Source organism: Lithobates pipiens, unplaced genomic scaffold (assembly GCF_037356315.1).
Source record: "Lithobates pipiens isolate NorthernLeopardFrog02 unplaced genomic scaffold, aLitPip1_a1.2 Scaffold_3, whole genome shotgun sequence".
Lineage (NCBI taxonomy): Eukaryota > Metazoa > Chordata > Amphibia > Anura > Ranidae > Lithobates > Lithobates pipiens.
In genome coordinates, this window is record NW_027507790.1 from 146,471,718 (window position 1) to 146,615,896 (window position 144,179).

Here is a 144,179-nt window from a genome sequence, read left to right on the forward strand (position 1 = left end):
GGGAATTAGACTGGGCAGTTTCATTATAGGTAAGGTGGCTGTGCAATTAGGTAAAAATGTAACTAAGGCTGGAGTTCAGCTGTTTAACCACTTGAGATCTGCGCTATAGCCAAATGACGGCTACAGCGCGGATCTCCTTTTCCGGGACGACGTCAATAGACGTAGCCCCGTGTACAAGCGGCCTGCTCTGTGATCAGCGAGTCCATGAGACTCGCCTGATCACCGATCCGTGCAAGGGGTCAATCCCGACCCCTTATCACGTGATCAGCTGTCAGCCAATGACAGCTGATCATGTGATATAACGGAGCCGGTAATCGGCTAGTATTCCTCCTCGCGCTGACAGCGCGAGGAGAAAAAAAAAAGCCGATCACGGCCAGCAATGCAAGCGCCCACCTGCCCCCTGCCAGTGCCCACCTGCCCCCTGCAGTGCCACCCTAATTAAAAGTAAGTGCCCCCCGTCAGTGCCACCCAGCAGTGCCCATAGTGCCACCCAGCAGTGCCCACAGTGCCACCCAGCAGTGCCCACAGTGCCACCCAGCAGTGCCACCCACAGTGCCACCCACAGTGCCCACAATCTGCCTCAAAGGTGCTGCACCCCAGTGCCGCCCATCAGTGCCCAGCAGTGCCACCTATCAGAGCCACCTATCAGTGCCACCTATCAGTGCCCATCAGTCCCATCTATCAGTGGTACCTACCAGTGCCCACCTGTGCCACCCATCCGTGCCACCCATCCATGCCATCTTATCTGTGCCCATCTTTGCCCATCAGTGCCGCCTTATCTGTGCCCATTGGTGCCGCCTTATCTGTGCCTATTAGTGCCGCCTTAACTATGCCTATCAGTGCCCACCAGTGCAGCCTATCAGTGCCCACCAATGCAGCCTATCAGTGCCCACCAATGCAGCCCATCAGTGCCCACCAATGCAGCCTATCAGTGCCGCCTAATCAGCGCACTTCAATGAAGGAGAAAAATGACCCGTTTGCAAAATTTTATAACAAACTATTAAAACATGATTTATTTATTTATTTATTTTGCATCTTTTTTTGTTTGTTTAGCAAAAAATAAAACTCCGAACTGTAACTAAATACCACCAAAAGAAAGCTCTATTTGTGGGTAAAAAATTATAAAAATTTCATTTGGGTACAGTGTTGTATGACCGCGCAATTGTCATTCAAAGTGCATCAGCGCTGAAAGCTGAAAATTGGTCTGGGACTGAGGGGGGTTTAAGTGCCCAGTAAGCAAGTGGTTAAAGTGATTGTAAATCTAGTTTAAAAAAAATAACAAACATGTAATACTAACCTTCTCTGTGCAGTTGGTTTTGCACAGAGCAGCCCGGATCCTCCTCTACCCAGGTCCCTTTTTTCTGCTCCTGGCCCCTCCTTCCTATCGAGTGCCCCACAGCATGCAGCTTCCTATGGGGCACTAGAGCCAAGTCACAGCTCCATGTGTCCATCCCGACACAGAGCCCTGAGCCAGCTCGTCCACTCTCTCCCCTGATTGGCTGACTGACTTTGATTGACAGCCAATGGCGTCACTGCTGTATCTCAGCCAATCAGGTGGAGTGTCCCGGATGGGTTAGACATTCTTGGACATCGCTTTAGAGAGATGGGGCTCAGGTAAGTAATTAGGAGCTGCTGCTTCACACAAAAGTTTTTTTTTATCTTAATGCAAAGAATGCATTATAATAAAAAAACCTTCTGCCTTTAAAACTCCTTTAATCCCTTCAATAAACAGTCATACAGGCTTCAAACCTAAACCTCTGGTTTTGTGTTTTTGGCATAACTGTACACTAAGTATAGTGCTGATCCTCAGCCATGGTGCTGGCACTGCCTGCTGATTGGCTTCTCCGCTGCTATCTCCCTCACTGTCACTGTCTGAAACCAGCACCGCGATAGAGACTGAGCACTGACACCAGCACCGTGATAGAGAGCACTGACACCGGCAGCGAGATAGAGAGCACTGACAACAGCACCGTGATAGAGAGCACTGACACAAGCACCGAGATAGAGAGCACTGACACCAGCACCGTGATAGAGAGCACTGACACCAGCACCGAGATAGAGAGCACTGACAACAGCACAGTGATAGAGAGCACTGACACCAGCACCGTGATAGAGAGCACTGACACCAGCACTGAGATAGAGAGCACTGACACCAGCACCGAGATAGAGAGCACTGACACCAGCACCGTGATATAGAGCACTGACACCAGCGCCGTGATAGAGAGCACTGACACCAGCACTGAGATAGAGAGCACTGACATCAGCACCGAGAAAGAGAGCACTGACACCAGCACCAAGATAGAGAGCACTGACACCAGCACCGAGATAGAGAGCACTGATACCAGCACCGTGATAGAGAGCACTGACACCACACCAGCACCGTGATAGAGAGCACTTAGACCACACCAGCACCGAGATAGAGAGCACTGACACCACACCAGCACCGTGATAGAGAGCACTGACACCAGCACCATGATAGAGAGCACTGACACCAGCACCGAGATAGAGAGCACTGACACCACACCAGCACCGTGATAGAGAGCACTGACACCAGCACCGTGATAGAGAGCACTGACACCAGCACCAAGATAGAGAGCACTGACACCACACCAGCACCGTGATAGAGAGCACTGACACCAGCACCGTGATAGAGAGCACTGACACCAGCACCGAGATAGAGAGCACTGACACCAGCACCATGATAGAGAGCACTGACACCAGCGCTGTGATAGAGAGCACTGTTGGTGGTAGTGTCTTTGGGGGTGCACACAGCAGAGAGTGAAGAGGGTGCAGATCCAGAGGATGAGGAGGGTGCAGAAGAGTAAGGCTTAGTGAGTCACTCAACCAAGTCTGGTGCGTCCTTTGACGTAATCGCACGCACCTTCTGCAATTTTCCACTTTGGCTGAAGTCTGTTGCTCCTGCCCTACCACTATCACCCCTGCAGAAGGGCCTGCCTTTTCCTGTCATTTTTTTAAATGAGCCTGTGACAAAAGTCTCTATAAAAGTGCAGTATGTATGTGAAAGAAGGTATATAACACCCCACTTCAATCTTTCGTTTTTGGGGGCCACTGGTCTATCACACCAGTTATAATACTTTTTTTTTTAATTGCGTTTATCACTCTTTGTAGTATCGCTGCAGAACCACTCAGCAGTTACAATGCTGCACAGTGGAAATGCACTATACTATGCTTTCTATATATGTAAGTATTTTATATGTGTATATATACTGCACACCAAATAGTACACCTATTCCAGTCCTTAAAAGGACCTTTGTGGACCTAGTAGCTAGTGATTTGCAGACTGTCCCTCAGTCCCTACACTGATAAAAGACAGCTGCAGAATCGGTCAGCAGTCAAGTATAATAGGCTTTCTATATTTGAAAGAAAGTATATTATACGTGTACAACCCTATATACTGTACACTTATACCAGTCCTTAAAAGGACCTTTGTGGACCTAATAGTAATAGCTAGTGATTAAACTGACTGTCCTTGCTCCACACAGCTTCCTGTCCCTACACTGACAAAAGACAGCTGCAGAATCGGTCAGCATTGCACTCAGCAATCAGCAGCACAGCAGTCAGCAGCAGTGCACCAGAACCCTATATACTGTACACCTATACCAGTCCTTAAAAGGACTTTTGTGGACCTAATAGCTAGTGATTTGTGTCACTACAGTCTGTCCCTGCTCCACACAGCAACCTCTCTCTACACTGACAAAAGACAGAATGTAAAATGGTCGCCAGATCAGGTCTATTTATAAGGTAGGGGGAATGTCCAATTGTCCATGTGCTGAAATGTCTCAATTGGCTGTCCTGTACCCCATGATGGATGTGTCATCATGGGTCAAAGTTCTTTCACAATGTAAACACATATGTCCACTACGCGAACAGTGGCAGAAGTCCGCCGGTTTGGCGAACGCGCAAAATTTGCCGCAAACCAACCACCGGGCGAACCGCAAGGCCATCCCTAGTCACAAATGTATTGTCTGCTTTGTTCTTTTTATTCAGTAACAAGGTGTATTATACAGTACATACACAATCCAAACAAAGCATTTATTGGGGTCTAAAGTGACATAAAATTACACAAACCAGCATATCTAATTCTTTAGTATAATGATTTATTTATTCAGTGTAGAAACTTAATGTAAATCACAAAAAAATGGTGACATAGTAAAGTAATACCCACACAGACCCATAAATGTGCCCTTGTGCCGTGTGCCACTATACAATATGTGCTGTTGGCAATATTTCTATGAGATTTATATTAAAATTACACTAATGCCGCCTACACACGATCAGACTATCCGGCGGACTTAGTCCGGTGGAAAATCCGCCGGACTTTGCAACGGAGGTCTTTCTGAATGAGCGGACTTGCCCACACACGCCCACACACGACCGGACTTTTCTGGCGGACTAGGTCCAGCGGACAACCTGCCAGACTTTTCAAATGAACGGACTTGCCCACACACACAGTAAAGTCCGTTCATTTTGAACGTGACTCCAGGTAGATGGGACTAGCGAAGGAAGTCAATGTCGCCGCCTCAATCAGTGGGAGTGACACATCGCTAGCCCCGGATAGCCCTGTCGCCTGGTATGGATTTTAAGGGGAACCCCTACACTTAAAAAACAGCGTGGGGTCCCCGCAAAGTCCATACCAGACCCTTATCCGAGCACGCAGCCTGGGCCAGTCAGGAAAGGGGATGGGGACGAGCGAGCGCCCCCCCTCCTGAACCGTACCAGGCCGCATGCCCTCAACATGGGGGGGGGGCGCTTTGGGGAAGGGGGGCACCCTGCGCCCCCCACCCCAAAGCACCTTGTCCCCATGTTGATGAGGACAAGGGTCTCTTCCCGACAACCCTGGCCGTTGGTTTTCGGGGTCTGTGGGCGGGGGACTTATCGGAATCCGGGAGCCCTCTTTAATAAGGGGGCCCCCAGATTCCAGCCCCAGACCCTATGTGAATGAGTATGGGGTACGATGTAACCCTTCCCATTCACCTGGGGAAAAAAGTGTAAATAAAAAACACACAAAACAGGTTTTTAAAGTAGTTTATTAGTCAGCTCTGGGGATCTTCGGCTGACTTTGGGGGTCTTCTCGTCAGACTCCTCCACTCTCTTCTGCTCTTTTACCACTCTTTTAATAGCGGAGGAGCCCGTCTTTCTCCTTCATCGTCACCGCCGTCCGGGGTCTTCTTCTGACTTCGGGGTCTTCTTCTGAAGGGAGGTGACCCCCTGACATGCCACATTTGGCATGTCATTTTTTTGGGGGGCAGTACCCTCTTTTCAGATGGTCCCAGCTCCCACTCCCTCCTGGCGCACCGCGGCACCGGAAGGGAGGTCACCTCTCCCTCCTCCCTCTTAGCAAACATCTGGCACACATCACAGGTCCCAGATGATTGCCCGGCGAGTCACGGTGTGTGGTGCAGCTCGCACATACGCAAGCACCACAGAGAGACTGGACCCTGGGATAGGTACGTGCCGATTATTAAAAGTCAGCAGCTGCAGTATTTGTAGCTGCTGACTTTTAATTTTAAATTTTTTTTTGCAGAACTCCGCTTTAAGAATACATACCGTATATACTCGAGTATAGGTCGATCCGAATATAAGCCGAGGCCCCTAATTTACCACAAAAAAAATGGGAAAACGTATTGACTCGTGTATAAGCCGAGGGTGAGACATGCCTGTCCATCCCTGTGTGTCCATCCATCCCTGTGTGTCCGTCCATCCCTGTGTGTCCGTCCATCCCTGTGTGTCCTTCCATCCCTGTGTGTCCAGCCTACCTGTGTCCTGTGCCTCTTTGTCCTTCTGCAGCGATCTGCATGTAAAAACATGCCAGGATCGCCGCACCTCTTCTCGTCTGTGACAGACGGCGGCCATTCCACTGTTCAAAAGCCGCGCCTCCGTCTGTGATAGGCAGAACACTCAATTTCCCAGCAGTCAGTGTTCCGCCTATCACGGACATCCTCTCATCCTCGTCCGTAGTATGAGGATGAGCGGATGTCCGTGATAGGCGGACCACTGACTGCTGGGAAATTGAGTGTTCCGCCTATCACAGACAGGGAGGCGCGGCTTTTGAATAGTGGAATGGCCGCCGTCTGTCTGCACTACACGCTGATCGGGTAGACAGACGGCGGTGACTCGAGTATAAGCCGAGGGGGGCACTTTCAGCCTAAAAAAAGGGGCTGAAAATCTTGGCTTATACTCGAGTATATACGGTACTTGTCTAATAATCTGCTGCCTTCTACTGCTAGCTGCTAATATCACAGTGTTATGTATAATTATGTATTAGCTCTTGCTGTATCTTGGAGGGGTTTTAAAAAACCTCAGAAGGAGGAAGTGGAGAGAAAGAAAGTTTCAGCCACATGTCCTGTCCATGCTTCAAACTCCAGACCAGAAGAGACTATTATGCAAATAGTCCTATGTTCCAATAGTTTAATAGCTTTTTGAGTGTGGTTCTGAATACTTGTGACAGACAGATTCTTTCTGTCTTATTGTTGTTATCTCATATGCACAGTGCCAGAGGATAGGTCTATGCTACTGTATGTATATTGTGGTCACCTTACACTATATTAGTAGGTGAACCTGTTTATTGCATTAGAGTGCGTCCACAAACACTCACATTATTTTAATTGGTGCGGGAACCGAAGGATGCGTCCCTTTCGGTTTCCCGGCTCAGAATGAAGTGCAGGCCTGACTCCTCCTAAACTATGCGACGCTAGCGTATCACTGTCTCTGAGTCCTAACGGCATGTAATCCACCGCATGGCCACGGGCCTCAGGTTCAGTGTCAGACATCCCTGTCTCTCTCTAGGCTTAGCTGAGGTCTCTATGTGGCTGTCAGCCGCCCCTCCATTCTGCACACATTAATCCCTCCTGTCTGGACCCTTCCCTTACTCAGTTGATCACTGGCTGCGCTTCTCTGCAGTGCTCACCTTTCACACTCAGTGAGTGGCTGGGCCCAGGCCAGGGAGGATTATAGCTTCTCTTGAATTTTTTTCTATGGCTGACCTGTCACTCACTGGATTAGGATAGCAATAACGCCAGCCGCCGGGTGTATTTTACAAAAATCACAATGATGAGGATGATGATGATGGGTGTATTATACAATGATGAGGATGATGATGGGTGTATTATACAATGATGAGGATGATGATGGGTGTATTATACAATGATGAGGATGATGATGAGAATGAAGAGTGTATTATATGGAGATGAGTATAGTGATGACGGGTGTATAATATGGGTCTAATGATGATGGGTGTATAATATGGGGATAAGGAGTATGATGATGATGGGTATATAATATGGGGATAAGGATAGTGATGATGGGTGTATAATATGGGGGTGACAATGATTATACAGCTGTATTATACTATGATGAGCGATGATGGGTGTATTATACAATGATAAGGATGATGATGAAGGGTGTATTATACAATGATGAGTATAGCAATGACAGGTGTATTATACAATGATGAGGATGATGATGATGGGTCTATTATAAAATAATGAGGAGGATGATGACAGGTGTATTATACAATGATGAGATAGCGATGACGAGTGTATTATACAATGATGAGGCTGATGATGACGGGTGTATTATACAATGATGAGTATAGCTATGACGGGTGTAATATACAATGATAAGGACAGCGATAATGGGTGTATTATACAATGATGATGATGGGTGTATTATACAAGGATGAGGATGATGATGATGGGTGTATTATACAAGGATGAGGAAGATGATGACTGGTGTATTATACAAGGATGAGGATGATGATGATGATGGGTGTATTATACAGTGATGAGGATATCGATGACGAGTGTATTGTACATTGATGAGGATCGCGATGACGGGTGTATTATACAATGATGATGATGGGTGTATTATACAAGGATGAGGATGATGATGAAGGGTATATTATACAAGGCTGATGATGATAATGGGTGTATTATGCAATGATGAGGATGATGATGATGGGTGTATTATACAATAAAGAGAATGATGATGATGATGACGGGTGTATTATACAATGATGAGGATAGCGATGGCGAGTGTATTATATAATGATGAGGATGATGGGTGTATTATACAATGATGAGGATAGCGATAATGGGTGTATTATACAATGATGAGGATGATGATGATGGGTGTATTATACAATGATCAGGATGATGATGGGTGTATTATACAATGATGAGGATGATGATGAAGATGAAGAGTGTATTATATGGAGATGAGTACAGTGATGATGGGTGTATAATATGGGTCTAATGATGATGGGTGTATTATACAGTGATGAGGAGTATGATGATGATGGGTGTATAATATGGGGATAAGGATAGTGATGACGGGTGTATAATATGGAGATGACAATGATGGGTGTAGTATACAATGACTGGAGCATCAGGGTGTCAGACAGTGTCAGTGGTGCCACATCATGTCTCGCTGGCTGCTTTGCAAGACATGATTTTGGGGATTTCTGCCATGCCATTTACTGACTATGTTACACTACATAATAGTCGCAAATTGTGAGTACATCTGTCATGTAGTGTATACAGCTTTATACACCCACCTTCTTCCTTCCTGTATATACAGACCTTCCTCCATCATCACTGACTGCAGATATACATAATCTGTCTTGTTACTGTATATATAGCTGTATACAGGACAGATTACGTATATATCTGCAGTTAGTGATGATGGAGGAAGGTCTCTATATACAGGAAGGAAAGTGGGTGTATATAGCTAGCTGTATACAGAACATATGATGTATACTTGCATACCCTGATCTGGGAGGCTGAGCTGTATACCCTGATCCATAATGCTGAGCTATATTCCCTGATCTGTAATGCTAAGCTATATACACTTATCTGTAATGCTAAGCTATATACCCTGATCTGTGAGGCTGAGCTGTATACTCTGATCTGTAATACTGAGCTATATACCCTTATCTGTAATGCTGATCTGTATACCCTTATCTGTAGTGCTGAGCTATATACAATATCTGTAATGCTGCGCTATATACTCTGTGAGAATGAGCTGTATACTCTGTCCTGTAATGCTGGGGCTGTATACTCCTGTCCTGTGGTTCTGGGGCTGTATACTCCTGTCCTGTGATTCTGGGGCTGTATACTCTGTCCTATGATGCTGAGCTGTATACTCCTGACACTATGGGTGGAAGCAAGTGTGATACAGGTGATTTAGTGGGTAGATTCTATAAGGGGTGGAGCTTAAGATAAGTGGAAGGGGTCAACAAGGAAGGGAGGTGTCTGCCCCCCCATCCTAAAATTTCACCAGCTCCCACTGCATCCGAGGGGTCTGTTTGCATGTCATATTAGAAACTACGGTACTAGGGAGGGACTAAAATGGCAGAGTTGATGGTCTGACTCTGAGTTCCAGTGCCATTGTTCCAGTGCCACACCACAGTTCCTGTTGGCGAGAAGCTGCATTCCAGGCTGGCTGGACAACAGTTGGAGGCTCTCCCTATAAGCACAGATCTTGTCTTTAGGTCTCCAAAACAAAAACAGCTGATGCACCAAAAACTGTTGATGTACCTTTCTCAGGAACCCCTGCAATTGGACTTTGCTGCAACTGGTCATCTGGAGGTACCGCTTTTAATAATTAAATAAACCACCATATATGTGCACAATTCCACCAGAACTTTTGTTGGGCCCTTTGCTCATAATACCTGTTTGTACATTGGATGTATGTACTATAATTAATAGTTTCCTATATAAAAAGTGTATTATTTCCATACAGGTGTGCACCAATATAATATGGTTAATGTTATATGCAAGTAGAGGGGGGGGGGGGGGGGGGGGTTGGGACTTTAAATGAAGCCTGGATACATGCCTCCATCCCAGTAATTTGATACATGTAAAAAGGGGAGTTTTGGGACTTTAAATGAAGCACTTGGATAGTGGAGGTGAGTTTTAACCATATTTAGATGTTTATTAATTGTTCAGTAGAAAACCATAAATGTAATAATAGGACAATTTCATAATATGTATAAGCATCAATGCAATAAAAACACAATATATAGTATCCACATTATGTGGATACTATATATTGTGTTTTTATTGCATTGATGCTTATACATATTATGAAATTGTCCTATTATTACATTTATGGTTTTCTACTGAACAATTAATAAACATCTAAATATGGTTAAAACTCACCTCCACTATCCAAGTGCTTCATTTAAAGTCCCAAAACTCCCCTTTTTAATGTTATATGTTGTTTGCAGTAGTTGATCTCCAATCAATAACTTTGATTAGATTACTGGTTAATTTCCCAGAAAGGGAATCTCTTCTGTGTGCAGAGTTCCTGTCCTGGTTGTAAACAATTCCAAGTTTGTTATCAAACTCAGTCTTCTAATTAGTGTAGGTTCTGGTTCTCTTGTTAACCTACAGGTTGACTGCACTATCCTGATGGCTACACTTGAATAGAATTTTTTTTTAAAGAGTTTAGTTGTCATTTTAAGTTTTTTTTTTTACACTGTATTATATATTATATAAACTGTTCCTGTGTAATTTTATGACACCTTAAGGCTTGGTTCCTATACGTCTGAGCACCTTTTCTTAGTGATGTTTCAGTGAGGATTTTTCAGTCCAGTGTGGTTTTGTTCAGGTTCAGGTACAATTCAGGTTTGAATTTGTTACATTTATCTCACTTGAAATCACTCCTGAGCCGTATCGAAAAAAAAATCCGGACTCTTGAAAAATGCATTGCGGCCAGTCAGCAGATATGTAAACTTGCTCCATAGAAAGCCGGTTTGGTTCACATGTCATGATAATCGGATGTGGTTCAAAACATATCCAATTAACATGTATGTAAACTGAGCCTAAAAGTCTCATAAAATTCTTTGGAGTGCTTAATTGCATTAGGGATGTAGAGCTCAGACCTCTCTCAGCCCTACATACTCATAAGTTTCTCAGGATGTAATATATACAGTGCCTTGAACAAGTATTCATACCCTTTGAAATTTTCCACATATTTTCATGTTACAACCAAAAACGTAAATGTATTTTATTGGGATTTTATGTATTAGATCAACACAAAGTGACACATAATTGTGTCACATAATTGTGAAGTAGAAGGAAAATGATAAATGGTTTTCAATTTTTTTTTATAAATAAATATCTAAAAAGTGTGGCGTGCATTTGTATTCAGCCCCCCTGAGTCAATACCTTGTAGAACCACCTTCCGCTGCAATTACAGCTGCAAGTCTTTTTGGGTATGTCTCTCTACCAGCTTTGCACATCTAGAGAGTGACATTTTTGCCCATTCTTCTTTGCAAAATAGCTCAAGCTCTGTCAGATTGGATAGAGAGCATCTGTGGATATAAATTTTCAAGTCTTGCCACCAATTCTTAATTGGATTTAGGTATGGACTTTGACTGGGCCATTCTAACACATGAATATGCTTTCATCTAAACCATTCCATTGTAGCTCTGGTTGTATATTTAGGGTTGTTGTCTTGCTGGAAGGTGAACCTCCGCCCAGTCTCAAGTCTTTTACAGACTCTAATGACGCGTACACAGGACTGGACTTTCCGGCAGAAAAGGTCAGACGGAATCATTTCATCAGATAGTCCGATCGTGTGTGGGCTTCATCTGACTTTTTTTTCAAAAATTCTGAGGGACCTAGAAATAGAACATGTTTTAAATCTTTCAGACGGAATCAATTCCTATTAGGAAAACCGTTCGTCTGTATGCTATTCCGACGGACCAAAAACGACGCAAGGGCAGCTATTGGCTACTGGCTATTGAACTTCCTTTTTCTAGTCTCGTCGTAAGTCATCGTGTTCTAAACAAATGGATTTGGTGTGATCGTGTGTAGGCAAGTCTTTTTCAGTGGAACTCCATCAGAACTCCGTCGGAAAGACCATCAGAGTTTATTCTGCCGGAAAGTCCGGTCGTGTGTACGCGGCATAACAGGTTTTCTTCCAAGTTTGCCCTCTATTTGGCTCCATCCACCTTCCCATCAACTTTGACCAGCTTTTCCTGTCCCTGCTGAAGAAAAGCATCCACACAACATGATGCTGCCACCACCATGTTTCACGGTGGGGCTGGTGTGTTCAGGGTGATATGCAGTGTTAGTTTTCTGCCACACTAAAGCCCCATACACACTATCAGATTTTCTGCTGATTTTTTCCTTCAGATTTACCAAAATCATGTAGTGCAAGGACCTGCCTGACTGCATTCAAATTGAAACTCCTAAGGTTTGACCTCATATTATATGGTTTTGGTTAATCTGAAGGAAAAAATCAGCAGACAATCTGATAGTGTGTATGGGGCTATAGAGTTTTGCTTTTAGGCCAAAAAGTTCAAGTTTGGTTTCATCTGACCAGAGCCCCTTCTTCCACATGTTTGCTGTGTCCCCCACATGGCCTCTCGCTAAATGCAAACTTCTTATGGCTTTCTTTAAACAATGGCTTTCTTCTTGCCACTCTTCCATAAAGGCCAAATTTGTGGTGTGCACGACTAATAGTTGTCCTGTGGACAGATTCACCCGCCTGAGTTGCGGATCTCTGCAGCTCCTCCAGAATTACCATGGGCCTCTTGGCTGTTTTTCTGATTAATGCTCACCTTGCCTGGCCTGTCAGTTTAGGTGGACGGCCATGTCTTGGTATGTTTTTTAGTTGTGCCATACTCTTTCCATTTTCGGATGATGGATTGAACAGTGCTCCATGAAATGTTCAAACCTTGGGATATTTTTTTATTACCTAACCCTGCTTTAAATTTCTTCACAAATGTATCCAGGACCTGTCTGGTGTGTTCCTTGGCCTGCATGATGCTGTTTGTTCACTAATGTTCTCTAACAAACCTCTGAGCGATTCACAGAACAGCTGTATTTATACTGAGATTAAATTACATACAGGTGGACTCTATTTACTAATTAGGTGACTTCTGAAGGCAATTGGTTCCACTAGATTTTAGTTAGGGGTATCAGAGTAAAGGGGTCTGAATACCAATGCTCGCTTCACTTTTCAGATATTTTGTTTTTAAAAAATTTGGGAAACCATTTATAATTTTCCCTCTACTTCACAATTGTGTACCACTTTGTGTTGGTCTATCACATAAAAACCCAATAATTTTTTTTTACGTTTTTGATTGTAACATGACAAAATGTGGAAAATTTCAAGGGGTGTGAATACTTTTTCAAGGCACTGTATATCATATCTATTCCTTTAAAACCAGACTAGGAACAAGTAAATGAGTGTGATGGAGAGCGTAAGCTTATTTGATTTTGTGTCACTGAATGAACAGTAATATAGAGGGCTTGTGAATACACGTTCTAAATAAGCATAGCGAAAAATGCGTTACCCACACCGACATTGTCACAGCTATAACATCCGGCTGCATTCAACTAGCAACGATGTGTAAATAGCTGCTATAATTGAGGCAGCCTATAGAAAAAGAAATTATTGTATTCCTCTCATTTCTTCCATTCCAGAAAGTGTGGATGCAAGCGCATCTGCAGTTGGATGTCCTAATGACCAATATTATTTACTCTCCGGCGTCTCTCATCCTGTTATCTTTCATTTACCCCAAGCCCGTCGGAGATGAGCGGCCTACACACATTTTATTAGCTTCTTTTACGTAGGATTCGTTGCCTGTGCAATGTGTATCACTCTTCTGTGGAGCGCTTCACTGCAAATGAATCACATTTCCACATGAGCAGAGCATTGCCCAGCCAGTGCCTATTCCCTCCATACAGCATTTAGCTGCTGTCCAGAGCCGCGGTGCTGAAATGACTCACAGCAGTCACAGTACCCCCTAGGAGTTACAAAGCATTAAAGGGGAAGGCTACTTTACTTTCACTAAGCATACACATTGACTTATTTATTTTCATAAAGTCATTTTTGATTTGACTTTCACAATAATATGTGCTTGATCTTTCATATTTTTAAATGTTGGCTACAAAATGGAGGTTAGATTTGTCAATAAGATGATTTTCTCTGCTTGAAGAGAATGTCTGGGGAAATTAATGAACTCATTTAGAAAAGGAATGGGTCGGTAAATTCCATATTTACTTGCCCCTTCCCCCATTCTCCATCCTGAAATATCTCGTGCAGCCTCTGGGGGGAGATAAGAGTAGGTAAGTCAGCAGCATTGCCAGGCCGGGGGGGGGGGGGGGCAACAAGGCGTGGAAGTCCGGGCAGTAGTGAGAATTGGAACTGCATGTAGTGATTAGGGTGGGCCCAGGCACACCTGCCACACCCCCTGCGCATGCCCATGCTCCTTCCTCAATGCACTCCCAGCCACTGCACTCATCACACTAAGAGGTGGGTGGCTGAGGGGTTTTATATTAAGGGTTAGCAGAACAGTGGTGTAGTGGTTAGCACTCTCACCTAGCAGTAAGAAGGGTCACTGGTTTGAATCCCAACCACAACACTACCTGCCTGGAGTTTGCATGTTCTCTCTGTGCCTGCGTGGGTTTCCTCCGGGTACTCCAGTTTCCTCCCACACTCCAAAGACATGCAGGTAGGTTAATTGGTTTCTGTCCAAAATTGGCCCTAGTATATGAATGGGGACCTTGGATTGTGGGCTCCTTGAGGGTAGGGACCGATGTGAGTGTGCAAGGTACAGTGATGGGGACAATTGTAGACACTCAGGTTGAACTGGATGGACTGATGTCTTTATTCAACCTTACTATCTATGTAACTAACTATGTAATCTGATTGGGATTTGAGAGACTAGTTCCCCATCAGATCTGCCTTGCTGTTGATTAACTGCACATTAATGGGCTTATTCTAAAGCCACTATTAGATTGAATAGCGGCTAACAATCCACCCTTTGTTGTGCACTGTCAATCAGGTGGGCCTGATGAGGAACTCGTCTCTCAGGTCCTCATCAGACTCTGCCCATTTGGGTGATGGCATTGCCTGTATCGCTGGTAACCCTTTGTTTCCATCTATATTTAAGATGGGGAATCTCTCATATAACAGCTAACTGGGGCAGCGGATACAGCACATACATGACAGCTTCTGAGCACACCTAGGTCCGACTCTGAGTATTGGAGTATTGGTCCTAATTACAGCCAGTTTCCTAAACTTTAAGAAACTGTCACTACCATAAGGAAACAAGGTTCTTAAAATGGCAGTAGTAGTATCTACCATAATTGCTTACCTGAAATGTTTGCCTCAATTAGGCACAGTGGGTCTTTAAAGTGGTTGTAAACCCTTTTTGTTGACTCTTACCTATAGGTAAGCCTAGAATAAGGCTTACCAATAGGTAGAGGAAATATCTCCTAAACGTGCGCCGTTTAGGAGATATTTCACTTGTAGTGCATCAATGTCATCATCGGCGCATGCGCTATGAAGAAACGGACCACCGTGCCGTTTCTTCCCCCAGTGTGTGCTGTGACTGATGGCTCCCGCACGCATGTGTGAGATTGACATTACGCGACTCCGGCCAGTCACAGAGCCAGAGTCCATGGCGGCGGAAGGAAGAGGGGCGAAGATGGACGCAGCCTACTCAGGGGACAGCGCGGGCTTCGTTTGCAGGTAAGTTTAGTATAATGGCTAGTATGCGATGCATACTAGCCCATTATGCTTTTCATTTGCAGGCCTTGCGGGGAGCAAAAGAGGAAGTAAAACCCATCAGGGTTTACTTCCTCTTTAACTGCTTGCTGACCAACAGGCGTCATTATACAACGGCAGGTCGGCAAGTTCCCACGAACCGTCATAGCTGTACATCGGCCCTTTAAGCGGGGATAGCAGGCGCACGCCGGCGGTAATCGCGACCTCCGGCCACGTGCCATCTTGGGTACGAGAGCCAGAACAAGGAGGTGTGTGTGTGTAAACACACAAATCCCTGTTCTGTGAGGAGAGGAGAGATAGATCGCTTGTTCTTACTAGCTAGGAACAATAATCTGTCATCTCCTCTAGTCAGTCCCATCCCCTTACTGTGAGAACACACACACACACACGAGGGAACAGTGTTAACCCCTTCCCTGCCAGTGACATTTATACAGTAATCAGTGCATTTTTATAGCACTGAACACTGTATAAATGTCAATGGTCTCAAAAATGTCCGATTCACCATAATGTCGCAGTCCCGATAAAAATTGCTGATCACTTCCATTACTAGTAAAAATAAAAAATAAAAATAATAAAAATGCCATAAATCTTTCCTCTATTTTATAGACGCTATAATTTTTGTGCCAACCAATCAATATACACTTGTGATTTGTATTACCAAAAATATGTAGAAGAATACATATCGGCCTAAACTGAGGAAAAAATTAGCTTTTTTTTAAAAAAAATTGGGATATTTATTATAGCAAAAGGTACAAAAAATATTGTGTTTTTTTTTTCCCCAAAATTTTCACTCTTTTTTGTTTATAGCGCAAAAAAAAAAACTCAGAGATGATCAAATACCACCAAAAGAAAGCTCTATTTGTGGGAAAAAAGGACATCAATTTTGTTTGGGTACAGCATCACACGATTGTGCAATTGTCAGTTAAACGACGCAGTGCCGAATCGCAAAAAATGGCCTAGTCATTGAGCAGCCAAATGTTCCGTGGCTGAAGCAGTTAAGAAAACCACTACCAGTAAAATGTCATTGGGATGCGATTGAATTACCCTGACTATCTTTGTGGCTATTCAAGGCAAAGTGACAGACAACTTCTCTGCAAAAGGAACCCCCCCCCCCCCCCCGTTCCTTGTCCCCACATCTTCCTCTGTCACAACAGGCAACAATATTGGGTGCTTCTAAGTATGAGGGAGTAGAGCCACTGATAAGGGGGTAGAACCCTCTTGTACCAGGCCTAACCCCATCAGTTCAGCAGGGGGGCCCAGGGGCAGAGAGAGGACTTTCTAATTCTCTCTGGGAACAGGCAATCCTTCTGACCATGGCTCTAGGCTTTAAAATGTTGAGGTTCCTGGGCCCCACCAGACTTTTTCAACACCTTTCTGTGCAGGCAGAGTAGCCCAGCTGCCACAGGTCCTGACAGTTCAATTAAAGTTCCAGCTCCTGCTGTCTGTCCCAGCTGATTCTTCTATCTTCTTCTTTCGGTGACTAAGGTGAAAGGGGGGCCCTGCCAGAAAAGCTATATGGGGCCACATGATATTCTAATGGCAGCTTTGTGGTGGGGCATGTGACCTTCACTTTTGCAACAGTGCTAAGGTCTGTCAGTCAATTGATAGGTCTGAGCACTGACACATGACAGGGGGAGTCACTTGAATTCAACAACAGCCAAAACTGAAGATTTTAAAGCCGGTTGCAATGGAGGAAGAAATGGCATGGGGCAAAGTTGGCACTAGCAAGGTGAGTATCAGTGGGTCAGAGGTCCCCTTTGTAAAGACCCTAAAGGGGGAAGGTGACTATTAAGATAACATGGCCTTAGTTTGAAAATGTTTTTACTGTCAGGTTATGCCCAATACTCAGCTTAACTGTCAGGTGCCTTAGCAGGCTAGTATAGTGAGAATAAGCAGTAAAGTGTAGCCAGGGGAGTATAATCTGTTCATTAAACAAAGTGAATGTTTATTCTGAAAAGTGAATGTTCACTTTACAAAGTGGTGATAGTGAATATAATGCAAATGTAAAGTAAAACTGCGTTCACCTCGAAAACCCAATCACGTGCAAGGGAAAATGCAAAAATAAAGAATTTTTGCTAGCACATGCTTGGTTGATTAAATGCAATACAGCTTCATCTTAAATGTCCTGAACTCAGTAAACTCAGTAAACATTCACTTTGCTTAGTGAACTGTCCTTATTCATTTAGTAAGTCAACCTCACTGCAATGCAGGAAGCAAAGCATGTACTGTATATGTAGTGAGTAAATATGGCTAAATTAGATTACACACTAAACAAAAAACAAGACTTTTTTTTAAATTATGTATTTGTTATGCTTTTTTATAATTAAGTTGTTTCCTTATACATCTATATCTAAAAAAAAAAAAAAAAAAGTTTGAAACATATGCATTCTTTTTGATTACAATAAAACCACATTATTACACGTATAACAGCCAGAGGCAAAGAGACATGTGTGATATACACTTGAAAGGTATTTGTACTTTGGCAGCCAAATGAACACCTTCTTTGTATCTGTTACATGTTCCTGTTCAGCATAAAGTTGCAAAAAATTGAAAAAAAATTGCTGCTTACTTTTTTACTTGATGAAGACTCCTACCTATCTTTCCCCTTCTACATAATGTTAAGGAGGGAGTTGGATGTTATATACAGTATATATATGTATATATATATGTCATAATTAACCCTGTCTGTACTGTGCTGGCGGATCTTCATTATTAGTTGTAAACTGGATGTACACACTACCTATTTTAAAAAGGGTTAAAAATGTCAAGGCTTGGGTGGTATATTGTATCCTAATTCACTTTGAAGCAAACCTATCCTTAAAACCTGACCCTAATTAAGCATTACAAGCTATCCTGAACAAAACAAGCTGCCTATAAATTGAAAAAAATTGAAAGTGAAAAAAAAATGTTAATTCTTTTTAGGCATGTTGAATGAACAGGAACACAAAACAAATATATAGGGGGTTATTTACGAAAGGTAAATCCACTTTGCCCTGCAAGTGCACTTAAAAGTGCACTTGGAAGTGCGGTCGCTCTAAATCAAAGGGGTAGATCTGAAATGAGTTAAAGCTTTGCTGATTTTATCATCCAATCATGTGCTAAAATGCTGTTTTTTTTTTTATTTTCCTTGCATGTCCCCCTCGGATCTATAGCAATTTTACTTCCAAGTGCACTTTCAATGAAAAGTGGATTTACCTCTCGTAAATAACCCCCATAGTGTGGGTTTTCTCAAATAGAACTGCAATGGTGAAAATACATTTTAAATTGATGTGTACGTGTTTTGTTTCAGTTTTGTTTTATTAAGGCTTTCAAATATAGGGAAAAAAAAAAAAAAACAGAACTTAAATTTACAATAGACAAAGAAGTTCCATTATAAAAAAAGCTGCATACATTTAAGATACGATGTCTACTTAATGATTACCAAGGGTATACTTTACCGAAATACTATATATATATATATATATATATATATATATATATATATATATATATATATATATATATATATATATATATATATAATATATATATATATATATGTATATATATATATATATATATATATATATATACAGTGGTGTGAAAAAGTGTTTGCCCCCTTCCTCATTTCCTGTTCCTTTGCATGTTTGTCACACTTAAGTGTTTCGGAACATCAAACCAATTTAAACAATAGTCAAGGACAACACAAGTAAACACAAAATGCAATTTGTAAATGAAGGTGTTTATTATTAAAGGTGAAAAAAAATCCGAAACCATCATGGCCCTGTGTGAAAAAGTGATTGCCCCCTAAACCTAATAACTGGTTGGGCCACCCTTAGCAGCAACAACTGCAACCAAGCGTTTGCGATAACGTGCAATGAGGCTTTTACAGCGTCCTGGAGGAATTTTGGCCCCCTCATCTTTGCAGAATTGTCCTAATTCAGTTACATTAGAGGGTTTTCGAGCATGAACGGCCTTTTTAAGGTCATACCACAACATCTCAATAGGATTCAGGTCAGGACTTTGGCTAGGCCACTCCAAAGTCTTCATTTTGTTTTTCTTCAGCCATTCGGTGGTGGACTTGCTGGTGTGTTTAGGATCATTGTCCTGCTGCAGAACCCAAGTTCGTTTCAGCTTGAGTACACGAACAGATGGTCGGACATTCTCCTTCAGGATCTCTTGGTAGACAGCAGAATTCATAGTTCCTTTTATCACAGCAAGTCTTCCAGGTCCTGAAGCAGCAAAACAGCCCCAGACCATCACACTACCACCACCATATTTTACTGTTGGTATAATGTTCTTTTTATGAAATGCAGTGTTCCTTCTACGCCAGATATACTTGGACACACACCTTCCAAAGAGTTCCACTTTTTTCTCATCGGTCCACAGAATGTTGTCCCAAAAGTCTTGGGGATCATCAAGATGTGTTGTGGAGAAATTGAGGCGAGCTTTGATGTTCTTTTTGCTCAGCAGTGGTTTTCTCCTTGGAACTCTGCCATGCAGGCCATTTTTGCCCAGTCTTTTCCTGATGGTGGAGGCATGAACGCTGACCTTAACTGAGGCAAGTGAGGCCTGCAGTTCCTTGGACGTTGTTGTGAGGTCTTTTGTGACCTCTTGGATGAGTCGTCGCTGCGCTCTTGGGGTGATTTTGGGCGGCCGGCCACTCCTGGGAAGGTTCACCACTGTTCCATGTCTTCGCCATTTGTGGATAATGGCTCTCACTGTGGTTCGCTGGATTCCCAAAGCTTTGGAAATGGCTTTATAACCCTTTCCAGACTGATAGATCTCAATTACTTTCTTTCTCAATTGTTCCTGAATTTCTTTGGGTCTCAGCATGATGTGTAGCTTTTAAGGATCTTCTGGTGGACCTTACTGTGTCAATCAGCTCCTATTTAAGTGATGCCTTGATTGTGAACAGGTGTGGCAATAATCAGGCCTGGGTGTGGCTAGAGAAATTGAACTCAGGTGTGGACAACCACAGTTATAGTATGTTTTAACAGGGGGGGGGGGGCAATCACTTTTTCACACAGGGCCATGATGGTTTGGATTTTTTTTCACCTTTAATAATAAACACCTTTATTTACAAATTGCATTTTGTGTTTACTTGTGTTGTCCTTGACTATTGTTTAAATTGGTTTGATGTTCCGAAACACTTAAGTGTGACAAACATGCAAAGGAACAGGAAATGAGGAAGGGGGCAAACACTTTTTCACACCACTGTATATATATATATATATATATATATATATATATATATATATATATTTATTTTATTTTTTTCAAAAAAGGAAATTACCAGCACACTACAGCAGATTGGTTTTATAGAGATGCATAATTATTATATTAACAAGTGACAAGAGGGAGCGCAGCCACTTGTAGGAAAGCAACGCGCTGTTTATTGTAGCAATGTACCATTCTATTGACACTCTGCTATGCAAGCAGCTGATGTGTAGCTTGTTTGAGCATGATATTGCTTTTTCTTTCCGTCAGAGTGGGCGTTTCATGTCCAATTACACAAACTGATCTCTCTCAGTGGGCAATGGAGCTGCGTGAATCCCAGCATCCTATTTTAGCATCTCTCCTCCCTTGGGAATGCCGTATAGATTTAAGACGTCGCAAGAGTGCTTGACGTAGTTTTGACGTGTAAATACTAATTTCCATTGACTGTGGAGGAAAGGTTCTTGTTTTTTTCACAGCCACAGACGAAAAGCCTGCTCCTGACATCTATCTGTTCACATAGCAACAAGGCAAAAGCTGATCTCCTGTTCTTTCTTTTTTTTTTCTATTTGTAGTATATATTTTTTCAGCCATAAGGTACTGTTTGAACAGTGTGGACATTGTACAGATACATATTGAAATGGAAGGAGGATGCTGGCCCTACAAGTACATTGCTTTAGTGTCTGTCTTCTCATGCTGCCTAGGATTTGTGGCTGCTGTAGAAAGGCGATATGTGAATGAATGGGCTGCAGAGATCCCTGGAGGTCCAGAGGAAGCACTGGCATTAGCCGATGAACTGGGCTATGACTACGGTGGGCAGGTAAGCCATAGAAAGACTTTGCATTATGAACTTGTAAATCTAACTGTGAACATGTATTAAGGACGATTTCAATGTAATATAATTATTCAATTCAGTTATTATGCTTACTTACCGCTGAATACTTTCTGCATGATGTCATAACTTTAAATATCATTTCACTGACTTTTTCTTTTCACACAAATAGGCTCTATGAGTTAAGCTTAAACAAATCAGCATTGTGTGTGGCAGCTTTTTGGAAGATGTGTGTTCATTATCTAGATCCTATTCATTTTAATTAATCTAAAATAATTTTATTAGTAATGAAATAAGGATAAAAATGCAACATCAATGCTGATGAAGACACACACCTATATTGTACATATTGGTCAAAGGAATAAATAAGACAAGTGGGAAAATGTATCAAAACTGGAGTAAACAGAATATGGAGCAGTTGTATGTGACAGCCAATCAGCTTCTATCTCCAGCTTGTTCAGTTAAGCTTTGGAAATGAAAGAGAGAAACGGATTGGTTGCCGTGCACAGCTACTCCAAATTCTGCTTGCTCCAATATAGTAAATCCCCCTCTGCAATATAGCATACACAGTATTACATAGTATTACATTAATAATTGATAAGATATCGATATGCTGAAAACAAATGATATGAGTGATCTAGATCCTATTTATTTTTGCTAATACACTGTGGCTGATCTTTAAAAATGAATTAGCTGTGAGTGTTGTACATAAAAACAACATGTTAACAGTGGAATAATAAGTCTTATCAGTTGCTATGGGCTATTGCCCTGCTTGTTTCTTTGCTTTATATTTTATGAACCAACCCTATGCAGATTACCAATTCCTTACTTGTACATCCAGGTTTACATTGAAGCCACCACCCACCAGGTCTCATTTTATTTTTATTCCATTGCTATTGATTGTGTATAGATGGATGAGTAATTCTTCCAAGGAATTCTTCCATTTACATAGTAATGACTTTGTCTTCATCATAAAGATCCTCATTATTCGAGGGACTCGAGTACATTGGTTTAAACAGTGGTGCTGTTTGGCTGGCATGAGTCATCCAGCAGAACTCTAGTAAATCAGTTTCTATTTAGAGGTCCTGATAAATCCGACAGGTGGTATTACACCCCCTTATTGTAATTGTGTGTCTTGTTCGGAAGGCAGTTGTGTGAGCTCAGCTTATGGCAGCCCTCTCAGCTACACACATGTCATTGTCATTAGGACTAATCTTCAAAGCCAGTATCTGGAGCATATTATTTTACATATTCAACATGGCTGTGTTTTTTTTATCCTTGATCTAGCTTTTCTCAGCCACTGAACTGTGGAGCACATCTGTGACAGCAATAGCTTACAGGCCTTGGCATGCCATACAGGCAGTGCTTGTAAAAAACATTAAAATGTATCTTTAAAATAATAATATGATATGATATGATGTTAAAAAACAAGGTGGAAGACTTTGCAAAACAAAATTACTTGGCGCAGAGGGTTAGTGGTTAGCAATTATGTTTTGGCAGAACTGGGGTTTTATGGTTCTAATATCAGCCAGGACAGTATCTGCATGGAGTTTGTATGTTTTCCCTGTGTGTGCATGCATTTCTATCCACAATTCAAAGACCTGCTGGTGAGTTAATTGGCTTCTGTTTAAACTGGCCCTAGTATGCGTGTAATAATTGGCCGTGCACACGTGTTATTACAAACTGCATGCCAGCCCCAAGCTCCAGCAGGAGGGTTGAGGAAAGACCTGGGAACCTTCCTGATAACAAATTCTATGGATGCCCAGAAAGCTAGCCCATGGAATTGCCTAGAGTCGGATATGACTGAATGCATATAGATATATACAATATTTAGTCTGCTGGATCAATGAAGGAAATGGAATGTTGAAAATAGCAATGAATTAAGTTTTTACTTTGATCTTCAGCATTGCACAATTGATAGCTGAAATATGATTACAGGCAACAGGGTCCTCACCCACATTGTGCTTTTGTGAAAATGTATAATATATGCATGCAATACTTTACTGTGGGGAAAACATACATAATTGTTACCATACCATAATAAAAACGTATACATCAGTTATTGTAAGGCAATCCTTACATGCTTAGATATTTTTATTTTCTGATACTGTGTGGATGGAGGAATCTGTGCTGATGGAAATTGGATTCAGACAGCTGCAGCACCCACATCTGCCTCAATACTTAAGCAATGGCTGCATCCGATGAGACATCTAACAGATAGCAGTTATTGTTTGGTTGACTAATTCCACTTGGCTCCTTAAATTTTGAAATCGACTTTTGCCGAGCGGGGTGGTTCCAACAGGCTAAATTGGCCACAATTTGAGCATTTTTTGGCTAGCCTAAAGAGGAATTTCTCCCACTGTCCCTCTTCCACATCACCATCTTTTATATATCCCAATGGTATATGGGATCTAGCTAAAACCTGGTGCATGTCTACACGTGCACGTGAGATCTCCGTGCATGAACACATATGCTGCTAGTTTCGGGTATATGGGGGAACTTCTAGAGACATGTGTCATGTGATCACATGGGCAGGATCCTCCATCATGTATGGTCAGACATGCTGTGGATCTCTGCCTGTTTTTCCAAAAGAAGCTGGCAGGGATCAGCATCCCTCAATAAAACACTGCCTCTAGGTATGCGTGACATGAAATTCCCAAGATATGGGAGGGGGGTCCCTATTTCATAATAGCCTACTCTATGAAGCAGGAAGTATTGAGCTGCAACACAAAAAAGTTACTAAAAGTTTTCTGAAAATGATGAAAAGTTCTGCTATTTTTTTTTTTTTTTTTGGAAGGGTTGACTGCGTTCAAATCAAAGTGTATCTTTAGCCAAAACCTTTTATTCTAGTGGGGACAGATTAGAACTCATGTCAGGTTTTTACTGATATTTGGGCTCTGGCGATAGATTTACTCTCACGTTCTGTCCTGCTGACAACAGTTTCACTGCACAAGAATTGTGTAAAATTTGTAAAAGGGACACAGACAGACATAAAAATCCTACATTCTAGCCTTCCCCAACTCTACTAAAAAAAAGTTTTTCCCAGTTTGTTTTGGTGAGATCCCCTGACTTCCTGTCTGGTAAAATGTCAGCAGGAGAGAAAATAAGGAATTCTCCTTAACAAAGTCCTAGATAGCAGAAAAATACCTGAGAGGGGTATTTATACTTCTCCACTCTATCTCAAAATAGAATAAAAAAAGCTTTTTACTGGACATACACCTTAATGTTATAATTTTCTTCCAAATTAAAAGAACCAGATTTTAAAAGTTTTGAAAAGGGTCACTTTAACATATATTCATACATACTGTAAAACTTTACTGAATTGCTGAAACCTACTGATAAACCTCAGCTTGTACTTCCTTTTCTAAAAAAAAAAGCTCCTTCTGTACTTGTTTGAATGCACAGGCACTTACGTTTGCCATACATGGGTCGAATTCCAAATACATTTTTTTTAGAAATTAAGAAATTGTGTGTGCTTGGTGCCACGATTGATTTCGAAATTCGGCCAATCAAGCCTTCAATTTCACCTCATGTTGCTACAGAAAAGAATTTTCGTGGCCAGGAATCTTTTTTTTCTTTCCAGGTCACAGTTCATGCACAATTCTTTTTTGATTACATTTCTCGCACGATTCTCCCATCATTGATTAGTTGTTCGTTTTTCCTAAAATTTCCAACATGCCGGAACACACACATTTGATTGCCACACGAAAATCGGCTGTTGCTGCAGCCCACTAATGGTGCGAAATTTGAAAGAAGATCCTTAGTTACGGTTTTCATAAGAAAATTATTTCGGAATTCGACCCATGTATGACCTGGTTTAGTCATGTGATCAGAGCTCAGATTGGCTGCTCCCCTTCAGTAGAGGTAATGTGACCAAAGGCCTTTTGTGCAGTGTAGTTGAGCATCATGGGAAATGTAGTTCAAAAACATCTGGGGTGCCAAGGTTCACCATCACTGGCCTAGGCCCATACATATGTGTATGACCAATGCTAAAAGGAGCCTGGACCAGCACATTCCCTAGAAGAGTTAATAATTGTTATCCCATCTATTATTCTTCATTTATCCATCTGAGCTAGTGAGATAAGATTTTAAAATATGTCCACTTTCATATGTTTTACAAAAGTACATTGCTATTTAGGCTGCTTTTGCACTGGGGCCACACCGCGTTAGCACTCAGGCTTTTGCACATATTTGAAAGAAAGTATATTATACGTGTACAACCCTATATACTGTACACTTATACCAGTCCTTAAAAGGACCTTTGTGGACCTAATAGTAATAGCTAGTGATTAAACTGACTGTCCCTGCTCCACACAGTGTCCTGTCCCTACACTGACAAAAGACAGCTGCAGAATCGGTCAGCAGTGCACTCAGCAATCAGCAGCGCAGCAGTCAGCAGCAGTGCACCAGAACCCTATATACTGTACACCTATACCAGTCCTTAAAAGGACTTTTGTGGACCTAATAGCTAGTGATTTGTGTCACTACAGTCTGTCCCTGCTCCACACAGCAACCTCTCCCTAGACTGACAAAAGATAGAATGTAAAATGGCCGCCAGATCAGGTCTATTTATAAGGTAGGAGGAATGTCCAATTGTCCATGTGCTGAAATGTCTCAATTGGCTGTCCTGTACCCCATGATGGATGTGTCATCATGGGTCAAAGTTCTTTCACAATGTAAACGCATATGTCCGCCGTGCAAACAGCGCCAGAAGTCCGCCGGTTTGCGAACACGCAAAATTCGCCATGAACCGACCACCGGGCGAACCGCAAGGCCATCGTTACCGTTAGCGGTAAAGCAACACTCGTTTTAGAGGCGCTTTACCATTATTTTAGCATCCTTTTTGGCTACTGGTAGGGTGCTTCTAACCCCCCTAGCAGCCCAAGAAAGGGTTAAAACCACCCGTGTTGCGGCGCTTCGGAAGTGCTTTTCAGGCGCTTCGAATGCGCTGCCCATGCATTCCAATGGGCAGGGGCGGTTTAGGAACACTGTACACAGCGCTCCCAAACTTCCCCAACGATGCTGCTTGCGGGACTTTTTTTCCCTGTCCTGCAAGCGTACCGCCCCAGTGTGAAAGCACTCAGGCCTTTACACTGGGGGGGCATAGGAGGCGGATTACTGGCGCTTTACGGGCACTATTTTTAGCGCTAAAACACCTGAAAAACACCTTCAGTGTGAAAAGTAGCCTAAATGGCAAAGGTCAAACAGAGAATCATTCTTAGGAATACCTTTGTACCCATTATACTAAAATTTTACGACCCCCCTCTGTGACTAGCAACCCCCCCCCCCCCTCCATTCCATAGCTCTCCCTCTGTTTTATCTTACTAATTATGCTGTTATCTTTATTGCCATTGATTTGTATGTGTTTTTTTATATTATTTATTTATTTATTTTTTCTCTCCTTTCCCTCAGAGATGTTTTTTTTCTTTTTCTTTTTTTTTTTGTCCTGAAAAATTGTATGTTAGTGCAAATAAAAAAAGTATCACGGACAGTATTCAATTTTCTCTGTCACAATTGCAATTGGCTACAATCACATTAAGTTTGGAGCTCTCAAAATAAATCTGTGCTTTGCTCGTGCACGATAAAGCAACAGGTTTGCTTTAAGGCTCGGTTCATTTTATTGCTTTTTGCAGAAGCACACTACAGTCCATTTAATATGGTTTCCTATGGGACATATTCGGATCTATGCTTTTTTTCAGCTGCTGCATTTTTGGAAAGGGTCAGGGACTTTTTTTTAAAGCAAAATGGTACATTTTTGGTTCAATAGACTTCAATGGAGAAGCTTCAGAAAATCATGTAGTGTGTTTTTGCAGCGATTGTGCCTTGATTTGCATTTTTTTATTACGCCCAACAACAAATTGGCCAAATAAAAGCATAAAAATGTTAAAGGCATAAAAAAATGTATCAAAAACGTGTGTGCAAAATGTACCGCAAAAAAGCACTGCAAAAACGGATCAAAAACAAAGTGTATAGGTGTGAACCAAGCCTAATGCCATACTTACCTTTCTTCTCTCTTCTGCACTCCATTCACTCCATTCAGCTACTGGGAATGAAAGAAATACCTGGTACTATTCAGGCAAAGGAAAGGTTTGCCTTAGCCCTTGTACACACGGTCGGACATTCCAACAACCAAATCAGTCGGATTTTGTCCGGCGGATTTTGTCCGACGGATTTTGTCTGACGGATTTTGTACGAAACTGGTGTTGCATATACACGGTCGGAAAATCCGATTGTTCAGAACGTGATGACGTTATTTCGTTACAACGGGACTACGTTCAGGCTAGTAGCCAATAGCTTTGGTCTAGGAATTTGATCTGAGCATGCGTGGCACTTTGTCCGATCGGAATTCTCTACAAATGATCGGACAAAGTCCGATCGGATCATGTTGTCGGAAAATTTTATAGCCCAGCTCTAAAATTTTGGTTGGATATTCCGACGGAAACAGTCCGATGGAGCCCACACGCGGTCGGATTATCCAACAACACGGTGTGTACAAGAGCTTAAAGTGTACTTGTCATGAGACAAATATGTAGGCTGCCATTCTTTACTGTTTGTGAAACCAGTATTTAACTGGTAGTCCCTGGATTCAGTACAACTAGTCTACACTTGGAACATGAACATTGTCAATGAAAGCCAGATCAAGACCCAAATTCCTTATCTTTATTCTTGTTTCAGGTCAGTGACTCAATATCGTAGCCTATAATTGGAAAGGTTATTAATGACAAAACACATATTTCTCCTATGACAGGTGAACTTTTATCCATTAGCAGATGCATTGCTTAAAATAAAGAAATCATAATTGGGAAATTCCATTTTTGTATTTTCTTAATGCTTTCCGTGTATACCATTTTATTTTAATCTATTGCAGGTTTACACTTATGGCGTTCTTTACATTTATTCAAAATACTGTTATAACAATGTGCCTCTGATTGCCACATAGAGGAGCATCATTATTAAAATATATTGTATTTTGAAACATATTTTGTGTTTAAAATTTGTACTTTCTAAATATATAGATCATGACATTTGTTTGCATTTTGTCTAAAATGACCATGTCAGGAAAGAATACTTGCTGAACAGAGTAGAGCATACTATATGGGATATCAGCTACCTGTATGTTATTGTGCAAGACTGAAGTCAGTAAAGTTACAGGATTGTTTTCTGTCCCAGTTGTGCTTAATCCCATTATTCCATGTTACTGGATGTATGGATGCCAAGTAACAACAGAAAGGTAGGACTTTTGCAGTGGTGGGCAATGGTTAGTGAATCATGCAATTTGCTTTCTTAAAGTGGTAATAAGCCTAAAAGCAAACATTTATTATATTGCAGCTTTCCAATTCTTATTTAGATGTAATTTCTGCATGTACAGTATGGTAAGGCTTTCTTTTCTTTATTTTCACCTGGTGATCTGGCCATTAAGTCTGTTGTTGTTCAACAGAACAAGCTGTCCTGCAGTTAAGATGAGGACAAACTATTTTACACTAACAGAGGTGCTTACAATGATCAGAATTTTTTTATATATAAAACCTATCCAAAAGGAAAAAACTGTTGTTGTAACTGCTTATAAGGGTTAGCTGGAATTTGACTACAATTTGTTAGTGTATCTAAATCTGCTAGTCGATCTAACACTTCCCTCCCAACTAAATGCTGCTGTCCAAAGGTGTCTCTGTTGCTTCTGTATCCACAGTGTAGGCACCCTAAGATGGGAAGTGTGTTACTGGTCAGATTACCAGGGGAAAAGCGTAAAAAAAGGCAACTAATGCAGCCACCACAGCTAATAATTGGTAAGCTGCAATATATAACATTTTTTGTTTTGAGTTTAATACTGCGTTAATTCATACTTTCAAAGTTCAGTTTAGGGCTCGGTGCTCTTTTGGCTACCTTGCAAAACATTTCGAATGAAATTTAGTTTGCGGTTATGTGCTCTTCATATTTGAGAAAGACGTGAAGTATTTGTCTTCGCATGCATTAACAAAATGTTTAGAGCAAAAAAAAATATGTATTTTTAAGTTTGTTTCATATAACAGTTTTTCTGAGGCCTATTTTCTTACATTTATGTGGTTACAGTTCCAATAAGCACGTTTGTTGGTAAGCCAGGTAATAACATACTGAATTAATAAAGGAGGAGTGCACTACCGCTATGTGCTGTGCCAGGACAAGGATATCCAGTGCCCATGGCGAAGATGGCATACTGTGCTCCTTGCCTGGCTGAAGGAGAAAACGGGGCTCATAGCAGCATGCAAAAATGTATCTAATGATGTTGGCATAGACTTTAGCGTGCCAATGGTTGTGGTACACCGTAGTAAACTGAAGAGTTTAATATCACAAATACAGGGGGTCCCCGAGATACCAACGGGTTAGGGACTGCCTGTTTGTTCCTAAGTCGAATTTGTTCGTAAATTTGCGCATGTGCAGAACGGCATTTTCCGATGTGCCTGCTGGTGCCACCTGCCATTCGCAATAGGAGTTGTTCGCAAGTCGGAGGTTTGTAACTCGGGGACCCCCTGTATGGGACTAACAGTGGCACAGGGAAAAGTGTGTCAGTGTCAGTGGTGTCATTAGAAGGAAAAATGTCCCTATGTCAGTGGTGTCATTGGAAGAAAAAAAATGTCCTTGCATCTTTGGAGACACTAGAAAGAAAAATGTCCCCCCTCTATAGTGTCACTGGAAAGGTGAAAATGCAATGGTGTTGCTAGGAGGAAAAATTAAGCTGCATTAGTTTTAGTGGGGAAAAACACCACTGGTGTCACTCTCAAGAAGACTGCTTTGGCACCTATGGGATGAAGGAGAGGAGGGTGCTGGGAGGTAGGGGTTCTGAAGCAGGAAGGAGGATGAAGGGCTCTAAGGGAGGGAGGAGACTAAGGGGCCTTTGAGGGGTTCTGACGAGGAGAGGCAAAATCTAGGGCTGAGTTGTCCACAGACCCTCTGCATACTCACTCAGTACAGGCCTCCTCAGTGAGGTTCCCACCAGGAATTGAAGCAACTTCTCCTTCTTCCTGTCTCCCATGTGATATAACACAAGACAAAGGGAGACACAAAGAGGCACAGTTTACCCTCACTCCCAAGTGGCACCATGCTGAGACAGTGGTGTGTTATCATCAGGCACCAGCTCTCTTCCATCCAAGTAGGCTTCTTTTGGAGGAGGAGAGAGCAGAATCCTTTCTCCAGCAAGTATTGAGGCCCCTGCTCCTTCTGACAGGAGTAACGCTGCAGTCTCTTTCCTGTCAATGAGATGCTGGAGAACAGATCAGCTGAAGCTCCCAAGCATGCACCCCCCGTCCCCCCATCCCCCATCTCATATCGAAACTGCATCTGGGGCATGCTCCCCTTCGGCCCCTCCTGGACTCAAATGGCCACCGTCTTGTTGCCAGTTTAGAAAACATCACCCCTTTTGTGAAAACAAGCATACTTTATAATGCCTTCATACCACTGATATCTATAGATACAGAGATTTCAGTTTTTATTTTATTGTGTGGCAAATCTTGTTCCTAGTGTGCCACAGCTGAGCAAGGTTACACCAGGAAAACAAAACAAATCATAAGTATATAACACCGTACACCATTTAAACCGGCCTTACTTATGTGCCTGGAAGTCACAGGAATTGCGCATAGTAGCCTGTACAAATGAATGACAGAAAGCGCCTGTATAATGGAAAATGCCAATCCAAGTGTATTTATGTGTACAGGTACTAATGTATAGGTGACCACAGTCAACAGACCTGAAAGTGAGGAAAATCCTGAAATTTTGAGATGCCAGCAGAAGAAGAATATTGGGGAAATCTTCCAAAGGTAACCTATTCTAGTGACAACTTTCTAAGAGGGGATTACTATCACTTTGGAGAGATTGTTTTATCACAATTCATCTGGTGTTTCTTATGCCACATACACACGATCGATTTGTCCGCCAGACTTGGCTTTCAGCGGACAATCCGTTCAAGTCCAGCGGACTAAGAATGATGCATGCTCTGAAGCAAGTACGAGAAGGAAGCTATTGGCTACTGGCTATTGAACTTCCTTTTTCTAGTCCCGTCGTATGTGCTGTACGTCATCGCGTTAGAAATCGCCAGACTTTCGGAGTGTCCGTGTGTGATATTTTTTCCGGTTTATTGTTCCATAGACTTCAATGGATCAAGAATGTGTATTAAAAAATGCAAAATGCACCTGGAATATACAAACTGCAACTTGCATAGGTGTGAATCAGACCTAACTGTATGTTACTAATGCTAGTACGGTATATTACAGCTCATGTAGCAGCTACATTCTTCAGAAATGAAAATATTGGCCAGATTGGCCCAGATGAACAATTTTAATTGTCATGAAACCTGAAATTCTACTTTAATCTTCCAATCAGGGGAAATATAAAAAATGGTTAAAGTAATTGTAAAGTCTTGTTTTTTTATTTATTTCCTGCTAAAATTACAAACATGTCATACTTACCTGCTCTATACAATGCTTTTGCAGAGAGCAGCCCTGATCCTCCTCTTCCCAGGCACCCACATCAGTGATCCTGGCTCCTTTCCCCCCAATGTGTGGCCCCATAGCAAACCAACATGGGGGCACTCATGCATGCTCACTTCTGAGCCACTCCCTGCTTACTGGCTGTGATTAACAGGAGCCAACAGCTCCCGCTGCTGTATTTATTTATTTCAGGTACTTCTATAGTGCCGTCAGTTTAAATATACATTGTACATTCACATCAGTCCCTTCCATCAAGGAGCTTACAACCTAAGGTCCCTAACACACATTGATACACATACTAGGGCCACTTTAGACAGGATCTGATTAGCCTGCCAGCATCTCATTAGAGTATGGGAGGAAACCAGAGTAAACCCACGCAGGTACAGGGAGAACATGCAAACTCCAGACAGATGGTGTCGTGGTCAGGATTCAAACCAGCAGCCCTTTTTTCTGCTAGGTGGAAGTGCTAACCACTACAGCACTGCCCATATCTGAGCCAATGAGGAAGGAGAGAACCAAGAGAGCCTCTGCTCTCATACACATTGTTGGATCGAGTTTGGGCTCAGGTATGTAATTAGAGGGGACTGCAGGCAGAGCTGCATACAGAAGGGTTTTTAACTTAATGTTGAGAATGCAGAAAGGTAAAAAACCTTCTGCCTTTACAGACACTTTAAATTATTTTCTATTCATGATTATAGAGCAGGCTTGTTAAATATTCTACATCCTGATTTTAGGGTCAAGGCTGAATTATTGCTTTGCTTTTCCATCATGACGCTTTCATGAACATACATACCTCCTCCTTTCTCTTTGTGCTGCCTCTGCAGCAGTTCTTGTCTCTGTTTGCTTTCTATTGTGAGCACACACACTGAGTGTTGTATGTACTGCTACTGAAAGACAGATGATGTTTATCTGACTTTGCTGATAGGTCCAAAGACTCTGCACGAATTTATCCCTATCCAAGAAGCCATTGTATCACTTGACCTAACACCGTCCAACAAAAGATAACCCTTTAGTTTATGTTATGTAGTTGCTAAAACCACTTTTCAACAATTGCTGCGAGTGATGTAATTGTAAGAAAAATAAAATAAAAAATGTTTTGACTTTAAATTACAGCTCATGAAAAGTAGCCCTTTCTGTAGCACATGATTGATACTGTCAGCCTTTTTCAATAGATAGAAGTGCAAAATGTGGTAATCCATGGCAACCAATAAGAACCAATAAGAACATGCATGAATGGGAAAACTTTTTAGGCAGGTGTGAAGAAATGCTGTAAAGTAAGAATAATAATTCAAAAATGTATAATTTAAATGCTTATTGTTAACAATCTACAAAATGCAAAGTGAGCAAACAGAAATCCAAATCAAATCAATATTTGGTTTTATTAAATACATTTGTACATTTGTTAGGTTAAGTAGGTTAGGTTTCATAGCTATAATGAGAATCTGAACTCTGGAAGCTGTGCCCAAAAAAACATCATGCAGAGGGCAAAGACTTAGACAACGTCGTTGCTTGTGGTCTCCCTGACGCTCATCTTTTGCCTATTTTTGACTTACCATGCCGTGTTCCGCATTGTATCTCAATGCAGAGGCAGCTATTTTCACACCTTTCTTCGTTGTGTTAGAGCCTCATGCGGGGACCATGAGCAGCAAAGTGGTGGCATCACCAAATCTCCCTTTAGAGCCCTTGAAACTAACAGCCAGGGGTAGCAGGACCTTAGGTATCACACTGAAGATATACAGCTATGGGCCTGTAGGCACAGGAGTGCTTAGGTGCCCTCACATACCAGGATGTCCACAGCTATCTTTCATGAGGAATTCAAGACTTGCATTTTTAGGTACACAAACAACAAGTAACACTTCCAAATGTTTGCTAAAATATAGCAAACCTTCCACTGCCCCCAGCATGTGTGAACAAGCTTAAGGCAGTACTAAAGGGATGAATACTCACCTTTCCTCCAAAGGCCCCTGTACCTCAATGGCACCGGCATCTTCTGTGTGTTGGTCTTTGCTCATCTTCATTGGCTGGTGTAAGATGGAATCACTCCTGCACATGCAAAGGAGCTAGTCGTACCGGCATACAGAGATTGGGCTGGCCGTCGTTAGCTGAGTTGCGCATGGGGGAATGCTGAGAGCAGGCAGGCAGGCAGGTGTATTTTAAGTGCAGTGCTTTTAAATAATTGCATTAACAAAATAGTCCTTTTTGGTTATTCAATGAAGTTTCAGAGTTGAAAGTCCAACACAAATGCAAATTCCAAAAGAAAGGTGTATTTTATTGTAGTCATGTCTCTTCTGCAATTAAAAGCCTGCCCGCTCTCCATGAATAACAGTGAAGTTTAGTTTTAAATTTTGTGCTGTTTGACCTAGTTATTCATTATTCATAGATCCCATTACACTTCCTTAAAGCTACATTCCTGGTGTAAAGCAACTACATCAAATTGCCCAAGGTGCACTAATGATACGGGTACACTTATACATATGCTGTGGCAATGCCCCAAATTGCATCGCTACTGGAAATGTGTCTTTGATGTTTTAACCACTTAAGCCCTGGACCATTTGGCTGGCCAAAGACCAGACCACTTTTTGCGATTTGGCACTGTGTCGCTTTAACTGACAATTGCGCAGTCGTGCGTCATGACTCCCAAACAAAATTGAAGTCTTTTTTTCCCCCCACAAATAGAGCTTTCTTTTCGTGGTATTTGATCACCCCTGCGGTTTTTATTTTTTGCACTATAAACAAAAAAGTGCCACAATTTTGAAAAAAAAAAACGCATTATTTTTAACTTTTTGCTATAATAAATATCCCCCAAACATATATAAAAAAACATTTTTTTTGGGACTAAGCAGGGAAACTAACAGATCGCTGTCCATACTCTGCATAGACAGACGATCTGACAGTTCCCTGCTCACAGAAGCGGCAACTGTGTGTTTACACACACAGCAGTCGGTTCTCCATGTGCCCATAGCGATCGCGGGATCCCGGCGGTGATCGAGACCGCTGGGCACTCGCATCGGCTCGGGGAGCGAGCAGTGGCGCACGTGCGCCCTCTAGTGGATGTTTATGTTACCGACGTAACCGCTGCGGCGGCTGGTCGGCATGCGGTTAAATACCCTGTGTTCTACACAGGTTAAGTCTGACCCAAAAATAGCATTGATAGGGATTATGTTGGAAGATGTTCTCCTGACTGAGATGCATGTGATGTGGTTAAGATCTAAGTATTTAACCCGTAAATGTATACTACAAAAATGGATATCAAATTCTCCGCCAACAATAGCTCAATGGTTCGAAGCAATAAATCTTAATTTAACCACCTCAGTACAGTGCAGTTACACCCCCTTCCTGACCAGACCAATTTTCAGCTTTCAGCGCTCTCACAGTTTGAATGACAATTACTCAGTCATCCTACACTGTATCCATATGAAACTTGCATCCTTTTTTCCACACAAATAGAGCTTTCTTTTAGTGGTATTTAATCACTAGTGGGTTTTTTATTTTTTGTGCTATAAATAAAATAAAACGTAAATTTTGTGAAAAAAATGCCTTTTTCTTCGTTTCTGTCATAAATTTTTGCTAATTAGTAATTTTTCTTCATAAATTTTGGCCAAAATTTATACTGCTACATATCTTTGGTAAAAATAACCCACATTAGTATATATTATTTGGTCTTTGTGAAAGTTATAGAGTCTACAAACTATGGTGCCAATCGCTGAAAATTGATCACTTCTGATCAGGCCTTCAGTACATCAGGTGTACCTCATTTCTTGAGACACTAACAAGTCAGGAAAGTACAAATACCCCCCAAATAACCCCTTTTTACAAAGTAGACATCCCAAGGTATTAAGTAAGTAGCATGGTGAGTTTTTTTAAGTTGTCATTTTTTCCCACAATTCTTTGCAAAATGAAGACTTTTTTTTTTTTTTACTAAATTGTCATATTATCAGGTTATTTCTCACACACAGCATATGCATACAACAAATTACACCCCAAAATACATTCTGCTACTCTTCCCGAGTACGGCGATACCACATGTGTAGGACTTTTACACAGCCTGGCCACATACAGAGCACTAACATTGATGTAGTACCTTCAGACGTTCTACGAGCAAAAATTACGCATCTCATTTCTCAACCACCTATTACACTTTTGAAGGCCCTGGAGTACCAGGACAATGGAATTTCCCATAAAATTACCCCATTTTGGAAAGCAAACACCCCAACGTATAATCTGTGAGGCATAATGAGTCTTTTGAACGGTTCATTTTTTTCCAGAAGTTTTTGGAATATGTGGAAAAAAATTAAAACGCATTTTTTTTTTACACAAAATTGTCAATTTATAAGATATTTCTAACACATAGCATGTATATAGCAAAAATTACACCCCAAAATACATTCTGCTACTCCTCCCGAGTATGGGGATACCACATGTGTAGGACTTTTACACAGCCTGGCCACATAGAGAGGCCGAACAACGAAGTAGTGCGTTCAGGCGTTCTAGGAGCATAAATGACACATCTCATTTCATTCCTACCCATCACACTTTTGAAGGTCCTGAACCACCAGGACAGTGAAATTACCCACAAAATGACCCCATTTTGGAAAGCAAACACCCCAACGTATATTCTATGAGACATGGGCTGGAGATAGGTACTCGGGTACTCTGATGGCCTGGTGACAGGTACTCGGGTACTCTGATGGCCTGGTGACAGGTACTCGGGTACTCTGATGGTCTGGTGACAGGTACTCTGATGGTTTGGTGACTGGTATTTGGGTACTCTGAAGGGCGGTGACAGGTACTCATATGGACTGTGACAGGTACTCGGGTACTCAGATGGACTGTGACAGGTACTCTGGTACACAGATGGACTGGAACAGGTACTCGGGTACTCAGATGGGCTGTGACAGGTACTCGGGTACCCTGATGGACTGTGACAGGTACTCGGTACTCTAATGGACTGTGACAGGTACTCGGTACTCTAATGGACTGTGACAGGTACTCGGTACTTTAATGGACTGTGACAGGTACTCGGGTACCCTGATGGACTGTGACAGGTACTCGGTACTCTAATGGACTGTGACAGGTACTCGGTACTCTAATGGACTATGACAGGTACTCGGGTACTCTGATGGGCCATGACAGGTACTCGGGTACCCTGATGGGCCGTGACAGGTACTCGGGTACCCTGATGGGCCGTGACAGGTACTCGGGTACCCTGATGTGCCGTGACAGGTACTCGGGTACTCTGATGTGCCGTGACAGGTACTCGGGTACTCTGATGGGCTGTGACAGGTACTCGGGTACCCTGATGGGCCGTGACAGGTACTCGGGTACTCTGATGGGCCGTGACAGGTACTCGGGTACCCTGATGTGCCGTGACAGGTACTCGGGTACTCTGATGTGCCGTGACAGGTACTCGGGTACTCTGATGTGCCGTGACAGGTACTCGGGTACTCTGATGTGCCGTGACAGGTACTCGGGTACTCTGATGGGCTGTGACAGGTACTCGGGTACTCTGATGGGCTGTGACAGGTACTCGGGTACTCAGATGAACTGTGACAGGTACTCGGGTACTCTGATGGGCTGACAGGTACTCTGATGGGCTGTGACAGGTACTCGGGTACTCTGATGTGCTGTGACAGGTACTCAAATACTCTGATGGACTGTGACAGGTACTCTGATGGACTGTGATTGACAGGTACTATGAGGGGTGGTGACAGGTCCTCTTTATTGGGGGGGGCAATCAGTATGTTTGGTGTACACTGTATGCGGTAACGAGATGTTACCGCAATCTCCTCCTCACACACGATCGGTGTGTGAGGAGGAGAACCCGGTAACATCCCGTTACCGCAGTTTGTTTACATTTTTGTGATCGGCTGTGAAAGGATCACAGCCGATCACGTGGGTAAACAGCCAGCCAATGGCTGTTTACCAGCGTCGGTGACGAGCAGTGTTCCCGGGGAACACGCCGCCACCGACGTGCACGCGCGGCGCGCTCGCGATCGCGCGCATGCGCCGTGCACGTTGGGGGTGTGACCATCTGTGATCGGCCGTGACTTCATCACGGCCGATCACGTGGTAAACAGCCATAACGAATGGCTGTTCACCCCCTTCGGTGGCGAGCGGTGTCTCCGTGACACGCCGCCACCGAAGAAACAGGGATGCGCGCGCACGATCGCGGGCATTCCCTGTTTAAACGGGAGGCCGTCATATGACGGCCTCCCGCCACAATAGGTGCGCTGCCTGGCCGTCATTTGACGGCCGGCGGTCAGCAACTAGTTAAAACAGGAGGAATTGGCATATAAACATAGGAGAAGCTCTAATAAATTTTTGAAAATTTGGTCCTGGTGCTTTGTCTCCAACTTATCTGAGCAAATAGTTGAGCATACCAATGATGCTGAAGAAACTTAGTATTGAGAAGGATTTGTGGTGGAGGATAACTGTATATGCATATATATGTCGCTAGGGGGTAGTAATTTAATTAAATTGAATATAATGTTTGGCTTTATGTAACAAAACTGTAATTATTAAATTTAATTCAATGTGATAAAAGTTTTAAAGCAAAACTCAAAATGCAATTGCAAGGCACAATCTTTTTGTTTTTCTTTTCTTTTTTTGTTGTTGGGTGGGGTTGTTTTGTGGGAATGATTTGTGGGTTTTGACTTTTTTTATTTAATTTGAAAATGAAATAAAAATGACTTGATTGAAAAAAAAAGAATGGTGCTACTTGAATGGTGATCTACCACCAACACCAGTAAAAGAAAAGTGCAGTGGCAGTTTGCACTGTTTTTTTTTTTTTTCCGACATTGCATGAGTCAAAGAGAAAATAATGGCAAACATCCTTTGTGTAGAAATATACATTTTCCATGAAACCATGACATCACAGGAACATTACTAGGAATGAGTAATTGGTTTTATGTAAATACAAGGGTGGTATGACTCCGTGTAGAGATAACATACTCTATAATTTATGAGAGTTCCCTGCCTGTGGCTAATAATACAATAAAAACGCACTCACATACAAAGACAGAGGTTACAGAAAGCAGCCAATCTGCTATAGCTTATTGTGTTTTACCCCCTTTCACAAGGCATTATGTGTGTTTTCAGCTTAATTACTGCACGGATGTAATATATATATTGTATGTGTGTGCACACAGGAAGTGAAACATTCATTCTTGGATGATGCTTACACTTTACAGGGAAACTGACTGCTTTGCTATATACTGTATGTGCTCAAAGTACTATGCTTCCCCTATATTTATTTGCACCGTCTTTATTTTTACAGATTGGATCGCTTCCAAACCATTTTTTATTCAAACATAGGGATCATCCCAGGAGATCTCGGAGAAGTGCCCCACACATTACAAAGCGGTTGTATGATGATAACCGGGTAATTTCTCAGCAATATTAACAGTGTTTTGGATGTTGACTAGCAGCAGGGTGGTTATTATTTGTAATTGTCACCTTCATCAATAAGGTTTAAAGAAAAATGTTGAAGTTAGTGAAAAAACATACATACTCCCCTCTATGCCGCAGCATATGTGTGACACTGCAGCTATCCTGCGCTTAACCTCTAATGCCCCATACACAAGGTCGGAAATTCAGACGGAAATAGTCAGATCGGATTATGTTGTCGGAAAATCCGATCATGTGTGGGCTCTATCGGACTTTTTCCCTCGGAATTTCCGGCAGAAAAAGTTTGAGAGATGGATCTAAAATTTTCCTACAACAAAATCCGATCGGCCTTTTTCCGATTGTGTGTAGAGAATTCCGATGCACAAAGTGCCACACATGCTCAGAAAAAATTTGGAGACGAAAGCTATTGGCTACTGGCCTCTACGTAGTCCCGTCGTGCATTTTGTACGTCACCTCGTTTCGAACAATCTGATTTTCTAACAACTTTGTCTGACCGTGTTTATGCAAGACAAATTGCGGCCAAAATCTGGCGGAAAAACTCTGATGGATTTTGTGGTCGGAATGTCCTACCGTGTGTATGAGGCATAAGACTAGACATGTGTGGTTCGTTTTGTTTCGAATTGAAACTTGGACAAATTTTTCATTCTTTAATAGTAACGAATTTAAGCGAATATGAAATAATGAATCAAAATTGCAGATGAAATTCAAATTAGATTAGTTTTTGAATCAAATTCAAATAGTTTTTAAATCAAATCTGAATTTCCGAAGAGAATAAAATAGAATAGAAAATAAAGGAATAGAAAACAATATATTAGGATAGAAAAGAATAGAATACAAGAAAATAGAAAGAAAGGGATAGAATGTAAAATAAAAGAATAGAAAATAATAAAATAACTGTATAAAATAGAAAAGAGAATAAAGGAATAGAATCTAATAGAATAGAAAATAGAATTGATTATAAAATAGAAAAAAATATAACCATCTTCTAAACTTCAAATTTGAAATAGAATACATTTGAATTTGAATAGAATAGAAAATAATAGAATTGAAAATAAAATAATAGAATTGAATAAACAATGGAAAAGAATATAATAGAAAAGAAAGAATATAACAATATAACCGTTTTCCGAAATTTTAATTCCAAATAAAATAAATTTGAATAGAATGGAAAAAAATAGAATATAATAGAAAAGAAAAGAATAGAATAGAAAAAAAAACAATAGAATAGTATGGAATTAAAAAGAATATAACTATCCTCCACAATTCAAATTTCAAATAAAATTAATTCAATTTCAAATGGAATTCAATTCAAATACAATTTGAATGGAATTCAAATGGAATTTAAAAAATTTGAATGGATTCGAATTTGAATAAACAAAATCAATTTCGAAAAACAAATTACTTGAATTTAATTAAACTAATTTATGTAAATAACAAATCAAAACAATACTAAACAAAACATTTTTTTTTATTCTGCACATGTCTATCTAAGACAGAGAGCTGGCAGATCACATGACCACTGATCAATCATCTCTCGGTTTTGCTGGCAGTAAAGAACAGTGGCTGTCAGTCAGTGCACATGGCTCCTCTCCTCCAGCACTCACTGGAGTGACAGGCTGGGGACAGCATGCCGGGCTTTGGCTCTTAACCATGCGCTGAAAGGTGGAGCCAGCTGCCGTGTCAGCAGATATTCAGCACTAGCCCGCTATCGGCAGATTCTGTGCCACAGGGGTACATTAGAAAGAGTAAATGACGCAAAAGAGAAGATAGTCAAAAAAAGTTCATTTTAAAGCCTAACCCCAGCCAAAACTTTTAATTAAGCCTTGTCTGGGATAGAGCCTCAGTCAGGTTTTTATTGCCACCTGTTTACAACAAGGACACAGCGGGGAAGGGTTACAACATCAGGCAATGGTAATTGCTGCCAGTGACTTTTTTGCTGGTAATGCCTGTGCCCTCATTTTTGCATGGGACAGGAAGTAAGGGTAAATCTCTTTAATGAATTCAGAGACAAAAACAGGAACTGACACATTTTGACTCAATCCAGAACTGAAAAATTCTAACTGGAGGCTCTAATTCTGAACTGCAGGCAAAAAAAAATAGTTTACCTCAGTTTTGTATTCATTTAAAGAACTTAATACTTACCTTTACCTATAAGTTTGCACCTGAATCTGCTCTGATATTGGCCTCCTGCAGTTCCCTGTACAGCATTACCAATTCTGGGACATTCACAAAGTTAAACCATGCTTGCAGGAGGAGCTAGCAGAATGTGCAGCTGAATTAGAGCCCCCTTGGGCATTAGTGGCCCTCTAGGCCAGTGATGGCAAACCTTGGCACCCCAGATGTTTTGAAACTACATTTCCCACGATGCCCATGCACTTTGCATTGTAGTTGAGCATCATGGGAAATGTAGTTCCAAAACATCTGGGGTGCCAAGGTTCGCCATCACTGCTCTAGGCCATTCTTCATCATGCCATAACCTTGTTTCTGATATGTAATATAATTGTTGTTATACAGCAAGAACCTTCTTAAATTCCTGCCTGATTGGCAATGAGACATGCAGATTTTTCCTCTTTTACCCATTTGGGCAAAAAGTGGATCAATGTTTAATGTATGAACCTAATTACATATGAAGTTTCTGGGCATCTATTCTTCACCTTCATCTATCTAAACACAGTGAATAAATGTTATGTTCAGTTTTAACTGAATGAGGGTGTCCAATAATTGTTCCTGTACAAGTACCCTCTGCTGACTATGTCCATGACCGTGTAGAATGATGATCTTTTCAGAGTACAGCTTCTTCTTCTTTATTATCCAGTCATAGCCTTGGTGGAAGGCTGTTGACAACACTGTATTGCCTGTAGTAGAGAAATTTAAGGTCACCAAATAGGTGAGTGCCTAAATACCAAGACTGACTCAGCACAATGACAATTTTGGTAGGTAGAACAGTTCACATATACACTATATTACCAAAAGTATTGGGACACCTGCCTACGCACATGAACTTTAATGGTATTCCAATCTTAGTCCATAGGGTTCAATGTTAAATTGGCCCACCCTTTGCAGCTATAACAGCTTCAACTCTTCTGGGAAAGCTGTCCACAAGGTTTAGGAGTGTGTCTATGGGAATGTTTGACCATTCTTCCAGAAGCGCATTTGTGAGGAAGGATGTTAGACTAGAAGGCCTGGCTCACAGTCTCTGCTCAAATTCATCGTAAAGATTTTCTATCGGGCTGAAGCGCAGGCCAGCCTTCACAGAAGAGTTGAAGCTGTTATAGCTGCAAAAGGTGGGCCAACTCAATATTCAACCCTACAGACTAAGACTGAGGTGCTATTAAAGTTCATGTCAGTGTAAAAGCAGGCGTCTCAATACTTTTGGTAATATAGTGTAGATAAATTGACTATGTAGCTGCAGCAGAATCACCCAAGTAAGAAAACCACTGCTCCTAATAGAGTTATTTCCCACTGGCCTTAAACACTGCTACAGTAGTGAGGGAGTTACTCTATAGGTAGAACTAAGTGGTCTGTTAGCTATCCTGTTACTGGCAGGTTGTCACCAACATCAAGATGGCTTTTCTAGCACTAACTTCATGAAAGCAGTTGGAAAATGTTCAGTTGTTATAGAGTATATATCCTCATGAATGACATGATGCATTTTATGTAAATTTATAGGTCTCATGGGCAGAACAGCAGTATCTCAAGCAAAGGACTAAACGAGGCTATGTGATGAATACAGACTCAGAAGACCTTTTTAATGATCCTTTGTGGAAAAATCAGTGGTATTTGGTAGGTACTGTTTTGAAGCCATTTCATTCCATAATAACAGTTAACTAATGTAAATACAGGGTCACGTTAATGTTAACCTAGCTCTCCTTGGAAGCATATACTTGCCCCAACTGATGTATTCAACTACTGATTGTGAAAGGAAATCTTGTATAAGCTTGAGTTGCAGCTTACACAGGTGTATGAATTTCCCGCATATTGTGATTGGCCCAGGTTTAATTAACAGATTAATTAAATGAACAGATTAATTAACAAAAACCCTTCATTTTGTAAATATTGCAATAAATGTATTGCCTACAAATGTCTCTCCCTGGCTAATGCTTTTAAAAAAATGTATGTTCAGTTAAAAAATAAATAAATAGGAGAGTGTATATTTAAATAAAAAGGTACATGCATCTTGGTATTTAAATGGTAGCAGTTTTTGAAAGTACATGTGAATATTTTCATCCAGTTTAAAGCTAGTCAATTAATAAAGAGAAAATCACCCAAATGTACAAATATTCCAAAGAGCAGACTTCCTATAACCTCCCTTATGAATTGGAGAACCATATTTAGTTAAACGCTATAAGATCACATCAGAGCCATGACATTGCTATTGCACCATTACTTAAGGTCGCGTACACACGAGCGGACTGTTCGCCCAACTTTGTCCGCTGAACAGTGTTTCAGCGGACAGTCCGCTCGTGTGTGGGCTTCAGCGGACAGTTTCAGCGGACAGTCTGACGAACAAAGTTTTTCGGAATTTCCGTAAAACTGTCCGCTGAAACTTGGTTTGAGCGGACAGTCCGCTCGTGTGTAGGCTTGTTCGTCAAACTAAGTTCCGCGCATACTCAGAAAGGATTTACACGCCGAAGGTTGCATTGCAGTGTATAGGACGTCGTTTTCTAGTCCCGTCGTACGTGCCGTTCACGTTATCGCGCACGGTTTCAGCGGACTGTTCGTTCATCGTGTGTGGTCAAGTCCGTTCATGCTAATTTTGAGCGGACTGTTTGTCAAACTGTTTGACGAACAAGGTTGGGCGAACAGTCCGCGCATGTGTACGCGGCCTTAGGGTCCTTTCACACGGGGCGGATCAGTTCTGATCCGCCCCGTGGATGTCCGTTTGCTCAGCGGGGATCACTCCGCCGATCCCCGCTGAGCAGGGAGATGACAGGTCCGTCTCTGCACACTGCGCAGGGACGGATCTGTCACAGCGCCGCTCTCCCCTATGGGAGATCGGATGACGACGGACCGCAGTGCCCGTCGTCACCCGATCCGATCCGCAGACGGATGGAAAAATAGCTTTTTCCTCCGTTACACTTTTTCGGATCGGAGCGGGTCGGATGTCAGCGGACATGTCACCGCTGACATCCGACGCTCCATAGACCTCTATGGAGCACCCGTTCAGGTCCGCCTAAAAAACTGACAGGCGGGCCTGAACGGGACGTCGGTGTGAAAGGGGCCTTACTCTCTTTGTCTGCTGTTTTTGGAATACATCAGCTGATTTTGAAGAGTAAACTTAGTAATAGATGCATAACAGCCAACTATTAATAAATGTGTCCAAACATTTCACTTACTATACATAATTGATGCCTGAGGAAATTCCAAATGATTTAGTGACTTACTTTTACTTGGGAATACCTTCTTTTCTTTAGCTTACTTAAAAGATAGGTTTGCACTTTCCTTCTGGAGTGCTTTGCATTAATTCTCACACATTAATGCATGTATCTCTGCGTGTAAATGAATGGACTGGCAGAACACCTCAATGCACACATTAGCACAATGTGTGTATTATGCTGTGCTGTAATTCACATCCATTGGCAAGTGCATTGAAGTGCACATTCCTCAAACGCAGTTAAGGGATGGCCTATTCTCTCCAAGGTAATGAACGGTACATAACACTGAATGGAAGGGTGGAGGTCAGTCAGGTTGGTAAGTATTTATTTATGAATGATGATGCTCTTTAATGTAGATATAAACCGTGGTGGACATTAGCGCTGGGCACCCAGGATACATGCCCTGGAGATTTTGGTGAGTGCCATGGGTCTGGCGATGCTACAACCTCTTGCATTTATTTTCTTTCATTTGTGTGCTTCAACAGCTGCGGGATTAAGTGCCCATCTGCCAGCACTCCCACTGACTGTCGGGCCTGTAGCACAGGGCTGGCCCGTGCACTTTGTACATTACTTATTCTTAAATATTGCACTCTGCGCATTACTTACTCTTGATACTGTACTCTGCACGTTACTTACTCTCAATCTCTGCACTTTGTGTGTTGCTTACTCTTGATTCTTGTATTTTGCGTGTTACAGTATATACTCCAAATCCCTAAACTTTGTGCAACACGGACTTCTGATCCCTACACTTTGTGTGGTACATATCCTTGTCTCCACTTGTGCATTTTGTGTTACTGTACACAGCATTCTGTGCATTACACACTCCTGAACTCTGTGAATTACACATCCCTAGCCACTGCATTCTTTATGATGTATTGTACAGTATATACTCCTGACCAAAAAAGGAATGGTTGTAACTGGTAGTCCACAACTATTTAAATATAATTCTTCTTTAAGTTAAGCTCACAAAAAAGTGTTAGCTCTCTTTTCATATTCTGTGCACAGAAAAGCAAATGGCAAACACACACACGCACAGAAACAAACACACACTGAACTGGATGGACCTGTTTCTTTTTTGAATCCTAATAACTATGTAATGGAAGGGCTTCATTTTTTTTAAATGATTGTGCTGAGGTTTATATATGTCTGTGAGACTATCATTTGTGACACAATGCACATTTTGCGGGTACAATGACTGTGCTATATGTGCAAGCATAGTGCACTGCATTATGGTGGTATACCCAGGGGTGCTCCAGGACTGTCACAATCCTCCTAGCAACACCCCTGATGTAAACACTACCTGAATGTGAATGATGTTTTTCTTTTTCAATTAAGCTTTCACATTCAAATCTAGAAGCTGATTGGTTACTATGCACAGCTGCACCAGATTTACTTTTAGTAAATCCCCGCAAGTGTATCATAAATACTTACCTTGATTTATGTATAGATTACTTGTTTTCATTCTTTAATACCTTTCAGTGCTGTTTGCCTCTTTGCAGACCGGCTGATTTACTAAAGGATTTCAAAATGTTCAGATTTACTGTGGAGATTCACTTCAATTGTTCAGTCTAGTGAAATACCTGTTTACTTAATGCAGTCGCCTCATAATTGGATAACTAAAGTGGATATTCACACATTTTATTAGCTGAACTCTCAAGTTCTCAAATCTTTTAGTAAATCAGCCTCCTTTTCTTCTGTCTTTATATATGCACTCCAGCAATGTCTGCATGGAGTATTTTAGGGCAGGGCACCCCGATGCAGCTTGCTGTCAATGTGCATTGCAACACAGCAACATACTGACATGTGCTGTGGTGTGATGTGCTACCAGAAGTGGTGCATGCAACATTTTGATGCAATCAAGTGCATTAGGCAGCCTATGCAAATTAATAGACTGGCTTAACGCAACCCAGGTTAACACAAAGCCCTACAAGATCAATCTATGCAGCAACCATCACTAGTTGTCTTAAGTATAGCGGTTTTCGAGATCCTGCCTTATTGGACATTTGCCCTGCATGTTTGAAGTGTTCTGCAGTTCGGCAAGGACTGTGGGCGAAGCGTGTGCCGGAAAGGAGATTGTAGAGTTCCCCTGTGCAACAGTAGTCTTCAGTGTGTAATATTAAAACTAATAGTTTAAAGTGGTCCAAGACATTTTACCTTAATTAAATTTTAATACCTTAAATGCATTCCCTGTATTAAGGTAAAAAAGGGCTCATTAGTTGTATTGCCCCCCCCCCACCCTAAACACTTACCTGAGTCCTTTCTTGATCCATTGCTATGTCTGTCTGCAGAGGCACAGCGTTTCCTCTTCCTCTTCTCACAAGACACAGAGGCAACAGCGGGAGTGATTGCCAATCAAATCCTGTGCGGAGGGAGAAGGGTGTGGGTTCAAGCCGCACTGTGTGTGTCTTTGGGCGCAAAAACAGCTTGGCTATGGGTACCCCCCCCATAGTAGTCGGCTTGCTATGGGGCACTTGGAGGAGAGGAGAGCACTGTCAGGAGACTCCAGAGGCACAGAGTATAATAAAAAATTCATTCATTCATACAGGATTTTGTGTATACACTGTGAAGTGAGATACCCCTTTGTAATTCTTGTTCTTATGTTCACAGAGAGACACAAGAGTCAACCCAAAGTTGCCAAAGCTGGATTTACATGTCATACCAGTCTGGAGAAAGGGAATAACTGGGAAAGGCAGTGTTGTAACCGTTCTTGATGATGGGCTGGAATGGAATCATACAGATATCTATGTAAACTATGTATGTTTAAATTTCTAATTATATAATTTACTATCTGTTACTTTCTCTGACTTTGGTGAAAGATGTGTGAGAAAAAGAAAATGTCATGTTAAAATTTCTTAGGGTCTATTGTTGTCACCCTAGGCCAGAAAGTGTATTAGGGCTCGAGCGCTCCCTCCTTATCTCCACAGCATAAGGCAGAGGTGTTCTGTAGTACACACACAGAGGTAAACTGGGCAGGGCTGATAACACTGCTAGTAATAAAAAAACAAATAATACAGAGTGCACGGGACAGCACTGGATTTCAACAACTTTTTTTTTTTATTATTTTGATATATATATATATCATATGTATAATCAGTGATGGCCTGTCCATGCAGGGTGCAGGGGTGGCGCACCCCTAATCCATGCGCCCGGCTCCTAAATGCCCACCCAGTTGTGTGACACTACCAAATTAATATTCGCTATTGTCTTCCTGATTCTCCTCCTGGCCAATGTCCTGAGACCCGACTGGCCGAGAAGAGAAGCGATCGCATTGGCCACCGAGGAGGAGGAGACACAAGGGAAGCCTCTGTGAAGCTAAGGAGGAGGAGATGCAGGGGGAAGCAGCCACCCCCCGCCCGGAGGAAGCGCTGCCTGCGATCTAGATGGGGTAAGTGTGGGGCTGGTGACTGATCAACGAGGGTGCGGGTTTCACTTACTGTGATACAACTTCCCAGTCTGCTTAGATCCCCTCTGTGCAGCTCCACAATCTGCTCCGTCAACAGTGATGATGTGATCACACAGTGATGTGAGCTCTGTGTGGACCTGCATAAGCTGGAGTGATGTGTGTTGGTAGGGATGGGGGAGGTGGCCGGTGGATTGTTTGCTGCCCCCCCAAAAAAAATATAGCACCAGCCGCCACTGTGTATAATATATAACTTAATACTTTCACTTGCATATTTAACAGACCAAAAGGAGCAAATAAGAGAAGTTCATTTTTAGGATTGATGTATACTTTAATCCCACATTTACTAGACATGGGCGCCATCAATAAATTCGTTCCGTTCCAGTTCATGTTAGAATTAATTCATACTTCGTATTTCGTGTCCGAAATTCAATTTCAATTAGTACGAAATACGAATTGTCGTTAGGTTCGTTAACTTGTACAAACGTTCTTTACAATGAATTTAAAGGAAAAAATATATACCTCAATATGACAATATGTCCAAATTTCGTTACTACGGAAACAACACGTGACTTGGTTGACCAATCAGAGGTTTTCTTCTGCTGCTGAGGCCTACAGGGCAGGCCCGATCATGTGACTTCCCTTTGTGGGTTAGTTAGTGTAGTGGAGCAGATCACACGATTATTTCTCTGTGCATCTGAGCGAATATCTTTGCAATCCTTAGCTTTTCATTGTTCATTTTAGTTTATATCAGTTGTAGTTTGCAAGTGTATCATCTCTTAGTGTTTAGTTTCTGGTTTTATTCGTTTTTTGGTTGGTTTTGAGAGATCTTTTTTTTTTTTCAGTTCTTGTTTCATTTAGTTAATATTTTGTTATTTTCTGTTGGTATAATATTTTTTTTGTACATTTGGTGATTTTGGTGTTAGTTTGCTGCAATCAAAATCATATTTTTTTTGTCTACATTTTTCTAACTTTTAAAGGAAAAATTAGCAGCAAACAAGGCCAAAAAAGAGAGGGAGAGCTATGAGCCGTGTAGATGAGCAGCAGGTGGGACGTTCTGTCTCTGCGCCCTCTGAGCTCAGCTCACCTCCCATAAAGCTGAGGCGACTGGGAGTGAAGACTGCTGGTGGTAAAGAGCCTGGCAAACAGCAGACATTTGCATGTCGCCAGCTGTTCCAGGATTTACCTCCTAGAACCAGCAGCACAATTCATAGCAAAAGTGTGCCCCAATGTGCTCCAATATGCCCTGATGTGCCCCAATGTGCTCCAATATACCCTGATGTGCCCCGATGTGCCCTGATGTGCCCCAATGTGCTCCAATATGCCCTGATGTGCCCTGATGTGCCCCAATGTGCTCCAATATGCCCTGATGTGCCCCAATGTGCCCTGATGTGCTCCAATGTGCCCTGATGTGCCCCCACCATTCTTCTCATTTACACATATGACTGCTAGAACAGATAAAAAGACATTTAGGGAAATTGATCCAGCTTGAAGCGAACAGAATCTGGAGCAGTTGCCCATGGCAACCAATCAGCTTCTCTTCAGTTTGTTCCGTTAAGATTTGAAAATACAAGAGAGAAGCGGATTGTCTGCCATGCATTGCTGGTCCAGTTTTCGCCTGATCACCCCACACTGTTTGGGGTCACCGGGGATGTGCGGAGAGCACATGCTTGGTAACACCAAACAATTTCCAGTGACCCCGCATATCCCCGCTGACCCCGTACAGTGCGGGGTATAAAAACAAAAGCAGCTGTGCATGGCAGCCATGTGCTCATTATGAGGGGCTCCCACCATCCCTGTGCTGTGCTGACTTCCTCCTGGGGCTGTACCCCTGCTATGCTCAGTATGTCAGCACAGGAATGGTGGAAACCCCTCATAATGAGCACAGCAGAGGTACAGCCCCAGGAGGAAGTCAGCATAGCACAAGGATGATGGGAGCCCCTCATAATAAGCAAAATGATGCGACGACAACTGATCCGAAATTCGTAAACAAAAGTTCGTATTGCGTACAAAATTCGGACGCATGTCAATTCGTATTCCGGATCCTCCCGAACGTACGAATTTAGGGAAATTCGTATGAATTTGCGATTCGTACGAAACTAATCGCACATGTCTAACATTTACAAAGGTGGCTATTAGAGGAAAATGTAAAAAAGAAAAAAGTATCAGTTTGTTGAGGCTTAAGCCTTGCACTCTGCTCCCTAAGGCATTATTTATGTGCCATTATAGGTACAGTTCTCACAGACAAGGGAATGTAGATCGCTATAAGAATGTACACCAAATTGTACCCTAATTTTCACATTTCTGGAAAGCAAATGGAGGTTATACTTTATATTATCCTAACTTAATGCTTTGTATTTCAGGATCCAGAAGCAAGTTATGACTTTAATGATAATGACAAAGACCCGTTCCCAAGATATGACATTACAAATGAGAACAAGTGAGTATCCATGGTAACCTCGTTACGTTGTTCCGCAACCTTCTGCAACAAACAGACTAATTCAAAGAGCATTTTGTAACATTTAAAAATATACATATGCCTGTTCAACCCACAAAAATGTAAATGGTTCTTTTTAGGCATTGTTGCTATTTAAAACGGATTTTATTATTTGTCATTTATAGCCACATTTAAAATATGTAGCCCTTGTGGTGGTAGTCACTGAGAAAGGAAGTAAGAAAAATATATTTAAAGGGACACTGTAATCAATAACAATGTGTTTTTTAGCCTCTGTCAGTTTTTTTAAAGAGCATTTTGATGTTGGTGATCTATTGGCTGCTCGTGATTATGGCAATGCAACAGATTATTAACACACACAGACACAAGCTCAAAACGTATTTCTTCTAAGGTGAATGATGAATTTGATTTCTAAGATATACAGTATTCTTGTATATGACTTATCAACATTGGTTAGTTTTGGTCAGCAGGGCATAAATATAGGAAACAAGATAACTGAACCTTCCTGCCCCACAATATCAAATTATTATAAGTCCGATTTTTACCCCATTAATAAATGAGGGGAAGTTTTACATTTATTTCATAAATATGTAAAGAAGGAACTCATTTTGTTGGTTGAAACAAGATACTAATACTAGTTTCTACAATATGACTGAACAAGATAGAGGCTTTATGACCTTTAAGGGAGAACCCAGATGTCATCATTAAGTAGTAGCTGATAAGGGAGAAGCAGTTGTGGTGTTAGATGTGAATGATTGTCAGAAGGTCCTTAGACAACTTGCAGACAATAAAATCATTTTTTTTTTAAATAGGGACCCCACTGCATCTTTCAAGAAAGAGATGGATACATTTGTTAATTTCCAAGTATCCATGGGAATAGATTAGTACCTGCCTTTTCTGTGACCCCCATATTTTATCATCTCCCAAAGGTGTACAAGGGGTCCTCGCTACTGGTTGGCTGACCTATTGTCCTTAGCAACAGGTCCCTTCGTAAACATTTGGGCATTTTGATGGTCAGGTTCCTTCAACCTTTGGCGTGGAAATCACTTTCCTACCTAAGGAATGCAAAACATTATAAAAAAACAAAACAACGAATAAACAGAAATGAAATGTTAACCTTAAATGATTGATGTGTTGTTTCTCTGAGCTTTACACTCATATATCCCTCATATGTATGTAGTGTTAACCCTGTAAGAGCCCCTACGTAGATGGCCAGGGTCTCTTTTTCCAGTAGTTTTCTTGACGTGCAATTATTGTTTGATGGGGGTAGGTATCTCCATAAGTGCGACTCTTCTATTGGGAATACGTTTTCCCCCAACATACGCTTACCTATAGATGGGTTGGTGGGAAGAGTGTCACGTTTTTGTTGATGTCAACCCATTTTGGTCTAATATAAAAAAAAATTCCAGATACATAGATAATCTTATTTTCATTTTGGGATGAGATATTCATACAATATAATTTTTGCATAATTTGAATGCCAATTTGAGTTTTACTTTTAACACACAGGATACTCAGTTATCTAGAATTGATATTACATCCTGCATGGATCATAAGATCTTTATACAATCCTATCTTATGTCAATTAAAAAAAAATATTTGCTTTACACAAAGTCATTATCTCATGTAATCAGTCATACCCAAGGAATAATTCTTACATGCTCAATGTAATTGTTCCACATTAGAAGGCTTTAAAAAAGAAGCAAAATAAATAAAACATAAAAAGTGAATATCTATACTTGGGTAAATGGGTACTCCCCACTTTTTAATACCCTGTCTGAGGCCTCTGTTTCATAACTGGCTCCTAAATGGAAGCAGTGTTCTTGTGTTACCATGGAATTTAGTCACGAGACAGTAGACATTTTGGGTGGGATGCATAAGACAAATTAATTACATTTTGACACTTGGACAGAATGTTCTGTCCAAAATCTACAGTTGCCGAGTAGGCAGGCTAAAAAGGGTAATGCGAGTTGAAGGTGTTTCCTGAAAACCAGGATGCTACCCTACAGATGGTTTTTGGAGACACTTGAAAGGCTGCCACCCAGAAAGTTGGGAGACTTCTTCTAGAGTGTGTGGTCACTTCTTTAACCACTTGGCGCCCATACTACGTCTATTGACGTCATGGGCTTTCAGTGGTTATATCTAAATGATGCCTGAAGCCACAGACATCATTCAGATATTGCCGTTTTCAGCCGGTGATTCCCTGCACCATAAGAATGATCATAGCGGCTGTTCCGCCGCTTGATCGTTCTTACGGGCGGTGGGAGGGGATGCCCCCCCTCCCGCCGCCCTCCGGTGGTTCTACCGACTCACTGTTTCCATCGGTGAGTCGGTCACAGGATCTGCCGGCCCCAGCAAGTTACCATAGAGATTTCCGGTGGACTAGATCGTCCCCGGAGTCTCTATGATCGTTCGGAGGCCAGGCGCGATGTTATGACATCACGCCCGGCCTCTGTATTCAAATTAATGGTGACGATCTGGCTAGGAAGCCAGAATCGTTTTTTTTTTATTCTTCCCAGCCTTCAGGTGAGATATGGGGTCTTATTGACCCCATATCTCACTGTAAATATGTCCGACCATGCCATATTCCTATTACAAGGGATGTTTACATTCCTTGTAATAGGAATAAAAGTCATCAGTTTTTTTTTTTTAAGTGTAAAACTAAAAAAATAAAAATAAAATTAACAATAAAAAAAATAAAAAATAAAGTAAAGCACCCCTGTCCCTGTGAGCTCGCACACAGAAGCGAACGCATACGTAAGTCCCGCCCACATATGAAAACGGTGTTCAAACCACACATGTGAGGTATCGCCGCAAACGTTAGAGTGAGAGCAATAATTCTAGCCCTAGACCTCCTCTGTAACCCAAAATATGTAACCAGTAAAAAAATGTAAAGCCTCGCCTATGGGGATTTTTAAATACCAAAGTTTGGCGCCATTCCACGAGCGCGTGCAATTTTAAAGCGTGACATGTTGGGTATCTATTTACTCAGTGTATCCTCCTCTTTCACATTATGCAAAAAAATTGACCTCTCTCTTTTTTTTTTTTTAAGCATGTAACAGTTTTTTTTCTGAAAAAAACGTGTTCGAAAAATTGCTGCACAAATACCGTGCGAGATAAAAAGTTGCAACGAGCGCCATTGTATTCTCTAGGTTCTATGTAATTTTCTAGCAAAAAAATTAGGAATTTTACATGTAGGAGAGAAATGTCAGAATTGGCCTGGATATGAAGTGGTTAAATGAAGGCAAATGCTTTGAATTATAAGCCAGGATAATAGCAGAAACAATCCAGGAGGCAGTCGTCCTAATGAAGGCTGGCTTCCCTTTGTTCCCACCTGAAGGCAGGTAAAGAAGTCATCTTCTGTAGCCTCAAGGTAAGCTTGCAAAGTCCTTCCTATGCCCTGCAGTTGAACTTGACTGGTCATGTTGACCCAGAAGTACTAATTCCTGATTTAGTTGAAAGGAAGAAACCCTCAAAATAAAAGATTGTAAATGCACCATTAACACCCTGTCTGGATAATGGGAGAGACAATATTATTTTTTTCCAGCTTGAGGCTCCAATCTCGCATACCCTCCTAGTGCAGGAAACTGCTAACAGAAAGTCATTCTTGAGTGTAAGGTCTCTTATTGAGCAATATTCACACAAGGTAAACTTTGAGAAATAAAGCAGGTCCAACACAAGCAGAATATTTAATTTAAGGAATAAAGGCACAAAGATGTTTGGCTGCTTTTAAAAACTGCAATTCATTTCTTAGTAGCCTTTTGCTTGGAAATAAAGGTGGGAAGAGATAAAATCTGAACTTTCCATAATTTAACACTTTGGTCTTTATCCATGCCCTTTTGGAGGAATTCCAGGACGTGGAATATCCTGGGCTTTTCTTGTGAAAGATGGATAATGGAGACACAATTTACAAATTCCTCAGGGATTCTATTGTAAATTCAATTTTACTTGCTTTACTAGAAGAAAGAAGAGGGAAATTACCCTGGATGATTGTCTATGTCCAATGAAGCTCCAAGATAGGGGGGCTTGGTCTGAAGCACAACCAAGGTGGACACTTTCTAGAGAACCTCTGCCAAATACCACCTATATATTCAGCGCAATGGGGAAAATTGGCCGGTCAGCACCCCCCTCTCATTCCCCACTCTCACAACTGGGGAAAAACCTGCCTCCGATGTGCAGATCCCAGCATTGACAGGCTCTACTGAGGCTTCCCTGCTAACTGCTCTGCAGCAAGTGCCTAAGATGATGGATCCCCTGGGCATTGCCGCAGACATTAGGAATACCCTATTTTCTGCTCTGCCATAGCTGACCTGTGGGCAGACCTGGGTATAGTGACTGAGAGACTTACTACTGCAGAGCAGTCTGTCCAGCACCATGAGGGAGCCATTACTGACCTACAGCAGATCCCAATCCACTATAATCACCATCTTATAGAGATGTACATAAGAAGTTATGTGGAGGTAGAGTATTTAGTAAACATTTTTTATTTGTAACACTAGTAAAAAAGTATTTTTGTATATATATATATATATATATATATATATATATATACATGCACACATGGTATAAACATAATGGATACATATATGTCAGCTTGGCAGCACATAAGAGATAGTAAACATTGATGAATGTAATACAAGGTATTTCATAATAGCAGGCATTGGTACACCTTATGCAAAAGAGCTGCTATAAGATAAGTACACATACACATTAATAGTTACATAGTACTCAATAAATTTTGAATGTATGAAAGATATATATGGACCAGTGAATAAGTAATGAGCCAGACTTGACTGAGCACCCCATGGAATCTCAACACATTTCATGGCTATTTGCCATTCATCAGGAGTTGGGTACAGAAGTAAACTGTAAATATAAATTGATGTAAAGTATTAGTAAATATGTTCTACCCCTTTTAAAGGGACAAAAGATCTCATGGGAAAAAAAGAGATCTGTACTCACAGGTTGGCTAGAGCACTGTGCTTAGCTAGCATCAAGGAAGATGGAACCCCAAATGGTTTTCTGTTCCGAAGCTGAGGCAAGGAACCCCACCCCAGCCAAGAAAACCTCCACATAGCATGCCCGATTGCCACAACACATTCCACATGTGTGGGGATGATTACAAGTGTAGAGATGTAGCGTCACCTAGAGGACCTTGACTATAGACAGAATCCCTGTGTGAGAAGTAGACATGTGCAGAGTAAAATATTTATTTTCGGAATTTCGTTTTCGTCCGAAAAATGTATTAATTTAGTTACTCCCGAAATTCGTTTTTATTTATTTTGTTTTTCGTTCAAAAATTGCATTCGTCCAAAAATCCACATGAATTAAGGTAGAATCTGTCTTTGAAGGCTTATGGTGTCTGTCGAATGTATAAAGAAGATTCGACGGAGCTAGTATATAGCATACTTCGTGTGAACTTTAGAACCCTATTAAAGTCTATGGGACTCCAATGTTCAAAATCTAAAGTGCTAATTTTAAAGGCTAATATGCAAGTTACTGTCCTAAAAAAGTGTTTGGGGACCTGGGTCCTGCCCCAGGGGACATGTATCAATGCAAAAAAAAGTTTTAAAAACGTCCGTTTTCTCGGGAGCAGTGATTTTAATAATGATTAAAGTGAAACAATAAAAGTGTAATATTCCTTTAAATTTCGTAGCTGGGGGATGTCTATAGTATGCCTGTGAAGGGGCGCATGTTTCTGGTGCTTAGAACTGTCTCTGCACAAAGTGTCATTTATGCAGGAAAAAAAGTCCTTTAAAATCACTTGTAGCTATTATGAAGCCCGGCTTTCCCCTTGCGTCAGAGGGGGTGGGGTCAGGTGATGGGTGTCCCCGCCCTCCGCATATAACAAAGGTTAGGCCGCCGGGATCCCCGCAGTGTCTCATCAGTGGAGACAGAAGATGGATGGATTTGCTGCGTTGGATCAGATCAGCCATCGCTGGAGAGATATCATCCATCGCTGGATAGCAAGAGTGGATTACCACCGCTGGAATCTTTTTTTTATTTTTAATAAAGGAATTTTTCAAAAGTGTGTTTGTCTTATTTAACTATTTTTTACACTTTCTTTGTGAAATGGTAGGGGTACTTTTGTACCCCCTTACCATTTCAAACAGGGGGGGGCGGGATCTGGGGGTCCCCTTGTTAAAGGAGGCTTCTAGATTCTGATAAGCCCCCCGCCCGCCGACCCCCACAACCACCGGCCAGGGTTGTGGGGATGAGGCCCTTCTCCACATCAACATGGGGACAAGGTGCTTTGAGGGGTCACAGACCCCCAAAGCATCCTCCCAATGTTGAGGGCATGTGGCCTGGTACGGTTCAGGAAGTAGGGGGGCCGCTCTCTCGCCCCCCCCCCTCTTTCCCTGTGGCCTGCCAGGTTGCGTGCTCGGATAAAGGGTCTGGTATGGATTTTTAGGGGGACCCCCACATCAATTTTTTTTTAAATTTGACGCGGGGTTCCCTTAATATACCAGACCCTTCAGGTCTGGTATGGATATTTAGGGGGAACCCCACGTCAATTTTCTTTTTTAATTTGACGCAGGGTTCCCCTTAATATCCATACCAGACCTGAAGGGCCTGGTAATTGAATTTGGGGGACCCACATGCTTTTTTTTAAATGTATTTATTTATTTATTTTATCAATGACTTTCAATGAGTGTTCTCTGTATTACGGAGCCGACAATTCATAATAGCTGCGAGTGATTTTAAAGATGTTTTTTCCTGCATAAATGACACTTTGTGCAGGGACAGTTCTAAGCACCAGAAACATGCGCCCCTTCACAGGCATACTATAGACACCCCCCAGCTATGAAATTTAAAGGAATATTACACTTTTATTGTTTCACTTTAATCATTATTAAAATCACTGCTCCTGAAAAAACGCCCATTTTTAAAACTTTTTTTTGCATTGATACATGTCCCCTGGGGCAGGACCCGGGTCCCCAAACACTTTTTAGGACAGTAACTTGCAGAATCTTTTCTCTCTGTCAAATCTTTTTTCTCTGTCAAATATTTTCTCTATATAATCTTGGACTAATAGAGGTAAGGTTAGGCACATTCGACCACAGGTTCTATAGACACAGATTGTTATTGTCAGAGTCACGTCGAATCTCCTATTCTATATCGAACTGTTGTAACAAGGAAAACAAAGATAAAGCATTCAATTATGTCGGATCTTTCGTTTTTCGGATTCTGTGCTTTCGTTATCGTTTGTCAAAATGAAAACGAAAATACCTGAAATTCGGACAAAAATGCATTCGGACGAAAACTAATGCACATGTCTAGTGAGAAGCATCCCTGAATCTTCTGGAGAGACCTCCTGATACCTTGGTGCTCTTTGAATGGATGCAAAGTGTTCTGCGATGCGGGGGATGCAAACACCCCAAGGGACATAGTTCGCTGTTTTGTGGGCTTTCGGCTTAAAGGAGGAGGTCTTGCACACACCCCACTCTCAGAATGGCTCCGGTGTCCGGGTCTTCCAGGATCTCTCCGCTATCACCTTGCATAACTGCAGAGCCTTACGACTGCTCCTGGCTGCCCTGCTACTGGTGTTTTTCCATTTAGCCTGTCTGCCACTTACCAGGGCAAGACAACGGTACTTCGTTCTCCGTAGGATCTTCATCATTTTTGTACAGTGCTGCACCTGCCTGAGGTATCGGTTCCAGAGTGGTACCAGGAGTTTTGGCTATTCTCGGTGCTATCCACATGGCTCTCTGAGGGGCTCTCCAGGCATCAAGACCCTTCCAACTCATCCTGATGAAGTGTGGATTCCACTGATTACAGCCATATGAAAGAATCCTGAAGGCTTTGAAAGATGCCCTCCGTGAGGCTTTGCTGCATCAGCTAGGCTCAGACCAGGAGAGGGCCTTCACCATGAGGTTTAGGCTTTAGCCATCACCCAGAGTAGGCCTCAAGATGGCCGAATCATCAGGTTAGCAGAGACACAGCCTCATGACAGGCTCTTTGCAGCGAACAGAGAAAGAGCATTGCCTGTGTGTGTGATCCTTTCATTCAAACATACACACCCACTCGTATCCACCCCCATTTGCCTTCCAACCAATAGATATCACCATGAGGTAATCCTTGCTGTATTGTCCACTATGGGCAGCATCTCTATTAGCCCTGAGCCATCTAGCTAGCTCTTAGTCCCTTTAAAGCCTGTAATCACACACATCACAGCAGGTGGGCCTGAGCCAAGCCATTGTTCTTCTGATTACAAAGCTTTCATGTGTTTCATTTGAACTGAGGCTAAGTGGCTGTCGCAATCAGGAAGTGAAATACCAGAAGTGTTATATGAATTCCATCCAACAGTCTCCCATAAGGGTTTCCCTTGTCTTGTCCTGGCTTGCTTTTCATCTTTCCAGACATTTACCCCAACATGGCTAGTCTTTCTGTATCTTTCCCCTCAGACAGCACCCCTTGACCCATCTGCATTGTATTAGCTGTATGGGCCTCCTGGGTTATCAGGGACATATGCTCCTGATTCCCCATTATAGATCACTTAAGCTAGTTACGATGTCTCCTACAAGTGCCCCTTTCCCAGGACTGAAGTTCTAGTGGTTTAGTCAGATGAAGGGCTATGGGGTCTTAGTTGGTTGGGCTTTTATGCTTTGACAGGTGTGCTCCCCTCTAGACATGTGCAGAACGAAAAAAAAATATATAGTTTTGATTCGTTATTTACATAAATTTGTTTAGTTAAATTTGTTTAATTCATTTTTGGAATTTGTTTAATTTATTCTTTTTCGATTTGATTTGAATTTTCCGAATTCAGTCGAATTGAACTAAATTTGACTGGATTTGAAAAATTTTAGTCAATTAGAATTCCATTAGAAATGTAATTTATTCTTTTTCGAAATTTTAATTTTGGAAGATATTTATATTCTGTCTATTCCATTCTATTATATTGTTTTTTTCTATTCTATTCTTTTCTATTCTATTCAAATTCAAATGTATTCTATTCAAAATTTGAAATTCAGAAAATGGTTATATTGTTATATTCTTTCTATTCTATTGTTTTTTTCTATTCTATTCTATTCTAATCTATTCTAATCTATTCTTTTCAATTCAGTTTTATTCTATTTGAATTTTGGGAAATTGTTTAATTCTTTCTATTCTATTTTTTAAAATGTGTTTCTATTTTATTTTCTATTCTATTCTTTTCTATTCTATTCAAATTTGAACTTATTATATTTAAATTTCAGAAGAAGGTTATATTTTCTATTTTATTCTATTCTATTTTTTTTCTATTTTTCTTTTCTATTCTTTTATATTATATTATATTTCTATATTCTATTATATTATTTTCTATTCTTTTCAAATGTATTCTAATTTCAGAAGATTGTTATATTCTTTCTGATTTATTCTATTCTATTCTTTTTTATTCTATTCTATTCCTTATTTTTTAATTCTAGTTCATTCTGTTCTTTTATTCTATTCCTTTATTTTCTATTATGTCCCTTTATTTTCTATTCTATTTTTTCAATAGTTTTATTTTGTATTATGTTCTGTTTTATTATATTATATTCTATTCTTTTATTTTCTATTCTATTCCTTTATTTTCTAATCTATTTTATTCTCTTCAGAATTCAAAATTCAATTAGAAAACTATTCAACTACGATTCAAATTCAATTAAAAAAACTATTAAAATTTCGTTCCGGAAATTTGTTTTGTTATTTCGTTCGGATTTGTTTAAATTCATTACTATTGTAATTCGGATATTCAAATACATCCAAATAGCAAAAAAATGCATCCAAATTTCAATTCAGAACTTAACAAACCCTTCTTTCTGCTAGTGGGCAAGGACTATGTACTTAACCACTTCAGGACCGCCGTATTGCCAATGTACGTCAACACAATGGCACAGGCAGGCACAATCACGTAGATGTACGTGATTGCCTTCCAGTGGGTGGGGGGTCCGATCGGACCCCCTCCCGCTGGTTACGGCGGTCCGGTTAGCTCCAGGAGCGCTCCGTGATGAGGGGATGGCCGTTCGTTTTCGGCCACCCCCTCTGGATCGCTCCTGGCCAATGAGAAGCTTCCTCCCACTGTGTATTGTTTACACAGGAAGGAGGAAGTGATGTCATTCTCCTCGGGGCGGTCTTTTTGACCGGACTACGAGGAGAAGACTAATAGTAAGTGTGCACCAACACTACACTGACATGTAGGTACACACAGGCACACAAACCCCCCCCTCCGATCCCCCCCCGATCGCCCCCCGATCCCCCCCCGCCCCCCCTCCCGCCCCAGTCACAGTGTCACTGATTGCATTGATCATTTCTTTACTGATCAATGCATTCAGTGTCAGTTGTGACAGTAAAAACTGTCAGGACAGTTAGTGTTAGGTCCAGGGTAGCCCCCTATCACCCCCCAATAAAGATTTAACCCCCTGATTGCCCCTAGAGTTAACCCTTTCACCCCCTTTTGCCAGTGTCACTAAGCGATCATTTTTCTGATCGCTGCATGTGTCGCTAGGTAGCTAGTTATTTTTTTAGGTTCACCGCCAGGTTTTTATATCGCTAGGTACCCCGATATACTACCCAATAATGGTTTTAACCCCCTGATTGCCGCTAGTTAACCCTTTCACCCCCTTTTGCCAGTGTCACTAAGCGATCGTTTTTCTGATCGCTGCATTAGTGTCGCTACAGTCGCTAGGTAGCTAGTTATTTTTTTAGGTTCACCGCCAGGTTTTTATAGCGCTAGGTACCCCGATATACTACCCAATAATGGTTTTAACCCCCTGATTGCCGCTAGTTAACCCTTTCACCCCCTTTTGCCAGTGTCACTAAGCGATCATTTTTCTGATCGCTGCATGTGTCGCTAGGTAGCTAGTTATTTTTTTAGGTTCACCGCCAGGTTTTTATATCGCTAGGTACCCCGATATACTACCCAATAATGGTTTTAACCCCCTGATTGCCGCTAGTTAACCCTTTCACCCCCTTTTGCCAGTGTCACTAAGTGATCGTTTTTCTGATCGCTGCATTAGTGTCGCTACAGTCGCTAGGTAGCTAGATTTTTTTTAGGTTCACCGCCAGGTTTTTATAGCGCTAGGTACCCCGATATACTACCCAATAATGGTTTTAACCCCCTGATTTCCGCTAGTTAACCCTTTCACCCCCTTTTGCCAGTGTCACTAAGCGATAATTTTTCTGAACGCTGCATCAGTGTCGCTAGTGTCGCTAGGTAGCTAGTTATTTTTTTAGGTTCACCGCCAGGTTTTTATAGCGCTAGGTACCCTGATATACTACCCAATAATGGTTTTAACCCCCTGATTGCTGCTAGTTAACCCTTTCACCCCCTTTCACCAGCGATCACAGTATAAGTGTCACTGGTGACGCTGGTTAGCCAGTTAGTTATTTAGGTTCCCCGTCAGGTTTTTATATAGCGCCAGGGACCCCCATATACTACCTAATAAAAATTTGAACCCCCTGATTGCCCCTAGTTAACCCTTTCACCACTGATCACCGTATAAGTGTTACGGGTGACTCTGGTTAGTTTGTTTTTTATAGCATCAGGGCACCCACCATTTATTACCCAATAAAGGTTTAACCCCCTGATCACCCGGCGGGTGATATCAATTAGGTTTTAGGGTCAGGGTCTGCGTCACCCCAGGCAGCGCTAGGTTAGTGCCAGTACCGCTAACACCCACACGCAAAGCATACACCTCCCGTAGTGGTATAGAATCTGAACAGATCAATATCTGATCTAATCAGATCTATACTAGCGTCCCCAGCAGTTTAGGGTTCCAAAAAAACACATTGTTAGCGGGATCAGCCCAAATACCTGCTAGCACCTGCGTTTTGCCCCTCTGCCCAGCCCACCCAAGTGCAGTATCGATCGATCACTGTCACTTACAAAACACTAAACACATAACTGCAGCGATCGCAGAGTCAGGCCTGATCCCTGCCATCGCTAACAGGTTTTTTGGTAGCATTTTATATTCAAATCCGGAAGGCAGTGCTTGGTTTTCGGGGTCCCGTACGTGGCTAGGCTCCCAAAAAGTCCCCCACATGTGGTATCCCCGTACTCGGGAGAAGCAGCAGAATTTATTTTGGGGTGTAATTTGACTTCTGCCCATAGCATGTGTGAGCAATATATCATTTAGTGACAACTTTGTGCAAAAAAAAAAAAGTTTGTAATATTCCCGCAACTTTTGGCAAAATATAAAATATTCCATGGACTCAACATGCCTCTCAGTAAATAGCTTGGGGTGTCTACTTTCCAAAATGGGGTCATTTGGGGGGGTTTTGTGCTATTTTGGCATTTTATGGCCTTCGAAACTGTGATAGGTAGTGAGGAGTTAAATCAAAAATTTGCACCCTTAGAAATCCTGAAGGTGGTGATTGGTTTTCGGGGTGCCGTGCGCGACTAGACTCCCAAAAAGTCCCACACATGTGGTATCCCCGTACTCAGGAGAAGCAGCAGAATGTATTTTGGGGTGTCATTTCACATATGCCCATAGCATGTGTGAGCAATATATCATTTAGTGACAACTTGGTGCAAAAAAAAAAAAGTTTGTAATATTCCCGCAACTTGTGGCAAAATATAAAATATTCCATGGACTCAATATGCCTCTCAGTAAATAGCTTGGGGTGTCTACTTTCCAAAATGGGGTCATTTTGGGGGGTTTTGTGCTATTTTGGCATTTTATGGCCTTCGAAACTGTGATAGGTAGTGAGGAGTTAAATCAAAAATTTGCACCCTTAGAAATCCTGAAGGTGGTGATTGGTTTTCGGGGTGCCGTGCGCGACTAGACTCCCAAAAAGTCCCACACATGTGGTATCCCCATACTCGGGAGAAGTAGCGGAATATATTTTGGGGTGCAATTCCACATATAACCATGGCATGTGTGAGCAATATATCATTTAGTGACAACTTTTTGTAAAAAAATTTTTTTTTTTTTTTTTTGTCATTATTCAATCCCTTAGGACAAAAAAAATAAATATTCAATGGGCTCAACATACCCATCAGCAATTTCCTTGGGGTGTCTACTTTCCAAAATGGGGTCATTTGGGGGGGATTTGTACTGCCCTGCCATTTTAGCACCTCAAGAAATGAGATCGGCAGTCATAAATTAAAAGCTGTGTAAATTCCAGAAAATGTACTCTAGTTTGTAGACGCTATAACTTTTGCGCAAACCAAAAAATATACGCTTATTGACATTTTTTTTACTAAAGACATGTGGCTGAATACATTTTTCCCTCAATGTATGACTAAAGTTTAGTTTATTCGATTTTTCTTATAACAAAAAGAAGAAAATATCTTTTTTTTTCAAAATTTTCGCTCTTTTTCCATTTATATCGCAAAAAAAAAAAATCGCAGAGGCAATCAAATACCATCAAAAGAAAGCTCTATTTGTGGGAAGAAAAGGACGCAAATTTCCTTTGGGTGCAATATTGCATGACCGCGCAATTACCAGTTAAAGCAGTGCAGTGCGAAAATTGCAAAAAGACCTCTGGTCCTTAAGGTGTTTATTGGTCCGGAGCTGAAGTGGTTAAAGAGGAGAGCCGTTTAAAAAAAAAAAAAAGTCAGCAGCTGCAAACACTGCAGCTGCTGACTTAATAAACACACTTACCTGTCCAGGGCGCCCGCGATGTCGGCCGCCCGAGGCCGACCCGTCCCTCGGCTCTCGGGTCCCCGCGCCGCCATTCCCTCTAAAGGGAAACAGGCAGTGGAGCCTTATGGCTTCACTGCCCGTTTCCTTCTGCGCATGCGCGAGTCCCGCAGCTACTGCGCATGCGCGAGTCCCGCAGCGCTTTCTGAATGGGACGCGCTGTGTTCTGGAACACACAGTTCCCAGAACACAGCGCGACCCATTACCCAGAAGATGCCGCGACGAAGAGAGAAGACAGAAGATCTCCGCGGAGGAGGAAGAGGAAGATTAGGATTATGTGCCTAGCAACAGGCATTTCTGGTAAGTAAAAAAAAAAAAAAATTTTTCATTTTTTTTTTTTTTAGATTTTTTTGTAATTTTTTAAAAAAAATTGTTTTCAGGGTGGCCCTCCACTTTAAGAGTGGGAAGGTCAGGGGTAGCAGAGAGATCTCTCATCTCCAGGGGGTTTATGGGCATACATAAGACTTTTTTGATGCTTTATTTAGTGGAATTCGGGTGCTCTGGAGTTTCTCCTCCCCCCCACTTCAGTTTGCCTGTTTGAGGCATGGAGAACTGCCCAACCACTGACCTTTAGTTTTCCTGTAGGATATTTTTATTTTGCTGTACTATTAGCCTTGATTTGACTAGATATCATGAACCTTTTGTTGTTTTTGTTAACTAAGGTTCTTTCTAATCCCCACAGGACGTCAACAAGACGATATTTTCGGCGGTGAGTATTACTCCCCCGGCAGACTAGATTGTTGGTCGCGCTTTTTCTGTGTTCTCCCCTTCAGCAGAGGCTTGATTCCTCTGCTGTCCCTCCCCAAGGTGAGGCCATTATTTTAGTCTTCTCTAATTGAGGGTCCTGCTTCTTTTTTGTTTTCTATAGCAGTACCCTCTCTGGGTTGTTTTCGAGGGCTTGTTCCCTCGGTTTTGTTTTAATATTTTTTTCCTCTCTTTCTTTTTCTCCCTCTTCTTACTCACTTACCTTTCTTTTTTTGTGTTTGTCCGCTTTGCTTTCTTTTTTTTCTTGCTATGCTGGTGTCATAGCAGCGGTGGGCGTTGTGGGTGAATTCTCCCCCATCTCCTTGTGCCTTTCCCCACAGCTATACTTGGCATGAGCTTCGAATGGTGTATTTTGGCATTGTGCCCTTTTGTGACCATGGGGTCACCTCAGAGTGAAACTGTCTCTCAAACCTGGAAATTTGTATCCCTTAATGCGAAGGGGCTGAATACCACGGAAAAGCGTTCCCTCTTATTCCATCAGCTGTTTAAACACAATGCTAGCATTGCCTTTGTACAAGAGACACACTTTCATGCAAATCGCATTCCTAAAGTATACAACCATAATTTTTCCGGTGGGTTACCACTCTACGAACAGCTAAGCTAAAACTAAGAGTGTCCGTCCTGTTCTCACATACTGTTTCAGCTTTTGGATCAATGCTCAGACCCTGAAGGTAGGTATCCATTTCTTAAAGGCACCATCCAGGGTAAGCCAGTTACATTTGCAAACATATACAGCCCTAATGTTGGCCAGGTACATTTCATGCGACAGGTCAGTGAGATTTTACGGTATTGTTCTCAAGGTATCCTGGTAATGGTATCCTGGTAAAGGGTATATATTTTTTACCACTTCCTTACTGCACTATAGCCGAGAGACAGTTACTGCGTGGCTCTCTAGTTTCAGGAGGACATCCATGGATGTCCTCCCGGAACCACACTTCGTGCAGCCTCATCAGTGCCTCCTCATCTGTGCCACCTATCAGTGTCCAACAGTGCAGCTTATCAGTGCCCATCAGTGCAGCTTCATCAGTGAAGGAGAAAAATGTATTAATTGCAAAATAACTTAAAGAAATCTCTAAAAAAACGCTACAAATTGCATACGGGTATAGTGTTGCATGACCGTGCAATTGTCATTCAAAGTGTGACAGCACTAAAAGCTGAAAATTGGCCTGGTTAGAAAGGGGGTAGTAAGCAAGTAGTTAACCTCCCATTTTATGACTAGAGAACCCTCACATGTGGGACTTTCAGCAGTAACAAAAAATAAGTAAATAACTTTTTTTTTTTTTTTTTTTTTACAAAAAACTTTATTCACATCATAGATTATAAAAAAATCATTATATAATGTTTAAAAGGGATGGCTATTTTCCATAAGGCTTCTATTTGCACAGTATACTCAAATTTCCATTAGAACCCATTGCTGGATACCTCGAATGGTGTATCTTCAGTTCCTTACAGAGCCCTATGGGCAATTAAAAAATGTCTGACTGATTTACTGTACACCTTTATGACCCCTCGCGGTCTCTGTTTTAAGCCGTAAAGGATTTTAAATTTTCCCTCCCGCCGCACAATAAGTATTCTAGAATTGACTTATTTTTCCTTTCCAAACCAGACTTTGCATATCTAGGGAAGGCGATGAAAGAGCCACTAGTGTTTTCTGATCATCACTCATTTACACTTGCCCTATCACTAAATGTTTGGCATACTAAACTTTGGCATCTGGGTACTTCGTTGCTATGAGGCCCTACTGGACTCTTTGTGGTTGCAATCAAAACTTCAGAATTTTTTTTCCCCCGACAACACAGTAGACACATCTCCCATTATACAATGGGAGGCGCACAAAAGGGCCATTAGGCGAGAACTCTTGGCTTTGGTGGCAAACCGAAAGAGGATCCACCAACAGACAGTTACTGACCTATTGACACATATGCATACGCTGGAACAGATACACAAACAATTCTAATATGGGCAACATACCAACAAATGACAGACTTGCGCCAAGAACTTTTGGATGAGATGGGCAAATGCACCCACCACCGGTTGCTGCTCAACCAGAAGTTCTTCTATGAGTCTTCTATTGAGGACATCCTTAAGTGAAACTGCATCCTCTAAAGTTTTATCAATAACATTTTTACAGGGGGCTTCCAGTTCTTCTCACCAACAGTGCTATGCACCTAACAGGTAGGAAAGTGGCTCGGTGAGCAGGGCTTGAAAGTGGCAGACTTTTCTGTTTTTAGGCAATAGGCTGTGCATGCACAGTCCACACTCCATGCTAACCATGGGCAATCAAATCAAGGAAGCTGAGAACAGGCACAGGGTAGTATGCCCTTGCTACATAATGTGTTAGTAGAGAAGGAGGGGAGCACAATTCCACATCCTCACCCTTGGCGTTGGACAACATTGTCCTGATACTGAACTGTGTCCCCTTTGGGGAGATTCTTGTCTCATTTCCTATCCACATGGCAATGGTCACCAGGACAGAAAGAATGAGGAAACTTTTACAATGGAACTTGTTAAAGGTACTCTTTTGAGTAGACACAAAAGCTCAAAAGCTTTGATATAAGAAACCTAGTTATAAGCACTAGTCCCCTATAATGATACATTTTAGATTTATAGAGAAAAATAAAAACTGTAGCCATACAAACCATTTGAGAATGTTCTGCACATATCTGGTAACTGCCATATTCTGGTGAATTCATAAGGAGTGCTTTTCCAAACACTGCTTCATCCCATGCATCTAGGATTCTGTTTCTAGAGAGATATTATCTGTATTTCGTCCTCCATCAGCATTTAATGGTGATCAGTGGAAATATATTTGCAGCTATTTTCTTCTTAAATTTACTATTAAAAAGCAACTTCAGGCAACAGATATAATCAATCAGTGAACTGCCTAGTGCTATCTAGGAAACAGCTGTATATAAAGATGAGCAACTACAGCATAGGGTATGGTATGTGTAAATTATATGAATCAGCATTGCTTCAGGTGTTCTATCCATTTCATCCAGTCACATATTCAGGAAACACTGGAAGTAAGAATTTATTTGAATATGCCTTTATTCTGAACTTTACCAAATTCCTTCTATTCTTGGCTAGGAAGCGTAAGCATACTAATAATTACAGCATTGCCTTGTATTTTGTTTAGTTTACAGATTAGATTGTCCTGTCCTGTCTTTCTGGCAGTTCTCTGTTTAAAAGTCTGTTTATACAATTTGTTTGGAATAGCAAGAAATGCCAAATGGCTTTCACAATACTCAAAAGCCCAAAAAGCTAGGTAGCCTGGGCCTCCTCAGTGTGTTCCTTTACTATAAATAAAGGACACTTAACTGGCATCATTCATTCATTCCATGCTATGGGTGTCCATGGAGAAAATTATCGCAAGAGGAAATTTGACACATGCACCTTGGCTGTCGAAAGACTTCTTAGGCCTCTAATACACCATATCTCCCATACTATCCAGGCCCTTTTGGTGTGGGATGTGGTCAATTAAAAGAGCACATTTTCACCCTTCAAATCTTGCCTTCCTATCACCCCATCACTAGTTGGTGGGTTCCTAGTTTCCTCTGGGTGAACACCAAGGTTTCTTTAAGACATGGATGCCTGATGGGCACATATGGATACATTTCTTGAGGAGGGTTGACTGTTCCCATTGGGAGATTTAAGGGAATGTTTTGGGAGCTTTCCCATAGAACATTGGTACAGACAGTTATTTTATTAACAAAATCAATAAATAAAAAATTGTATACTTTTTCTGCTCTCAACAGCCTTAGAACCGCTCTTTTTCATCGATGACCCAATTTGAACAGCTATGTAAAATGTCTGATCCTGGTTAAAATGATTTCTCCATTATACAAAATCACGGATTCTTATTAGATCCCAGGGCAGCTTACCCTTTCTGGAAACAGGACTTTAACCTATGTTGTAACTGCACCACAAATGTCCCAAATGGTTAGGCTGACCCGTAATTTCTTGATAGATTCCAGAGGGCAGGAAACCTGTTATAAACTTCACACTTTGATAGTACAGGGTTCCAACCCGGCAAGCTGCAATGTTTCCGACAATATCACAGCTTTCCTAGAGGGGCTGTGGCCAGGTCTGAACACTTCTGCATATCTGGTGGGATTCCTCCATTTTCGCAAAGCATTGGCTCAAAAATTTAAAAAAAACTAAGATTTTAGCTATAGACTTTCTGGATGTCCTGAGCCCATTTCTCCTCCATTTGCCTCCCATGTCTACTAAGTAATATAAACAATGTGCATTGCCTCACCTCTAGAATGCAGCCAAGTGTTTGATCCCCTTCTTCTGGAGACAGGCTTGGGTAACAACAAGAGAGGATTGGATCAGAAAGATGAAGGAGGTAGGGAAGCTGAATGGTCACTAGCAACTTGTAGAGATTAGTATGAGAAATATTAAAATGCTTGGGCTATCTGGATGCATCATAGCCTTTCTCAACCCATCCTGTGGCGCTACACCTTCTTCAATCCAAAACATCCCACTTCCCTTGGGGCTGTTGGATGAGGAGGGCCTGTATATGTTATATGTTTATACTGTATGCTCTCCTTTGTATATATAATACCCTTCCCGTTTTCACTCCTCTCATTCTGGCTGTGGGGAACCAACCTGAACCTACTTAGTTATTTTCTGATATTACTGGTTTTAGTTTTTGTCTCTATAGCCATATTGACTTCTGTTGTTTCTTTCCCCCTGGTGCCACTTCGTTTTAGTGGGTGTGTAAATGCTCTTTTGTCAAACAATAATTTATGGTACAACACTGAAGGTGCTAGAACTGTTTATCTATAAGCTTTACTCCCTGCGTGTTCTTTTATAAAACCAAAATAATTGTACAGATGGAAACCACAGAATTCTCAAAATCGGTGTAATTGCAAGTACTCCATGTTATAAATATTGTTGAAAAAAAATTGTATTCAGTCAGAGGTATCACCTCAAGGAGAATTCAGAGTTGAGTTAAAGCATTCCACACACACAGGTCATTGGGGATGAATAGACTGGCCTGCATTTTAACGTGCTCAGATTAAGCGCCCCGAGGAGCATGGGAACACCTGCAATTGCTAGAATTTAAAGTAGCCTAGTGCACACATTCCATTATTAAAATGAGAGCTATTCAGCTGGTAGGTTATGTCTCCTGGTTTAATGTTTCATGCAGAATTTCATTGGATTGGGATTACATATTATCTGTCTTTATTTCTAGACATGGAACGAGATGTGCAGGAGAAGTTGCAATGGTTGCAAACAACCACAAATGTGGAGTTGGTGTTGCTTTTAATGCCAAAGTAGGAGGTAATATTACATTTCTATTTTGCGGTTATACGTTGAATTTCATTTAATATGTATTCTATGCAGATGCCCTTGTGATTTTTGTAAAAACTAATCAGAACTTAACCTCATTGTTTTCTACATGTATAAGTACAATATATGAAGTTTTCTGTTCACACTTATAAATCCTTTTACAGTTCACAGGATAAGCCCTTTGTTGAAGAATCTGCCCAAAACTGAAGTGCCTACAGACTTGTATTATTAGAAGGTTTAGCTGTTGAACAAGACATATAATAGGTTTATCTGCCTTTAACAGTTGTTGCAGTTAGAATGCTTATTTATGCAATAGCAAGTTCCACTAGCTATTGCATTATAGAATGCAAGGCATGACTTTGGTCTGAATCAGGTGCCAACATCCCAATGTACAATTAAGAAGCAATTTGAGTTATATGGGACATTGAGGGCACCAAAATCCACAATGAAAAACAATGTTAATTTGGATAAAATAATGTCCATGTAAAGGCAAAAAGGATGATGCACTTTGCTCATATATTGCAATGTTGACATGATGTGATTCTTCCAATGCATTTCCCTTTCCATTTTTGCATGTATGCTTTACATGGCTTTTAGCCTATAGATAAGTTGCATAACTCCAGCCATTGTCCTGACATAGTAACTCAGAATAGAAGTACCTACGCAGCAAAATGACTTCTCTCTGTCCTATAACCTTCAGAGACTAACACTAATTACATTATAACATTCATGTGTTTCATATATTTTTCAGAAACTTTTATCACTAATATTAATTAACTCAAAATCTTCTAACACTAGGCCATCTTTATGTAGAGCAGAAATTCATTTTTTCAGATCCTCAGAGAGTTCTTTGCCATGAGGTGCCATGTTGAACTTCCTATGACCAGTATGAGAGAGAATGATAACATCAAATTTAACACACCTGCTCCCCATTCACACCTGAGACCTTGTAACACTAAAGAGTCACTTGACACCAGGGAGGAAAAATGGCTAGTTGGGCCCAATTTGGACATTTTCACTTAGGGGTGTACTCACTTTTGTTGCCAGCAATTTAGACATTAATGGCTGTGTGCTGAGTTATTTTGAGGGGGCAGCTAATTTACACTGTTATACAAGCTGTGCACCCACTACTTTACATTGTAGCAAAGTGTCATTTCTTCAGTGTTGTCACATGAAAAGATATAATAAAATATTTACAAAAATGTGAGGGGTGTACTCACTTTTGTGAGATACTGTATATAGTCAGTGAGTAAGTATTTATCAGTCATAATGGTTAAAAACAATGCAGCCTGTGGACCTTATTGGCACCTGGCCAGATTACATAAAAATTAAGGACACAGTGGCAGACAACAAACACTACTATGCAAGTGTCAGTGCCCCGGGATCCAACCAGCCACACCGGTCCCATTGAAGGTATGACTGGCCAACTGATAGTTATTGCATCATTACTGCCTGCAGCTTATGCAGCTTTCAGTCATACTTTGCAATGTGTTAAAATGTTCTTAGCAGAACCCCTAAATATTGTATTTGCCAGTATACTGGTACACAGGTGGTTTCTGTGTTCCCCAGTTTTATTTGGCAGGATTTAGTAGTGACTCATAGTCAAAAGTCTTTGGTTTGCAAGTTTATGCACAATACAAGAGAGCATGTTTGTATCTATCACCTACGGAGTCTATACTGGCATTTTGCTGATATGTAAATTACCCTATACACTTTTTAAATGGATCCAGTAATCCACAAAGTGTCGATGCAAACATCTGTGTTCACTACAGAGATTCATTTCTCTATAATCTATGTAGTGGACACATTTAGACAGAGCTCCCCATGAGTGCTCATACATGAGAGGAAGGCAACAAAGGACACTTGTCAGTAAAAGCCACATGTTTTAAAAGCTGTACTATATGCCTACTGAAATACCAGGTTTAGTAATTCTCTGGAGCTGTGATATAATCTCCTAGCGGCATTGTGGTTACATATTTAATCATTGCCTCCACGCTACTTCTAAAATCACATACAGATGGAACACTCTGACACACCATTAGAACCGTCATTAAAGATTCATTTTATTCAAGAGGAGTATTCAGGGCACCATCTGCACATTGCTATGTGAATTTTAATAGCAATAAATATTGACTGAGAATCTTCAAACCTTTCACTTGTTTATTCACAAAACATATGTAAAATCTTATTGAGACAGTCTATGTTCTAATGTTTGCACATGTTTCTTTAAAAAGTGTAGATTTTTTTTTTCTAAACATATCATAGATATCTCACCAAGGATGATTAACTTTGCATACCAATACCTGAAGGGAGGCATACTTCCTCTGACTATTGCTTTTTCCCTATATAAAGAAAGTGACTGAAATTTGCTGTCTCAGAGCCCATAGAGAAGCTCTGCACAATCCAATTCTTTCCTGACTATCAGAAATAAAGCTTCATTTAGGCTCATCATTGGAGGAGATTGGGCTCTGGATTACCACCCTTTTTCAAAGATTACATAAAAGTCCTGTTAGGATTACGTATACACCAAAGAAACAATCAATGGATTCTGTTGAGATTCCCATTATTCTGCCATGAGGGAAAACCAAGCAACTTTCCTTGGCAACTCCCAACGCCCCCTTACACCCACACTTTTGCATCACTAGGTGGCATCCTTCACAGGAACAGAATGGCATTATGGTTCCAAGGACGCAGGTGATGCAACAGATAAAAGAGTGGATTTTTGCTAAAACTCCTTCAATGGGATCAATCCTCTAAATCTCCTGCTTCCTATTTACTACAATCCTTTTGACTGGGCAAAAATGTCTGCAGGTTGCAATGGTATTCTAACCACAATGGCTATAAATCAGAATCTAGATAGTTACACAACTTGAAATATTCTGAATCTAGACAACAATAAAAAGTCACCTCTTTCTAAGCAACCCTGTTACATCACCATGTCAAAAGGGAATGCAAATATATCCTGATGGAGCAACGATGAACATCAAAGGGAAGGCCAAACTCTGTAAAGTGTTCTGGATTCTGTGTCAGACATTGATATGCAATTTATTTTATTTTTGATTAAAGGGATTCGGATGTTAGATGGAGTTGTTACTGATGCCATTGAAGCCAGCTCTATTGGATTTAATCCTCAGCATGTAGATATTTACAGTGCCAGCTGGGGACCAAATGATGATGGAAAAACAGTAGAAGGCCCTGGAAGATTAGCAGAAAAGGCCTTTGAGTATGGCATCAAACAGGTGAGCCTTTAGATACTGTACATTATTAAGAGTCTTTCATTCAGATTTAACAGATGTGCTGTCTGTGATAACGAATCAAAATCTATCTGGCATCTATTCAGTGCAGGGTAAAAAAAAACTAATCTTATCATCTAATTGGGTGCAAAAGTCAACAAACTTTTCATACATGTGACCCACAGTACTGAGAAAGTGGGCACATATGTATGTTTTTTGAATGTTAACTGAAAATAAGATTATCTGTCCTTCAGTCATTGAATCATTTATTTGCCAGCCTCTGAATTCTCTCCAAAACACCTGTGTCATTATATGGTGCCTAAAACTGGAGCCTACTTTCTGGATATGGCCTTACAAGTAACTTACAACTGGGCATGATTATATTAGCATCATTTGTTCTATCTCCTTTTGTATGCTTTCAAGGACTTTTTTTGGCAGCTGCCACTTGGCATTGACCTATGCTACTAAGCTTTTGTCAGCCAGTAATTCAGAGTACCGTATTTGCCGGTGTATAAGGTGACCCGGCATATAAGACGACCCCCTAATCTTATAGGACAAAAATGCTTTTAAAACTGTACTTACTGTATAAGACGACCCGGCTTTCGAGGCTTCCGAGGCTTCATATTTCTTCCTTCTTCCTGCATTTGCTGGAGCCAATCACGGCGAGTGATGTATTCTATTAATGAATACAAAGCCTGCTTGGATTGGCAGAGGCTGAAACATCATCAGCCCGCGCCTCTCTGACTCTCCAAGCCAATCCGAGCAGGCTATTGGCAGAGGTCGTTACTCCAATCCGAGCAGGCTTTGTATTCATTTGAATACATCGCTCACCAGGATTGGCTCAGCGGTATATACTGTATGTAGCCGAAGCTACATACAGTATTACCGAACACCAAGCAGCCATCCGAGGGGCTGACCCAGCGTATAAGACGTCCCCTGCTTTTTGGCAAATTTTTTTACATGTAAAAGGTTGTCTTATACGCCGGAAAATAAGGTAATTTTCTAGCTCTACCTTGACAAATTGTATTCTATCATTTTTTATTCTAATGATATTCTCTTGGTCTAGATCAGGGTTTCTCAACCAGGGTTCAATGGAACCCTTAGGTTCATCCAGAGGTGGCTTGGGGTTCTTTGAGAAAGAAGCAATTTCTGCCTCTCAGATAAGTTCCCACTGACACCAGGTCAGATATCTGTATCTGTAAGGGGGTAATTCCTCCCAATGACCACAGATGTATGGTGCATTCTTCCCACTGACCATTACACTAATGTATTATGAGTTGCAGATATAGTCATTTTTTGCAGGGGTTCCCAGAGACTAGAAAGTTATTTCAAGGTTTGTTGAAAAGGTTGAGAAAGGCTGGTCTAGTGCTAAATCCTAAATCTAATTTGCCATTCTTATAAATGGAAAAGAAATATTTGAAATACATGAATATCATTTAAAGACTTGCCTTTAAAAGTGTATGTCAAAATTTATTTTTGTTTTGGATAGAGTGGGGAAGAATTAGAACTACAATCTGTTTTTACTGATTTTAGGGCTCAGTTAGAGATATTCCTTCAGCTTTGTTAACAATGATTTATCAGACAAGAAGTGAGGGTAAATCTCCAACAGCAGCACAAAGAGAGATGAAATGCTTATTTAGTACAATAGAGGAAGGCTAGAACCCGTGTGTGATTTTTTTTTTTAAATGTGGTCATTGTTGCAGATTCCCTCTCACTCCCTGTCAGGGCCTTTATGGTCTTTAATATTGATTGGACCCTGGTTAAACCTTTTCTTGGGCCCCCAACTGCTATCTGTTGTTATCTTAGACATATAGCAAATAGCAGGAAGACTCAAAATCAGTTTACTGCAACAGATCAGGCAGCAATTGCAATTGGTTGCCAGAGGTTACAGCATATTATTACTGCTCACTGACTGGTTGGTAGAGGTTACCACACATAATTTCTGCTTGCTCATTCATTGCTAGAGGTTACTGCACATTACTGCTCACTGATAGATGTACTACATGAGATAACCAGAGACTGCATATCTAGTAAAGGAGATAACCAGAGACTGCAGATCTAATCCAGGAGATAACCAGAGACTGCAGATCTAATACAGGCCATAACCAGAGACTGTAGATCTAGTACAGGAGATGATCAGAGACTGCAAATCTAGTACAGAAGATGACCAGACACTGCAAATCTAGTACAGGAGATAACCAGAGACTGCAAATCTAGTACAGGAGATGACCAGAGACTGCATATCTAATCCAGGCCATAACCAGAGACTGCAGATCTAATTCAGGAGATAACCAGAGACTGTTTATCTAGTACAGGAGATAACCAGCGACTGTTTATCTAGTACAGGAGATAACCAGAGACTGCAGATCTAGTACAGGAAATAACGAGAGACTGCAGATTTAATACAGAAGATATCCAGAGACTGCGGATCTAGTACAGGAGATAACCAGAGACTGTGGATCGAATACAGGAGATAACCAGAGACTGCAGATCTAGTACAGGAGAAAACCAGAGACTGCGGATCTAGTACAGGAGATAAGCAGCGACTGCAGATTTAATACAGAAGATATCCAGAGACTGCGGATCTAGTACAGGAGATAACCAGAGACTGTGGATCGAATACAGGAGATAACCAGAGACTGCAGATCTAGTACAAGAGATAACCATAGACTGCGTATCGAATACAGGAGATAACCAGAGAATGCGGATCTAGTACAGGAGATAACCAGGGACTGCACATCTAATACAGGAGATAACCAGAGAATGCGGATCTAGTACAGGAGATAACCAGGGACTGTTGATCTAGTACAGGGGGTGCTCAGCTAAGTAACCATTTAAAAATGTTACCTATCAGCAGTGTACAGCTATACTGTTCATAAACCACAGGTCAGGCTTAGGATAGCAGTCCACAATCACTCTATGGGGAGAAGGACCTACCTAGCCAGCCAGGCTCACCACCCACTATCATAAGTCCAGGGACAGTGCCCTCAGAGGTCCAGGTGCGGGGGCCTTAGGGGTCCAGGTGCGGGGCCTTCAGGAGTCCAGGTGCGTGGCCTTAAGGGGTCCAGGTGCAGGGCCCTCAGATGTCCAGGTGCGGGGCCCCCAGCGGTCCAGGAATGGTGCTCTTAGAGGTTCGGATGCAGGGCTTGCAAAGGTCTTGGAGTGGGACTCTCAGACGTCTGGAGGAGGGGCTCTCAGCGCATCTACTCCGATCTCAGCTCCAAGCCACCGAGCATGCAGGCTTCATGGGGCAGGGTCAGAGCAGCAGTGGAGCTCTCAGCCCTGCCCCTGCCCTGCTGGTTGGGGAATACACTAATGTATTTTTCTGCTCTCTGCAGTGTTATAATGGGACCCCAATGTGTAGGCATTGCAGGCTCAAGGGGCCGCTGCTTTGGCGCCCCCCATGTTAGGGCCCAGGGCAGCTGCCCCTTTTGCCCTGCATTAAAGATGGCCCTGCTTCCTGTGTGGTAAAACCATTTTTTGGCTTTGCATGTTAAAGTGGATCTTGCACTACCTGCTTACCCACTTTTCAATGCCCCTTATTTTGTCCAAAAGCTGCAATTAAAAAGCTGGGGAAAATGTTTCCCTGAGAATGCTAAGAAAGTCCACATCTCAGAAGATGATGTTATAGCAAAGCACAAGGGTGTCTTCTCATGGGATTTGGGCTGCTCAACATTGCCCAGGATCTTAAAGGAAGTGTGGGGCTTCACTCCTAGGCACTAGGGATGGAAGCTGGGGAATGGTAATAGTTATTTTTTTTTATTTATTGCAGCATATTGGAATGGGGGAGGGCAAAATAAATAAGAAAACCTTGCATTTATAGTGCAAGGACTGCTTTAACTTTTTCTTATACTCTAAAAATATCATAACATGCACTACAATTGTACCCAGTACTTCTCTGAGTAAAAGAAATGATGTGTAGCAGTCCTTGAAAAGCATAGTTTGATCACTTGCAAACACAATCAGATTTGTTCAGAGTCCAACAAATAAAAGAAGCAAGAATAACTGTAGAAATGTCATTGCCATAAAACATAAATGGAAAGATCAGACAAAGAACGTAGGGCACAGAGGAAGAGGGCAGGAGAGTAGGTCATCAAAGAATAAACAAGATAGGAGCATGTGGCCCATATGGGTCACATTTTAAGTATCACACTTGAATTAATATGCTTTGTTCCTCAGAATGTTTTATAATCTGCACCTGTGGATTTTCCTAATAAAAAGCCTTGCATAGAGAAGGAAATGGCATTGTAAAAAAAAAAAAAATCTATTTGAAAAATATAATGATAAAAAAGGCATGAACCTATTGCACTGGTAGATGAAGCTACAGAGTGGCTTATTTAGGTAGAGTCTTCAGTTATTTAAAAACATTAATGCAGAAGGTGATCCTGGAAAGCAGGCAGCTAAAATGATTTTACTCACTGCCACATCCGAATTGTATTACACAAATTTTGCCTTAAAAATAAAATAGTAAAATAAAATAAAAATAAATTTTACTATATAATGGTATATTATTATACAGGTTTTATATAGCGCCAACAGTTTGCGCATCGCTTTACAACATGAGGGCAGACATTACAGTTACATTACAATTTGGTACAAGAGGAATCAGAGGGCCCTGCTCGTTAGAGCTTACAATCTAAAAAGGAAGGGTCAATTGATACAAAAGGTAATAGCTGTGGGAGGTTGAGCTGATGTAGGAAGTAAAACAGTGTTAGTTGAAAGCAGGATAGGCTTTTCTGAAGAGAAGGGTTTTCGGGGATCGCCTAAAGATAGATAGATTATGGGATAGTCGGACCGATTGGGGTAGGGAGTTCCAAAGGATGGGAGAATCTCTGGAGAAATCCAGGAGGTGAGCATAGGAGGAGGTGACAAGGGAGCTAGAGAGCGGGAGGTCTTGGGATGACTGAAGAGAGCGGCTTGGCTAGTATTATGGGACTAGGTTAGTGATGTAGCTGGGGGCAGAGTTATGGATGGCATTGTAAATTATTGTTAGTACTTTGAATTTTATCTGTTGGGTGAGTGGAAGCCAGTGGAGGGATTGGCAGAAAAGGGTGGAGGACACTGAATGGTTGGTAAGGTGGATGAGTCTTGCAGCGGTATTCATTATGGACTGAAGGGGGTATGGTCTATGTAAAGGTAATCCAATCAGGAGGGAGTTGCAGTAGTCGAAGTGAGAGATGACCAGGGAGTGAATTAGAACATTGGTGGTGTCATTAGTTAAAAAGGGGCGTATTATGGAAATGTTGCAGAGGCTAAGGCGGCATGATTTGGACAGGGATTGTATGTGGGCCTGAAAGGACAGTTCAGAGTCTAAGGTTACCCCTAGCACCCTGGCATGTGGGGACGGACTGATAGATGTGCCATTGATCTTGACAGAGAAGTCAGGGGAAGGGGCACGTGGGGAAGGAAATATTTAAGAGCTTGGTTTTAGATATATTAGGTTTGAGGAAGTGGTTTGACATCCAGGCTGATATGTCTGTTAGTAGATAAGTGATGCGTGAGGAGATTGAACGGGTGAGCTGAGGGGCAGAGAGATAGATTTGGGTGTCATCAGCATTTAAATGGTAGCGAAAGCCATGGGAGGCTATCAGCTGACCCAGGGAGGACGTGTAGATCGAGAATAGTAGAAGTCCAAGGACAGAACCTTGGGGGACCCCAACGGAAAGAGGAGTTGGAGAAGAGGAAGTGGAGTAAGTGACACTGAAGGTGCGATGAGATAGGTAAGATTTGAAACAATGGAGAGTGCAGCCATGGAGACCAAGCAAATTGAGTTTTTTTGAGGAGGAGGGGGTAACTGTATCAAAGACAGCAGAAAGGTCCAAGAGTAAACGTATGGAATAATGATCATTGGTTTTGGCTGTTAGTAAGTCGTTTGTGAGTTTTAAAAGGGCAGTTTCTGTGGAGTGCTGTGGACGAAATCCAGACTGGAGGGGATCAAGAAGGTTATTCTCAATGAAGTGGTCACTCAGTTGGTTGTAGACTAAACTTTCAAGGAGTTTGGAGGCAAATGACTTCAAATCGTGCCAACTTCAAAGTAGTCCCTTTATTACTTTGGTCCGACTTTCATGTGAGTTGAGTTTCATACACCTCAAGTTTACACGGGCATTCCCTGAAATCGCGTCTAAGCCGTGGCTAAATTGTATGACTTTGGAGTCATGGTAGTGTGAAAGGGCCCTTAAAAATTGCACAAGTCTTTGTGATAAACAATGTGTGGAAGAGACTTTACAAAATTTTTTGTTTGTTTTGTATTTTCCACTGCTCTACCTTCATAGGGCTAGTGCACTATCTGTCCAATGTGCACATCGCTGAAGTGATCAGATTTGAGAAAAGTCTTATGACACCATGATAAGGTGCCGACCAATCACACCTAATTCTTCCTCAAAGAAAACCAGATATATATTTATGAAACAAAAAAACGTTCCCTGTGACACTGCGCTATCCAAAAAACAGAAAAAAGCTGCTAACACAATCACAAGGATAAAACAGTGAATAATTAACAAATATCAAAACGTAGTGTAGCGCTAAACAAAATTATGAATGACCTAGTTAGTGCATCATCATACAGTAATTAACCCAAAACACCTTAAATGTGAAGATTCGTGTAAAAAATATATAGGAATAAAATTACAATTCCAAAGAATATAAATAGAAAAAGTCTCTGTGTAAGATGTTGATCCAATCCAAACGTGAAATACGGGTCACCATCCACCTTCTCAAGATGAAGCTAGCATGCAGACACCCTGTGATATTCCCGTCACCTTTAGAAATAAAGGCTTACCAGATAATATGGATCCAAACGAATATATATTCGAAGGATCATGCAAGCTTGTACACTTAGAAGGCGAGATTATAGATGTAAAATGTCCAGGGAAGTAACAAGTCAGACTCCACATAAAGATGTCCTCAACTAGTTGTTAAATCCTCATCGGTACACTCCAGCACAAAATGTTGAACTCATACAAAGGAAAATAAGGAGCCACAATAGTGTAAATCCATTTAAAAGAAAAAATTTAATAAAAAGGTAATGAACTCACATGTAACCAAAAGAAATCAAGCGCTTATTCCATAAAAACAGTGCTACAGCAGTAGTCCCGACGCGTTTCGTCCTCTACAGACGTCATCTGGGGTAGCACTACACTGTAGCATCATCACTTTTATAGCAAACATTCAATTTGGGCAAAAATTCCATCTGCCTGTGTCACCACGTGTCATTTCCGGTCTAAGATGGCGCCCGGCGTGCGTTCCACGCCTCATTATAATGCTACAGCATGAACTAGCAGGCTAATCATGCCATAACATATATAAAGTGAACCAATAAACAAAACATGAATTGGCCCAAACATTGGAGGTATATCAAACGTAAAAATAAACCAAACACTAGAATTTATTCCCCTTTATTATACCGTTAATAGTACTTCCGGTTCATGGCTGAACAACTAGGGGGCGTGGATATGGTTCGGATCGTTATATTACCCGGCCGTTCATGTCGGCAGAGCCACCCCCACTACAGGAAAGTACTCACATGGTGGGCGTAACGTATACAGGGAACACTGATGCTTCCGTCTCGCGACGCTGGAACGCACCGCGTACCGGAAGCACCAGCATTACAGATGCGTCCGACATCAGAGGCGGCGCAAGAGGAAATACGTCACCTCCAATCAGACAGCATCAAACATCGGAAGTGACGTAAACAAAAATACGTCACCTCCGGCCAGAATGTGTCCGACACCAGGAAGTGATGTAAAGAGAGTACATCATATCCGGTGTCCAGTAGGACGCTTGCAAACACCTTCCGGACCATACCTCACAAAAGGGCTGTGCAATTAACGTACACCCATATTCCTCAGTAAAAAAACATCATACCAGTATGTATGGAGTGGGAGCAGTTGCGTATAGGCAACAAGAAGTATACTTAAAAATTATGTACAAAATACACATCAGCACCGATACAACGCATGCCAAAACATCCATTGTGACAAATACTGATAGTATCTAAGGCAGATAGATATATTTATGAAAGATTTATATGACTGCCCACTTATTGAGTTATACTTAGTTTATCTGAGACTTACTATACACTGAAACATGAGTAGCAAAGGCAGTCCTGTCATCTGCTTGCCCCTCACTCTACCAGTTTATGGCTGTGTATATTCCTTTTAAGTGCAGTATTTGACCATTATAGTCGGAGGTCACACCCTGTGCAGAGATTTTACTGGCCTGGGACAACAATCTAAGCACCAGCAGACTGGAAGTGACGAGCACTGCAGCAGGTTAAGTACACAGTTAACCACTTTAGCCAGGGAAGGATTTGCCCCCTGGACGTGCGACATTGTACAAAAACAAGATGTATGTCCTTTTTTTCCCCACAAATAGAGCTTTCTTTTGGTGGTAATTGATCACCTCTGCGATTTTTTATTTTTTGCTCTACAAACAAAAAAAAGAGCCACAATTTCGAAAAAAAACAATATTTTTTACTTTTTGCTATAATAAAAATCACCAATTTTTTTTATTTTATTATTTCTTCCTCAGTTTACTTTACATATTTTTGGAAAAAAAAAATCATAATAAGTGCATATTGATTGGTTTACGCAAAAGTTATAGCGTCTACAAAATAGGTGCTAGATTTATGGCATTTTTATTATTCTTTTTTTTTTTTTACTAGTGATGGCGGTGAGCTGTGATTTTTATCAGGACTACAAAATTGCGGCAGACAAATCGGACACCTTTGACACTTTTTTGGGACCACTGACATGTATACAGCGATCAAAGATAAAAATAGCCACTGATTACTGTATAAATGTCACTGGTAGGGAAGGGGTTAACACTAGGGGGCGAACAAAGGGTTAAACGTGTGTCCTAGGTAGTGATTCTAACTGTGGGGGGATGGGACTGCCTGGAGGAGGAGACCGATCGCTGTTCATACTTAGTATGAACAACAGATATGCCTCCTCTCCCCTGCCAGAACGGAGATCTGTCTGTTTACACTGACAGACCTCTGTTCTGTCTCTATGTGGAGTGATCATGGGTGCTCAGCGGTCATTGTAACCGCTGGGCACGTGCATCGGCTTTGGCGTCGCTCGCGTGCCCCCTGGTGGTCTTAAAGAGAGCTGAAGTACAGCTACGACGGCTTGCCCAGGGGAGCCAACTTGCCGCAGTATAATGACGGCAGCTGGTTGGGAAGTGGTTAAACCTTTACAAAAACACTAAAGCATACACAAGGTATCTGCCACCATGTGTTTTAAACCTTTTACTGCCACCAATGTATGTCATGCTTCAAAACACTCCATTAGCTTTAGTGGAGTGAAGGGGAGACATAAGGGGTTTAATAGACCCCTAATGTCTCATTAAAGAGAACCTGTCACACTAAAAGGCTATCACATAAGGAGCACTTGGTGGGCATATTTCTAATAAGTTTACTGCACTTATAACAGTTTTAAAGTGTTTCAATCTTTTGCTTAAACTTATACATGGCTGGCTCTCTTTAGCTTTAGTGCTCCGGTATTGACAGGCAAACTGTATGGATGTACAGAACACTAGCATTTAAGCATAATATCATAAACATTTTGGACAAACTTTCCTTCCTACCAATGTCCTACTGGAGCAAAGCTACTCTTTAACACTGCTGGACTTCTGTGGTTATGGCCCTTTTCTAAAAAAAAATTGTGCTCAATGCAAGGCAACACCTGTTCATGTCAGGAATACTAGAATGTCAGCTTGATCATCACTTTCATCAAGAAGGGGAATGTACCATTTTATTCACTGTTTGGCAGACCATATGAATATTATATATACAGTGTTGTTAAAATGAATGAAATAGAATATGTTTACCTGTCGATAAAATACCTATTATTAACTTAGCTTATTTTTATTCTAAAGGGGCGAAATGGAAAAGGTTCAATCTTCGTTTGGGCTTCCGGTAATGGTGGCAGACAGGGAGATAACTGTGACTGCGATGGATACACAGACAGTATTTACACCATCTCAATCAGCAGTGCATCACAGCAAGGACTATCTCCCTGGTATGCAGAAAAATGTTCCTCCACATTAGCCACAGCATACAGCAGTGGAGACTACACTGACCAGAGGATTGTAAGTGTCCACAATTCTACTTTTATGTTTCATATACTAAGTCGTCCAGATATACAGCTTGTTCTACTCTTGCTTCTTAAATTGAATTTAAAGTCAAAATTAGACTTTAGTTCCACTGGATCACTTCAGACTGTCATTACAAAAATATTCCCAACTTCTGCCCAGCCAGACTATGTCACCAGTCTGAGTGACCGCTATTTCATTTTCTTTTTGTGTCATCCTTTGAGAGCTATGAGATCTGTGTGAAACAGAAGCCATGGATGGTTATTCAGGCAATGGCAGACAATCAGAACCCCAACCCCACACAGATTTAGTCTAGTCGTTCTCTGGTGCCAGCAGGCAAAAGAGATTGGGCTATGGCCTCTGGGGTAGGACAGATGCAAACATTTTGTGAGGTCGTTTTTGTAGCCTTAAGGAGGACCAGAGAAGGCAAATCTACTCACATCAGTCCTTGACAATATTTTCTTTAAAAATGACCTCTCCGTTGCATGCTTCAGCCAGTAGAAATTCTCATTGCTACCTCATTTTCACTGAATGATTTCAGCTAGTATGAAAGAATTTTACATGTTGTACAGGAAGTTGCTTTTTTTTAGGAATTTATAGTCTAAATAGATATGCTACATAATATTGCATTTTAAGAACCTGTGCATTTACATTCATGTATATTTATCAATATTTAGGTAAGTGCTGATCTACATAATGACTGCACAGAAACACATACTGGCACCTCTGCTTCCGCTCCATTGGCTGCTGGGATCTTCGCTCTTGCTCTGGAACAAAAGTAAGGATTTCAATTTCTCAGTAAGGTGCCATAGGTACACAGAGAAAAAAATGCATGCTTTTTATCAGTATAAAAAGAATCATTAAAGGTCAAGAAAAAAAAAAGGGTTTTGGTTGGATGTTGATTAAAGGGTGGACTCACTCAAAACTGATACCTGTTATATTGCTTTTCGTGGTGCTCAAAGTAGAGGTAAAAGTATATACCTGTGCCCCAGAGCATAGGGTGCAGGCTTGCCCTGATACCAATCCAGAGGGATAATAAATGTAAAGAGGATGAATCACTGCTACTCCCAACCAGCCCAGGCGTATAAACAATTAAGAGCGGCCTCAGCCTACACGTCTCCACCAAACCACAAATGGTGGAGACATGTAGGCTAAGGTCACTCCTTATCGTTTATTCACCTGGGCTGGTCAGGACAGGAGTAGTGGCATATTTCAGTTTTTAGTAGATGCTGGAGAGGCAAATCATCTGAAGCTTTCTAACACCTCTCAAGGACTTTTATTAGGTCTCTGCTTGAGTTCCAGGGCCTACACATCTAATGCATATTTTTTGATGGGTCCACACACTATCTGCTGGATTTATTGAAATTTACTGTATACCCTTTCTGTTTCTTTTGGGATCTGGTAAAGAGATCTTCCTGGTGTAATTGTGTAAAACCAAAGATGCAAACATTATTTTACCAACCATGAATTAACATTTCACAATTGTTACCATTTTAATATAATTTACAACATCTTTGGAAACTTTCATGATCCTAATTTTAATTATTGTGTTTTAAAAAGTCCTAACCTCACATGGAGGGATATGCAACACCTGGTTGTCTGGACAAGTGAGTATGATCCTCTAGCAAATAATCCCGGCTGGAAGAAGAATGGAGCAGGTCTTATGGTCAACAGTCGCTTTGGGTTTGGACTACTGAATGCTAAGGCCCTTGTGGATTTAGCTGATCCTAAAACATGGAAAACTGCACCCGAGAAAAAAATCTGCATTATTAAAGACAGTGACTTCACCCCCAGGTAAGAACAAGATCAAACAATTTAAGAAAAGGAACAATTACAAATACAAACATTTGGAGAGATTCTGTTGTGTTATTTAGATTTAGATTACATGAAAGTTTGTAGTTCATCAAAATACAAGTCATCCAAGAAAAGAAAGAGGTGTATTGGATTAAAGGGTTAGTTCATCATTACCAAACACTGCCTATGCAGATAATAGACATTTGTAAATAAAAACAAGTTGTTCAGCTCTGACCACTTCAATTCCAGCTAAAGATAATGCTAAGGAAGTGCCTTAGCAGGCAGTATGTGCAGCAAAGGAATGCCAAGGGTATGATGGCAGTCAGTATGTGCAGAAGAGGTATATAGAGGGTATGATGGAAGCAGTTTATGCAGGTGTGGAGTATGGAGGGTATGACTGTAGGCAATGTTCAATAGAGGAGTACAGAGGGTATAAGAGTTAATATGTGCAGCAGAGAAATACCAGGAGTATGATAGGCAATATGTGCAGTTGTGGAGTGTTAGGCCGCGTACACACGGGCGGATTGTCTGCCCAACTAAGTTCGTCAGACAATCCGACAGACAGTCCGTTCAACTTTTGAATGAACGGACTTGACCACACACGATGAACAGACAGTCCGCTGAAAGCTTGCGCGATGACGTGTACAGCACGTACGACGGGACTAGAAATACGACGTCCAATACACTGCAATGCAACCTTCGGCGTGTAAATCCTTTCTGAGCATGCGCCATACTTAGTCCGTCCAACTTGCCTACACACGAGCGGACTGTCTGCTGAAACCAAGTTTGGACGGACAAAATTATGGAAATTCCGAAAGACTTAGTCCGCCAGACTGTCCGCTGAAAAAGTCCGCTGAAGCCCACACACGAGCGGATTGTCCGCTGAAACACGTTTCAGCGGACTAAGTTGGACGGACAATCCTCTCGTGTGTACACGGCCTTAGGGTATGACGGTGGGCAGTATGTGCAGGAGAGGAGTGTAGAGGGTATGGCATTGGGCAATATGTGCAAGAGAAGAGTGCAGAGGGTATGATGGGGGAAATATATGCAGAAGAGGAGTATGAAGGGTATAATGGGAGGAAATATGTGCAAGAGAGGGAGTCAAAGGATTGACGAGGAACAATATATGCAGGAGAGGGATGCAGAAGGCATGACAGTGGGAAGTACTTAAGCTGGTTGAATGGAAAAAACTCTAATGCCACGTACACACGATTGGAATTTTGGCCCGCAAAAGACAGATGAGAGTTTTTCATCTGAAAATGCGACCGTGTGTATGCTCTATCAGTCTTTTGCTGGAGGAATTTCAGCCAGCAAAAGATTAAGGCCCCTTTCACACATGCGGATGGTATGTCCGGATTTCATCCATCCGTTTGCGGATGAAATACGGGCATACATTCATCCCTATGGGATAGCGGGTGTCTGCGGATGAGCATCCGCAGACACCCGCTATTGTCCGCCTCCGCAACTGTCCGATTCTGCAGACGGAGGAAAATCCTATTTTTCTGTCCGTCTGCAGAGCGGATCGGACAAACACGGACAGACGGTCCGTGCTCGTCCGATCCCCATAGAGGAGAGCGGAGAGCTGACAGGGCGGTCCCTGCACAGTGTGCGGAGACCGCCCTGTCCGCCGCCGGCTCAGCGGGGACAACGGAGCGATCCCCGCTGAGCGAGCGGATCATCACGGGGCGGATCATTACTGATCTGCCCCGTGTGAAAGAGGCCTAAGAGCATGCTCTCAATTTTTCGGTTGGGAAAAGATCCTATCCGAAAATGTGATCGTCTGTGGCAACTCCGATGTGCAAAATTCCTACACATGCTCAAAAACTATTTGACGCATGCTTGGAAGCATTGAACTTAATTCATTGTAGTGTTGTACGTCATCGTGTTCTTGACGGTCATAATTTCAGCGAACTTTTGCATGACCGTGTGTATGCAAGGCAAACTTGAGTGGAATCCCATAGGAAAAGCAGTCATATCTTTTTCCAACGTGAAATCCGATTGCGTGTATGTGGCATTATGTCCCGTACACACCAAAAGTTCTGAGGTTTTGGTCGGAAATTGCGACTGTGTGCATGCTCCATTGGACTTTTGGTGCCGAAATTCCGCCAGCAAAAGATTGAGAGCAGGTTCACTATTTTTTCAACGGAAAAAGTTCCGATCGGATATTCCGATCGTCTGCAGCAATTCCGACGACCAAAATTCCTACGCATGCTCAGAAACAATTCGACGCATGCTCAGAATCAATGAACTTCATTTTCTCGGCTCATCGTAGTGTTGTATGTCACCGTGTTCTTGATGGCCAAAAGTTCAGAGAACTTTTGTGTGACCGACCGTTTGTATGCAAGCCAAGCTTGAGCGGAATTCCGTCTGGAAAAACCATCCAAGATGTTTCCAACAAAAATTCATATCGTGTGTACGCAGCATCAGAGTATACCCAGCTTAAGTCTTGACTGGTCTTTTTATAACTAGCAACAAAATCACACAAAAAAAATATGGTCATAGCCGTAAAGGTGAATAACTGGTTGTTGGAGTGCATCCCATAATGCATTTGCCACCCATTTCTCATGCTACGCATCCTCCCTCCCACATTTTGTTTATATAAAATGGATTGTCACATGAAACTATTTTCATATACAAATACATTTTTTCTTCTTCAAGTTGGTATTTAAAATATCAGAATATGCTGAACCAACATTGTTAGGTAATTTTGTGCATGCCAAGCAGTTATGCAAATGTTCTTCCTAGGTTACCTTCCTGCATAATTATATTTTAATGACTATTATTTTTGCTCACATTTTTTTGGCAGGAATTTTTGAGCAAATAGAAAAAAAATTATTTAGGTTCATTCACAAATTCCTCTGAATATATTCCAAAGCTAGAATTAACTCTGCAAAGAAATAAAGATATAATTTATAGTGTACATTATGAGTCAAACAAATGTAATTAACTAAATGCTATTTGCATTGACACCATAATTTCATGTCACAGGGGTAAATTAAATACAGCAGAAACTGACAACATGCCATTAGTGAACTGGTCCTAAATAGAAGTAGCTGACACTTGGCAAATATAATCATAAGCTTTTCTAGAGAATAGATACTGTACAAAATATAACAGCAATTCAGTAGAAACTTAGAGTTCCAACACCATTGCTTTCATTTGGAGGGGATGTCCTTCTTTCGGAAAGAAATTCCGCTGTCCCTTTCGCCTTATTAATTGTCCCTCATTTTGGTCTGATGTACAGACATATATATATATATATATATATATATCCTATTGAAAGCAGAACTTCACCTAAAAAGGGAATATTCGCTTCCCCTCACCCTCTTGTACAACGTTTGGATTTATTTATTTTCTTGGAGCAGATACCTATTTCTGACAGATAACCCCCTTTGTGTTTTTTTATGCACCTTCATTTGATGCTTTGTCAAAACCCCCTGTGAACAAAAAAGTGAACCCTGAAATCATAGCACACAAACCAGTGCACAGAGGGTACACTATGGCCAATCCTTCCTGGGCGCAAGGCTCTTGACACAGGCAAGGTACACCATGGTTTACCTAGGCCGAAGCCAAGCAGACCCCATTCCTTAGGGACCGGTGGAAGCCAGTCTACCAGGTAATTAGTGAGGGGCTCTACCAAAAAAAGACCCCTCTGGATGGGGAAAGGCAAAAGACTCAAAGGCCAAAGAACCCCCCCCCCCCCAACATCAGAACATGACCTCCCCCGATGACCTGCACCCTCCGCAAAACACACAAAAACGCACTTGTGCAGTGTAAGTGCAAAAATGTGACTGTTGATAAATGACTGCTTTAATTGGTGCTTTCTCACATAGGTACTTTTCTTTGTGACATGTTATCTATAGGGAAACATTTGCAGTATATTTAATAAAGCAGTGCAAATTACATAGTTACATAGTTAGTCAGGTTGAAAAAAGACAAAAGTCCATCTAGTTCAACCAATAAAAGAGAGAAAAAAATCATGCGATCCCATATACACAATCCTATACCCACAGTTGATCCAGAGAAAGGCAAAAAAAAAAAAAAAAAACAGAAATCATGATCCAATTTGCTACAGCAGGGGAAGAAAAACCTGCCTGATCCCCTGAGAGGTAATTGGATATTCTCTGGATCAACTTTACCTATACATTTTAGTACCCAGTTATATTATGTACATTTTGGAAATAATCCAGGCCTTTTTTAAAGCAATCCAGAGACACCTCTTGAGGGAGTCTAGTCCACATTTTCACAGCTCTTACTGTGAAGAAGCCTTTCCGTATTTGGAGATTAAATCTTTTTTCCTCCACATGTAAAGAGTGCCTCCTTGTCCTCTGTGATAAACTTAAAGTGAATAACACCAAGTTCACTATATGGACCACTTATGTATTTATACATGTTGATATCATATTCCCCCTTAATCTCTTCTTCTCAAGAGAGAATAAATTAAATTTCTCTACTCTCTCCTCATAGTTCCTCCATGCCTCTTATCAGTTTGGTTGCCCTTCTCTTCACTTTCTTCAGTTCCCCGATATCCCTTTTGAGAACTGGTGCCCAAAACTGAACTGCATATTCCAGATGAGAACAGAAAATAGATCCTGCACCTCCTAATTTCTAAACTAGGCTCCTAAGCTGCTACCCCTTAACTAGGTGAACAATCACCAGTGCAGAATTTGTAGAAGTTGGTAGGGGCGCTAAATGGTCTAGCAAACCTAAAAAAATATATTATTTTTTTATGGCAACCAGCCTGCCTGGTTTTACAACTAAATTAGATATCTGGTAAACTATAATTGGCTTATAAAATGCATATAGATGTGATTCTTAACAGTACCCACATAAATTATTTACTAAAATAAGGAAGAATACCAAGTTAAGTATCCACAGCAACAATCAGAAATCATACCTTCTTATATGACTTGAGTAGGTGGAATTATCTGTGACTGCTATGTACACGCACATCTATGTTGCTCTCTGTCCTTCCTTATTTACTCAGTTTTTCAGTACCTGCATATCAAAATAAAACAAATTACTTGTAGAAAAAGTAGATACTTCAGGTCTTCAGTACAGAGGAGAGCCACTTGTAAAGTGACAGTATTTTCTAAAACCCTGTATCCCCCACAATCTCATCCAACCCTTCTCGTCAAACTGCTGCCTTACTACTGTGCCCTTCTCTGGGCTTCTATGACAGAAAACTTATGAAATTTCACCCATACCCCAAACTTTGTCATAGGTTTCATAGGCATTTAGAGTGAATGCACTGAGCATATGACCAAGACAGTCATGTTCTCTATATATTTGGACCCACCAGAAGCTTATTATTTAACCAAGATCTCAAGAAGTAAACACTGGCTGACACTGAGCAGGTTGTGAGAAACTCAACTTCTTTGCACGTAGGGCCTGTAGTCCTATTTTACTATCTTATAGGGTTTATTTATTATAGTTTATGAATAAGTAAGAGAGTATATTATCCTGTAACAGCAGGAAAGGAAGTGATCACGATTGGATGTGATATTGCACAGAGGGTCATTTGAAAGGCAATGCATAGTAACCATTTCTGAAATCTAGCATCCAAAGTAACCACTTGAGCTCATGGGTCAAGTGGTTACACACCTATACATTTTTTTGATGCTATTTACAGAAACACACTACAGTTCATTTATGGTCATCTCTAGCATAGTCTCTCTTTGCCATTTCTGTAAAACGTAATGGTTGAAAGAGGGGCAGTAAAGACAAGGGCATGTGGTCTACTGTTATTTGTGGAAACCACAGTATCTTTCCCACTGAGCCTTTCATTATTATTATTATTATTATTATACAGGATTTATATAGCACTGACAGTTTACACAGCGCTTTACAACATTAGGGCAGACATTACAATACAATACAATTCAAGACAGGGGGAATCAGAGGGCCCTGCTCGTTAGAGCTTACAATCTAGTTATACAAAAGGGTAATAGCTGTGGGGGATGAGCTCATGGAGAAAATAGTGCAGTTGTTAGATGGAGGCAGGATAGGCTTCTCTGAAGAGGAAAGTTTTCAGGGATCGCCTGGGGTAGTGAGTAGTGAGTTCCAGAAGATGGGCAAGGCTCAGGAGAAGTCCTGGAGGCGGATATGGGAGGAGGTGATGAGGGAGCTAGAGAGCAGGAGGTTTTGGGAGGAACGAAGTGGGCGATTAGGTTGGTATTTTGAGACTAGGCTAGTGATGTAGCTTGGGGCAGAATTGTGGATGGCTTTGTAAGTAAGTGTTAGTATTTTGAATTGAATCCGTTGGGCAAGTGGCAGCCAATGGAGGGATTGGCAGAGAGGGTTAGCAGACACTGAGCGGTTTGTAAGGTGGATGAGTCTGGCATCAGCATTCATGATGGACTGAAGGGGGGATAGTCTATTTAAAGGTAAGCCAATGAGGAGGGAGTTGCAGTAGTCAAGGTGAGAGATAACCAGGGAGTGAATCAGGAGCTTTGTGGTTTCATTGATTTCATAAATGTACATTTAAAAAAAAGAGGAAAAAAGCAGAGCATTCTGCACTTTTCCTTGACCTATTGATGATGTTTGTGTCATAGCCTGTGTGGTCAGAGATAGATAATGCCCTGTTTCTCCCCAGGATTTTTCCTTATCATGGTGAGGGTACACTTGGCATGACCATATCCCTAATTTTAATCTATTTATTCTGTGTGTTAATTATTTATCATAACAGAAGGCATCCAGAAAACCTATTACATATTTACTCTCCTCCATCTCCACTTCTAATTACAGGCTTTTTAGATCTGTGGATGAAATTACGATTGAGATCCCCACAAAGGCATGTGAAGGCCAAGATAATTATATTAAGTCTCTGGAGCATTTACAACTGGAAGCCACAATCGAGTATACACGTCGAGGAGATCTTCACATTACACTAATTTCCCCATCAGGTATGTAAACTTAATGATTATTAGGCAATCATGCCATTATTGCCAGGAAAGCCTGTACACCTTAATGATTTCTTTTATTTGAGCAAGTGATTTTCCCAAAAATAAGAGGCTTACAGAAGATGGTTTTTCAGACTAATTTAGCTTTTGACTCCTTGAAATGTGAAATATTTATAGCAAGTAATCAAAATTAATTTTACCGTAGCTAATGCAGTGGAGTATTCTTTAACATCTCAAAAACAGTAGAATTATGGCCCTGTTAATAAATTACTTACCATATTACCAGAGTTTGTATTCAGACACGAGCCATAACAAGCCCTGATCTCTTTTGTTAACACTACTAGTTGCATTATATCCTATGTATTATGTATATTCAGATTGTACAAACTCCATGGAAAATTCTAGCTGCCTGTTTTGCATTTAAATGAACATGTCATAAACCATATGTTTATAAATGCTTCTAGTTGGTGAAGATGTTGTCATAAGCCATATGTTTATATGTTGTAAATGCTTCTAGATGGCATCAAACCATTCATTTAAAAATGCTTGCAGATGGCACCTGCAGGTTTTATTTGTAACTTTTTTGCAGCCGTCTAGGTAAAATGCATACTCTATCATTGATATGCACCAAAATGTTCCTGAGCACATACATTTTTCTGTTATTCCATGCAGGAACCAAGACAGTCCTCCTGACTGAAAGAGAAAGAGACACATCGACCAATGGTTTCAAAAACTGGGCGTTTATGTCTGTCCATAGCTGGGGAGAAGATCCAGCTGGAACCTGGACTGTCAAAATCACTGATGTGGTAAGAAACATAAAAAATACAGCTATTATATTGAATCCCAACTCTGAGTATAAGGTTTTAAATAGTTTTAGAGCTACAAGTATTTACCTCAACAGAAAAGTAAGTAAATCTTGGATTTGTTAAAAAAAAAGATAAAAAGACTAATATACCCTGGGTTGCACAACTCCTTGTGGCCATGCATTTTGTGACGCAGAGACACAATAGTACTGGTATCTATCATGCATGTGACCTTGACGTCAGTGGAGGGGGGACGGAAGTACTGTATTATTCAGAACAGTCTGCAATTACATTACAGTTTAAAAGCAAACAAAGCAGTGTGGGTGTTGGTCTCTGCCAGTTATGTTGGTTTCCAAAGTAATGGGATATAAAATGCAAAGATTATTAGTACATTTCCATAGTTCCTTGGTACCCCTTGATATATTCACTTTTTTAAAAGTATAGTCCTCCTCCTTCAGTCTTTACCTTAAAAAAAAAATAGCCATATAATACCTGACTTAAATTTACCAGTGAATCATATACTTTTCAATTTTCTATTATTCAGTCTAAAAGATTGGAAAATGAAGGAAGAATAGTTAACTGGAAACTTGTTCTACATGGAACATCTACCCGCCCAGACCACATGACAAATCCCAGAGTGTATACTTCCTACAATGTGGTTCAGAATGACCGAAGAGGTGTGGAGAAGTTAACAAACATTGACAAGGTACGTAACCTCACTATTGTACACCATTGTGTTCCACTTGAGTGTCTAGAACAACATTTCATAAAGTTATTGTAATGTAATGTTTTTATTTCAATTAAAAAAAATAACAAACATGTTATAATTACCTGCTCTGTTGCAGTAGATTTGCACAGAGCAGCCCAGATCCTCCTCTTTTTGGGTCTCGCTCCGGTGCTCCTGGTCCCTCCCTCCTGTTGATTGCTCCCACAGCAAGCAGCTTGCTATGGGGGCACCCAAGCGAGTCACAGCTTCCTATGTCCATTTAGACATGGAGCTGTGGCCTGACCCCGTCCCCTCTCCTGATTTCTGACTGATTTTGATTGGCAACAGTGGGAGCCAATGGTGCTGCTGCTGTGTCTCTGCCAATCAGGAGGAAGATTATCGGATGGCAGAGACATTCATAGACATTGCTGGACAAAGATGGGGCTCATGTAAGTGTGAGGGGGGCTTATTTATCTTAAGACATACAATACATATTGTTTTAAAATCTTGCAATTGATTATCATCACAGCATGAATATTTACCATGACGTTAAACATTACAGGACTCTTCCAATGAACAAATAGTTACAGAGAAACCTACAGAAAATGAAGAACCAGAGGAACCAGAGGATCCTGTGAAAGCAAAAGCGATGCTGCATCTTCTGAAGAATGCTTTTGACAGAGAAGGAGCTGCATTTGCAGAAGAACAGGCTGAAATTCCTAAGACCCATTATTATCACGCTTTGCAAAAACTGTACAAGCAGTCAGGTACAAAGGACAAAGGAAACAATCTATACAATGACTATATTGACCGCTTCTATAATAGAAGACCCTATAAGCATAGAGATGATCGATTATTGCAAGCTCTCCTGAATATTGTAGACAAGGATTCATAGGATTAAATTTATCTTATAGTTGGAAACATGCCTCCATCCAATACATTTTGATCTCCATGACCCTAGATTTCCATACAATTCTGTTAAAATGCCAAAAATGAATTTTGTGAATGCTCTATATGTTAGAAAATGCTCCAGCTGGAAAAAGAAGTGTCAGTGAATTTATATATATATAGTCAATGAAATTAGCAGCATATCATAATTGTGTGTGAATTGACTACTGGGAAATAGAGCCAGTGCTGGTATTTATTTTAAACCACTAACAAAATAGTAATTAAGTGCCATAAAAGCCAAAGGGAAATGTTTATAGACACTGGTGCACTGTCTGGTTTGGAAAATAAGGGCAGTTAAGATGTGTATGAACAATCAGTAACAGTTGCCACAAGGATCTACCATCACTGTGACCACTTTCCTCTTTCCTGTGGTTCAATGACTGTCCTAAAAAAAAAATCAAATGCCGATTAAGAAATCAGCAAAATAATTCTTGGCGGTGATTTCTTTCATAAATCCACATAAAATATATATATTTTAGCTGCAAGCTACAACTCAAAAATTGTTAGAAGGTTTTTTAAGTGGTTGTAAATAAATCACTGCAAAGTTAATTTTATCAGATTAATTTCAAAAAGCTTATTTACGATTATCACAGGCAGGGAATATTAAGAAGAGAACAATGGAAAGTATCTTCCTCTAACCTCAGTTCAAAACTTGGTGTTAGTCTCTTTGCATACCGTACACTGTGCTGAATTTATTGCAACACTTATATTATATAATATGAAAAAATATTATATAATGTATGCTCTCCCAAACATACTCTCAGCTTAAGAACTAACTAATCACACAGATTAAAGTAAAATAAATTGCTGCTATATAGGTCAAACATCGAAATATAATTCAGAAAACAAGTGTTCATTTGCACATAAATTATTGACTCTGAAAGTGCAGGTGTGAATCATGTGTCCCCATAATATTTGCATATACTTTCTGTGTAGGTTAACCGTAGTGATCTGGTAAACCATTGTGGCTGAATGCCATTCATGCAGATCTGCAAATCCTGATTCACATCTGCTTCAGATAGCCACATTTCAGAATAGCAAATTGTTTCATATCCACATGTGGTGTCATCTTATAATGGCACAGACTTTGGCACTGGCATTTGGAAATGCTTTGGCTATTATAAGTAAAAGTCAAAAGTTCTACTGATTGTGCTGAAGTACTAAAGAGAATCATATGGTTAACCAATGCAGAGTACAATCATATCCAACTCATCGGACTATATTCTCAATAGGTTTGTTATTTGTGCACATGATTACATTGTAACATTGAGCCAGTAGCGGTGTGTACATAAGGGCGCACAGGCGCCGCCCCCTCTCTCCTGCCACCCCCCCAGCACCAATAGATAGATTCATGCATTGCAGGGGGGTGTTTTTGAAACACCTGATTAGAGCCATAGGGTCTAATGGGCGCCAGAAAATGTGACCTGCGAGCATGGCGCTCGTAGGTCACTCAGCTGTGTTAGAAAAGCGAATGAATATTCACTTTCCTAACACTAAACCGCCTCTCCGCCAATCAGATGCTTGGATCTGTTACCAGTCACCTGATTGGCTGAAACGACAGGCGCTGTGATTGGATGCCTTTTAGGCATCCAATCATAGCAGAGGACAGGAAGAGAGGACAGGAGAAGACATTGAGAAGCATCGAGTAGCTGTCCTACTGAGACAGGGTAAGTGCAGACGGCTGGCCGGGGGCACACTGGCAGCATTTGATATGGCACACTGGCAGCCTTTGATATGGCACAGTGGGAGCATTTGATGGGGCAAAGTGGGAGCATTTGATGGCACAGTGGCAGCATTTGATAGCACAGTGGGAGTATTTGATATGGGACAGTGGCTGCGTTTGATGGGCACAGTGGCTGCGTTTGATGGTGCAGTGGCTGCGTTTGATGGCACAGTGGCTGAGTTTTATGGTACAGTGGCAGCAATTGATGGGCACAGTGGCTGCGTTTGATGGGCACAGTGGCTGTGTTTGATGGCACAGTGGCGGAAATTGATGGGCACAGTGGCTGCGTTTGATGGCACAGTGGCTGCGTTTGATGGCACAGTGGTGGCAATTGATGGGCACAGTGGCTGCGTTTGATGGTACAGTGGTGGCAATTGCTGGGCACAGTGGCTGCGATTGATGGTACAGTGTGGCTGCAATTGTTTTCAGAATTTTTCAGTTTGTTTGCGCCCCCCCCAAAATATTTTAGCAGGAGCCACCCCTGCATTTAGCTATGTCTTTAGTTTGATTTGGAGGTGACCACATACCATACGACATGGCTACCCAATAACACTCAGGCATAGATTCAGGTTGACTTTTCTAAAACTAGTTTTACCACATATGAAAAATCCAGAAATGCGACCCCTTGGCTTTCTATATTAGGTCAGCTTCACCTTCACCACATACAAGGGATAGATATTGATGGATTATGACCACACTTGCAAATCCACTTTAAAATCCTTTGCTTGCCCAATCGAAAGAGGAGTAAGATCTAAAGTCTAAAAGTAAACAATGCATACTCTCATGCAACCATTTGTTGTATTACATTTTTGGCTATGTTTTGGGACTATGCACAATGTTTACTTTTTATTGTAGGTTCACTATAACTTTTGTGAAGTAAACAATGTGCTTTAAAATAATTTCACTTAAAGTTACAGCCTCTTTTAGCACAGCTTCTGCATTGCTTGCCCTAAACAAGCTGTAAACAATATATAAACTAGTAGCTAATCTTAAAAAAAGACAGGAATACAACGTGTTTAAAAGTATTAGAAATGCAACATTCACAGTAATCCCCTTCTTACTTGTAATCATAAATATTCAGCAAGGGAATATTTTCACTGCTTTCTTTGATCCTGCTATAATTATTTTAAAAAGCTATTAGAGGATTATTATGTTTGCCAACTTGTAAAATCTGTAATAATTTCTTTATTAAAATATGATATATTTCAAAATGTTATAAATTATATTATGCAATGTATTTCTAGTGCTAAACTTGCCATTGTATTTTAATATTTAAAAAATGTATGTGCTCACCTCTCCAGGAAGTACTTAATATTAACAAAGTAAAAATTAATCAAACAAATAATTCATATATAATAGAAATAAATATTCAAAAACAATGTATTTATGAGAACTACCAAAAATAAAATGATGCATATATTATAAAGCATTGTTTTATATGACATGAAACTTCGTATTACTAGATTAGAATCAAATTGTATTGCTTAAGTATGTAATATTAATTTCAAAATAACTAGGGATAGCATATATATTTTTTTCTTTTTTCAATTACATACTTAGCTTGGGTAAACTATGTTTTTTCATAATTCCATTATTGCCCAATATTACCACTTTTAAGAGTGGTAATATAGGGCAACAACCACCTACTGGCAAAGTTTATTTTTGTAGACTGCATTTGAAATGAATGTGCTGAAAAAAATTAGCCTTTCTAAAGAAATAATTGGCTGAAAAAAACACATACACATATTTAAAAAATGTACAACTTGTTGAGAAAGAAAAAAATATTTTTGTTTTGAACTGCTGTAAATGACAACATTCTAGTAAGTATTTCCATATTCTAGTCCTATTTTTATCAATAAAACTGTTTTTACAGAGATATTATAAATTATACATTTCATTAAATAAAGTTTTTCTTTTAAAATGGCATGTTCCAACAATAAAACCCTGTATGTGATGTGATGTTATAATTTGTCTAATAAGCATAATATAGTGTGGAAGCAGCAAACTTATTGTGTGTTTTTAACATTATATTTAAGAAGAGAATATAGAGAAAAAAACAAGTACTTTATCACAGGTTTTAACCAAAAATGAATATGTAAAACAGTAAAGCTATTTACAAATGAGATCCAGAATATATGGTTTTCACATCCCAGTAGAAAAATGGTTGATTTATATGAAAAAAAAAAGAGAATTATGAAAAGATACTTCTTTTTTATGTTATTCATAAGGGTATGGGCCTATTTAGATTCCAAGTGTAATTATTATTTAATGTACAGGTACAGTGCATCCGCAAAGTATTCACACGCTTCACTTTTTCCACATTTTGTTATGTTACAGACTTATTCCAAAATTGATTACATTTATTATATTCCTCAAAATTCTACAAAACAATACTCCAGAATGACAACGTGAAAGAAGTTCGTTAGAAATCTTTGCAAATTTATAAAAAAAAAAAAAATAATCCCATGTACATAAGTATTCATAGCCTTTGCACAAAACTTTGTTGAAGCACCCTTGGCACCAATTATAGCCTCGAGTCTTTTTGAGTATGATGCTACAAGCTTGGTACACCTATTTTTGGGCAGTTTCTCCCATTCTTCTTTGCAGGACCTTTCAAGCTCCATCAGGCTGGATGGGGAGCGTTGGTGCAGAGCCATTTTCAGATCTCTCCAGAGATGTTCTCTCCGGTTCAAGTTGGGGCACTCAAGGACATTCACAGAGTTGTCCTGTAGACACTCCTTTGTTATCTTGGCTGTGTGCTTAGGGTCGTTGTCTTGTTGGAAGGTGAACCTTTGCCCCAGTTTGAGGTCCAGAGTGCTCCGGAGCAGGTTTTCATCAAGGATCTCTCTGTACATTGCCACTTTCCCTTGATCCTGATTAGTCTCACAGTTCCTGCCACTGCATGCTGCTACCACCACCATGCTTCACTGTAGGTTTGGTATTGGCCAAGTAATGAGCAGTGCCTGGTTTCCTCCAGACCTGATGGTTGCCATTCAGGCCAAAGAGTTTGATCTTTGTATCATCACCTTTTACTGAGCAGTGGCTTCCACCTGCCCACACTACCATACAGGCCTGATTGGTGGAGTGCTGCAGAGATGGTTGTTCTTCTAGAAGGTTGTCCTCTCTCCACAGAGAAACGATGGAGCTCTGTCAGAGTGACCATCGAGTTCTTGGTCACCACCCTGGCTAAGGCCCTTCTCCCTCAATCTCTCAGTTTGGCTGGGCGGAATGCTCTAGGAAGGATGCTGGAGGTTCCAAACTTCTTCCATTTATGGATGATGGAGGCCACTGTGCCCATTGGGACCTTCGATGCTGTAGAAATGTTTCTTTACCCTTTCCCAGATCTGTGCCTCCATAAAATCCTGTTTTGGAGATCTACAGACAATGCTTTGGTCTTCATGGCTTGGATTGTGCTCTGACATACAATGTTAACTGTAGGACCTTATATAGACAGGTGTGTGCCTTTCCAAATCATGTCCAATCAACTGAATTTACCACAGGTGGACTCTAAATAAGTTGCAGAAACATCTTGAGAATGATCAGTGGAAACAGGATGCACCTGAACTCAATTTTGAGTGTCATGGCAAAGGCTGTGAATACTTGTGTACATTTATTTATTTATTTATTTATTTATTTATTTTTTAAGAAATTTGCAAAGATTTCAAACGAACATCTTTCACATTGTCATTATGGGGTATTGTTTGGAGAATTTTGATGAAAATAATGAATTTAATCAATTTTAGAATAAGGCTGTAACATAAAAAAATGTGGGAAAATTGAAGTGCTGTGAATACTTTCCGAATGTACTGTATCTACTGTACAAATTAATTCTTGAATACAGGGATTTTCTGTACGAAAGATACTTCTGTATTTTTTTTATATCACCTCCCTCTCCTGATTGTCATTAAATTGCTCAGCAGTGTTTATGACAGCAACTGTAAGATTACATACAATGTCTCTGATAAAAGTGAGTACACCCCCTCACATTGTTATGTTACAGCCTTATTCTAATATATTCTCAATATAACCATACTCAATTAAAAACATCTTCTAAATCAAATGAATATTAAGGTTTTGGAAAGAAACTGGATTATACGTGGCTAATGATTGTGAGAAGATGATGGGGTCCAGAATTTTGACATGCTTTGTGAGACATGTTTATATCAATTTCACTTTAAGTTTACAGTTTTTGCTGTTTTTTCACAATAAAAGCACCATCCATTTTCACATGCTACCAGAACAGGACATTGTAACCATGTTTGTTCAGAAAGCTATCGAAATAATATTCATAATAGACAAATAGTGGTGTTAGAGGCCTCAAGTGCAACCTGTTCTTTATCCATTGGGGGCTCCCTCTGCTTGCCAGCTGCTTCATTATCACTATAAGGAATTGTGTAGATGGGCTAACGCAATAGGACCTGTTCAGCTTGTGCTTGAAATGCTTCCGAGTTCATTCACAGGTGCATGCGATCTGCATTTGACCTTCTTCTGACCTGCATTTGATTTCCTTCTAAGCTGCATTAAGTTGCTTCCATCTGCTTTTGAATTTCAATTAACTTGTTTGGAGAGGAAAGCATTTCTTATAAACAAAAGCTTGTGTACATAGGCTGTAAAGAAGTAGGACAGAACTTGAATAAAGTGCTATGCTTTTAGGTGCGAGCCATGTTTGCCAAGTATTGGGATTCTACATTTCAATGATAGAGGTCTAATGGCCCATGCACACGATTAGAAAATCATATGATAAATACTGATTTTAAAGTGATCGTATGGTAATTTGATCATTAGTTCACAGCTTTCGAGAGCCGATCACTACAGTTCAACCGATATTATCCGATGTGACAAGCACAAAAAAGTTTCTTGTACGATACCAGATCGTATGATTTTTGTTTAGTCGGTACAGTTTTCATCAGAAATACAATACATGACATTACTTACGAATTTTTGTTCTTTCATATGAGAATTTTCGTAACTTTAGTAACCTTTTCATTTTTGATATGAGATTAGCATTCAAAAAACAAACAGATGATTATTTGTCCAATAATCTCATTGTGTGTACCAGGTATTAGTTCTAGTTCTTGCAATCAGGATTCAGTGGTATGACTTGATCGACGCCCAAATAAAACAAGAATCCAGACTGAACACTGGTGTAAAGTCTGCAAACAAATATTTTTGTCCTGAGGTCGTAATGCTCTAATGGTTTGATAAATAATTGCATGAGCACCAGCACCCATGTGCCCTTTGAAAGCTGGAAATGTGAAGGAGAAGATCAGTAAAGCTTCAACTGTCTGGCCTGTTCAATTGTATTGATAGGTGGGTAGGGCACCTGTAAGGCAAATTCTCAAATTGCTCTGCAATAGAACTCCATATAAAAAAACAATCTCAGCAGGGGTTGGCCTGAATAAGGCTAAAAGCTATGACTATTTTTAACTATTGCTACTCTTCCAGCGGCTGCCCAGCCACTTGGATTACTTTTACAAAAAAGAGAATCTCCGGCTTAACCACTTCAGCCCCGGACCAATAAACAGCCTAAGGACCAGAGGTCTTTTTACAATTTCGCACTGCACTGCTTTAACTGGTAATTGCGCGGTCATGCAATGTTGTACCCAAACGAAATTTGCGTCCTTTTCTTCCCACAAATAGAGCTTTATTTTGATGGTATTTGATTGCCTCTGCTATTTTTTGCGATATAAATGGAAAAAGACCGAAAATTTTGAGAAAAAATTATATTTTCTACTTTTTGTTATAAGAAAAATCGAATAAACTCAATTTTAGTCAAACATTTAGGGCAAAATTTATTCAGCCACATGTCTTTAGTAAAAAAAAATGTCAATAAGCATATATTTATTGGTTTGCGCAAAAGTTATAGCATCTACAAACTAGAGTACATTTTCTGGAATTTACACAGCTTTTAATTTACGACTGCCTATCTCATTTCTTGAGGTGCTAAAATGGCAGGGCAGTACAAACCCCCCCAAATGACCCCATTTTGGAAAGTAGACACCCCAAGGAAGTTGTGGAGAGGCATGTTGAGCCCATTGAATATTTTTTTTTGTCCCAAGTGATTGAATAATGACACAAAAAAAAAAAGTTTACAAAAAGTTGTCACTAAATGATATATTGCTCACACATGCCATAGTTATATGTGGAATTGCACCCCAAAATATATTCTGCTGCTTCTCCTTAGTACGGAGATACCACATATGTGGGACTTTTTGGGAGTCTAGCCGCGTACGGTACCCCGAAAACCAATCACTGCCTTCAGGATTTCTAAGGGTGCAAATTTTTGATTTCACTCCTCACTACATATCCCAGTTTCGAAGGCCATAAAATGCCAAAATAACGCAAAACGCCCCCAAATGACCCCATTTTGGAAAGTAGACACCCCAAGGAAGTTGTGGAGAGGCATGTTGAGCCCATTGAATATTTTTTTTTGTCCCAAGTGATTGAATAATGACACAAAAAAAAAAAAGTTTACAAAAAGTTGTCACTAAATGATATATTGCTCACACATGCCAGATTTATATGTGGAATTGCACCCCAAAATATATTCTGCTGCTTCTCCTGAGTACGAGGATACCACATATGTGGGACTTTTTGGGAGTCTAGCTGCGTACGGCACCCCGAAAACCAATCACTGCCTTCAGGGTTTCTAAGGGTGCAAATTTTTGATTTCACTCCTCACTACCTATCACAGTTTCGAAGGCCATAAAATGCCAAAATAACACAAAACCCCCCCAAATGACCCCATTTTGGAAAGTAGACATCCCAAGCTATTTGTAAAACAAGGACACACTTACTCTTTCCCTCCATCTATTGTGTATCACCACTGCGCTAAACAAAACACTATACACTAAGCCGCCACTTTAAAAAAACAAAATGTGTACTGGGGGTTTGGGATTTTGGCTACTAGGCGAATGAGAGAAATACATATAGGATGCTGAACATCTTACATTGATCCCTGTAAAGCGGCGGTACAGTTAAGGAGCGGTGAGAGACTATCCATTATTCCCGCATATCCTGGGTCCGCCGTGACCACCTATGCTTCAGTATGGGTTACTCAAGAGTGCTGTGAATTTTTACATTTGGCGTGTTTATTCATCCTTTGATGTGAGTGCAATGTGAGAGATTTTTATGTGTGATTAAAAAGTTTTATACTGTATCACGCTATGGAAGCAAATCTTTTCTTTGTTGCATGAGAGTATATCTATGGGAACAGCCGTGACACCTATGGAAACATCCGTGGCGTCTATGAGAACAGCCATGGTACTAGCCCTGCATTCTGGAGTGGAAACCTGGATACCCCATTTAAACCCTGTAAAGGGAAAAAGCACATCCAGCCAAACACGAAAGTGTGAGGCATATACAGCGGGTGAGTGTATTCACATAAGGGGAGAGGAGTCACATCTAGAGCGGTGTGGTGGAGGAGTGTAGATGTAATCTGCTGTTTATTCAAGAGACACTGGTTAAACGTTTTTTTCACTATTCCATCATTTGGATTTTGATCTGAAGATTCAACGTATGGACTATGATTTTACTGGGATACATTATATTCTCAGGAGCTTTTCACAGTGGTGTTGGTAACAATGTTCTTGGGAAGTGGACATTGTTTGATAGAACTTGAAACAATTCATTTGATTCTCGTTATTTGTTTATTTATTTTTAGTGTTGAATAATATTTAGTCACAGGATATTTTTTTTAAAAGATCGTATATATTTGTTATCACTATTCTTCTGGTAATATGTACTATATAATAATTTGTGTTAATTAATTTCGATACAAACTATTAATTTTTTTCTATTTTCTGTATGCTCGGGGCAGGGCTTGCACAGTGTAGTAACATTTAGTAATTCATGTTCACTGGACTGGGTCTATTATCTTTAATTTTTTTGAATTCACTGGTGTGGATTTATATTCAGCGCCGCTTCTTCTATTGTTTAGATAAGGAATATTGTACACATCCCAAGCTATTTACTGAGAGGCATGTTGAGTCCATAAAATATTTTATATTTTGCCACAAGTTGCAGGAATTTAAAAAAAAAATTTTTTGCACAAAGTCGTCACTAAATGATATATTGCTCACACATGCTATGGGCATAAGTCAAATTACACCTCAAAATAAATTCTGCTGCTTCTCCCGAGTACGGGGATACCACATGTGGGGGACTTTTTGGGAGCCTAGCCACGTACGGGACCCCGAAAACCAAGCACTGCCTTCCGGATTTAAATATAAAATGCTACCAAAAAAACTGTTAGCGATCGCAGGGATCAGGCCTGACTCTGCGATCGCTGCAGTTATGTGTTTAGTGTTTTGTAAGTGACAGTGATCGATCGATACTGCACTTGGGTGGGCTGGGCAGAGGGGCAAAACGCAGGTGCTAGTAGGTATCTGGGCTGATCCCGCTAACAATGCGTTTTTTTGGAACCCTAAACTGCTGGGGATGCTAGTATAGATCTGATCAGATCAGATATTGATCTGTTCAGATTCCATACCACTACGGGAGGTTTATGCTTTGCGTGTGGGTGTTAGCGGTACTGGCACTAACCTAGCGCTGCCTGGGGCGACGCAGACCCTGACCCTAAAACCTAATTGATATCACCCGCCGGGTGATCAGGGGGTTAAACCTTTATTGGGTAATAAATGGTGGGTGCCCTGATGCTATAAAAAGCAAACTAACCAGAGTCACCCGTAACACTTATACGGTGATCAGTGGTGAAAGAGTTAACTAGGGGCAATCAGGGGGTTCAAATTTTTATTAGGTAGTATATGGGGGTCCCTGGCGCTATATAAAAACCTGACGGGGAACCTAAATAACTAACTGGCTAACCAGCGTCACCAGTGACACTTATACTGCGATCGCTGGTGAAAGGGTTAACTAGGGGCAATCAGGGGGTTCAAATTTTTATTAGGTAGTATATGGGGGTCCCTGGCGCTATATAAAAACCTGACAGGGAACCTAAATAACTAACTGGCTAACCAGCGTCACCAGTGACACTTATACTGTGATCGCTGGTGAAAGGGTTAACTAGGGGCAATCAGGGGGTTAAAACCATTATTGGGTAGTATATCGGGGTACCTAGCGCTATAAAAACCTGGGGGTGAACCTAAAAAAATAACTAGCTACCTAGCGGCACTAGTGACACTAATGCAGCGATCAGAAAACCAATCGCTTAGTGACACTGGCAAAAGGGGGTAAAAGGGTTAACTAGGGGCAATCAGGGGGTTAAAACCATTATTGGGTAGTATATCGGGGTACCTAGCACTATAAAAACCTGGCGGTGAACCTAAAAAAATAACTAGCTACCTAGCGACACTAGCGACACTAATGCAGCGATCAGAAAAATGATGGCTTAGTGACACTGGCAAAAGGGGGTGAAAGGGTTAACTAGGAGCAATCAGGGGGTTAAAACCATTATTGGGTAGTATATTGGGGTACCTAGCGCTATAAAAACCTGGCGGTGAACCTAAAAAAATAACTAGCTACCTAGCGGCACTAGTGACACTAATGCAGCGATCAGAAAAACGATCGCTTAGTGACACTGGCAAAAGGGGGTGAAAGGGTTAACTAGGGGCAATCAGGGGGTTAAAACCATTATTGGGTAGTATATCGGGGTACCTAGCGCTATAAAAACCTGGCGGTGAACCTAAAAAAAAACTAGCTACCTAGCGACACTAGCGACACTAATGCAGCGATCAGAAAAATGATCGCTTAGTGACACTGACAAAAGGGGGTGCAATGGTTAACTAGGGGCAATCAGGGGGTTAAAATCATTATTGGGTAGTATATCGGGGTACCTAGCGCTATAAAAACCAGGCGGTGAACCTAAAAAAATAACTAGCTACCTAGCGACACTAGTGACACTAATGCAGCGATCAGAAAAACGATCGCTTAGTGACACTGGCAAAAGGGGGTGAAAGGGTTAACTAGGGGCAATCAGGGGGTTAAAACCATTATTGGGTAGTATATTGGGGTACCTAGCGCTATAAAAACCTGGGGGTGAACCTAAAAAAATAACATAGATACCTAGCGGCAGTGGCACTAGTGACACTAATGCAGCGATCAGAAAAACGATCGCTTAGTGACACTGGAAAAAGGGGGTGAAAGGGTTAACTAGGGGCAATCAGGGGGTTAAAACCATTATTGGGTAGTATATCGGGGTACCTAGCGCTATAAAAACATGGCGGTGAACCAAAAAAAAGAACTAGCTACCTAGCGACACTAGCGACACTAATGCAGCGATCAGAAAAATGATCGCTTAGTGACACTGGCAAAAGGGGGTGAAAGGGTTAACTCTAGGGGCAATCAGGGGGTTAAACCTTTATTGAGGGGGGGAAGGGGGCTACCTTGGACCTAACACTAACTGCCCTGACAGTTTTTACTGTTACAACTGACACTGAATGCAGTGATCAGTAAATAAATGATCACTGCAATCAGTGACACTGTGACTGGGGGGGGAGGGGGGGCAGGGGGGGGGGATCGGGGGGGATTGGGGGGGTTTGTGTACCTATGTGTACCTATGTGTTAGAGTAGTGTTTTGGTCCACTTACTTTTAGTCTTCTCCTCGTAGTCCGGTCAAAAAGACGTCCCCGAGGAGAATGACATCACTTCCTCCTTCCTGTGTATACAATACACAGTGGGAGGAAGCTTCTCATTGGCCAGGAGCGATCCAGAGGGGGTGGCCAGAAACCAACGGCCATCCCCTCATCTCGGATTGCTCCTGAAGCGAACCGGACCGCCGTATCCAGCGGGAGGGGGTCCGATCGGACCCCCCCCCGCTGGAAGGCAGGCACGTACATGTACGTGCTTGTGCCTGCCTGTGCCATTGCAATGACGTACAATGGCAATACGGCGGTCCTTAAGTGGTTAAAAAATGATACTGGGATCATGTTTGTAGCCTCAACCATGACCCTGGTATAACTGCTTCCCTACCGCAATATATATATATATATATATATATATATATATATATACTGTGGCTGTTAGGGAAGTGGTTAAATACAGGCATACCCCACTTTTAAGTACACAATGGGGTTTATTTACTAAAGCTGGAAAGTGCAAAATCAGGCTCACTTCTGCATAGAAACCAATGAGCTTATAACCCCAGCTTATTCAATTAAGCTTTGGTAATAAAACCTGGAAGCTCATTGGTTTCTATGCAGAAGTGAGCCTGATTTTCCACTTTCCAGCTTTAGTGAATAAACCCCAATGTGTACTTAAAAGTGGAGTATTCCTGTACCTAGAATTTCTGCAACTGTAGACAACTGTCTACCAATTGTGGTCTTGCATTGTGACCTCGCAACAACGGGCTGTGCCCACACAAAATGTTCAGGCATGGTCCACTCTTGCCACTATTAGGAAGCCACTACCTAGCAATGATTTAAAGCTGATGCTGGACTGAGTGTATGTGGCAGGAAGTGGTTGACACTGGCTGGAGGAGATCAAAAGCATTAAGATGCAAAAAAATTAATAAAAAGAAGAAGAAAAGGTACAGAAAAACAGTCATTTATGAAAAAATTCCAATTGTTTAAGGTAAGTAGTACTTTAACAAACTAAATGTCATTTAGTTCAATTTTAGACCTACTTACATGCAAAACTGAAGAAACTAAGTTACACTGAAGGAAGGAAAGGGCTAATTAGTTGTTCACATAGTTTTATTTCACCTACAAAGGTAAGTTTTTTCATATTAAAGAAGTTTATTCTAGCTAAAGAAAAAAAAATTGGGTTACCAACATTCTATCCATTTTGCACTTTTGCTAGGAAAATGTTGTTCAACAAAGAGAGTTGGCCACCCATGCTAAGGCTGTGTTTGCATGCACATAGGTGCAAGGGTGTGCCGCACACCCCATACATGCAGTTCAGTTCATGTCAATTGGGACACAACTGCTGCTCCCTAAGTGTGCCCATGTGAATGAAGCCTTAATAGATTCTTTATAAAGGAATTCTTTATTATAGCCAGTTAATCATTTCCTGTTTATAATGTTAAATCAGCACAGTCTAGGACATTGTTTGCATAAAAAATGTCAAGTGCTAAATTACTTTTCCTTAACTTTATTATTTTGAAACAATATTTATTTTGTATGCCAAAGAATAGTAAGAGCCGGTTCACACAGCGGGCGATGCGAGGCGACACGACTCGCCTCGCTCTCGCAAGTCGCCCCCGTTCTGTACAATGGAACCGTTCTGAGAGGAGCGACTCGAGTCGCTCCGACTCAGAAAAAAGGTTCCTGTACTACTTTTGGGCGACCTCAGGGCGACTTGCATTGACTTCTATACAGAAGTCATTTGCAAGTCGCCGCTGAGGCCGCGGCAGGTCGCGGCGAGGCAAGTCGGAGTCGCCTCGCCTCGCCTCGCCTGCTGTGTGAACCGGCCCTTACATGCAAAGCTGTGAACGTTTGAGTATATGAAATGCTTATGGCACTGATTTAAGTATAATATTTAAGGACAGTATTCCTTAACCACTACAATACAGGGCACTTTCTCCCCCTTCCTTCCCAGCCCAATTTTCAGCTTTCATCGCTCTAGCGCTTTCAGTGACAATTGCGCGGTCATGCTACACTGTACCCAAATGAAATTGTTATCATTTTGTTCATACAAATAGAGCTTTATTTTGGTGTTATTTATTCACGACTCCGTTTTTTTATTTTTTGTGATATAAGCGCAAAAAAAGCGGAAATTTGGAAAAAAAGCAATATTTTCTTTTTTCTATTTTAAAAGAAATCCAATAAAATCAAATTTTGTCATAAATTTAAGCCAAAATGTATTCTGCTACATGTTTTTGGTAAAAAAAATTCCGTTAAGTGTATAATAATTGGTTTGTGTGATCACGGACATATGTACGCAAATATTCATGTACATATGTGTGCAGGTGATCACGTACATATGTGTGCAGATAATCATTGGGACATGTGATTTTAGTGGGACATATGTGGGGGACATGTTTTTATTATTAGGGACATGTGTTTTTATTATTTGGGGACATGTATGTTTTGGGGACGTGTGTTTTGGGGACATATGTGGGGACTGTGTTTACACTGTGTTGTGTGTTGTGTGTTTACACTAGACTGATGATCAGTGAGTAAAAAGCTGTAAAAAACAGCTCATACTCACTGATCATCAGCCGGCTGCAGCGTTTTGCTCTCCTCTCCTCAGCGATGACTTCCGTGTGAGGAGAGGAGAGCCGATTGCCTAGCAACTGGCTGTTTGTTTACATCACATGACGGCCGTGATTGGACACGGCCGTCATGTGATCAGGAGGGCCAATCACAGAGCCCTCCTGCCGATCTGAGATGTGCCGTGTCCGGGTGACAGGAGCACATCGGGATTGCGCCGCGCCGATCGGAACCCCTCCCACTGGCTGCGGTGGTCCGTTTTGCTTCAGGAGCGATCCGGGATGAGGGGATGGCCATTGGTTTCTGGCCATCCCCTCGCAATCGCTCTTGGCGAATGAGAAGCTTCCCCTGCCTGTGTAGTGTAAACACAGGCAGGAGGAAGTGAGGTCACTCTCCTCGTGGCGGTCTTTTTGACCGGAAGGCGAGGAGAGAAGACATCATAGTAAGTGCACCAACACTACAGTGACACGTAGGTACACATAGGTACACTTTCACCCCCGATTAGATTTTAGGATCAGATAGGGTCTGCGTTGCCCCAGGCAGTGCCAGTACCGCTAACACCCACGCTCAAAGCATACACCTCCCTTAGTGGTATAGTATCTGAACAGATTAATATCTGATCTGATCAGATCTATACTAGCGTCCCCAGCAGTTTAGGGTCCCAAAAAACGCATTGTTAGCAGGATCAGCCCAGATACCTGCTAGCACCTGTGTTTTGCCTCTCCGCCCAGCCCAACGAAATGCAGTATCAATCGATCACTGTCACTTACAAAACACTAAACACATAACTGCAGCGTTCGCAGAGTCAGGCCTGATCCCTGCGATCGCTAACAGTTTTTTTGGTAGCATTTTATATTTAAATCCTGAAGGCGGTGCTTGGTTTTCGGGGTCCCGTACGTGGCTAGGCTCCCAAAAAGTCCCCCACATGTGATATCCCCATAATCAGGAGAAGCAGCAGAATTTATTTTGGGGTGTAATTCCATGTATGCCCATAGCATGTGTGAGCAATATATCATTTAGTGACAACTTTGTGCAAAAAAATAAAAAGTTTGTAATATTCCCGCAACTTGTGGCAAAATATAAAATATTCCATGGACTCAACATGCCTCTCAGTAAATAGCTTGGGGTGTCTACTTTCCAAAATGGGGTCATTTGGGGGGGGGGGGGGGGGTTGTGCTATTGTGGAATTTTATGGCCTTCGAAACTGTGATAGGTAGTGAGGAGTGAAATCAAAAATTTGCACCCTAATGCCGCGTACACAAGTAGCCGACTATCCGGTGGACTTAGGCCGCTCGCTCGTCCCCCCTTTCCTGGCCGGCCGGGTAGCGTGCTCGGACAAGGGTCTGATGTGGACCTGGGGGGATTTTTTTCGGCGTTGGGGTTCCCCTTTAAGTCCATACCAGGTGACGGGGCCAGCGACGCATCTTTCGAGGGCCCGCCTACCTGGAGACGTGCTCAAAATGAGCGGAATTTTCTCCGGGCAGGAAAAGTCCGCTCATTTCAAAAGTACGGCGGACTGGCATACGCGCGGCCGGATTGTCCGCTGAAATGCAAGTCCGGCGGGAAGATTGGAGTGCAAAACTACTTTCTAAGTCCGCCGACTTGAGTTTGCCGGACTTTTCCACCCAATTGTTTGATCGTGTGTACGCGGCATTAGAAATCCTGAAGGCGGTGATTGGTTTTCGGTGTCCCGTGTGCGACTAGACTCCCAAAAAGTCCACATTTAACTATGGCATGAGTGAGCAATATATCATTTACTGACAACTTTTTGTAAACTTTTTTTTTTGTCATTATTCAATCACTTGGGACAAAAAAAAATATTCAATGGGCTCAACATGCCTCTCAGCAATTTCCTTGGGGTGTCTACTTTCCAAAATGGGGTCATTTGGGGGGGGGGGGTTTGTACTGCCCTGCCATTTTAGCACCTCAAGAAATGAGATAAGCAGTCATAAATTAAAAGCTGTGTAAATTCCAGAAAATGTACTCTAGTTTGTAGATGCTATAATTTTTGCGCAAACCAATAAATATACGCTTATTGACATTTTTTTTTACTAAAGACATGTGGCTGAATACATTTTGGCCTAAATGTATGACTAAAATTTCGTTTATTCGATTTTTCTTACAACAAAAAGTAGAAGATATCTTTTTTTTTCAAAATTTTCGGTATTTTTCCATTTATATCGTAAAAAGTAAAAATCGCAGAGGCAATCAAATTCCATCAAAAGAAAGCTCTATTTGTGGGAGGAAAAGGATGCAAATTTCATTTGGGTACAACTTAGGCTGACAATTGGTCCGGGGCTTAAGTGGTTAAGTAAACTAAACAGTTACTCAACTTAGGGTTTAAGATGTAATGTCTTTCATGGTTCCTTGCTCAGTCCAACTCAAATTTCTTCAAAGCTCTTGAGCTCCTCGCATCCATGTCTTCCTCTTTGTCCTTCCAAACACATCTGTCCGAACACATATTTCTTTCAAAAACTCCCCAAGCCCCTCCCACCAACTTCTTTCCTACCAACTTCCTCTGCTCAGCTCCAAATCTTATACAACTGGTTTATTTACCTATCAATGAAGGGGAAGAGCCTCTCTAAACATATGCTCTTTATTAATATATCTAACTCCATATTATTGCAATAAAGTCACTATAAAAATGGCTATAGCAACACATACCACCTCTTGACTTTATAGAGTAATATAGGAAACTTCAATATCTCTTAAAGCCCTTTGTCCAGGAAAAGGCTAAATAAACCCCCGTATTGTAAATGGGAGGAAAAAAATTCCCTTTCGACCCCCGTATCTTCACGGCTGTCAGACTTTTGTTTTGTTGTCCCTGGAAGGCTGCACCATTACTTTTATGCAGGGTTAACAGTGTCTTTGGCAGACTGTGTAAAGAAAGTCCCAGATGAAAGTCTCTTGTCCTCTTGGTCATAAGGAAATGTTCAGATGAAATCCACTTCAATTCAGCCCCCATCAGGAAATCATCCACATATTCCTCAAGCTCTCTTCTGCTCTGCCTCCTCCCATCTAGCATAGTCATCTGCTCTGCATGCTCCACCTCTCGATGCTCAGTATCTGAAAAAAGTAAGAGACAAAGCAGATTTTATGTTCCTTCCAACTGTGCCAAAAACATAGCTCACTGCTCACATTTCTCTAGCTGCCAATTTCTAACTGCAAAACTATTGTAGGGTGCCCACTGTTGCCTTGAAACACTTTCACGAAAAGGCATTGACTTCCAACGTAAAGAATAAACTTGCATGCCTCTCTGTGCTGTCCTGGGAAGAACACAGGCCTGCTGTTGTCCAGTCTTCACAGCATGGCAAATTTTTGCAAAATGCCCCAATGTATGGCAACAGAAACACTTAATGTGACTGAATCTACCATTTCCAACCACTTGCTTCTATTTCTTAAGCAATGCTGGTGTAGGAATCCCATCTATTTCCTCTCTAGGGACAATCCACATGGGTCTCCTGGAGATCATAGGCCTTGCATTCTTTGTATCTGACTCAATTCAGCCATCTGAGCTGATCAAATCCTCAGCTTCCAGCTTCCAGTGGCTTGCAAAAGTATTCACCCCCTTGTATTTTTCGTGTTTTATTGCCTCACAACCTGGAATTAACATGGATTGTTTGAGGATTTGCATCATTTAATTTACAGAACATGCCCACAACTTTGAAGATGTTTTTTTTTTTTTATTGTGAAGCAAACAAAAAATAGGACAAAATAACACAAAAAGTCAATGTGCATAACTATTCAGTAAATACTTTGTAGAGCCAACTTGTGCGGCTATCACAGCTCCAAGTCGCTTTGGATAAGTCTCTATGAGCTTGCCATGTCTTACCACTGGGATTTTTGCCCATTCCTCCTTGCACAACTGCTCCAGCTCCTTCAAGTTGGATCATTTGCGCTTGTGAACAGCAATCTTTAAAGAGGAAGTAAACCCTGAAAAAAACGTAAACCATCAGGGTTTACTTCCTCTTTGCCTCCCTGCAAAGGTAAAGCATAATGGGGTACTGTGCATAAATATGTAAATATCTTCTAAACCGTGTAGGTTTAGGAGATTTTTTTTTGGACCTACAGGTAAGTCTTAATCTAGGCTTACCTGTAGCTCAAAGTGGTTTGTAAGGGTTTACAAGCACTTTAAGTCTGACCACAGATTTTCTATTGGATTGAGGTGTGGGCTTTGACTAGGCCATTCCAAGACATTTACATGTTTCCCCTTAAATCTCTCAAGTGTGGTTTTAACAGTGTGTTTAGGGTCATTGTCCTGCTGGAAGGTGAACCTCCGTCCTAGCCTCCAATCTCACACAGAATGGTACAGGTTTTTCTCAAGAATATGTAAAGCACCATCCATCGTTCCCTCAACTCTGACCAGTTTCCTAGTTCTGACTGCTGATAAACATCCCCACAGCATGATGCTGCCACCACCACGTTTTACTGGGTGTTCTTTGGGTGATGTGATGTGTTGGGTTTGCTCCAGACATAGCGTTTTCTTTGATGGCCAAAAAGTTCAGTTTTAGTCTCATCAGACCAGAGCACCTTCCTCCATACATTTTGGGAGTCTCCCACATGCCTTTACGCAAACTCAACTCAACTTTTGCTGAGGGTAATGCCTTACTTCTGGCCACTCTGCCATAAAGCTCAACTCCATGGAGCGTATGGCTTATTGTTGTCCTATGTACAAATACTCCAGTCTCTGCTGTGGAACTCTGCAGCTCCTCCAGGGTTACCTTAGGTCTCTGTGCTGTCCCTCTGATTAATGCCCTCCTTGCCTGGTCTGTGAGTTTTAGTGTGCGGCCCTCTGTGCGGTCTCTTGGCAGGTTTGCTGTTGTGCCATGTTCTTTCCATGTGGTTATGATATATTTGATGGTGCTCCTAGGGATCATCAAAGCTTTGGATATTTTTTATAACCTAACCCTGTCTTGTATTCTCAACAACATTGTCCCTTAGTTGTTTGGAGAGTTCCTTGGTCTTCATGGCAGTGTTTGGTTAGTGATGCCTCTTGCTTAGGTGTTGCAGCCTCTGGGGCCTTTCAAAAAGGTGTGTATATGTAATAACAGATCATGAGACACTTAGATTGCACACATGTGGATATCATTTCACTAATTATGTGACTTCTGAAGGTAATTGGTTGCACCAGAGCATTTTATGGGCTTCATAACATAGGGGGGTGAATACATACCCACATTCCAACTATCAGTTTTTTATTTCTGAAAAATAGTTTTATCTACATATTTTTCAAATTTTACTTCACCAACTTAAACTATTGTGTTCTGATCCATCAGATATAATTCAGATTAAAAAAAAAACATTGAACTAAAGGCTGTAATGTAACAAAATAGGTAAAAAGCCAAGGGTGGTGAATACTTGTACATATCAATGAAGGGGAAGAGCTTCTATAAACATATGCTCTTAAATAATACATCTAACTCCATATTATTGCACTATACAAATGGCCATACCAACACACCATATAAGGCTAACCGGTTTTCCTGTCGGAATAAACTCTGAAGGTTTTTCCAATGGAATTCCGCTCAAGCTGTCTTGTATACACATGGTCACACCAAATTCTGACCATCAAGAACGCCGTGACGTACAACACGTACGGCGGGACTATAAAACCCTTTGCACTCCTTCTGCTGATCTTGTGTTTATCTCGTGTTAGTAGAAGTTTGGTGAGAGATGATTCACGCTTTTCAGACTCGTGCTTTTCACAACAAGGGACATCAACCTCCTTGAGGTTAACCACTTGCCGACCGCTGTCAGCAAATATACGTCAGCAGAAAGCACGGCTGGGTGCCGTACGTTACTTTGAAATTCCTGCTGTGCACGCGCGCCTGCCGCAAGCTCCTTGAATGTGCCCGCAGGACCCGCAGACTAGATCGATGCTGGGATACCCGCGATCATGTCATGGAGCTGAGGAACGGGGAGATGCCGATGTAACCAGCATCTCCCCGTTCTGTCTAGTGAGAGGACACTGATCGTCTGCTCTCTGTCATCGGGAGCAGTGATCAGTGTCATGTCACTACTAGCCCATCCCCCAGACAGTTAGAAACACTCCCCCAGGACACACTTAATCCCTCCCCCCCTAGTGGTTAACCCCTTCACTGCCAGTGACATTTTTAGAGTAATCAATGCAATTTTATAGCATTGATCGCTGTATTAATGCCAATGGTCCCAAAAATGTGTCAAAATTGTCCAACGTGTCCGCAATAATGTCGGAGTCACAATAAAAATTGCTGATCGCCGCCATTACTAGTAAAAAAAAATGAATAATATAAATGCCATAAAACGATCCCCTATTTTGCAAACGCTATAACTTTTGTGCAAACCAATCAATAAACGCTTATTGCAATTTTTTTTACCAAAAATATGTAGAAGAATACATATCGGCCTAAACTGAGGAAAAAAAAAATGTTTTAATATATTTTTGGGGGATATTTATTATAGCAAAAAGTAAAAAATAATGTGTTTTTTTTTAAATTGTTGCTCTTTTTTTGTTTATATCGCAAAAAAAACCCCGCAGAGGTGATCAAATACCACCAAAAGAAAGCTCTATTTGTGGGAAAAAAAGGACGTCAATTTTGTTTGGGAACCATATCGCACGACCGCGCAATTGTCAGTTAAAGCGGTGCAGTGCCTAATCGCAAAAAGTGCTCTGGTCAGGAAGGGGGTAAATCATTCCGGGGCTGAAGTGGTTAAAAAATACAAGATAATAATGTTATTGTGGTAAGTTGACACGCACACAAACAAATTATATATGGAGATCACTAGAAAATAATTTTTCAATAATCCAAAAAAAAAGACCTTAATGAAATAAAAAAATAAAAAAAAGATGACTATAAAAAATAATTGTAAACATTATTATGGAGATCTGGCTTTTAAAAAATAAAAGATTATTCATGAGATCACGAGAAATAATCAAGAAATCAGTTTGTGAGAACTCTGTGAATATCAGCAGCAAATCAACTTCATTATTATAGCATTAGAAAGAACAAAAGAATGCGCTGCATCAAGATCACAGAATTTGCTGCGTGAGGAATGTGCTAGATCCATTACGAACGCTAGTTTTACCACACCGAGCGCTTCCGTCTCGTACTTGCTTCAGAGCATGCGTCATTTTTGGTATGTCGGAACAGCATACAGACATGCAGGTTTTCCCGATAGGAATTTGTTCCATCGGAAAAATATAGAACATGTTCTCTTTCTAGGTCTGTCAGAATTTTCAACATAAAAAGGTTCTATTTGTTTTTAATCATCCCTTTATTGGATCAAAAACCTTTTGAACAGCTACCATACAGCTATGAATAAATACACCCAGATCGGAAAAATTAACACCTCTGAAATTTCTAAACTTTAAAGGGAAAATATTTTTTCAATCTAAAAAAAGTTGTTTGACCCAATTGGCGCTGAAGTTTGTTAATTTACACCACTACACAGGTAGTGACCCTTGGAATAAAAGACTAAAATCAGTATATCAAGAGATGAATGTCAGAAAGATAGAATAAACTGTACTAGACTGCCCTCTGGAGACCACAATTTGTGGTACAGAGATTCGCAGATCGTCAACAAACAATAACACAACCTATAGCTTGTTAATAGTTTATTAGTCAAGAACAACAGGGGAATTCAATAAAAATCTGGGAGCATTAACGCAATCCTAAGGCCTCATCCACATTGGTACTCTTGTGATTGGCTTTTCTGAACTCATAAGCAGTTGTCTGGAAATTATAAACAACTTTTATGCCCCCCAGATCACTTTTTCCTGCATCTAGATATTTTGGTTTAAAGCAGGTTTAGCCACTTTTCGGCACAATTATATGAATTTAATTGCATTTAGCCATGTTTGGGGTTTCTAATCAGATCCTAAACACACAGAATTCTATTTTCTCTAAACACAGCTAAACTGAACTCACCTAAATGCAGGTAAATGCTCAATGTGAATGGTTCCCAGCCTTAGGTCATCATAATTTATAACCATTGTTACATCACTTATGCCTTGTACAGATGATTGGACTTTCCAACAAAACCGTGTAATTTTGTCCAAGGGGTGTTGGCCCAAACTTGTCTTGCATACACACGGTCAAACAATTGTTGGACAACAATTACAAACGTAGTGACGTACTACGTTGTTTTTCAGCTCTTTAGCGCCACCCCTTGGGCTGCTTCTGTTAATAAATTTTGTGTAAGTAGAAGCTCGGTGAGTGTTGATTATCGCTTTTCTTTTTGTGTAGAATACTTGGCTATGTGTTTTACTTCAAATGACAGTTTGGGAGTAGGTAGTTACATTATAAAAAATACAATGTAAAATTGACAAGGGACACCAACATGGTTGTATCTTGGATCTTATAAACTACGGGATAATGGTGTTGTGGTAACTTGCACAAATTAAAAAAAAAAACATAATAATATTAATCTTGCTATCACTAAAAAAAAAAGCCATTGAAAATTAGTTTGCAATAACTCCATCAGTATCACCAGCAAAGCAGCTTATTATTATCCCATTAAGGCTGGATTCACACCTATGCAGTTTTAGTGCTTTATGCATTTTGCAGATTTGCACTGCACAAAGTGTTCCATAGGAAACCATCTTACATGGGCCGTAGAGCAAATCTGCAAAATGCGAAAAGCACTAAAACTGCATAGGTGTGAACCCAGCCTAAAGAAGAAGAGAATGTGCGCTGCATTTCGAGATTTCATAATTTGCCACGTCACGAATGTTAATTCTCCATTACAAACGCTAGTTTACAAGTCCGACCGCTTCTGCTTCTGAGCTGTTTATACTTTGGACCTTTGTCCAATGGACTTGTGTACACACGATCGGAAAGTCTGATACACATTTAAAAATTTGAGAACATGCTAGCCAACATTTGTTAAAGAGATAAAACCATATAGCGTAATTCCGTATAACCAGTACTATTTATTAAAAATGTGGTATCACACTTACATTTTAAAAGTAGTTTCAAGCGCTTTTTTTAATCAAAAATGGTGGCAGTGGAGTTCCCCTGACGCGTTTCGTCTCAATAGACTTCCCCGGGCGAGGTTATACGGAATTACGCTATATGGTTCTATCTCTTTATCCTATTTTTTCATCGATTGGAATCTGACATTATTTACACTTATCTGGAGAGAGACACAATGCCAGAACCCAACAGGGACGCAACGCCAGAAGTTATAGTTGTCTGCTGATATTACAAAGTGTGTGTGACTCACAGAACATATGTTCTTGTGGGTCCGAACTATCTGGTAAGCCTACATCTGTAGAGGTGGTGGTATTGTCACGTTGGTGGTTGCACGTTGCATCCTTGGATCTGGTGGTCTATTCATCATCCAGCATTTGATTCAACACTTGGGACTTTTCTTGCACAAAAAAGGACTTTTTTTCACATTGTTATATTTTGTTTTTGGTTTGATGTCAACATGTTTGGGCACATACAAGTGCAGTATATGTGGGTTTAATGTTTCATTATATTAGCCACACTATCACGAATTGATCACGATATACATTTGATATTATAGATGAACTACTATATATATATATATTTTTTTTTTACACATATGTTGTTTTTTTTACACTAATTTAGTTAAGTCACCAATTTGATTGTTCTAGTGCTACACTTTATGTAATGCTTCCATTTTGAACAAAAATGATCTATTTGTTGTGTTATCTGCTACTTGATAGTTTGACAGTGTAGTGTTTTGATTTTTTCTTTGTACATAGCAGCTGATTGTAAGCTGGCCGGGGCAGGGGTGTGGGTAGCAGCTGCATGTACCATCAGAATCGGTGACCCGGTCCATCACATTCGTTAAGGGAAGTGATGACCTATGTCTCCATCAGAAAATGAACACTGCGACGCCCATCTTGGTACACCCTGCACTCGGCCGCAGTAAGCCTGCAGTCACAAGGCGGCAGCGGACCTCTTGTTACACCCAGCCCCTTGTATACCCGAGTTGCAATATCCTCCAAATTTTAATGAAAGAAGTCTGCAGGAACCAGATCAGAGAAGTATGGTGGATGATTCCATCGATTGCCGCTTGGATAATGAACCATCGTTCCCCTGTAACGATGGTTCACAGAAAGGATGGATCCTGGTCACACATGGTAATGAAATCTCCAGAGGTTTCCATCCATTTTGCTTTCTGTTTGTCTGTCAGCTTGTGCACCACAAACTGGGAACTGATCTTCTGCTTACACAAATCTTTGCAGACGATGGTGCACACCGTGTCCTTGGTAATGCACAATTCCTCCACCATCAATCGTAGAGTCAGTCTCCAAAATAGACGATCTCGTGCCAGCATTTGTGGCAGTAGCTCGATCATGTCTGGGGTTCTACTTGTCAGTGGCCAACCCAAACGTGACTTATCCTCAGTCGTTTCCTTCCTGTCACAAAAGCGTTTGAACCACTCGTAAACACATTTTCTGCTCACAGCTTCTGTCCCGTACACTTGCATCAACATTTCATGCATCTCCTTTGCCGTTTTCCCCAATTTGTAGCAGAACTTGATGTTCACTACTTGCTCCGTGGCACTGTGACCCTACCTCTCACGCTGATTATGTTCAACTTTCCACAGCGGGTTTACCCTGACGGTCACATGTACTCCATGCTAGGTGGCGCTTCTCTATGTGTCTCTGGATAGCCATGTACATGCACGTGCACCTGGCCCATGTTGCTGTTGAGATATCGAACCATTCACCAAACTTTTTAGGCACGCCTCGTTTGCACAGAAAAATTCAACAAGGTTGTCAAAGCCACTGGTTGTGATGTCCTAACTTGTGATATTTTATCTTATTAGTATTGGTGCAGAAATGGCTTTCTCTCAGTGAAGAAGACATTGGTCCAGCTCTACCTATAACTTTTTGTTATGGTACAATTCTTTCCTGGCAGGATATACTACATAATGTTTAAAAAATAAAATCTTTGGTACCTTGCTCAGTGATAAGAGCATTCTCACAGGTAGGTGGCAGTGGCAGTTTTTGATGCTATGATCTGTAGCAGACAGACACTAGGGCAAACAGGCCCTAGTGAAATAATAATGCTGGTTTTAAACAGTCAATAGCAGCCGTCGCCGCCACCGCCTTCTGTTCTTCTCTTCTGGAGATGTTGCCTCGCCGCTGTCTCCGCTTACTATTACAGAACACGCGGCGTGCAACGACTTATATAAGGACATCGCAGGATGATGTCCCCGCCCATTATGATGTCACAGTCCCAGCATCCTCTGGGACTGTGACATCATAATGGGCGGGGACATCATCCGGCGATGTCCCTATATAAGTGGCCGCACGCCGCGTGTTCTGTCATAGTAAGCGGAGACAGCGGCGAGGCAACATCTCCAGAAGAGAAGAACAGAAGAACAGAAGGCAGCGGTGACGGCGATGGCAGCGCCGACAGAAGACCGGGCCACCGCTTGTAAAAGAGCTAGAAGAAGGCGTGGTGGCCCGGCAAGAAGACCCCGAAGTCAGAAGAAGAGGGCGGCGGCGAAGAAGAATGTCAGGCTCCTCCGCTAGTAAAAGAGCTAGTAGAAGATAGCGGAGGAGTCCGGCGAGAAGACCCCCGAAGACGGAAGACCCCTGGAGCTGTGCAATAAACTATTTTAACCCTTTTCTTGTGTTTTTTTTGTACTTTTTTTTCACAGGTGAATGGGTAGGGGTACGTTGTACCCCATACTCATTCACATAGGGTGGGGGGCCGGGATCCGGGGGGCCCCCTTATTAAAGGATTCCGATAAGCCCCCCGCCCGCAGACCCCGACAACCAACGGCCAGGGTTGTCGGGAGGAGGCCCTTGTCCTCATCAACATGTTGAGGGCGTGCGGCCTGGTATGGCTCAGGAGGGGGGGCGCTCGCTCGTCCCCACCCCCTTTCCTGGCCGGCCGAGTAGCGTGCTCGGATAAGGGTCTGGTATGGATCTGGGGGGGGGCCCCCACGCCGTTTTTCCGGCATAAGGGGTTCCCCTTAAAATCCATACCAGACCTAAGGGCCTGGTATGCTCTCGGAGGGGGAACCCACGCCAAATTTTTTTTCATAAATTTGGCGTGGAGTTTCCCCTTGAGAGCTCTTTCTCTGATTGGCCGCGGCAAAAGTCGCCTGGCCTGGGGCGACTTAAAGTCGTGTTGTAAGTCGCCACAAGTCGTGTTCAGGTCGTGTCCAAGTTGCCTCCAAAAGTCGTGTTGAAAGTCGTGTTGCCCCTGTGTGAACGGACCCAGAGTGTTTACTTTCTCTCGGAACCAGCTGGCAGCCAGAGGCAAAGAAACTGAAAGAAGGATTCAGAGGTGATCCAGTGCTGTCTCGGTTTGTGGAGAGGCCCAGTAACTGTGAAGGTTTCCAGGGGAGGACTCTTCAGCAGATCATGGGTGCTGTGCAAGACTCCTGCAGTCTTTCAGTATAGCTGTCTGCCTGTAACTCCCATATCGGCACACAGTTACTGGAGAGCCCGGGGAGATCTATGAACTACAAGAGCACTCACTAGCGCCATCACAGTTCATTGAGAACTACAAGCCATCTGAAGCAATTGAAGATGTTAGTTGTAGTTCAGTTTAGTCTGTGAATGAATGATGTGGCCCTGTGAGTGGGGGCCCACAATGTTTTTAAACAGTGACAGGGGTGCGGGATATGATCCCCCACCTGCTGTCATGGTGGGGGGATGGGGGGGGGTTTGTGGCAGGTGCTCACTGGTAACATGTAACATGGTACCAAAAGTGAACTTATCCTTTAAACATATTGATTTTCCTCATCAATCTGTATATAATTATATTTGAGATTGCCATTACTATATTAGGACTGCAGATGGCAGTATATAGTCAGCATTTGTGGGGAAAAAAAAGGCCTGTTGAGCAAGCACTGAAATGTATGGTGGTATATGCAGTCATTTTCATTTCTTTTACACTCAGAAAAGATTATTTTTTGTTTGGTAGCAACAAACTATGGATGAAGTGAGATTCTTTAGATATTGGAAACTGACAATAATTTATTCTCTCATAAGCAGTACTGGTTTTAGTAGATAATTCCTAATAATAATAACCTAGTAATAATGTTCTTACAGTACATACCCAAATGTATTAAATACAGATAGTTGAATGATAAATGCATATTAGAAAATGTTGCAGGGACAGCTGAAAAACTGTAGAGGAAATTAGGAGAGTTAGGAAACTGTATTTTAATTATGATTAATTGTTGTCCGATCTACAGCAAACGTTTTTCTTTTCCTGCAAGATTGGTGGTATTTTGGAGTTTTTATTTTGTTTTTCTTTTATAACATGCTATTTGTAGGATTTGTGTTTTTTTTTTGTTTTTTTGCCCTTTTTGTCAGTAGTTTACATTTTAGCTATAAAAAAGGGCAGACTGACAACAAGCCTCCCATTAAATGCAATGGGTTTTGCCTCTAAATTCGGAACCGTTGAATTTTGAACAAGATTTGTGGAACCCTTTGCAAATCGAATATTATCATATTCACCCTTTACTATAAGCCATATGCGGAATACATTTATAGGGAATGAGGTACTTACTCTAGGATTATCATGCAGGTATCTCTTGCTGAAACTAGACTTGTTTATCTACTACAGGTCTACCGTTTTGCCACTCTTCTGGGTAATGTGTAATGTTGTGCTTAGGCATTACAGAACACTCTGTACGCAGTATCCAAAGTGACAGTTGCTCAATATCTCTTTACCTAGAAGGGGGATTTTCAAGGCTGGCCTGCGGTATACAGATGCAGCTAACTAATTGGCTATTTTTCTGTGTGAAATAAGTCATTGCTTTATAACAAAAATGCATTGAACCTCCCAACAGTCCTGGATTCTGCAGGACTGTCCCACGTTTTTATTCAGCTATCAAAGGGACACGTGCTGCTATCATCACTACTTCTGCCAGGCAGGGCTGGGAATGCTGAGCTGGCAACCAGGAGGAGCACAGAATACCGTCCAGTAATCAAAACTGCTGCTTTCCCCTACTTTTTCAATTGTATTTAGCGTTATTGGCTCAGACAAATGTCCCTGCTCCTAAAGGCCAGTCCCAATCCCATGGGAACTGATGATAATGCTTTACTATTGGTGTGTGGGACTGGCAGGGATACCTGTGTGCCCTCTGGATTTTAGCATTTTGACTACTAGAGCTGGTGACAATATGCTGCTTTCTGCTAAAGTATGTTGATAAGTGTGTGATCTGGATAGGAAAGATAATTAGAAATGTACAATGAAGGGGATTCCCAGACATGATACTGTATGTACTTACCTGCCCTGCACCAATGAGATTGGTGCCGATGGTCTCTTCTTAAAAATCCTCACATTCCTGGCCCTTCTCCCACACATGTTCTCAAAATATTCTCACTACAGGCTCTCCTCACTTTTTTTTTATTCTTTTATTGAGTTTTCAGTGCAAGACATACACAGTAAACAGTACACTCTTATAGAATTTTTGGTCATGCACTTCATTTCCATGTACAAACAGTAAAGATATGCAACCGTATGCTGAGAATTTTCAAAAACAAATACAATATACATAAGCGCTGATCTGCGTGGACGTACCATGCTGTCCTTATTAAGAGAGCTAGCAACCAGGGGGTCCTATGTGTCCTAACGACACCCCCCCGAGAGCAACATTACCGATCAGCTGTTCGATATCTGCGTGGTCCATGCAGGTCCGCAAAGACACCGTGGGCCTACATAGACGTGGCTTGGTGGAGCAGAAAAGACAGACCAAGAAAGGAGAAAAGGAAACGAAGAGGGGGAAGAGAAAAAGGGGAGAGGAGAGAGAGAAAAAAAAAGGGGGAGGGGGGACGGGAGTGGGCATCAGGAGGGACCCCACGGGGGACACTAACTCCATCCATATAAGGTGGCCAAGGGCCCGTGTCCAATTTCCCAGACAAGCGTGCTAACATAGGCATCAGGCGGGCACCAGGTCGGCCGCAGATGCAACCTCACACAGGTATGCCTGGGTGCCAGTGAAATACCTCCAGGGTCTCCACTTCTCACAGAACTTTTCCTCTGTATTATAGAGAGTGGCGGTCAGTTCCTCCATCCGGAGGACATAATTAACTTTAGAATACCATAAAGTCTTCGTAGGGGGCTGGGGTTGTCTCCACAATGCCGGGATGCATACGCGTGCCGTGTTCAGTAGTTGCATTGTCAAAGTCTGTTTATATTTCCGGATGGGCTGGTCCGTCAGATGAAATAGGCACGCGGCAGGGTTTCCCCGAAGATTTACTGACATAAGCTGCTTAATTGTCTCCACCACCTCCCTCCAGAACGTCTCTAGTACCGGACATGTCCAGAAGATGTGGATCATGGACCCCATCGCGGACCGACATCACCAACACTCATCTGAGATTGAGTCATTCATCTTATGTAGTAGATATGGAACCCTATACCAACGGGATACTATTTTGTAGCCGGACTCTTGGAAATGGTTCGCGAGGGAGGCCTTGTGCGTCAATGATAGAATCTTCCCTACCTGTTGAGGGGTAAACTGTAGTCCCAAGTCCCTTTCCCACTGACGGATGAACGCTGGGGGGGGCCTGTCATCCATTGAGGTCAAAAGATTGTACAGTAGAGAGAGAGTATGTCATTTAGGCTCAGTCTTATGGCAGATGGTCTCAAACGAGGTCATGTCCCTCGGTGTGTAGGGGGCCCGCCGAACCGCCAATAGGAAATGACGAAGCTGGTAAGCGCTAAAAACGTTGAGTGGCGGCTCCACCAGCCCCCCACCGTCTGTAGACTTGGGAATGTCCCAGAGGGCCACACCTCCCCTAGTCTGTGCCTGCCCATTCCCACCAACCGTCGAAATCTAGCGAGGTGAGGGATCGGTGGTGCGGAATAGCCTCCTCGTCACGGACACTGTTGCTCCAATAAGCGGGTGGTCCCGCATGTCTCTTGGCAGGGGCGTCAGGAGCCACGGGGAGCTCAACAGAGGGAGAGACGCATCCTCAATTTCCATCTCCACCCACTGTTTGTGTGATTTATTACAGTGCCAGTCCACGACTCTGGTCAGAAGGGTCGCCCTATAGTACCTACGCATGTCACGTAGACCCACTCCTCCCCGGTCCTTGGGTCTGGTAAGGGTCTGTAACTTAGTCCTAGGTGGTCTCTGTGCCCATATAAATTTCCTAAGGAGGGACTTCAACTGCATAAAATTTTTTGGAGGGACGCGGATCGGTAGGGCCTGGTAGACATATAGAATCCTCGGCAGTGCCGTCATTTTAAAGGCGTTGCAACGCCCAAACCAAGTCAATGACAGGGAGTGCCACCCCTCTAGGTCTATTCTTAGTTTCCGTAACAGAGAAACATAATTGTGCAGATACAGCTGCGCCAGGTCCGCAGTGAGATTGATGGCCAGGTATCTAATGGAGTCAGCTGCCCAGTGGAATGCAAAAGCCGAGCGCAGACCCTGGGCCTCGACCTCCGGGACAGAGACATTTAAAACCGCAGACTTGGCGTAATTGACCTTATAGTTTGAGAGTGCCCCATACACTCGCAGCGCCTCCAAGATTTTCCGGAGGGAGATGGTGGGGTTGGAGACAAAAAAAATAAGATCGTCCGCATAGGCCGTGAGCTTGTGATGAGCTGAAGATTTCCGAAGGCCTGTTATGTTGTGGTCTTTGCGTACATGACACATGAAGGGTTCCAGGGTCAGGAGAAAGATTAAAGGGGACAGGGGACACCCCTGCCGTGTCCCGTTAGTGATCAAAAAGTAGTCCGAGTGCCAGTCGTTCACCTGTACCGCCGCCGAAGGTTTAGAATACAACGCCGATATCCAACTCTGCATGCTGGGACCTAGACCTATATGTGTCAGGGTGGCCTGCAAAAAATGCCAGGCCACCCTGTCAAAGGCCTTTTCTGCGTCCGTGGAGAGAAGGAGAAAAGGCCTCCCCTCCCCATGGGCAGCATGAATCAGATTGAGAACTCGGGTCGTATTATTCCGTGCCTCCCACATGGGGACAAACCCCACTTGATCAAGATCTATCAAGCTTGGGATATGCGGCACTAATCTGTTTGAAAGTATCTTAGCAAAAAGTTTCAGATCCACATTCAAAAGTGCAATTGGACGGAAATTTCTGCATTGTGAGAGGTCCTTCCCCTCCTTAGGTATTAATGATATGAACGCCCGTAGTGAGTCAGCCTGCATGTCACCCCCCTCCTTCACCGAATTAAATGCCTTAAGAAAGTGCCGTGTCAGTAGCTCTGTGTAAGTTAGTTACTCTCTAGTAAGTCAAGGTAAAGCCATCAGGCCCCGGTGCCTTCCGTGGTTCCATTTGGGCCAGGGCCATCAACTGTAATGTATGCTTCCAAGGAGTCGCGCACCTCTACAGACAAAGTAGGCATGCCGGAAGCCCTGATGTATTCACCCGCCGCCGCTTTCCTAGACACCTATGGTCTCTGTGTCTGCCCCCGGTTGGAGGTTGTAAAGTTTATGATAGTAATGAAGGAATTCCTGCACTATTTCTATCGATGTGTTGGCTCTGGAGCCTTGTCTAGTGGTGATAAATGGGATGAAGGTGCCCTCGCTAACATCGCTCCAGGTTTGTTGGAGAATTCAAAGAACGAACGCTTCACCCAGGCAAGGCGTTGGACTGTCTTCTGATACAGCAGGTCTCGCAAGCCTCCCCCTGGTACCAACTAGTGCTTCCAGGTGAGACGCTGCAAGAGATCTCTTGTGGAGGAGTTCGAGCGAGCGCACCTCCCGCACCAACGCTTCAATCTGCTTGGCTCTCTCTCGCTTCCTCTGCGACCCAATTCGGATCAATGTCCCTCTCACCACACACTTGTGGGCCTCCCAGACACACGAAGGGCTGAGGGCTGGATCCACATTTTCCCTGAAGTAGAGCCTGAGCGCCTCTCCCACCTCCCTTCGGACCTCAGGGTCCTGCAGGAGGGATTCATTAAGCCTTCACGTGGGGGGTGAGCGGGCGTCCAAATCCCAGGTCAGCGTCAAGTGGATTGGGACATGGTCAGAAAAAGAGATATGGTCAATTTGAGCCGAGGTCACCCTGGGGAGATCCCTGTGTTGGAGTTGGAAGAAGTTGATCCTGGAGTAAGTACGGTGAACCGAGGAGAAGTACGTAAAGTCCTTCTCCTCTGGATTCAGGACCCTCCAGGGGTCGACCAAATTCAAACCATGCAGTTCCGCCTTCAGGTTTTTAAGGCATGAGTACGTGAGGTGAGACGCTTCTCTTGACATGTCCAGCAGCGGTTCTTGGGCATATTTAAAGTCCCCCCTCCACTAGAAGGACCCCCTCGCCAACTTCCATGAGTATAGGGGTCAGGGTTCTCATGAAATCTAAATGACCCGTGTTCGGGAAGTATACGTTCAGCATAGTTATAATGTTGTTCCTGATCCTGCCCTTGACCAGCAAGTAGCGACCCTGCGGGTCTGCCCTCATCTCCAGTAAGGTCCATGGCACTGATTTCGCTATTAAGATGCTGACCCCTTTAGATTTTGAAATAGGGGAGGGAGCATGGTACACTGTAGGAAAGCCTCAGTTGCCAAGCCTGGGGACTGCCTGCTGCCTAAAGTACTTCTCTTGTAAGAACATGATCTGGGTGTTGGAATTTTTAAGATCGGAGAGGATCCTGGACCTCTTCTCGGCGGTGGAAAGGCCCCGTACATTCAAGGAGGTGAATTTAACCCCCTGTGGAGGTCCACCCACTGTGGGGTGTGTCGCTGATGACATGTTGTTGAAGAAGTGCAGTGGCAAGTGCTACCGCACGGGCGCCTTACTAAGTCACTAGTGTTTACGCGCAAGTTAGCGCAACCTATAGATGGAACGTGAAAGACTGGCTCAGTCAAGAAGTTGGGAGACGTGCGGGCCAGTCCGAACCACCATGTTAAACAAATATAATAAATAAAACCAGATACCAACATTAACCAAAACAACTATGTCCAGAGGGAATAACCACCCCTGTCCACCCGTGTGACCACCCCGGACCCCGCTATCTCCCCTCAGTGCCACCCCTGCCTGTCATACCATACACCCAGGGGTACGGGGGAGTCGGCTCAACAAAAATCAACCCCCTATAGACCCAATCCTCTGCTAGCCCCCAGGCAAGCAAGTGATCCCCGTCCCTCCCTCCCCATCGGCGACCGGGTGACCTGCCGCCCGCGGCTTCCCAAGTTGAACAAAGTGTCACCAGTGGGGACGAAACGGGGTGCACCACTCCCATATACCAAGTCGAGGGGCCCCTTCCCACCACCTCCCGATAAGGTCCGGGCAGAGCATCTCGGGTAACCTGCCATCGTTATGAAGCCCATAAAAAGCACTTCCAACTATCTTCAGAAGTCACATAATTAGTGAAATGATCTCCACCTGTGTGGAATCTAAGTATCACATGATCTGTCATTACATATACACACTTTTTTAAAAGGCCCAAGAGGCTGCAACACCTAAGCAAGAGGCACCACTAACCAAACACTGCCATGAAGACCAAGGAACTCTCCAAACAAGTAAGGACAATGTTGTTGAGAAGTACAAGTCGGGGTTAGGTTATAAAAAAAATATCCAAATCTTTGATGATCCCTAAGAGCACCATCAAATCTATCATAACCAAATGGAAAGAGATAACCTGCCATCTTCCCAAACCCCAGAAATGGCCCGGTCACACATCACACAAAAAAGTCCCTACCTCCCGCCTCAAGGTCTGAAACAAGTTTCATATGTCATACCGGACCCCTGCCCTAAATGGGAGGCAAGTAAAGTTAAGTTCACTTATCATGGGTAGCAGTTCTCCAGCCGGATAGGTCAAGGTTCGGGGGAGGCGAAGTCAGCCCTAGGCTCCTGCCTAGATCTGGAACGTCGGCGTCTTCTGCTGAGTCTCTGGGGTCTGGGCAGCAGCATCAAAGGGTTATCCGACAAGGGTAGACAGTCCAACCAATTTGGGACGCGGGTCTCGGGTACCCCCAAGAAAGCAAACATGTCTGGGAGTTGATCTGGCCACCGCAAAATGTAAGAGGCATTGTCCTTAAGAACGATCAGATGAAAGGGGTGACCCCACTTGTATGTGGCCCCTACACTCCTGATGGCGTCCAACAGCAGACACAATGCTCCTCGCATCCGCAACGTAATACGGGACAGGTCCGGGAACACTTGCACCGTGGCACCGTCAAAGTCTATCTGACCTTTTGTCCAGGCCTGGCGCAGGATCTCCTCCTTAATAGAATAGAAATGCACTCTGGCCAGCACATGCCTTGGGGCTGCAGGGTCTCCGCCTCTGGGGCCCTGCACGCGATGGACCCGGTCCAGTTCCAGCTCCTCTGTTGGGGGTTTGTCACAGAACGTGCTCAAAATGGCCGTCACCGTAGTTTTAAGGTCCCTACCCGTGGTTGCCTCCGGGAGGCCAAGGATTCTCACATGTTCTGTCGGCTACGGTGCATGAGATCAGGCGTCGTGCATGGGACGGCTGGGTGTTCTCCAGTGCAAGTAGCCTAGCTTCAAGGGAGCCTGGGACATGCTCCACAGCGGTCACCCGTGTATCAACAGAGTCTTTGTGCTGCTTAAGTTCATTAATCTCTCTGGACAGGGTACTCACTATGGTAGCTGTGGATTCAGCGATGTCCTGCTTTGTAGGGAGAAGTGCAATGAGCTCTTTCCAGGCCTCTGCTGGTGGTTGCCCCTGTGAGGTGAAACCAGGCACCATGCACAGTCCGTCGGAGCTTGGGATGTCCGGGGAGGGGATCAGGGAGTCCGCGCTCATTTCTGGTGAGCGTTGTCCCGGCTGCGCCTTCTGCGACCTCTTCTTCTTGCCATGGGCCGTGGACACCGCGGATGTGCACGGCGGCGCCATGTTGGCGGCTGTGGCCTGTGGCAGAGCGGCCGGGGTGCGGAGGAAATACGCTGCGATATCTGTGTGTCTGCGGGCGGTCGGTGTCCCAGGAGCGGGATCTACCTCTGACATAGACTGGTTCGTGGATTCGCCAGCTGTATGCGGTAGTCGGGCCGGTCCCAGCACGGAGCTCCCTAAAAGCACGTCTCTACAGCGCCATAGTCAAGCCATGCCCCGGCTCTCCTCATTTAACGACCAGGCTCCGTACCAATGACCAGGTCGTTACACGAATTGGTCGTTACACAAAGAGCCACAAGTATTCAATATTTTAAGCATTCTTAAAGCGGAGTTCCGCCTAATGTTTTTTTTTTTTAAAGTCAGCAGGTACAAATACTGTAGTTACTTACCTGCCCTGGGTGCCCGGGATGTCCTCAACCAAAGCCGATCTGTCCCTCGGCTCTCAGGTGGAGGCGCCGCCATCTTCAGTAAGGGAATCAGGTTCCCTACTGTGCATGCGCGACTCATGCTGCGCTATCCCACTGGTCCCTGCTGCCCTTTGGGACCTTTGTGTCTCCCAGAAGACAGAGGGGGGGTGGGGGCAGAGAAGGCGCCAGATGTGGCGTAGATACCCACGGTGGCTTGGGTATCTATACCCGGAAGTGGGAGCAAAATACCTGTGTTACAGGGGTATCTGCTCCCCCTCCCCCTGAAAGGTGGGGGGGGATTCCGAAAAGCGGAAGTTCCATTTTTGGGTGGAACTCCACTTTAACTACTGTACTGTACTGTATTGTGCAAAAAGGTCTAAACACAAAACTCCAGCTCAATAACGTTGTTTTAATTTGCATAAGTACAGAACACAAACAAAAATTCTGTACTGTGCTGTACAATACAATGATGTATAGTGCATTATTCAGGTGGGGAGAGCTGGTCGTAAGTCTAAGTGGTCGTTAAACAGATAAGTCGTTAAAAGAGGAGTATCTGTATTCTCACTATTTTCAACATTGCCATTCTTATTGTCACTACTTTCACTGTTATCATTGCAGTAAATTATCTCATCTTTTTACGGCTGTACTTTTGTTGCCCCCCATATTTTATGGAGTGATCTGCTTAAAACTACAAACATACAATAAAGTGTATAGACTATGTAATGTACAACATGTATAGAGTGCAGCCTTCAGGACTCTGTAGTATACACAGTGAAGTAGTCAGGACTATGTTTTGTATTTACTGCATTAGTCAGGTCTTCATAGAGTAAACTGTGCTGTGGAGCAGTCATGACTATATACGGTGTCTTGCAAAAGTATTCACCCCCTTGGCTTTTTACCTATTTTGTTACATTACAGCCTTTAGTTCAATGTTTTTTTTTAATCTGAATTGTATGTGATGGATCAGAACACAATAGTCTAAGTTGGGGAAGTAAAGAAAGAAAAATCTTTACATAAAACTATTTTTCAGAAATAAAAATCTGATAATTGGCATGTGCGTATGTTTTCATTCCCTTTGTTATGAAGCCCATAAAAAGCACTTTCAACTACCTTCAGAAGTCACATAATTAGTGAAATGATGTCCACCTGTGTGGAATCTAAGGCCGCGTACACACGGGCGGACTGTCTGCCCAACTTAGAAACACATTTCAGCGGACAGTCCGCTCGTGTGTGGGCTTCAGCGGACTTTTTCAGCGGACAGTCTGGCGGACTAAGTCTTTCGGAATGTTGGAAAGACTGTCCGTCGGACTCGCATTTCAGCGGACAGTCCGCCCGTGTGTGTGCCAGTCCGCCCTACTTTTGAAATGAGCGGACTTTTCCCGCCCGGAGAAAAGTCCGCTCATTTCGAGCGGGTATCCAGGTAGGCGGGGCCCGCGACGGAGACGTCGCTGGCCCCGCCGCCTGGTATGGACTTAAAGGGGAACCCCAACGCCGAAAAAAATCGGCGTGGGGGTCCCCCCAAGTCCACAACAGACCCTTGTCCTAGCACGCTACCCGGCCGGCCAGGAAAGGGGGGCGAGCGAGCGCCCCCCCTCCTGAGCCATACCAGGCCACGTGCCCTCAACATGGGGGGTGCCTTGGGGAAGGGGGGGCCGCGCGGCCCCCCACCCCACAGCACCTTGTCCCCATGTTGATGAGGACAAGGGCCTCTTCCCGACAACCCTGGCCGTTGGTTGTGGGGGTCTGCGGGCGGGGGGCTTATCGGAATCCGGGAGCCCCCTTTAATAAGGGGGCCCCCGGATACCGGCCCCCCACCCTATGTGAATGAGTATGGAGTACAATGTACCCCTACCCATTCACCTGTAAAATAAAATTACAAAAAAAAACACAACACACGAGATAAAATACTTTATTGCACAGCTCCAGTCTTCCGTCTTCGGGGGTCTTCTCGCCGGACTCCTCCGCTATCTTCTTGTAGCTCTTTTGCTAGCGGAGGAGTCCGGCTTTCTTCCTCGCCGCTGGCCTCTTCTCCCGACTTCGGGGGTCTTGTCCCCCTCTTCGGTTCTTCTGCCGGGCCACCGCGCCTTCTTATAGCTCTTTTTTTTTTTTTAACAGAAAATTTTTTATTAGACAAATCAGCATTACATTGCAAAGTACAGTAGATCCGATATTACACGGTTGTAGAAAGGAAAAGAAAAACCACCTTCATTCAGTATCCATTCAAATATCAATAATCCAGCAGTACAGATAACAGGAGTATCCATTACGCTATCATAAATGCAGGACATCCCCAGCGGAGCTTCACAGCCATCATGCAGGTACCTAACATTTGCGCGAGCCCGCGGAAGGGGGAGGCCAGGGAGGAAATGGTCGGTAGAGAGAGGACAGGGGGGGGGGGGGTCACCACCGTCTCAGCTCAACTCAAAGTTAGGGGGAGGGGGAACCAGGATCAGCGGACGCATCTATCCAGGATGACCAAATTTTATCAAATTTCCCCGGGCATTGTCTACTTTCGTAGGTCAACTTATACAGGGGGAGCACCAGGTTCACTGATTTCCTCCACAAGGCAGGGGTAGGGGGGTCCTCGAGTTTCCATTTCAGTAGAATCTCGCGTCTGGCATAATACAATGCGAAGGTAAGGCACAGTTTACAGTACCTGTCCCCCTCAACGTCTGCCAAATGACTCAATAGTAGGGTTCGAGGGTCGACCTGAAGGTTCGACCCGGTCACAGCATTTAGCGTAGAAACCTCTTCCTCCCAGTAGGGCTGGATTTTGGGACATGACCAGACCATGTGCCAGAAAGTGCCCTCCTCCTGTTTACACCTTTGACAATTAGGGTCTCTTTGGGGGTAAATCCGCGCCAGCCTCTGCGGGGTGAAGTAGGCCCTATGCAGGAATTTAAATTGTATAAACCTGTCTTTCGCGGCTATCATTGTTGGAATGTAAGAAGTCAGGCACTCCTCCCAATCCTCCTCCCCCAGGGACGGAATGTCCGAACTCCACTTCTCCCGGGTCCTGGTCAAACTAGTGTCATGTTCCACCGTTAGGTAAAGATATAAGGTCGACAGGGTTCTCCCCATCACCCTGGAAGTCAGTAGGCGTTCAATGGAGTCCGATTCCAGAGTCAGAGGGGCAGGAAACTGAGCCCCAAAGGCGTGCTTCAGTTGCCAATATCTGAACTGGAAAGAAATTGGAAGCCCATATGTACGTCTCAGTTCTTGGAAAGTCATTAGCCTACCCTGATGAACTATGTGCTTTAAAGTGACAATCCCTCTTTTCGCCCACAGAGAAGGGTCTGGGATACTATTCAGGTGAGGGAGCATGGGGTTGCCCCATAGGGGCATATGTGGGGAGATGTGATTGGGCTTTCCATAGCTCCTCCTTGCCTCCCGCCAGACCCTCACCGTGGTATGCATCAAGCCCGTCATGGAGGAGCTCGCTCTAAGCCCCCGAAATGGTAGGTTGCTCAGAGCTGCATAGGAGCCAAGGATGGCTGCCTCCAGGGTGACCGCCGGGTTTTGTGTGGGCTGGGAGAACCACCACCGAATTGTGACCAAAACGGCCGCCCAGTAGTAGATCTGAAAGTTTGGGAGCGCCAGGCCCCCCCCCCCGATAGTGGGAGATATAGTATCTGCTTAGCTACCCTGGGGGGTCTCCCAGCCCAGACAAAGGATATCAACAGACTCTCCAGTCTCTTGAAAAAAGTCCTGGGGATGTGGATGGGGGTATTACGAAAGAAATACAGGTACTTGGGGAGATAGATCATTTTTAACAAATTGACTCTGCCCACTGGGGATAAAGGGAGAGAACGCCATGCCGTGCACCTAGCCCCTAGTTGTGTCATGAGTGGCTGTATATTGTCCTCCAGATAGTTCTGAACTCTACCACTGACCCCAATCCCCAGGTACATGAAGCTGTCCACCCATTTAAGCTGCGGATGAGGCACGCGAGGGGTCGAGGAGTGGAGTAGGAAAAGAACAGATTTGTCCCAATTGATGCGGATACCGGAGTACCGACCGAATCGGTTAATCAGTTCCAGTGCAGTGCCCAAAGAAGACGACGCGTCCGCTAAATAAAGCAGAGCGTCATCTGCATACAAGGACAGCTTTTCCTCGATGGGCCCTACCTGTATTCCCTTTATCCCAGCATCCGCTCTCAGCAAGATAGCCAGGGGCTCCATCGCGAGGGCGAATAAGGCTGGTGAGAGGGGGCAACCCTGTCTCGTACCCCGTGCCAGCTGAAACTGCCCGGAGAGACAGCCATTGGTACGGATTCTAGCAGAGGGGCTGCGGTACAGCATGCGGATCCAATTCGTAAATCCCGGGCCAAATCCGAATCGCGAGAGCACCTCCCATAGGTAACCCCACTCGACAGAGTCGAAAGCCTTCTCCGCGTCGAGCGAGGCCACCACACCAGTCTCCCCTCCGGCCGCTCTATCTATGTGCGTGAGCAGGCGTCTGATATTAATGTCTGTGCCTCTGCCCGGCATAAAACCTGTTTGGTCGCTATGGACAAGGGCCGTGATGACTAAGTTTAGTCTGTTGGCCAGGATTTTGGCCAGGATTTTCGCGTCCGCATTTAACAATGATATAGGGCGGTATGACGAACACAAGGTGGGGTCTTTCCCCGGGCTTGGGGATCACCACTATGATCGCCTCGCTCATGGTGTCGGGAAGTTTATCAATATGCGACGACGCAGAGAAAAGGTGGTGGAGTATTTCAGAAAGCTCCGTAGCGTAGTGCTTATAGAATTCCGCCGGGATTCCGTCCGGTCCCGGCGTCTTACCCGCCTGCATAGATTTAAGCGCCCGGAGAATCTCCAGGACCGTGATAGGGGCGTCTAGCCTATTTCGGTACGTTTCCGTGAGGATTGGTATATCTATGTCGGCCAAGTAAGTCGTTAGTTCTTCCTTACTGTAATCCGACCTAGAGGTATAGAGAGATGTATAAAACTCTGCAAAACAGTTGTTAATTCCGTCTGGGGTGTGAAGCAACTGACCGGAGTTGTCCCTGATATGTGAAATGCTCAACCCCCCTGCCTGTTCCCTGGAGAGCCAGGCCAGCATCCTACCCGACCTCTCCCCCTGCTCAAAGATCCGCTGGGACTGAGCCAGCATTCTCTTCTGGGTGAGAGAGGTACGGAGATCAACAGCCTCCCTGGTCAGGATTTGCAGTTGCCGATAATGGTGGGGATCCCGAGTGCGGACAAAAAGTGCCTCCGCGCAGACCGCCTCTCCCTCTGCCTTTTTTAGCTCTGCTCTACGTTCCCTGCATATTTTGCCAATGATAGTCTGATAGTGTCCCCTCGTGGTAGCCTTAAAGGCATCCCACACTACCGTGACCCCAGCCGAACCTGCATTCTCCTCCCAATAGCTGTTTAATTCGGTCCTAAAATGAGTATCCACAGCGGCATCTGAGATCCAGAACCTGGAAAGCCTCCATAGTCTAACCGCTGATCCCAGGGAAAGATCCAATGTCAGAAACAAAGGTGCATGGTCAGATATCCCCCTGGGCAATATTTGTATATCTACGACCCTTGGGAGGACTGGGCTCCGCGCAAAGACCAAGTCAATGCGGGAGAATGTTTTGTGGGTGGCAGAGTGACATGTAAATGCCCGAGACCCGGGGTGCCTCCACCTCCAGACATCCGTCAGGCCATATGTGTCTGCCCAGGCAGCAAGCCCAGGTCCATGGTGTCCCCCTGGAGTCAGTCTGTCCATGTCTGAGTCAGGAACTAGATTAAAATCACCCAGGATAAGAGCATTATCAGAGGCAAACTCGGCCATCTTACTAGTGATTTGGTTCAGCACCAGCAATGAGGCCGGCGGGGGCAAGTACAATCCCACAATGGTCCAGGTCATTGAGTAAATAGTCGCATGAACAATGACATACCTGCCGTCCGGGTCCAAGGCCAGATCCAGGAGCCGAAAGGGGAGGGACTTCAATACTAGGACACTCACCCCCCTGGCAAAACTAGAGTGGGTGGAGTGGTAATGGTACCCCACCCAGGGTTTTTTGAGGGAAAGAAGCCTACTTCCAATGAGGTGCGTCTCCTGGAGTACGCATATATGTGGGTTATAGCTTTTAAGAAATTGGAACACCAGGGATCGCTTAACCGGGGAGTTCAATCCCCTGGTGTTCCAGGATACAATGTTAAGTGTGGACATGGATTCTGGGGGCAGTGGAAGGATCAGAATCATTGTGGAACCCGGCTCCTGGATTGGACCGCTGGACCCGGGACATACATATCTGAGGACAATGCAACACTGAAATATCAATATTTTTAGTAAACAAGTACAACAAAACTAAACAGAGAACAAACAAAAAACCCCAATAACCATACACGAAAAAAGAAAAAGGGAAACAAAAGTCCCTAGCCCCGTTAGGGGAACAGTCCCCATCCCCCACCCCCCACCCCACCCAACCCCCTTAAACTGAGGAGGGTATCCATCCCAAAGTGCATCAGCTCGCCGGCTGCAACTGGGGGTCCGTGCAGGAGGCAAGTTCCACCCCTCCCAGATATCCTGGGGGGGTGCAGGTAACCAAGTGAGCGGCTCATTAGGCATGAGGCAACCGCCTGCTCTATAAAGAAGGCCGACAGGGACAGGGATCTGGGAGGATAAAGAAAAGTTGCAGATTGTCCCATCAGTGAAAATGATCCAAAAAAGGGGGGAAGAAGGAGCATATGGTATGAGCCCCCATGCTCCAGGAGGGAGCAGGAAAGGGCAAAGAGGAGCGGCATGTCACAGTCCTCTCCCGACCGTATCTCAGGTCAGGGGTATCAACTTAAACTCCCGCTACTGGGGAGGTTTCTGCCAGCAATAGAGGTGAGCCCACCATCGGTGCAAACTGGGCACAACAGGTGCAACAAAGTTCGTGGGCATCCCAACAGTAGAACGGATTGTAAACAAGTCCGAAGAGGTAGTTAGGCGATCAGCGGGCGGGCGCCAGCGAATCAATCCAGGCGGATGCCTCTCCGGGAGTGTTAAAGAAGCGGGTCATCTCTCCATCCTGGACTCGTAGACGGGCCGGAAAAAGAACACTATAGCGGATGTTACGTGCTCTCAAAGTCGCTTTCACGTAATCAAAGGATTTCCTGAGCTTCTGAGTCTCCACCGAGTAGTCAGGGAAGATCATCAGTCTGGCGTTCTGATACTGAAGGTCGCCGACCGTTCTAGAAGCGTGGAGAACTGCATCACGGTCTCTGAAATTAAGGAGGCGGAGGATGAAGGTCCGCGGGGGGGCTCCAGGAGGCCCCGGTTTAGGTGGTACACGGTGCGCCCTTTCCACTGCAAAGTGAGGCGAGAAACGAGCAGCAGGGAGGAGGTCCCGCAGCATGCCCTCCACAAAGCAGGTGGGGTTGTTCCCCTCAACCCCCTCTGGGAGGCCGACAATGCGGAGATTATTGCGCCGGTTCCTATTCTCTGCATCTTCGGCTCTGTATTCCAAGGCTTTAACTTTAGTTTGAAGGGTGCGAAGTGCAGCTCCATGCTCGGACACTGTGTCTTCAGTATTGCTCACCCTTTGCTCGGTCTCAGTAGCCCTGGATCTGAGTTTGTCTATGTCCTGTCTGATAAGACCCATATCCAGCTGCACGGCTTCCATTTTGGCTGTTAGGGTGGTTTGACAAGTGGCAATGGCCGCCATGACCTCCGCCAGCCAGGGAGGCCGGGACTTGGCTGGATCCATGGGGGCCGTCTGGGAAGCTCTATGGGCACTTCGTGTGGTACGGGTCTCCTCCTGGGGGACCAAGTCTTCCCGGGGGGGGTCTGGCTGGGATGGAAAAGACAGACGCTTACCCCCTTTACTAAAATTCTTGCCAGAGTTCCGGCGCCTCATTCAGATGGAGTGGCGCAGGACAAGTCCAGGTGGGATCAGAGAGTGTCCGTCGGCAAATCTCTGGTGCCCCGGCTGTAGAGTCTGGGTGTCGTCGGGCCGTAAAGGGAGGGCTGTGGTTTGTGTGGGCAAAAGGGCCCGTTCCCGTGCCAAGGCCGCCCTTGATCCGCCGGCTGGGGTCCCTCAGGACAGCTGGGGCGCTAAAACTCCCAAACTACCTCCACTCAATGTCCCAGAGAGCCCAGTATACCGGGGGGGGGGGGAGTCAGCAATGTGCAGGCCAGGCAGGAGACCTCACCTCAGTGCAGGGGGGGGGTTTGCAGAATGGAGCCCCCGGGCCGTCCGCAGGCCGTCAGGAAAGGCCCCGGTCACGGCCTAACTGCCTCCAGATGTCCAGGCTCTGCCCCACCACGTATGGGGTCCGCCACAGACCGCGGGGGGTGCCACTCCGGGAGTACTGCAGGTGCTCGGGCGGGGGCCGTCAGGAAAGGCCGCGGTCGCGGCCTACTCACCGCCGGAGGTCCGGATTCCACTTCTGGGCCTCTACTACCCGCCAGGCAGGGGTCCACCCTCCGTGCAGCCACCGGTCTCGGGGGTCCCGCCGCGATCCCCCGCGAACACCGCGCTCCGCCGCCCGGGCGCGGGCCGCCAGGAAAGTCCGCGGCTGCGGCCTAAAACACCGGCAAGGCCGCGGAGCGGCCGGGAGAGCCGCCGCGATCTCAGTCTTCTCTCGCTGGGCCACGGGGCCAACAAACACCAGCCCCAGGCTCCGGAGGGGCTGATTGTGAAGGAGGAAAGTCCTGGATCCGGGTGATTTTAACACACAGAAGCGGAGCTCACTGAAAAAGCAGCCGCTCACAGTGCCATCCTGGCCACGCCCCCCTTATAGCTCTTTTACAGGCGGTGGCCCGGTCTTCTGTCGCCGCTGCCGCCTTCCGTTCTTCTTCTTCTTCTCCTTCTTCTCCTGGAGATGTTGACTCAACGCTCTCTCCGGCCACAATGCCAGGGACTCGCTGCGCGCCCACTTATATAGGGACAAGGGGCGGTGTCACATGGCTTTATGTCACATGGGTTGGTGTCACATGGGGACTCCGCCCCCTTACAATGTCACAGTCCCCATGTGACATCAACCCATGTGACCAACCCATGTGACATAAAGCCATGTGACACCACCCCTTGTCCCTATATAAGTGGCCGCGCAACGCGTCCCTGGCATTGTGGCCGGAGAGAGCGTCGAGTCAACATCTCCTGGAGAAGAAGAAGAAGAAGAACGGAAGGCGGCAGCGGCGACAGAAGAACCGAAGAGGGGGACAAGACCCCCGAAGTCGGGAGAAGAGGCCGGCGGCGAGGAAGAAAGCCGGACTCTTCCGCTAGCAAAAGAGCTACAAGAAGATAGCGGAGGAGTCCAGCGAGAAGACCCCCGAAGACGGAAGACCCCCGGAGCTGTGCAATAAAGTATTTTATCTCGTGTGTTGTGTTTTTTTTTGTACTTTTATTTTACAGGTGAATGGGTAAGGGTACATTGTACCCCATACTCATTCACATAGGGTGGGGGGCCGGTATCCGGGGGCCTCCTTATTAAAGGGGGCTCCCGGATTCCGATAAGCCCCCCGCCCGCAGACCCCGACAACCAACGGCCAGGGTTGTCGGGAAGAGGCCCTTGTCCTCATCAACATGGGGACAAGGTGCTTTGGGGTGGGGGGCCCACACGGCCCCCCCTTCCCCAAGGCACCCCCCATGTTGAGGGCACGCGGCCTGGTACGGCTCAGGAGGGGGGAGCTCGCTCGCCCCCCTTTCCTGGCCGGCCAGGTAGCGTGCTCGGACAAGGGTCTGTTGTGGAGTTGGGGGGGACCCCCACGCCGATTTTTTTCGGCGTTGGGGGTTCCCCTTTAATTCCATACCAGGCGGCGGGGCCAGCGACGTCTCCTTCGCGGGCCCCGCCTACCTGGATACCCGCTCGAAATGAGCGGACTTTTCTCCGGGCGGGAAAAGTCCGCTCATTTCAAAAGTACGGCGGACTGGCATACACACGGCCGGATTGTCCGCCGAAATGCGAGTACGGCGGGCAGATTGTTGTGCAAACCGAAATTCTAAGTCCGCCGTACTGTCGGGTCAAAAAAGTATGCCGGAGGCTACACACGGGGGGATTGTTTGGCGGACTTGAGTTTGCCGGACTTTTCCACCGGATTGTTTGATCGTGTGTACGCGGCATTAGAGTGACTGCACTTTCAAGTGCACTTGCAGTGCAAAGTGGATTTGCCTTTCGTAAATAACCCCCATACTACTTACTACTCTAAACTCTGCGTTACTTACTAATGACACCTGAACTCTGTGTTACATACTACTGACCACTGTACTCTGCATTACATACTACTGACCTCTGCATTCACTCTTACTTACCCCTGCACTCAAGATTACATACCATTGACTTCTACATTCTGGGTTACATACTACTGACCACTGCCTCTGCATTACAAACTACTGATCTCTGAACTCTGTGTTACACACTACTGACCTCTGAAACCTGCTATATTTTCTCCTGATCCCTGCACTCTGTTACCATATATGACAGATATGATGCTGCTCAAAGCCTACTAAGTTCCATTAGGGTGAAAAGCATCAGAGAGCATAGGCCAACAGGCAGGGACTGCAGCAGAAGCTTTTACTTTCACTTTGAGACTTGGTTGCAGCCCAGGGTTTTGCATTGCATAGTTGCGAACATTGTAAAAAAATGTATAGGGGCACTTTTTTGGCTGTAGGCAGAGTATTATTATATTAGGGGGTGGGGCATGCATCTGTAGGCGTGACATAGAAAAAAAAAAACTGGCGCTCCGAATAATGGGCATGATTTACGTGAAATAGTGCACGTGGCTTATATGGGCATGGTTCAAATGGAGGTGTGGTTAGAGTCTGAGATGAATGAGAGAAAGAAGGAGGGAAGGAGAGAGAAGTAAGGAAAGAGGGATGGAGGGACAGCAGGCCCAGATCCTACACTGCAATAGAAATGTATATTCCAGAGTTTAAAAAGGAAAACAAGGAAAAAACCACGCTACAGTGAAACAATAATCTCTAATCTCTGTGAAAGATTAAAAGAGGTAAGAGCTGCGGTTCTAATCTGTACCAAAAATTACAAACTTGAAATAAAAACTAAAAAATGAGAACCGCGCTGACCTTAAAAATGTGAATAGTAAGAATTAGCTTTACTCTATATAAACACACTCATATTCCTCTGGATTGTCCTCAGTAAGCTGAAATGAGCAGTATCAAGTTGTGCTTGTGCTTGAAACAAGTGCACCTGAATCAATAGTATCCAAAATAATTGAAAAATAATTGGTTAATAACTAATCACCATGAATATATAAAAACCTGTGAATATTTAATTGATAACTAATCACTATAAATAAAAAATAATCACCATGAGTATATATAAAAAACCTGTGAATAATTAATTGATAACTAGTCACCATAAATATGTGTAAAAACCTGTAAAAAATAGTTCATATATAACCGTCATCAGATGTGAAAATGTCCTTTGGTATACAGTCCAAATAATAATAGAAACACCACGTGACAGAAAGAGGTGTCTATTAAAACCAAACGATGTTTAAAAATTCATCCAAAATAATCTTCAAATGATGTGAGCCGTGCAAAATCCACCACCACCAGAGTAAGAAATGGCTCCTTAACAGACTATTCCGACCCCAAGGGGTCATAAGTAGCATAAAAAAATGGTAGAAGCTACTCCGACCTTCGTATTCATCAAATGTTGTTAGTAACCTCCTGTGCGCACATCCATTATAACAGGCTTCCAAAGGACTCTCACATTAGTCGTGTTTCATTGATAGGCATCCCGACATAAAAAACAGAATGGCTCCAATAGTGTAAAATCCCAATTTTAATGCCAATTAACCACTTCAATACCGGGCACTTAAACACCTTCCTGCCCAGACCAATTTTGAGCTTTCAGCGCTGTCGCACTTTGAATGACAATTGTGCGGTCATGCTACACTGTACCCAAATGAAATTTGTATCATTTTTTTCCCACAAATAGAGCTTTCTTTTGGTGGTATTTGATCACCTCTACGGTTTTTATTTTTTGCTAAACAAATAAAAAAATACCGAAAATTTTGAAAAAAAAAATGTTTTTTTTTCGTTTCAGTTTCAAAACTTTGCAAATAAGTACGTTTTCTCCTTCACTGATGGGCACTGATGGGGTTACACTGATGGGCAATGATAAGGCGGCACTGATGGGCACAGATGAGGTGGCACCAATGAAGTGGCACTGATGAGGTGGCATTGATGGACACCGATATGTGGCACTGATAGGCGGCACTGATGTGTGGCACTGATGGGCGACACGGATGGGCACTGATAGGTGGCACAAATTGGCACGGATTGGCATGGATGGGCATGGATAAGTGGCACAGGTGGGCATGGGTAGGCGGCACAGGTGGGCATGGGTAGGTGGCACAGGTGGGCATGGGTAGGCGGCACAGGTGGGCATGGGTAGGCACTGATAGGTGGCACAGATGGGAACTGATAGGCGGCATTGTATTATAATATATTGCACTAATGGATGCCAATCAGTGCCAATCAATAATGCATGCCAATCAGTGATGCCCATTGTGGGCACTGATTGGCATCCATTTTGGGCACTGATTGGCATCCATTGTGGCACTGACTAGAATCCCTGGTGGTCTAGGGTGGCATACCTTGTCCTTGGCATCCCTGGTGGTCTGGTGGCGTCCCTGGTGGTCCAGTGTGGGCATCCTCGGGGGGGCTGTGCTGATAATCGATCAGCACAGACCCCCCCTGTCAGAGGAGCAGCCGATCGGCTCTCCTCTACTCGTGTCTGACAGACGCGAGTGAGGAAAAGCCGATCACCGGCTTTTCCTATTTACACTGTGATCAGCCGTGATTGGACACGGCTGATCACGTGGTAAAGAGTCTGTCAGACTGACACCCCGCAACAACGATCGCCGCGATGCGCGCCCCCGGGGGCGCGCAGCGGCTCATAATCCTGATCACGTCATATGACATCCGGTCAGGATTATGAAACCACTTTGCCGCTGTCCATTTGCTATAGGGTGGGCGGCAAGTGGTTAAAATAAATAAAAAATGCACTTACAAACATGCAGAGACTTCAAGCCTTAAGTGGGTAGCACCGGCCGGACGCACACCTTCACAGACCCGTCCTCCCCAGTTTGTATAGACAAACAATGAGGTGACGTCAGCGCGACGCTCCGCAGATAAAGATACTCCAAACACCTGGTGTTAGCGCTTCAATCATCCCAGCACCATGGTTGTTGGAGTGTCAGGATGATTGAAGCGCATTATTACTATTACATTGTAATATAGAATGAAATCATTCAACTCACCATAATCCAGAATCAGTGGGACCCCTGAGAGTGTTACCTGCCACCAGATGCCATCAGGTGCCCCCAGCAGAGCAGGGGTGGATCCAGAGTCTAGTCTCGGGATGGACACTGGCAGAAAATATTTTTTTTGCGGGCAATTTATCGGGGAAA

General features: G+C 42.7%; 1 protein-coding gene across 1 annotated transcript; it reads left to right on the forward strand.

The window, feature by feature from the left end:
* Positions 1-21,055: 21,055 nt before the first annotated feature.
* Positions 21,056-94,792, forward strand: PCSK1 (proprotein convertase subtilisin/kexin type 1). Its single transcript, XM_077462361.1, has 14 exons — positions 21,056-21,565; positions 39,311-39,415; positions 43,111-43,224; positions 47,424-47,570; positions 50,580-50,656; positions 70,244-70,332; positions 73,408-73,580; positions 83,451-83,663; positions 84,344-84,444; positions 85,227-85,460; positions 92,208-92,365; positions 93,035-93,168; positions 93,710-93,871; positions 94,434-94,792. The coding sequence occupies exons 1-14, from the start codon at positions 21,386-21,388 to the stop codon at positions 94,764-94,766; spliced, it is 2,220 nt and encodes a 739-aa protein (XP_077318487.1). The 5' UTR covers positions 21,056-21,385; the 3' UTR covers positions 94,767-94,792.
* Positions 94,793-144,179: the final 49,387 nt, after the last annotated feature.

Excerpts from the sequence above, each read along its gene's own strand:
- PCSK1 (XM_077462361.1), top strand. The coding sequence starts at position 21,386 with ATGGAAGGAGGATGCTGGCCCTACAAGTACATTGCTTTAGTGTCTGTC. Across the intron at positions 43,225-47,423 it reads GGAAAAATCAGTGGTATTTG|AGAGACACAAGAGTCAACCC; the intron begins GTAGGTACTGTT and ends TTATGTTCACAG. Across the intron at positions 84,445-85,226 it reads GCTCTTGCTCTGGAACAAAA|TCCTAACCTCACATGGAGGG; the intron begins GTAAGGATTTCA and ends TGTTTTAAAAAG.